Source organism: Rhipicephalus microplus, chromosome 8 (assembly GCF_043290135.1).
Source record: "Rhipicephalus microplus isolate Deutch F79 chromosome 8, USDA_Rmic, whole genome shotgun sequence".
Lineage (NCBI taxonomy): Eukaryota > Metazoa > Arthropoda > Arachnida > Ixodida > Ixodidae > Rhipicephalus > Rhipicephalus microplus.
In genome coordinates, this window is record NC_134707.1 from 71,778,170 (window position 1) to 71,922,348 (window position 144,179).

Sequence of the window (144,179 nt, forward strand, 5' to 3'; positions counted from 1 at the left end):
GTCGTCGTCGTCGTCAGCAGCAGCAGCAGCAGCAGCCGCAGCAGCAGCAGCAGCAGCAGCAGCAGCAGCAGCAGCAGCGGCAGCAGCAGCGGCGGCAGCGGCGGCAGCGGCGGCGGCAGCGGCGGCGGCAACGGCGGCGGCAACGGCGGCGGCAACGGCGGCGGCAACGGCGGCGGCAACGGCGGCGGCAACGGCGGCAGCAGCGGCGGCAGCGGCGGCAGCGGCGGCAGCGGCAGCGGTGGCGGCGGCGGCGGCGGCGGTGGCGGCGGTGGCGGCGGTGGCGGCAGCAGCAGCAGCAATCTGCCATATTGCTGTGGTGCCACTAAATAGGGCGTTTGCTTTCTGATGAACAAATATTGGGCAAGATAAAGAAAACGTGCGAGCTTCGGCGATGTCACAGCTGCCAAAGTTCATTTACGGATCTCTTGCAGTGCTGTTTTTTATGCATTACTTATCAAAATATATGACACTAATGTTCACTATTTATCACTACAACTTTTGTATCCTTCTGCTCAGCGAGGATAATTTTCGCATGTGCTGTAAAATAAACGTCTCCGGCAAATGTGCGTGACCAAAGGGAGCTCGTTGATCGGGAATTTTATTTACTGCGCCCCTTTGCTTTTTTGGCTTTATAAGAAGCTTGTTATTTGCCGGTCTTGTGGGTACCAATATCGAAACTTCTAGACGTTGGTGAAAACTGGGCAAGTGTGATATTTTTATGACGAATCTTATGACAATTCATAGATTAATGTTATCCAAGTGAGCTTTGCAGGTCCCTCTTTTGCAATGTAATTTTATTCTTAGGCAAGAGAATTTTAAGCAAAATACTAGTCAGTGAGTCTAGTGAAGAAATTGTTAAAAGGGATGTCAATTTATTTTCTCATGACCCCAGTATATAATGTTTTTTGAACAGGTCATACGTATTTGCTTTGTAGCGTTGTTTTGGTCCCAAGTCAATATTTCACGTTTCTATGAATTTTCCCACCTAATCGAATCCAGCAGGATCTTTTTTTTTCGCTGTTTGCAAATCACTTTGGATTTTTCAGTGGAAGACGACTAAGCGTCCTTTCAGTAATGGTATCGTGTAGTGAATCACAACCATCGTTGAGCACGAGTCAACAGCTGGAAATGGCGGTGCCGAAAACTGGCACTCAGAGATATTGGAAATATATATATATATATATATATATATATATATATATATATATATATATATATATATATATATATATATATATATATGGACCCGCCCCGTCATGGACCCGCCCCGAATACCAGAGGTCTTCCACGGTGATATTTTCGAGGATTCCGAGGACCGGCTCCATGGTTTCGAACGCGTCGCCAGACTGAACAGTTGGAGCGAAGACAGGAAACTTCGCTACATTTACGTTGCACTGCAAGATTCTGCGCGTACGTGGTTCGAAAACCACGGAGCGTCTTTATTATCGTGGAACCACTTTCAAAGAGAGTTTTTTGCTACTTACCCAAACACGGACCACAAAGAAAAGGCACAGGCCGCTCTTCAGACTCGAAACAAACGGAACAACGAGAGCGTCGCCATGTACATTGAAGAAATGTTCCGCCGGGCCGACCCGAACATGGCTGAGGAAAAGAAGTAGCGGCACCTGATGCGTGGAGTGAAGGAAGAGCTGTTTTCAGGCCTGGTGCGTAATGTACCCCAGTCTCTTGCTGAGTTCAGATCAGAGGCGACAACGATAGAAAAGACCCTGCAGCAGCGGAGGCGCCAATACAACAGGGACGTAGGCGTCTCATCTGTTAGCGTGGCGTCGACAACCCTCACGAGTAACATTGACCTCTTGCGTGAAATGATGAGGGCTGTCGTAAGGAAAGAACTTCAGAAAATACAAATGACTGAAGGTTATCCAGCGATGTCCTCACTTGCCGACGTTGTGCGCGAAGAATTGCCGCAGGCGGTTCTTCAACCACAACCTCAGGTACTACAGCGCACACAACCGGAGCCTCCGTCTCAGTTTTCGTACGCGCAAGTGGTACGACAGGACCTCAGACGCAAGAATCGGACGGCTACGACTGCTGTGATGCCTCCGACGTTTTCTCCAAGTACGCCGCTACCAATGCCGGAAGAAAGGCCACGTAAGAGCGATGTATGGCGCACTGTAGACCGGTGGCCCCTCTGCTACCACTGCGGAGAAGCAGGGCACCTTTACCGGGCGTGCCAGTATCGTGTCGAGCGGGACTGCGTACTTTTCCAGTCAATGCACCGTGCCCGCGGAACGGTGAACGACCCTACAAAATCGAAAAGTACTTGTCTTCACGCTATTCACCTTAAGACACGCAACAACGTGAGTTAAGTTCGACAGCACCGATGCGCTATCAGTCGCTTAGTCCTCGTCTGTCATCAAATCTCCGAAGACCACGTTCACATAGCCCGCAGCGGGATAACTAGAGCCAGCGACCTCTGGAGGTGAGGCCACTGATATACTGACAACTGAAGGCCCTCCATTGTTAGCCCGACAGGACGGCGGCAGTTACTTGACGACGGACAAGCGCAGATAGCGATGTTACCTTCAAGATATTAGTCACGATCGACGACGTCGAGGTCATTGTGCTAATAGACACTGTTGCAGACTATTCCGTTGTCAGAAATGCTCTCGCAAAGAAGCTGAAGAAAGTGATGACTGAATGGACCGGACCTCAGGAACGTACCGCTGAAGGACACTTAGTTTTTCCCGTGGGGTTACCCACTGAAAAAATAGGAACAAGAGGATTCGTGTATGTCGGCAGTATTATTGTGCTTCCTGAATGCTCCCGTGAACTGATCATAGCCATGGACTTCTTGCAAACAAACAATGCAGTCATCGACTTGCAAGAGTCCCAGGTTTTGGTTTCTACAAAGAATGCCGTCGCGATCAGGCATGCGGAGAAACCAATCATTCTACCTCTCCGCTATGTGGACGAAGATGTAACCGTGCCGCCACGTTCCAGTGTGTCCGTTCTTGTGAGGAGTGAAGTTCTTCGTGAGTGTGACGGATTAGTGGACGGAAACATCGGACTGATACTAGAAAAGGACTATGCGTGGTAAGAGGCCTGGTGAGCCTTCATGACAGGTGTGCGTATGTCATCTTAACTAACTTTGGAAATGAGCTGCAGCATGTCGCGAAGGGAACATCCGTAGCATCGCTGCATGAGTGCGTGCAAGCCTCAGATGTTTGCACTCTTGATAAAGCTTTAGAGACAGTAGATAACGTACTCCGATCAGTGGACATTGTCAGAGAGCTCTTATCATCTCACAAAGAACAGATTGATGACCTCATCAGAGAGTTTGCTGAGTGCTTCTTGACTTCGTCGAAAGTCGAACGTACTCCCGTCGCAAAGCACCGCATCGTGGTCGATGAACACGTGAGATCTGTGCATCAGCGCCCATGCCGAGTAGCGCCAAAAGAAAGGGAAGCCATCAAGATCCATGAGCAGGAAATGCTCAACGATGGCGTAATCTAGTCATCTAACAGTCCATGGGCACCACTGGTAGTGCTAGTCAAAAAGAAGGACAACACTGTGGTTTTGCGCTGACTATAGAAAGCTGAATCAAGTCACAAAGCGTGATGTTTACCCACTTCCGCGGATCGATAATGCCTTGGATAGGTTACGCAATGCTCGCTTCTTTTCGTCATTGGACTTAAAAAGTGGATACTGGCATATCGAGGTGGATGAACAAGATCGCGAGAACATGGCGTTTGTGACCCCAGTTGGACTATACGAGCTCAAAGTGCTCCATTTCGGTTTGTGCTCTGCTCCCCCTACCTTCCAGAGGATGATGGACACTGTGCTCTCCGGACTCAAGCGGAAATCGTGTCTCGTCTACCTCGACGATGTAGTAGTTTTTTTCTTCTACCTCCGAGCAGTACATCCACTGACTGAGAACAGTACTGGTTGCCATTCGCGTGGCAGCACTGACCATCAAACCGGAAAAGTCTCACTTTGAATTTCATCAGCTTCAACTCCTCAGACACATAGTGCGGAAAGTGTCCGCCCAGACCCGGAAAAGATTGCAGCAGTTGAAAATTTTCTGAAACAGCAAGACAAAAAGGCTGTCAGGCGATTCCTCGGACTATGTACCTACTACAGACGCTTTGTGGAAAATTTTGCTAAGGGCGCTGAGCCTTTGACATGGCTAACAAAAGAAAGTGTAGCATTCCTTCGGCGGGAAGAACAAGAAGCAGATTTCTCAGAGTTTTCGACGCCGTTTGCAGTCTGATACAGACATACATACCAGAGTCTACATACATACAAGAGTCTGATACAGACATACATACCAACGCGAGTAACGTTGGTCTCGGTGCCATGCTTGATCAGTGGCAGAATGGAGAAGAAAAGGTCATCGATTACGCGAGCCGCACTCTTTCGAATGCTGAGTCCAATTACTCAGCGACAGAAAAAGAGTGTCTCGCAGTTATATGAGCCATCAGCAAGTTTCGCCCATACCTCTACGGGAGACCTTTCGAGCAATCAGGGATCATCATTCATTGTGTTGGCTGGCAAATATTAAAGACCCTTCAGGAAGACTTGCTAGAGGACCCTACGACTGCAAAAACATGACATCACTGTGGTCTACAAGTCCGATCTCAAGCATACTGACGTGGATCGCCTGTCTCGCGCACCTGTTGAGTCTCCATCATCTGACCAAGGAAAAGACATCCCATTTCTCGGAGTTCTAAATGTGTCGGAGATGGCGCGTCTTCAGCGAATGGACCTGGAACTACGCCCGCTTATCCAATACTTGGAAGGTCACCCAATTAAGGTACCACGAGCTTTCGTCCGTTGATTAACATCCTATGTCCTCCGGAACGACGTCCTATACAAGCGCGACTTTGGAAACAGCGGTGAGACGTTTCTCCTTCTCTCACTATCATCACTGCGAGCAGAAATCTAAGAAGCGTGTCATGACGACCCATTGGCTGCCCATATGGGTAGATGTCGCACTTTCGCCAGAATTGGCCAGAAGTATTATTGGCCGACATTAAGGGATTTGGTGCACCATTATGTCAAGTCATGCCGGGATTGCCAAAGACGCAAAATACCACCATCGAAACCAGCGGGTTTGTTGCAACCGATGTAGCAACCAAAAGGGCCATTTCAGCAAGTGGGAATGGATTTGCTTGGTTCATTCCTTCTCTCTTCATCGGGAAGGGGCTGGATTGTTGTTGCAACAGACTACATAACTCGATATGCTGAGACATCACCTCTCGCAAAAGGAACGGCGAACGAAATAGCCCAGTTTTTCGTCACTCAGACAGTACTACCACATGGCACACCGCAGCTTGTCATTACAGGCAAAGGAACAGAATTTACTGCCCGTTTGATTCAGTCTGTTATGAAGTTCACCCACATTAACCATAGAAGGACTACAGCATACAATCCGGAAACAAATGGATTAACCGAAAGACTCAACAGAACTCTCGCCGACATGATCTCGATGTATGTGGACGTTGAGCACCAGACATGGTACAGTATTTTGCCTTATGCAACATTTGCGTACAATACCGCAGTTCAAGAAACAACGCACATCACGCCATTTGAAATTTTTATGGTCGGACGGTCACAACGACCTTAGACGCGACGTTACTTGTCAACGATCTGAATGAGAGTGACCCGCACATCAGCGACTTTATAGAAAGGGCAGTAGAGACACGGCAATAGGCAAGACATCGTATCGTTTTACAACAAGGCTCCGACGCAAGTCGCAATAATCTCAAGCGGCAAAACATACAGCGCAACCCGGGAGACAAAGTGTGGGTGTGCACGCCTGTACGCGCACCTGGCCTATCGGAAAAACTGATGCGGCGCTATTTCGGCCCTTACAAAGTACTTCGCCGGCTAGGACCGCTAAACGGAGAAGCAATTCCTGAAGGGCAAGTGTGCTCAATCCGACGCAGGAATCACTTAGAAACCGTACATGTAGTACGAATGAAACCGTACCACAAAAGGCACTGAACAAGACAATGGATAAATGTGCTCAAGCCTGCGATCAATACTGCTGTACAAAACTGGTCGAATTCTGCCAGACCAACTGACATGCCAAACGCGCCAAGCTAAACGCGCCATGCAACGCTGGCTGCACGTGTCAACTCACCACGCACTGGAAAAAGAATGCTGGCGGTTTTTCGAAGGAGCGGCACGCGGCGAGACGCAAAATAAGAGGGTGACGAGGCTTTCACTAGCGAGCTCAGGACAACCTTTGTGTATTTATTTGACGGGCACAGGTTCGCCATAAGTAAATAGCTGATTTAGCTTATGGCGTTGTATTTCTTTGTTGAATACTGAAAAAACGTATAGACTATACTGAAAAAACGTATAGACTTGCAAAAACCTGTTTATTTGTCAATGTTTTGATGCAGCTCTGTATCAACATCATGCCAACCGAGTGAGAGAATAAAAACAGAGAAAGGAAAAATGAATGAAATTAAAAAAAGAACAACAAAGAATAAGAGCGAAGAAAAAAATCTCTAGGCCTGCGCGGAACGTGCAGCGCAACCACAACGAGAACATAAAGAGTGACCTTTCAGTGCTTTTTCTAAAGATTGTTTGGGTAATGCTAGAAACTGACCTGCTGGGCACTCACTACGCCATAATTGTTTATAATTTCAATGAAGTAGGCCGGCATTCACTATGCTTTCTTTTGTCATTTTTGGAGAACCGTGGTACCCAGTAAACACTTGCTACAAATTTGGAGCAACTTTTATATTGCGTTTAGTGGCTGACGAAGATGAAGAATTACGCCGGACGTTGGTATAGGTGATGAAGAACGAGCTTTTGTGATATGTTGGAGCAGTGTACCACCTACTCGTTACGGAATGCACATTGTATGACGCTTGATTGTTCTTTTTCTGCTCTACAACGCTATACTACTGATATAAGCGCGATTCCTTTCTCGACATGAAGCCTGCCTGAGGCATGTTTGCGATTGAGTCCTAAGCACGGGCGTGCGGTACCCCTGAGCGGTAGAATACTGGGCTGACACGCAATGAACCTGGGTTCAAATCGCATGGTGTCGACACAAGTTGTTGGTGTTATTTGTATTAATTTTTTTTATGTCGTAGAATAGTGGCTACTGACATTGGCGGCAGCGGCGGCGGACAAGTATGGCGCTGCGCCTGACCCGTGCTGTGATCCCCTAATGGATTTCGCTGTAAAAAACGGCCGTCAGAGGTGGATGAGTTTGTAGTTGGACAGTCACGAAATACCTGTTTCACGCATGGCATACTGCCTTCAATTCGCGCTCTGGAGAATACAAGATAGCAATATTCTTAACCGAAGTTCTCTCTTTACCGTTTGTTTTTTGTCTGTTTGTTCTTTTCATTTTTTTCGGATATCAGGTCTACGCTGATGGGTATGAAACATCTGCATCTGCATACCGGGATGAAAAACACTTTTCGAATAATCTTCCGTAAAATGAAACCACTGCTCTGACACTTAACGGACTAAATAATTGAAACTCCCACCCCCCCTTAAAAAAACTCGGAGGGATATTCTCCATTCTCTTCGGCAACATTTTTTAACCACTGGTCGGAGAACATACCTTCGTGTGGTTCACGAATTGTATGCGCTCTCTACCTTTTTTGGGAACATTAGTGAGCTTTTAAAATTGTGACTCTTTTATAATGCTTACCACTTCTTGTGCCACTTCCTTTCCTTACTGCGCTTTACGAGCAAGTGAGGAGGGGAGAGCCGAACAGTTGAGACGTCACAACCGACCCTGGGAGCGTCTAGGTATGGCTACACATTTCAACGCAGTAGCATTAAAGAGGTCGTGTGGCAGAACATCCACCATCTCTATTCTCTTCAGCCCCGTATTTTAAGGCACACGCCACAGGTCGTAGATTTCTGTTATTCATAAATTGCACCTGTTCTCTACCATTTTAAGGACCTGTAATAACCTTCTAGACTTCTCACTTTTTTATACGCTCACCACTTATTGTGAAGCTCTTTCTACTCACTCTACTTCAACAACAAAAGAGGAAGGGGGACCTTACTGGGTGAGTGAAAATTAACTGCTCGACCGTTTGTGCATAAATATTAACCTTGTCGTCTTTTTATTTTGTTTGGTTGCTTGTTTGTATAGGAGGAAACACGTTCTTTGCTAAGGTCCAAGTATCAGCACATTTTCCTGTGGTGAATCTTCTTTTGTTAGCTTCTACATTTTTGTTTTTTTAATTACTTCTATTCTCTCTTTTTTTCCCTTCACTCGTTTCGGAGGGCGACTATATAAAAGCGCATCGAATCCTGGTTAATTTTGTCTTGATGAAGATTGGTTTTTGAACGAAACGTTGACCAGAAAACAGCCCGTAAAATGCACTGCGTTTTCCTACAACTGAAGAGTGCGTTTCCCTAAAATTGTGATATATATATACATATATATATATACATATATATATATATATATATATATATATATATATATGTGTGTGTGTGTGTGTGTGTGTGTGTGTGTCTCTAGAAAGTTTCAGTGTTTTCCAAAATTCGAAATAACGGACTCTAATGTGCGAAACCTTTTTACTTTTTATTCCAACGTTTCAGCTGGGGTCCGGCCTTTGTCAGAAAATACAAGGCCAAATAGAATTACACTCCTTATATACAGGGTACTACAGCGGCCCCCAACATGCGTGTAACTATATCGTCACAGACATGATATTTACAAAATGCATGAATAGATAAGAACATTCTTTTGAAGTGATAGTGGTATGACGGTGCGACAAGACTTGTGCAGAAGCAGGTGGTGGAAATTTCCCGAGCCCTCCACTACGGCGTCTCTCATAATCATATGGTGCTTTCGAGACGTTAAACTCAGATATCAATCAAAGAATGTCAGTGCACCCGCACTTTTGTTAATGCCAGATGATACTGCTCTGAACTTGTAGATGAGAAATGATTCGCGCACCTCCCTTTCATGATGAGTTTTAAAACCAGACTCTAATACCGTAGTCGTTAGCTTTTCAAGCGAGTGGCCTGGTATGCGGACATGTTTAGATAGAGTCAGGCTGGGAAACGTGATAAGGTGCGCCTTGTGGTTGTTGAATATTAATCTAATTGGTGTTTCGGTGTGCCCTGTGTACTGAACATGACAAGTTGAGCATTCATGCAGATAGACGCAGTTGCTGGTGTTGTCGTCAAAGTTTCCTTTGATTCTGAGTGTGAGATTTGAGGCCGAGCTCCTAACTAATGCTGTGTTTGTCATGTGGTTGCATACTTTGTAACGTGGCTTGAGGCAAGGACGGCCACCAGAATGAACGGAAGGGCCAACGAAGTGAAAAAACAGCGCGTAACACAGGACACAGGACAGACAAATTACCTGGTAGATAGTTTGACAAGATTATGGTGACACTATTAGAATCGGGCTTTAAATCGCACCATGATCGCGAAATTAGAGAATCGTTTTTGATTCACAAGTTCAACAGTCTGTTATCCGGCATTAACGAATGCGTAGGCAAAGTGTGATGCCTTTCTACTACGCCCTGACGTCCGAAATTTTCAGAAATATTTAAAGAAGCATCCCTGACGTATTATATACTTCGTAAAGGTTATCACATATTTATTTATTTTTTTTCATGCGTGATCCTCGTCGTCAATGGTGAATGTTACAAATGCCTTTTACATGCCCACAATGTTGTCTATTGTATTACAATTTTATTGGTTTTTTAGTGTAGTCACGGCTGTTTTAAAGAATTTTTGTGACACTCACATGCTGATCGCACGTGTTTTGTACTGACGTGTTCATGTCTGCCCATAAAAGCGGCCACATACTCGTATTTCTGTTAATCCTGACGAACGCTTGCCATGGCCGAAACGTAGAGTAAACAATTATCAAATTTTGGTTAGTGTGCTCCTTTATTCCTAATTATATTTGCACCGGACCCACAAAATTTCTTTTTTGAATCATTTATATATATATAATAAAGTAGGGGTGTTGTACGTATTCAGATAGAAGCTGAGAAGGAAGAAGTGAGAATGGAATAAACATGGAATAAACATGCCAGGCCACGTCGCCCATTCATCGTAGCGTCACACGAGTCGACAGGATGGAGACCTGCCTGCCCCTTCATCAGTCACTCATCATCGACGCAGTTCCGCAGAAGACGCCCTGACCGTACATTGACTACCGAATCATCGCCTAGGAGGACAACGACTATACAGCACCATGACAGAACCATCGGCTTACCTCGACATACCCAAGTACACCGGATCAGCGGACGACGGACCCGTACAGGACTGGTTCAACCTTTTCGAGCTCCACGCCTCCGCTGCATCCTGGTCGGAACGGGAGATGATCATAAACTTCACTGACTACATCTCAGGTGCGGTACTCAAGTTTTACCTCACCCACATCTTCGAGAACGATGAGTCTTGGCGAAAGATAAAAGAAAAAATGATCATCTGGTTTCAGGACTATAATCAAGATTCGGTTACAATCAGCCATATCGACGCATTCAAATTCACTAATCGAATTCATACGCAATCTTCACGCATTCGAGCACAGAGCAAAAGTTTACGATTCCCGTCAGGCGAAGTCAGTCATCTGCTCATAGAAAGACATCCGAGCCGTTTTTCTGCAAGGCCCAACCTTCCACCTGGTTTCGCATCTGCACAAACATCGCCAACGCTAACCTCTTCCCTACAAAACACAAATCAAGACAATATTCAACCACCCAATGTACTTGACTCTTCATCTTGCTTACGTAAGCCATCATTTGGTTCTGTGCCAAGTAGCTCGTCTGGTGCTCGTCACTCTCATCGCACCCCTCAAGATATCGCCACATACGCAACAGACCACCTGAAATATCGGCCAAATAACTTTTCAAGCCACTGCCATTCCGAAAGCGGTTGTACTTCAGGAACGCTTGGCTCAATTCTCCCGCAAAGAAACAAACATACGGAATCGGAACCACGTCAAGCCATGTTTGCAGTGATGTCATCCTCAGGAACCGGAACAACCGAAAGTCGAAGCAGTACGGAGTCACTATTGTATGCAAGTCTCGCCGATAAAAACGAAAATGTATCTACTGCTTTCTTTTACGCAAATCATGCTTGCATCCCACTCGTAAATAATGCTGGTACTACCGACAGCGTCTCCTTATTCAACGACGATGACCACCCGCAGTTTTCTCAACACCATCACCAAATCAAGAAAAGACGACGACGAATAAAAACTTCAACGGAAGCGCACTCACCAATAAAAGAACATCACAAAATAAGATCTCTAAACCAAAGACCAATTCAAGATGCCAGACACTTTCACACAAAGAAAAGTCACCAGAGACACTCCCTGCCTCAGCTATTACACCGACTGCACCACCACAAAAAACGCCGAGAAAGACGCGGAAGCACTGCTTGCACACCGCAAGCACTCAGGCACTTCATCACAGTTTGTCAAGAAGCACGAAAGCAAGAAGCACCGGGATTGCACCATTCACGACGAAAAATACAACTCCGACAACATCCGAGCTGCCGATGCAACAATGCGTTCCAACCTTGCTCAGTCCCCAGAACAGTTCAAGCAGTATTGTCAGTGTTCATGTGTAGCATACTCTGTCCGGAACGCAACAGTCAAGCTCGTCCACCAGAGTCGTCATTAAAATCACCGGACTGCTCCCTCGGCCTTTAAGATTTAGTGAGATTGTGGAACTCCGTAGGGACGTGAAACTGCAAATTTGGCCATTATTTTGTTTATTTTGTTTTCAACTTGTAGTTTGTAACCGGTGCCAGCTTTGGGGGGAGGGGGAATCTTGTGACGTATGAAGTGATGGTTGGTAGAAGCTGAGAAGGAAGAAGTGAGAATGGAATAAACATGGAGTATGCGCCAGGCCACGTCGCCCATTCATCATAGCGTCACATATATATATATATACTGAGATATAACAGACAGTAATGCCAAGGAATGTACAGGGAAAGTTATTAAAACCAATGGAATGTAAATAAGAAAGAAAAGTGGCGGAAAAATAACCAGCCGTGAGCAGGAAACGAACCTACGACCTTCGAATAACGCGTTCAATGCTCTGAGCACTGAGCTACCATAGCGGCCTTCCCTCCATCCACTTTTTTGGGTTTTATATGTGAATTTAGAAGTAGGAGTGACAGTCAGCGCCATCTATAAGCCAAACAACGAGTGTGAAAACACTCTTATGCGCATGTTTGGTGTCACGTAGCACGTGAACTTATTATGAGCGGGCAGCTGATTAATTGTCCCTCTTTGTACAACCTAAACACACCAAGTCTGCCAGTACGAAACCCTCGTTCAAATGAAATAAGGGAAAGAAGTGTATCTTTCAAGGCATATGACTTGATTTTACGAACACCTCAGTTACTTTCCTCCTCCTCGACTAGCTTCAACACTAGCTAAGGAGGGAAGATGATTGAGGTTCGGAATGGGTCCCCTCGATGACTCGAGTGCATGGTGGCAGCGCGAAGGAAGAGCCGTAGTCCAGTGAAGAGACGCTTTTTTGCGGCCTCAGGCTACTGCTTGAGTCCAAGCCCGAACCTCCTCTCTCACATTTCAAATTCAAACATCCTCTTTTCAACCCTCGGTTGAACAAAGAGTCTTTACAAACGCCAATCACATGTTGGGACTCGCATCATCACAACCAATTGCAGAAACACTTTCGTTATAGACACTGCATTGGTAAAAACCACGTTACCAATTACAACACGCAAAGGGATAGGGCCTCTGCGTGTGACACTCTCTCCCATGCCAGGCCGTGCTGCCTCTGTCAGCCGACTTCCATCGGTGGCCGTTCTCACGCTCGAGCCCCGTGTGTTATCTCATTAATTTTTGCTTCCTAGAAGCCTCCTTAAGAGCGGTGCGTAGACCGTTAAGAACGGACACTTGTTGCACAACGAATTGAGTGGCCTCGAATATTCAGAAACAGATGTGTTGACTTCCGTCGCGCTCCCGGGAAGAGCATGAAGGCCGATTTTTCCGCTGATAATGATTGGCCAAGTGTCAACAAGGGACGCTCAATGATTGAAATAGCGCTCTGTGCTATCCGGGCCAAATGTTTGTGCTGGCATTACCATCGACAACAAGCTATTATGGCGACGTGCGGTTGATGGTATAGTCACTGCATCAGTGCAAAGGATCAACGGCCATCGTCACATGGCAGGTGTTCGTTGCGGCAACAATCCTACGTCCATGCTTAAATTGAATGATGCGCTTATAACGAGCCGCATTCTTTATCAGCTGCCCCTGATATCACCATCACCAAGCCAGTTCGAACGCCTAGAGGCAGTGCACAGAAAGGGCCTTCGCTTGGCTATGGGAGTCCCTCAGGCGGCTTCAAACACGAAGGTCACCAATGAAGCCGAGTCTCTTCCGCTCCGCCTTTTAGCGTCTCAGGCCTTATTGACGCAGCTGTTAAGACTGGGCGAGTCCTTCGCAGGCACGGCGCTTCTCCGGCAGCTAAGAGCAAGAACTGGCTCACATTTCAACGCGGCATTAAACACATTTCAATATTTAGGCTTGAAACTGCCTAAACAGCGCCCTATGAACCCGCCATGGTCTTTTGTGGATGTTGCGTGTAACTTCAGCGTACCCAATCTACCAGCGAAGCGCACCATTCCAGCCGCGGAAGCAAACTTTCTTGCGCTGGACCACTTGAGCACCATGTACCGCAGCCACCTACAAGTGTACACCGACGGATCAGTGTGCACACAAACGGATAGCTGCGCAGCGGCTTTCTGCATACCCTGCCTTGGCGTGCCATGGTCGGGCCGCCTGGATCGCGTGGTTTCATACACAACGGTAGAAAGCGCTGCAATCACGGCGGCTTTGCGAAAATTGCGATCTTTTTCTGCACGAGATGTTGTAGTGCTGACGGACTCTGAATCGGCGCTACAAAGACTGCATCGTGGCTTACCTCAAGAAAAGTTCACCAGGCAATCTCTGGCACTAATCAAACACCTAAATGGCAAGAGTTTTAATATAAAGTTTCAGTGGATCCCATCCCACGTTGGCATTGAGGGCAATGAAAAGGCGGATGCCTTTGCATGCGAAGCATATATATCGCTTCCAAAAGTAAGAACTCCCAAGACTTACCAGAACAACAAAGATGTGATACGCAATCATTTGAAGGCGATCTACAAGTTTCCACACCAAACATGTGTAATCCATGGACTTTCTCGTGTAGAAGCGACGCTGTTGTACCGCATAAGAACCGGCTCCGCATACACCCCGGCCTGGTCATTCAAGACTGGGAGATACGCTTCCCCGTTCTGTGACTTCTGTGGTGACATCGGAGATATTGAACATTTCATTTGGCTTTGCCCACAGTTTGATGTGCAAAGGGCAGCGATGATCCGCACCTTGCAAAAAGGCTGTCATAGGCACCGGACAATTGATGACGTCATCTTTCTTGAAGGACCCCCGGCTACTAGGATGAACGTGCAACGAATTTCATTAGTCTTCCTGCGAGACACTGGGCTGTCTGACACGTGGTGACATTTTTCAAACTCAGGAGATGCTCCGGCGGAACAATTTCCGGCCATGCAGGCCAGGCTAACCCCGCCTGCTGCAACACTACCACCACCACCACCACCACCCCCAGGCGCCCCGACGTCCTAACAACAGCGGCGGGATTATGGTCGTTTCCCTGCCCCCACTATGTCTCGGTCAGCCAAGTCGTCGCGTCCCCGTGTCATTCTCAATGACACGCGTGCCTGCCAACAATGGCTTAAACTCAGACGGCGGCGCCTGGCCCACCTCATACAAGACGCTTTTCCGAGTAAGCCTTCTTCTTCTAGTCCCGAACGGCGATTACTTTGACCGTGAGAACGAAGGAGGCTCCTTTCTTTCCCATGCTCGGGGTCTTCCGCGTTCGTCTTCGCGGAAACGATCGGCTTCGCTAGTTGACGGGTCGGGAACTGGCTACGCGCTCTACATCAGCCGCATTGATTGCGCTACACCCAACATGCTCTTAATTGGTGCCTTATACTAACTCCTCCCCCCTCAAGTGTGTTACTGGATACTCAATGTCCAGTAACGCGATACAAAAACAAACAAAAAATTTCTCAAAATAAACTTACTCTCGGTGCACGCACATGCATGAACCGATTATCACTTCCATCTCAACAGGAGAACTTTCACGTCCTTGTGCGAAATAGACACCACAACGTATATACATCATGCCCTCAAATAGTCCTCCGACAGAAAGCACTCTCGTAATGCACGACACTGAATAATGCACTTATGATGAAGTCCACAGCACCAGTGCGTTCGCATTAGCTTGGCACAGGGCGCACGCACCGTGGAAAGTCTGGCGGCATATTGTCTTTTAAATTCACAACACCACACGGCCATTGTCCCAAAACGGCAGACCCACTCTATGCACCCTCTAGGCCCCGCATAACACACTCAAAGAGAGCGACAGACCCAGCGCTATAGGTATACTTCAGTCTGAATGGATCGCACCAAGACAAAAATTTATAATGAACTTCACAAGTAGTACTCTATTTTATCCGCAGAAGTATTCCTTCATAACACATATAATACACCTAAAAACAGTTCCACCACTTAGAGGCAAGCTCGCATCTCAACAACAACACAACAACAACAACGAAAAAAAACTCAACCATATGAAACAGACAAAACGTCACCTTGCCTTTAAAGAGTTACAATCACTGGATCCAATCATCACCCGAGACGCGAAAGAGCATCAGCAGCCTTGTTGAGTGCGCCTTTATTATGAACAATTTCTATGTCATATTTTTGGATCGCCAATGCCCACCGCGTTAGCCTAGCACTGGAGGGAGCCGCACGAGTCAGAAAAGTCAACGGCTCATGATCAGTCATTATTTTGACCTTTGTGCCAAATAACTATGTTCCCAATGACTCTAGCGCCCACACAATTGCATACGCTTCTCGTTCAGTCGTGGACCACTTTCGTTGCGACGAGTTCAATTTCTTACTGAGGAATGCATCTGGTCGTTCTTTTTCACCTATCCTTTGGGAAAGGCAAGCCCCAATTGCCCTTTCCGATGAATCCGTGGCCAAACGAAATGATTTGCTGGGGTCTGGTGCTGCCAACCCAGGAATCGACGCAAGGGCCTCTTTAACTCAATCAAACGCAACCTGAACCTCCAAGTTCCACGGTAAAGTGTTCGAAACCCTTTTGTTTGTGAGTGCCGTCAGTGGCAACACGAGTCTTGAATAGTGCAGCACGTAGTCCCGGTAGTAATTTAGAAGCCCCAGCACGCTCCTCATTTCACGCTTTGTGGTAGGAGGCTTGAGTCGTTGTATAGAGCGTACTCTGTCATAGTCCGGAGCATGTACAGCTGACCCCACCACATGCCCAAGATATTTTACTTGCGGCTGGGCAAACATGCATTTCAATGGGTTTACCGTCAGACCTGCTTGCTGAATGGTTCGCAATACTGCCTGCAGATGGCGCATGTGATCTTGCCAGGTCTCCGAAAATATTACTATATCGTCAATGTATGCACATGCATACGAACGATGGTTGCTTAACAACTCATTTACCACTCGCTGGAAAGCAGCCGCTGAATTGCGCAACCCGTAAGGCATTACCTTCCATGCGTACAAGCCACTGGGCGTTGCGAAGGCAGTCAACCTTTGCGATTCTTTATCTAACGGTATTTGCCAATACCCGCGGGTCATGTCCAAAACTGATATGTATTTCGCCCTAGCTATGGAGTACAGGAGCTCGGTCGCATTTCTCATAAAAAACTGGTCAGGTTCTGTGATCGCGTTCAAGCCCCTGTAATCTACACATATTCTGATGGATCCGTCCTGTTTAGCCACACATACCACTGGGTGGGCAACTGCACTCTGCACCGGGTCGATAAAGTCCCACGCCAGCAAGTCGTGCATCTGCCACTCAACTTCCGCCCATAAAGCTATTGGTACTTTGTACATATGTGGTCGTGTTTGCTTAGTGCCGGGTGATAATATGATTTTGTGCTCGGCATGTCTACTTCGGCCAGGTCGTTCCGACATAACCTCTCTGTATTCCTTAAGAATTGCATTGAGTTTTTCGCTTTGTCCCGAACTCAGGTCATTTGCCAGTGAGGTCACGCAAATTTGTTCGCGAGAGCTGATAACCTGTGGTGCCATCTCGAAGTTTCCGAACTCGGCGTCGGCCTCGAATACCACCACAACGTTATTGGCGCGCGCGTAATATTGACGGACTTATTAGCATGGACTAACCTCTCGGCCCCTGCTGCGTCCACTACGACGTAACTGTATGCCCAAGTTCTCTCTTTTACAACCATGGGTTCTAGCCACTTCGGCTGTAGCTTGCTGCCGCCCTCCCTCTGCATGACGAGGACCTGATCCCCTACCAAAAAGTCCTTCCGTGAAGAGCGAAGGTTATACCTCTGTGCATAGAGTTTCAGGATTTCACCACTGCGCTCATACATTACTTTCGCGGCCTCACTCATCTGTTGTCTAAGCTCTTTCAGATATACAGCGGCCGGTTCACTTAGTCCAATCAGAGGAGTCCACTCGCCCGTCCATGATTTGCGGAGAATGCTCAGAGGTAAATGTGGCACGCGCCCATACATAAGTTCGAATGGTGACTTCCCAGTAATCTCGTGCGCCATCTCGCGGTATGCCCACAGCAAGCAAGGCATCAATCGGTCCCAATCTCTGCCGTGAGTATCAATCACATGCCGCAGCATCTCCTTGAAAGTACCGTTCCAACGCTCTACGATACCGTTACTTTGCGGGTGGTCGGGTGTCGCGAACCTCATTTTCACTCCCAACCTCTCCATTAGTTCTGCGGTTAGTCTGGCAGTAAAATTTGTCCCCTGGTCGCTGCATGCAAGCTCAGGCGTTTCGCAGCGACTAAATACCTCGATTAGCGCCTGACACGTTGCCTTAGCTGTCAATGCTCGCAGTGGAATTACGTCTGCCCATCGTTTACAGAGATCAACAACGCTTAATGCATATTTATGACCTCATGAAGAAGGTGGCTCCAGAGGACCTATGCAGTCGATATAGATTACCTCAAAAGGTGTTTGCGGTCTGTTGAGGGGTGTTAATGGCACTCGGTCGGTTCTTAGTTTCCGCGCATGCACCTGGCACCCATGGCCGCTCTGAAAGTGGTGCCTCACATCTGATTACATTGATGGCCAGTAAAACGACGCCTTAATGCGCTTTTTTGTTTTCTTTTCCGAAAAGTGACCATCGCAAGGACTGTCGTGTGCTAACTCTAATACCTCCATTCGGCGCAACTTTGGTACCACTAATTGACATTGTCTCCCATCCAACTGCTCTTTGTGATAAAGAGCAACTGACCATTGATTACCATACCGTGTGACCCATTTCTCGCTTGCCGCCAAGCATCAGCCGGCGATTCATCGCATGTTTGCTCTTGAGCGAAAGAGTTCTCAGTGATCGGACCAAGCCGCTCGCTTTCCGCCGTCTTATCTTGCACCACAGAATTCTGATTTTCCGATTGCCCTTGCTCTGCATTTGAAGTGCGATTAGTGGCCTGCAGCTCCAATCCTCTTGCGTCCCTCTCCTCATCTGCTTTCTCTTCTAACGAGGAGTTCCCCTCAACATCAGTGTTAGCCTCCTGTCTGCAGATAGGTAGTTTTTCCGCTGTGCGCTGCACGGCACTAGAGCTAGGGTTGGAACAGGGCGACGCCTGCTCTGGCTTTCTAAGTGGCAAACAGCACTCCATAACAGTTTCCAGTGCTGCATTGCTCATCGCCTCATACTCCTGTAGATCACCCATTAAATCCTGGCGACAGTAACGAAGGCACTCATAATCCTCCGGAAGTAAGTAGTACAGATGCACTGGTGCTTAACTTATCAGTTACTGCACGAAGGAATGACACACGCTGCGTAGCACTATCTGATGAGTGTGGGGGACCGAGAGGCACGTACATTAGGCGTGCTTTAACCCCCTGTCCAAAAGCCTCTGTTAGCTTTATGGTGCCACTGCTCTCACACAAAATCTCAGCGGATAGTTCATTCGCTCGTATTACTGTTATATCCGCACCTTAATCAATGCGCGTAAACAGGGTTTGTCTCCCACGAAAATCTCAATCCTTGGGTCCCCTATCAATGAATTGTTAATCAAAGCAGTGTGCGCCAACGGTGAAGCCGAGCTCTCAACATACGTCTCACTTCGGGGGGTTACGCGTGAAACCTCTGTTTTCTCAGCAGTGGTGCCACGTGAGGACTCACAATCTGTCATATTGTGGCCCCATTTTCCGCAGCAAAAACACACCGCGGAATTAGGGGTGAAATTAGCACTTTTGGCTGGGGGCCTATAACTCCAACTTCCCGGCCGTGCATTGCGGTAGCTGCCCTGCCTGCCGCTGCCGAGGCTTTCTTTGAAATTGGCGGCTACTTCCGCAATATCCCTGGGCCTCAACCAACCCTTTACTTCCTGCTGAGTTACCAGCGTGTGGAGACCATCTCGCATTACCTGTTTCAGTCTGTCAGCTATCAGCAACTCCTGAAGGCTCTCGAACGACTGCACCTCTCTACTTTTAAGATAGTAAGAGAACACAGTCTCCAGGCGCGCCATCACTTGGCTCCAAGACTCGTGTGCCCCTCTTTTTATTTCCAAGAACATTTGGCGGTACTCACTCGGAGTCATCCGCAGATCCTTTAGAACTCTTGATTTTAAATCTGAGTACACCATCACCCCCGCTTCTCATTGATTGGCAACGAATGTTCGCATCTTGTCACTTAGAAATCGCAATATAATCGTGCCCGGAATATCCTCAGGTATGTTCAATGCCGCAAATAGAGCGTCCACGTTTTTGAACCAGGCGGGAATCATAGGCTCATCAGTGGGCAAGAATGCAACGACTGCCTTTACCTCCTTCGCGTACCGTCCGATAGTGAATTGCTGTTTCCGGTTTTCCCATTCCTTCGATAAGGCACACGACGATCTCATCTTTTCTAGCTCAAGCTTGAGCTTCAGTGCTTCAATTTCAAGCTTCAGTTCTCTGGTGCGATCCGATTCACTGACGGCGTCCCCTTCTATCACATCTCTATCTGAGTCCGCCATTTCTCGAGAGTGCCTGAACGCAAGTGCATTCAGTAAAAACATATTTGGGGGGCCCCAAGAGAGAACAAAGCAGGTCTCACCTTGCAGTGATGCGTCGCCCGATGCACTTGGCAGTTGGAACTGCGTCCGCCTCGTCGCCAACGCTAGCTGCGACGACCAGTTCCAATGCAGCAGGTCTCCACCCGATCACCTGTGTCGCTGACTCAGTCTATCACATCGACTGCCCTGCTGCTCTGCTCCTGAAGCAGCGCCCTCCAGCGCCTCCCCGTTAGGTCCGTCGCTCAACGACGACCTTTAGCTCTGCTCTCGATTAGTGACGCGCAGTGCTCTTGCGTTGCTGAACTCCAGGCTCCAATGTTGACCGGCAGGCTCGTACCGAATGTCGATGCTGCTTCTCGCAGCGCAAGAGCAGGTCCCGGAGCGGTGAGCGTCTTCTCAGCTTCTCGGACTTCAGCGCCTTCCTCGCTGCGGGCTCTCCACTCCACGTCGACTGCGCCAGTTACTTTCCTCCTCCTCGACTAGCTTCAAAACTAGCTAAGGAGGGAAGATGTTTGAGGTTCGGAATGGGTCCCCTCGATGACTAGAGTGCACGGTGGCAGCGCGAAGGAAGAGCCGTAGTACGGTGAAGAGACGCTTTATTGAGCCCTCAGGCTACTGCCCGAGTCCAAGCCCGAACCTCCGTTTTCCCATTTCAAATTCAAGCGTCCTCTTTTCAACCCTCGGTTGAACAAAGAGTCTTTACACACACCAATCACATGTCTGGACTCGCATCATCACAACCAATTGCAGAAACACTTTCGTTATAGACACTGCATTAGTAAAAACCAGGTTACCAAATACAACAGGCAAAGGGATAGGTTCTCTGCGTGTGACACTCTCTCCCATGCCAGGCCATGCTGCCTCTGTCAGCCGACTTCCATCGGTGGCCATTCTCACGCTCGAGCCCCGTCTGTTCTCTCATTATTTGTTGCTTCATAGAAGCCTCCTTAAGAGCGGTGCGTACACCGTTGGGCTCCGTGCGCTTACCAGGTGTGCATGCGACGGCGAGGCGCCCCGACGTCCTATCAACGGCGGGGGAGATTATGGTCGTTTCCCTGCCGCCACTATGTCTCGGTCAGCCAAGTGGTCACGTCCCCGTGTCATTCTCAATGACACGCGTGCCTGCCAACAATGGCTTAAACTCAGACGGTGGCGCCTGACCTGCCTCATACCAGACGCTTTTCCGAGTAAGCCTTCTCCTTCTAGTCCCGAATGGCGATTACTTTGACCGTGAGAACGAAGGAGGCTCCTTTCTTTCCCATGCTCGGGGTCTTCCGCGTTCGTCTTCGCGGAACCGATCGGCTTCGCTTGTTGACGGGTCGGAAACTGGCTACGCGCTCTACATCAGCCGCATTGATTGCGCTACACCCAATATGCTCGTAATTGGTGCCTTATACTAACTGCCTCCTAGGAGATCCGACTGAGGAATACAAACGTATCGTATCAAGAAAACTGAAGAAACTGTTGGATGCACTGACCACAAACCAACAATGACCACAAACTAATGCGAGCAGCATACCCTCGTCCAGGTCGCTTCTCCATTCTCCCGAAAATTCACAGACCTGGTAACCCAGGTCGACCAATCATATCAGGCATCGGTACAATAACTGAACCCATATAAGGGTACGTCGGCAAACTAGTAAGCCACATTCCATGCACCCTCGCGTCGTACCTAAAAGACACCACACATTTTCTTCGAGACATTGCAGGTCTGTATGTGCCGAAAAACTTCTCCTTGGTTACTATTGATGTCTCTTCATTGTATACAAATATTCCTCACGATGATGTTATAGCTGCAGTAAAAACATGTACACAAACCATACACAATTCTAACACCCCAGATTTCTCTGCCATCGCAAATTTAACGAGGATAGTCTCCGAAATAAACTCACTCGAATTTAACCAAGAGTATTTTAGACAAATCAGCGGGACCACTGCGGGCACCAAATTGGCATCCGATTATGCCAACACATTTAGGGTAAAGGTGCAACCATAAAATCTTGCACAAAAATCCTTCAAATCACTTTTATACAGAAGATACATAGACAACATCTTTGTTATTTGGACCCACAGCGAGGATGAACTTCTCAGCTTTATTGACACTTACAACGCTGTACATACGAACCTACACTTCACACAAACCTACTCGCAAGCAACCATAAGTTTTCGTGATGTTACCACAACGTTAGAAGAAGACAAGTTTCTACAACTCTATATCGCAAACCGACAGATCGACAACAATACCTCCACTACCAAAGCGATCACCCTTGCCACTGTAAAAAAGTATTCCATACAGCCAAGCTTACTGGTTTGAGCAAGTCTGCTAAAAAGACGCTGATTTTGACACGAGCTCACAGAGGCTAAAACTTATGCTTGATAAAAAAATACCTCCCATCTGTAATTGATTACGCCATTCTGAAAGCGAGAAAACTGAAGCATGATGACTTACTTATGAAGCGACCACCGCAAGAAGACCCGCAACGAACAAACCTCTGATTAACTTACAGCACGAACTTCCCCAATGTTAAAAAAATCCTTAAACGACATTACAACTTTCTGGAACAAAGTGAACGTCTGAAACGCGCATTGCCATCAGCTCCTAGCGTCGTTTATCGACGACCACGCAACCTCAAAGACACACTTGTCCACTCTCAAATCAATGCCTCACCCCCTCATAATTCATGCCGACCTTGTTTAAAGTCATGACGTTTTATATGTAACGCGATGCGAGAAACACACAAAGCAACCAGCACACAATCCAAGTTTTCAATTAACATACGAGGAAACCTAAAATGCGATTCCTCTAATGTGGTACACCTGCTTGAATGCAACGCGTGCAGTATGCAGTACATCGGACAAACGAAACACCATTGAGAATTCGCTTCAATAATTACAGAGCGCATGCGAAATCAGCCCCAAGTCTACCTCTATCAAAACAGCTCAATCTTCCCGACCATGCATTCGATAAACTATATGTGAGTAACACTCTTAGAGACGAGATTTAAATCAAACCAAGAACGTGAACAACGAGAGACATACCTTATCCACCGATTTAACACCCTCGATAGAGGAATAAATAAGAATCCGGGTACACTTGCAGCAATTAAAGAATTAGAAAACAATAACGGCAATAAAGAAATTTATAACTGAGTTCACGGCACTGCAGCTGTGAGGGGCACTGGACAACTCAAAATATTTTCAAGTGTATCAACTCTTCCTAACTACAGCTGTCGTCTGTTTCTGTTTTTACCTTACTATTCAATCGATTGTGCCATGCATGACATGCGCACCAGCAACCCTGTGCACAATCGGGAGCTCCTTACTGCACGCGTAATCCAGAAGCGGGCAAGAATTGCCATTGCACCCGCTTGCCAGCCTCTGCGGCAATACGCGGCACCCCTATTTCTATGACGAGATGTCGATAGGGTGCTGAGTAGTAAAGAGTTTAACTGCTTAAAAAAGCTGTCTTCGATGGATGGATGAATGGATGTGGCTGTACCCTTTAGATCGGGTGGCGGCTAACGCCACCTAGCCGTAATACTTAGTGAAGTAACCATTACATTTATCTTTTTTTTTCCTGTAAATAATGAAGTTGAGGATTCGTACTTCGCAGTGAAGGGTTTAATTTTCACTCGTGCCTTGACTTTAGCCACCAATCAGATAACCTCCTTCTAGTTAAGTCTACCCGCTTAAAGTCTATTTTGCCCTCGCTATCCCTAAATCCCAGTGCTTTGAAAAACTCTGCGCCATCATCCTGAACTATAGGGTGAAGCCCTTTACAGAACATTATCAAGTGTTCAGCAGTTTCTTCTTCCTCTCCACACGCACTGCATACTGTGTCGACCCCTTTGTATTTGGCCCGATATGTCTTGGTTCGCAGTACTCCCGTCCTGCCCTCAAACAGTAGAGAACTACCCCGAGTATTATCATAGATCCTTTCCTTGGCAATTTCCTGCTTAAAATTTCGATAGATCTCTAGTGCGGACTTCTTAATCATGCCCATTCTCCACATGTCAGTCTCCGTTTCCTTCACTTTTTTCTTAACCGATAGTTCCTTTTGGTTTGGCCACCTGCTGTTTTCTAAGTATTTACCAGTCAACTTCCTGGTTCGCTTCCTCCATTTTGTATCGACATTCTTCATGTACAAGTAGCTGAAAACCTTCCTAGCCAAACGCTCTTCCCCCATTTCTCTCAATCACTTCTCAAATTTTATCTTGCTGCTAGCTTCCCTGCCCTCAAATGATGTCCATCCCATATCACCTTGTACTCCCTGATTTGGTGTATTCCCATGAGCTCCTAAAGCAAGCCTACCTATTCCACGTTGCTTAATTTCTAATCTTGCTTGAACTTCTGATCTCATGCACAAGACCGCATTGCTGAACGTCAGCCCAGGAACCATGACCCCTTTCCATATTCCTCTCACAACATCATACCTATTGTAATTCCACAGTGCCCTATTTTTCATGACTGCTGCATTCCTGTTACCTTTAGTCGTCACGTATATTTCGTGTTCCCTCAGATACTCGGTCCCATTGCTAATCCATACGCCTAGATATTTGTATTTATCTGTTATCTCTAGCGTGACCTCCTGTATTCTAAGCTCACTATTTTCGTTGTCATTGAAAATCATGACTGCTGATTTTTCCCTACTGAATCTAAAATCTAACCTATCTCCCTCTTTACCGCAGATGTCCATCAATCTCTGCAAATCTTCCTTGTTGTTCGCCATCAGCACTATATCATCTGCGTACATTAATGCTGGTAGTGCCTGATCAATAAGTTTTCCTTGTTTGACTAAAGAGAGGTTGAAGCCCAGTCCACTTCCCTCTAATTCTGCCTCTAATCCTTGTAGGTACATCATGAATAATAAGGGTGACAGGGGGCACCCCTGCCTAAGCCCCCGTTTTACCTCTGCCGGCTTGGATACCTGTTTTTCCCACTTTATAACTACCTTGTTACCTTTATAGACACCGTTTAAAAGATTAGTGACTACATGTTCCACGCCTAGTGTGTCCAGTATTCCCCACAATTCCTCTTGAACCACGCTATCGTACGCTCCCTTGATATCCAAAAATGCTAGCCACAGGGGTCCGTGTTCTTTTTCTGCTATTTCGATGCACTGCGTCAGTGAGAACAGATTGTCTTCCAACCTCCTGTGTTTCCGAAACCCATTCTGCAGTTCCCCCAGCACCCCCTCATCCTCTATCCACGCCTGCAGTCTTTCCTTTATAATCTGCATCGCCAGCCTGTAGACCACTGATGTCACTGTTATAGGACGGTAGTTGTTTATGTCAGCTTTGTCCCCCTTTCCTTTATAGATCATGCTCATCCTGCTAAGTTTCCATCCATCGGAACTTCACCATCGATTATTATTGTACTCACTGCCTCTCTCAAAGCCTGCTTAGACTTCGGACCTAATGTTTTTCTCAGCCTAATTGGAATGCCATCTGGGCCTGTTGATGTACTAATAGGAACCCTTTTCTCAGCCCTTTCCCACTCTTGTTGTGAAAATGGAGCCATTGCACCACTTGATTCGTCTTTGTCTATTGTGGTGCATAAAGTACTTCTTTGTTGAAATTTTTCTGTCACCCTTGCTCTTATATATTCAATAGCTTCGTCCCCTTCTAGCCTAGCACCTTGGGCTGTAGTTATAAAGTTCTGCTCTAGGCTCGTCTCATTTCTTAGGGAGTTTAAATGGTTCCAAAATCACCAGAGCCAGGCAGCGCCATCTGGTCGGGAACAATGCGTTAGTGAAAGGAAGTATACACAGACCGCCGACATCTTAAATGTAAAAAGGAGAAAAGGGAGAGAGAGAGAGAGGGAGGAGAAAGGGGGCGCCCGGGGAGTCCACCTTATATTCTCTTTTTCTTTCCCTTTTTCTCTTTTTTTCTTTTTTGTGCTCTCTCTCCACCTCTGATTTAAGATTGTAAAAAGCTGAGCACCAACAAACTGTATCCTCAATTCTGATGTACGGCAGACTCTGGATGACCACCCGCCGCCAACTCTAGCCCGGTCAAAACCCCCCCTCGGGAGCCTTGATTGATTGATATGTGGGGTTTAACGTCCCAAAACAACCATATGATTATGAGAGACGCCGTAGTGGAGGGCTCCGGAAATTTCGACCACCTGCAGTTCTTTAACGTGCACCCATATCTGAGCACACAGGCCTACAACATTTCCGCCTCCATCCCCCCTCGGGAGCCTCCAATCTTCTCCGGTCTGCCTGGTGAAGATGTTGAAGACTGGCTCGACAACTGTGACCGCGTAGATGTCTACAACAACTGGAACGAGGCATCGAAATCAGCATGCGTCCAGTTTTACGTCTCTCAGGTTGTCAAGACGTGGTTCCTAAATCAAGAGAGCGACTTCCGCAATTGGTCTTCCTTCAAAGACCTGCTCCGACGCATTTTCGGCACACCGACCGTCCGTTCAGAAGTTGCTCGGAAGAAACTGGCAGAACGCGTTCAACATTGCGGTGAGTCCTACACTTCCTATATTGAGGATGTGCACATATATATATATATATATATATATATATATATATATATATATATATATATATATATATATATATATATATATATATATATATATATATATATATATATATATATATGAAGGCAGATTGACAGGTAATGAACTACCTAATGTTAGACATTTGCAAAATAAAAATAATTAGCAAAGCGCTTTATTTCACCATGCGAAAAAAAACAATCCGTTATTGTCGCATGCAAATGCAACGACTTCATGCTGTGTACAACACTCCGATTTATTTTATTACGTGTAATAAAACTCTGAAATACAACTGTTTCGTGTCATCTTCCTGGAAAGTTGGGAGTTAACGATATAGGTACCTCTACGTAAGCCTTTGAATCAAAATTACGCTGATATAGAGAAAAACCATTGACGTTTTAAGTGAAATACCTTGCACAATTTGGCCCTAAGTTGTCGTGTTTCAATCAATGAGCACTGTGTGCACCGATGATCTTTAAGACACGAAGCATTACCGTTAATTGTATAAGCCTGTCGTAAATGTAACTGACATTAGGGCAAAATTTCGTGGTGGCTGGTTTAACCATTACTTTTGTTTTCTTGTTGGAGTCTCTTGCTGCACTAGAACTTGCAACCTTTCTTGAAGCATGCTTGAAATATTTAATTGGAAAAGGCGCACTGGGCGGCTCTATCAAAAAACATTGACTCCTTCTCTGCTCAAAAGCATAGCTCATTGCTGTAGTTTTCATATTGTTTTAGTTAATATGATCATCGGGCTACGTGAACGGTAGATATTATGTGATTATTTCCATTGGTCCTCTCATATGGTCGCTCCACTCTGCAAACGTCCAACTTGCTCTCCATTTCTCGGCCGTGCAGCGTGGAGTTCTTTTTGTCACTATGGCCACCTGTGGTCTACAAGAAAAAATATGCATATGATGAGCCTATACAATATTCTCGCAAATGCATTCGCAGTAAAAGTTTTCTAGGATCACCTGCGACTTGCGACATCGGCAAGACTGTTCGAATGAACCATTGCGTATGTTCAATGAAATACTGATCAAATGTGACATCATGCGGCATATTCAGAGTAAGTGGTCTCAAAACGTAAATAATGATGTATGGTCAAAACGTACTCAAGGTTAATTTGCGGTGAAATCTGGAGAAGGTGCATAGAGCTCTTTCTTGTGTAATCATGCCAGGCATGTTTTGAGCCGCTCTTCCGTATGCCACTACGATTCATTTTAGACTATCCAGTAACACACAGTAAATTTGTCACTGCTGCCTCAAGTAAAAAAGAATTTGAATTTGGAACAAATCGTCAATCTTTTCATTGAACTGATTCGTTTGGTATCATACATAGGAGCGTGACTTTTATTTTTGGAAATTGCTTCTAAGAAGGGGCTTTGCTGAGATGCACTGGCCGTCAGCTTGCGAAATTAATAGCCTGCGTACCTCTTTGAAATTCACAGCTCAAACGCCTCGGGGCTGTTAACCCAAGCTACCGATAACACACAGATGATGAGCTGTTGAACTTTCTTTTACTAATGTGTTGATGAATAATTTCAGGTGTGTAAATAAAGCAAATGCAGTTTTTCTGAGAATTTCCTCGACATGATATCTCTGTTGAAAAAGTCTACGCTTATTTCTTGGTGATATGTCACTGTACAAAAAGCAAAAGTTTTTATGGTTAAACAACTGGCAACAAATTAGTTTACAAGATTCAGTAAGTCAGTATTCAATCACTTACAAAGTCAGTCATCCGGGAGATAACGTGATTTTCGTAACACAGATCCTTTCACCCAATCTGAACGATTACTGTAAAAACTGCAGGATTGCTAGAGTAGAAATACCAGGCAAATACTTCAATTTTTTGAGGCTAGCAGTAGATCTAGAGGCTGCTGTGTAGAAGGATTTCGCTTTTGCGGCGAGAACTACATACGCATCACTGCACTTGCATATGGATTATCCGGAAAGCAGTATCATACCATTCACCATAAAACAAATCATATAATATGCTCCGAATCCCCCTCCTCCCCAGCGATCACGTGGAGTTTGCGTGTTTCTAAAGTGACAGACCTTTCGTGCTGCAACGCATGTAGGCTTCAGAAATAACGTTAAATTTCGCGAACCCATCTTTCCTGCACCCTCTTCTCCTGTAAAATCGCGTTCACATGTGGCATACCAGGGTGTCACCTGAAACACTGCTATCTGCATTCTGTGGTTTCCTTACATTCTGCGATCATACTACTTTGCATCACACAAAAGGGTGCTCGATACGTTCGTCCTCTGTCATCTCACTGAAGTTTCACGTGCACATAAAAAATCTTCGACATCAAAAAAGCATGATAAATATCATATGTTGATACGTTTCTATTTCATTATTGTTTGGACCACTGGACCACACAATAAGCACACACAGCAGAAAATGCCCAGCTAACTTCTCAATTTAGGCCGAAGTTTGTCACAAAACTCGTAGCGTTGGAAACGGTAATCATATTACATTGAAGCTTCAGCATATTGCGCAATATATTGCGCGCTCAGTTTATTTGAGCTCTTTCCAGGTTTCATATTATGCTATCATAATAAGAAGCCTTAATAGCCACCTTCACAAGCTTCAATACAATTTTATTAATATACAAAGTTTTATGGGAGCAACGCATCTCAAGTTAAAAAAAAGTTATCATCAGGCTGTTTCTAAACATAAATGTGAAGTCAAACTTCTGCGTGAGAGCTTTGTTCGCAATGAAATAGAGAGAATAGTAACCGCTAAATTTCTTTCAGAGGTCACGCAAATGATCGACCAGAAAGAGTAGAGCCTTGCCGTCATAGTCAGAATTCTGCTTATGACATGTTCGGAAGAGATGCGAAGGTTTAGAGATAGTATGGCTCATTAATTTTAAAATCAAAATATTGTCACTGAAACTGTGATCGGTTTGCCGAAGCTGTTGTTGAGCTCTAAAAATAGACAATTTACTTTACGATTACACCACTTCCAATTATCCTGCTAGCAAAACATCAGTCTCTGTGTCTCGGAAGTAGACAGTAGCTGCATATAGCAGTGTAGATATTTCAACGAAATAGCTCATTGTTATTCCGGAAGCAGGCTGTCAGAAGTTGGCAAAATATCATAAGTAGTCACGTAAAAATTAAACTGCCCAGAATAATAAAAAACACGTCACAAATGAAGCACAATAAGACAGTAAACTGGCAAATTTAGTATAGGAGTTGGAGCAGCCAGGAAGTTGGGATAGAATTATGAATGCCAAGGACTAGGTGGGGGATTTGTTTGAGAGAATATGCTGCAAGCTTTCAGTCACCTTACGTTGACTTCGAGAAAGTAAGACGGCTGTAGCTCCAATGCGTTGTAAATCGGCTTTTAACTCATTTTTACGGTTCAAAAATGATTTTGCATTAGCTCATTTTCAGCATTGGGGCATGAGATGAATGCAACGTGTTTCTGGCTAATGAAGATTCATGCATGCCTAAAGCCACAATTACTGGCGATGGCTCAAGTAAAGGTCGCTACATTGCAGTTCCACGCTGTATGTTTGGATTGAATATTAGGCCGAAAAGGAGTACCCTTTCTGCTGGATCATAAATGAGAAGTATACATACTGTTAAACACTCTAGCGATTTCTGGTTTAAGATGTAGTACGAGCCGTTCGGGTGGTGGCCCTGTAACACAATGAGTCGAGTATGAAATAAAATGTGCCAACATATTATTCATTGAATACTGCGTACACGTTACACAAAGAATGTGCAAATGTGCCTAAAGCAGGAATAAAACTGAAAGAAAAGTTGTTCCTCTACAAAATGGATAATTTCTAAGGCTTTTTTATACTTTGTGAAGTTGGAAAATGACCGAAAAGTACCGGCACCTGCTCAAGTAACTCACTTCTTATAGAACAGGGTTTGCTGTTTTCGTCAATTCTGTTTCTACGGCTTGGAATAACGATTTTATATTCATAAATAGTAACATTTAAAAAGCAATTTAGTAATTAAACCATTGCTTACTGTGTTTATTTAGCTCCCAACTATTCAATAACCACACATTCATTTTTAGCAAGCCAAGAAAGAATTCACCTGTCAATCGTCTGATGATATATGTGAACACATCTAGTTTTCTTTCATCTAGTCAGTTTGGTTTTTAGCGATACTTTTTTTTTCAGTTTGCTCGAAAAAAAAGTCACAGGCTACCTCAGACAGTACCGCGAGATAGGTTTCTGAGCCGGGTTTGCAAATTGATGATTTGTTGAAAGTATCACCATGAGTGATGCTTTTTGCAGCAGGTCCTTCTGTCTCTCTACTTTAACACCTATTTGTATGTAGTTGTTGAAAAGATCTCTTGTCATCCAAGTTATTGACTTACGAGGTAGCCTTCGTTCACGTAGTAGTATATATTACGAGAACGAGACAGCAGTGCTTTCTTTTCCGGCTTTGATATCAAAACAAGACAAAAGGCACTAAGTAAGCCTGGCACCAAGCTTGCGCAGTAGTGTCATGCTAACCATTCCAAATAACCTGGCAATATTCCACGCTAGACGACAATTACGGTTTGCACTACCGGCAAAAATGACCCGAATACTACCGCTTCATACTACTGTAGCGCGTATGAGTCATCCACTCGAAGCTACTTAGTTTCTTGGAATTTCTTCTGATGACGCACATGCAAACATAATAACGACTACTCTGATGCCGTGCAAATTGTGTTTAGAAACTTTCGTTTTAATTGAAAATCATAGCTCCTTTACATTTCAGGCTTTTTCAAGTCTCCTAATCTAAGGAAAAAAACAAACGAAAGCTTCCACCAAACAGAACCAAAAGGAAGCATTCAGTCTCCTTTTCTCACATAGGACAACTACTGTGATTTTGTTGCCAAAGTTAACCTTAGCAGCAAAAAACAACAGGACTTCTTTGTGGCCCTGATATTTGGAAATTATCGCTTGTTTTTTATTGCGAACTGTCCATCAACGCAAGTTTAAACCGAGCAGCCTCAAGTGAGCACAGACTCAAGAAATGTCGACTAAATATGATGTCGATAGAGGGTTTCGTCAACTTTTTATTCCTACTCATTCATTTTGCGCTGTTTTCTTATACTGTGTAAGATTGCCTGTGATCGATAAAGCAGGCCAGACACTACTAACATTCAAAGCACCAGTAAATAAATAGCTTTTTGCATACGTAAGCTAATCTTTCAACATCTTCTATCTTCATCGCTTCCTTTATCTAAATATTTTTATCTTAATTTGCGTATTTTGTGTATTGTTTACGATTTATAGTGCTTTCCTGTTGAAATTGCAGTGGCACGCTATCACGAAGTTCACGCGATTTGAATATTTAAATGGCACGTAGAATAGTTTTTTTTTCGACACAATGTTTTATGGTAACTCTGTCGTTCCTTCAAGTGCCTGTTTAAATTGCGCTTAATCTGATTTTATATTACTTCCTTCTTTTCATAACAATTTTTTATGGTTAGCCACTTTTTTATAGCATTCACCTTACCTCTACTGAGCCGATATAACATTGATAGCAGGCTCTCCTGATAGTTTTCGCTTTAGGACCTTGTCCTGTATATTTATGTGCTATCCCACACGCAATCTCATCACGTCATCATTAACTTATGCATAAAACACGATGTACGATTCTCCTTCATTCTCATTTGCAACGCATAGCTGCCTATGGGTCACTTCTACATTTACAAGTAACTAGGCCACCTACTAAAATTTACATGTACTAAAAGGGCAGTGTTGTGGAACTTCATAAGAGCAAGGTATGCCTTTCAAAAGCAATGAAAAGTCAAACAATGAGTTACCTTTTCTGCCAGGCCTTGCTGCTGAAACAAAATTCAAATATAAGAGATTAGATTTCATTTGCTTTATTTTTCTTTGAACTGCAGTGAACAGGCTGTATGGAAAGGATTGGTGACAAGTAGCTCATGCAGTGAGCGAAAAATCAGCACGAAGCAAAAAATCCCAAGCCGTTAGACTTTCTAACAGATTTAGAATACCTCACAGGCATAAGCACTTGTACAAGGCACCTGGGGCGCAACAGCGAAACTTTCTGGTACCCTAAATGCTCACATTGAAACATGTTTGAATAGAAGATCTGTATCAGTGGTTCTAGCCATGAATGTTACGTCTACTCCTATTTGCCAATGGAAAACGACTTGGGTACTTTGCAGGGAGAGACGAGAGTGGGTGTCATCAATTCAGACGACGTGTATTGTGCGCAACATAGACGCATTTCACATCTTCGGTCTCAACACCTTGTCAATAAAACATGTGGTCGGCAGCCACATAAAACACCTTTCAATTTGCGCTCAATATATGCAAGCATACAAAAAGAAAGTTTATATTAGTGGTACAAGGCGTGAAAGCAGCGAAGCCAGGTTATCTAAGGAAAATAATGATGATTTCAAAGCTGATGCTACGTCATTTTGTAACGTAGAAAGAGTGCAGTCAGCCGAAAGCCGGACACAGATCATTCAAGACAGTCCAAAACCAAGGTCAAGAAGTAAAGTGAAAACCTTGCTGTGCCACCCCCTGTAGAAGCGTGGACCTATCGTAGCTTGTGCTCAGCTCACGCCACGGTTAACAAACTCGTCGTTATGGCTGTGTGGGCTGTTTCCGTCTGGCATTGTGGTTTGGCGGCTGCTGCTTTACGGTGCCTGCGTGGCTAGGCAAGGTTCAACTGGCATCGTATGGAGCTATGGCGTGGTTAATGCTAAGCGATACCACCTAGGTTTTTTTGTGTGTGCACCCGACGTTTTGCCGTGGGCTTTAAGAGCTTCGCTCGTGAACATATTTTTACGTGTATATGCCGTACAAATCTGTTGCCAAATTTTAGAACGATCTGGAGGAAAGGTAAAAATTGCAATTTATTATGTGAGGCACACCGAAAATCACAAGGAGCTGCACTAATGAAATTTATTTTCGACAAAGAATGCGTTCTTTTTTTCTGTGAGAAGGGTTTCGCAGACCCCTAGATAGCTTCGCAGACCTGCTGGAACCCAGGGACCCATTTTGAGGACCACTGATGTATAGTATCCGAAATATTAGATTGTGAGGGAGCAGATTGTAAGGAATTTCGGTCAGAAAAAGAAGTGTCGTTACTGATGCAGTGAAACTTTGTAGCGCAGTTTTGTGCGTGTGCAGCTGGATAAAACCGCACAATATTCAAACGATATAAGGCTTTCATAAGAGAATTTTTCAAGTAGTTGGGGCTGGCTAGGCTGCTGGGGTTCAAGCAAGACACTGTTTGTGATTATTAGCTTGAAATAATTTTCGCTCACAGTGATGTAGAGAGTGAAAGTTGTTCCAATCATATACTCTAGTTTTGTTCTTTACTAGTTCACGTTATTTCACTGGAAGGCGAAAATCACGTTGGTGTTTTTTTACTTGGTGATTTTTCTCTTCAGCTATGAAACAGAGACCTCAAACACGTGGCTGATATGACCACACGAAACCTGAGGTCTCCCTTGAATGTCTTCATTCCACGTGTTTTTGATTAGTTATTGTATTCCTGAGTTACGGAGCCATCACTTGTGTAAACCATGAATTCTCAAAGTGTGTTCCACGAAACCTTGCGGTTCCACGTGCCGCTGATAAATTTTTCTTGGTACCATGCTCACCAAGTACCTTACATGCCGTAAATCAGGTGCAGTCGATATAATGTACCTTTATTGCTTACGCTCGAGTGTCAGTAAGCACAAATCCGTGCCTTAGGGAACGCGTGAGCCGTGTAGCAAGTTTTGCCTTGTGCTTGTAGCCAGCCAGACTGAAAATTAGCCACTGTGCTCCTTTTTCTCACCATCGGCATGACAGGGCACATTGCATACTGTGTCGAGTTGATGGTGCAAGAAAAGTACCATCAGCTGCATGCCATTGCATTGTTTAAATTCGAAGCTGCTTATGGCGGAGTTCAATCAGGTGTGCTGCGTGACCATCCGCGCTGTGCCTACGCCAGCTGACCCCCTATCATCGCGAGAGAGTTGACGCATGCACAGTCGGGGAGCAGATGGTCACCGAGAAGCTTCTCGTGCCAGTTCAAGGAGGTGGGCAGGGGAGGTGGCAGAGCGCTGCCTCGACTTCGTGTCTCCTCTCCCGTTTGTATTTTTGGCACAGCTGCGCATTCATATACATTGCTGCGCTCACTCGGTGCGTTGAACTCACCTATAAGCGCTGGGCGTTCACTCTGTGGCACACACAAATAGCAGGGGGGGGGTAATATATAATATACGCAACATATGCAGAACCTCACACAAAAAGCAGGGGGGTAATATATACACAAATAGCAGGGGGGGGGGGGGGGTAATATATACTATATGCAACATATTCAGAACCTTGCCTACACACGAAACATACACGGAAGCATACAAATGAAAACTGAAGTGAACACCAACGCTGCTTCGCATCACCACGTGGTTCCTTTTAGCGCGACATTGTATAATTTTCAACACCCTATATCTTTAGCTTTCACCTGAATGTAGGGCTAACCGATGAAAAATGGTTGAAAAGGGGAGGGGATGAAAAAAAATTACCATATCGCCGAAGGGAACCCTGATGGAACGCGAAGCACCAGTGGTGCGCACGGCATTCACACAGTTGAAACGGGCGTCCACGCGGGTGCTAGAAGAACGGTCTGAAGTGAAACTTGGTCTAGCATTTACTCGAGTACACGTTTGTTTGAAGCGCAAGTGCACCGGAGTCAGGTTGGGCTTTGTGTAAGTTTCGTCGCAGATAAATGAGCCGGAAGAGAAGACAGAGTTAGTCACACGTCTGCAGCAGCCGTACGGACGCAGCCTGCTAGCCAATTGCATAGGCAGGCCGCGTTCGAATGGCTGCTGCGGACGCGCGACTAAATCTGTCTAGCGTTTCAACTCGGCGCGTGGTTGAGCGCTGTGGGCGGTGGACAGGGTGAAGCAAAGGAGACGGGTTGAGAACACGCGGAGGAGCCGTCATCTGGTGCAGGTGAGGGAGAGAGTGATGTCGACGTGCAGCTGCCGCTTGACGAACTTGGCAACACTCCAGCACCTGCGGCGAGGGGTTTGTGCGGACGCACAGAACAGCGTCATACAGGCTATTCAAAGAGCTGCTTCGCGTATACAAAAGAGGTGGATGACAAAGACCTGACTACTGGGGACACGAAGCCTGCCCCGTAGATTGACTTAACAGGGAGCGGGCCAGTAAGGGCAACGATCTTGTATACATTTTAAAAAAGAACACTGCACACGCTTACTTGCGCAAGCGCTTGCGCATGTCTGTTAGACCAACACGAGCTTTCTTTCTTTTTTCTCGTTGTGTGATAAGATTGAATTCAGTTTTATTATACATAGTTCAGAGAAACTTCTGATAAAGTATAATTAGGCCCACGGCACAATTTCATTGTTTTCTGTGCAGACGAAGATTAAAAATCGGCAAATTCTTGGTAAATGGTATGAAGTTTACAATTAGCCACAAAAGTAAAGAAACAGTAGCACGCGTGGGTTCTTGCTTTTCGCGAAAATATTCAGGCAGTAGAAATGAAGCGGAAACGTTAATGATGATGTGAAAATGTTTGTGTGCTTTAGCAATAAAATTTGTATTTAAAAATATTGAAAAATTTCCCGAAGGCGCAGGTGGGGTGGGCATGAGTGAAGCTTATTATTTCTAAATCCCGTTAATGATACGTTATCTCGACGAAATTGATTTACATCGATCGACAACTTCGTTTGTTATGTGGCACTTGCATACGTGTGTCTTGAATGTGAAATTTTATAGATAAGAGATCTGAAAGCCCATCAAGGACCATGTTGATGTGCTAGTTGAAATTTGCGTTCAGTGCAATCTACCCTGACGATTTTGATTGATATGTGGTGCTTAACGTCCTAAAATCACCCTAATATTATGAGAGACGCCGTAGTGGAGGGCTCCGGAGATTTTGACCACCTGGGGTTCTTGACCCAAATCTGAGCACACGGGCCTACAGCATTTTCGCCTCCATCGGAAATGCAGCCACCGCAGCCGGGATTCGATCCCGCGACTTGCGGGTCAGCAGCCGAGTACCTTAGTCACTAGACCACCGCGGCGGGGCCTGAAGATTTGTTTGTGCACCATGTCCGTCTTACTCGACATTACATCTGTTAGTGAAAATTTGATCGAGAGAGAAACGCTGAATCCAAACAATGGTAAAGTTGAGTATGTCACTAGATATATTATTGCAAAGGAGATCGAGAATGAGTAGGTAGGAATGATGAAGCTTCTATATAAATCTTAGCATAGCGCGAGCAGTCATGTATAACTGTTCAAGGCGTTCGGGCTGTTGGGAATAAACAATTATGCCTTAATTAGTACCACAGTTGTATAGATTATTTGGCAGGAACATTGCCGACAGCATTCATATATTTTCTTTGTTAAAGCGGCTATTGCGCTTAGCTGTATGCGTTGTGCGAATACTGTAAACATTGACTTCGGGGTAAATGTTGTGTAGATATGATTTGTGCAAATTAGGATGCTTATCAACTGTTATGCGTGCCTCAACATCAGGTAATAAAACTGGGACATTTTACGGTTCTGCTGTAGTAGAGAGTACGTCGAAAATTTGTTGTAAACACAAGTTCGCACAAGACATTGACCACGCACTCAGTGTCAGTAAATACTATGTGGATCAGGGTGGCTTGAACGACATTTGAGTCTTTTTTGTTTTGACTTATCGCCAAAGTACTAAAAAGGTTCAGTCCTTTTGACATGCAAGCAGTATATCAATGCTAGTTATATACATGCAGCTTCATGCTTACGTGAAGCTGGAGGTATTCTTCCTGCAAAAAGCAAGCAAAAAAAACTTTTAAAATTCATTTATTCTTTATATAGGCCGCAGAAAGCAGGTTGTCACTTACAACCAATCTTCGATATATGGACACGAAGGCGACACAAGTGCAATATCCTCAAAAAGTTTGCTATATCAGCTCGCACCCTTCACCATAATATTTGAACGGGGTCGCTATTACGCCAAAAAAAAGCAGCATTAGTTATTATTGACTGAAAAGACTTGTACATATGGGCTAGCAGTTTATACAGCAAGAAGTATTGTATTAGTACAGCTATGTTGAGACTTAATATTACCATTGTTTAAGTGATGTGCAGATGTTTTTGGCAGAAATTTATACAGGTATTCAGTTGATGGTACCTGCAGTGCATTTTAGGTAGCGTTGCGTTCTCACGTTGGCGTAAGTATTTTTTGTTAATTAGAGAAAAAACGTTATAATAAAATTAGCTATTCAAGAAATTTGTTCGGGACGTTGTGAAATGAAGCTGGCTATGGATCAGAACATTCGCACTAATTCTCACGGAAGGACGCTAGTTATAGCGCGAGAGCAGAACGATGACAAAGGGACAATAAGGAGAGGACCAAGGAGACCCTTTGTCGTCGTTGTTCTTACGCTATAACTATCGTCATGTCATACCAACTAGACCAAACCGCCATACTTCTCGCGGCAGGCTACACAAATTAGAATCGCTTACCTAAGGTTCGTTGCTATAAGACACCATGCCATATAATGAATTACCCAATATATGTAGTCATTTTCGTACTTCTACGTAGCTAGGTCCATATTCATAATAGCGGAAATTTGAATAGATGCGTACCTGGCATTCCAAGACTTGGTACTACTGTAAGGTAACAAGAGTCCAGTATAAGTTACTCAATTTCACCAGTTTTGCTTTGTAAGAAGTGCTGTGCACTCCAGGTCTAAATAAGAAAATTTACAAATGGTGCATGAAATCAGGAGAAATACAAACAAAGCGAAAACCATTTATGAATTTCCTGTATATATGCCTCGTTACACACTTATTGAACATGGTGGTCACGACGCACGATCGAACGTTCATATCCTCGTATGTACGTACGCTGAGCGAAATGGAATATCTGTCGTGAAAGTGTGGGTATTAGTTTTATAATTTTTAGACATAAGTCACTCATTTTCTGTAGTGACCAATTGATTGGTCGCTGATGTGTTGAAATATCATGACCAAACAAATTTCTTTCCTTACGGCGTTGATGACTTCCAAATTTGTTCGTACAGTTCGAGGCGTTCGAATCACTACCTAAATTGCGCAGCCAATATTCTTATAACGTACATATTTATTTCTATTCTTCTATATCAGCTTTAGCTTAATTTATTCGCTGTGCGGTATTTACGGTGATTGTAAAATACTTTATGATTAACTTGCACCAACTAGAGTTCACTGTGTGTCAAAGTAGAGAATTGTTCTGATATAAGTCCATAATTGGGAAACATAGCATAGAGGAACCATGGAGGTGCGTTTCCTGTTCACAAGCAAGATGGTGTTTATAAAACTGCCAAGATTTTTCCAGATTCACCAGACGTCAAAATTGAGCCTTTTCACTCGTTTGTCGTCTCCGTTTTGGACCTCTCAGAATGGTCCACCACGTCAAGCGAGACAAAAAAACAACGAGCCTGCACACCAGTTACCAGACTAACTGGTCTTTGTCGTCGTTCTGTTCTCATACTATAACTATCGGCATGTCATACCAACTAGCCCAAACTGCCACACTTCTATGGTCATAGGGCTCATGATATCACCTTATCATACAGATGACATTCTCTGCAGCGGCAGGAGAAGTGGCGTCGAAGTCGATGAATGATGCTGCTGTGGAAGTTAGTCGTGTTGTGAGGAGTGCCGAGTGTGGTGTTTCAGGTGATGGCACGTGGCAGAAGCGTGGCCATTTATCTTTGAACGGTTGTGTGTCTGTGATTTCTGTTGACAGGGGAAAGGTTATTCATGTTGAGACGCTTTCTAGTTCGTGTAAGTCTTGTAAAACCAAAAGCAAGTTGAGGCAAGATAGTGCTTCGTACCAGGAATGGATGGCAAACCACACTACCTGTCAAGCAAACCATGAAGGAAGTGCTGGCAGTATGGAAACGGTTTGTCTATACCAAATATTTGAAAGGTTGAAAAGCAAAAGAGATTTGAAGTACCTGCAGTACTACGGCGATGGTGGTTCCAAGAGCTATGCCGCTGCCAAAGACATGTATGGAAAGGACGGTGTGCAGAAACTGGAATGTATTGGGCATGTCCAGAAGCGTGTTGGCTGCTGCCTCAGAAAACTGAAGAAGACAGTGCGTGGACTCGGTGGTAAGGAAAAGCTCACTGATGGCCTCATTGACTGCCTGCGAAAACTACTATGGCATCGCCATAAGCGCTAATGGGGGCAACCTTTCTGCAATGAAAAAGGCTACCCTTGCCAGTCTTTTTCATTGCAGCTCTACCGACAAGCAGTCGAGACACGGCCTGTGTCCACTTGGACCGAAAATCTGAAGCGGATACCACAGGTTCGAAGCACTCGGCCAAGAGAAATATGTACACCAAGGAGGACTTCCAAATGATGTGCTCAACAAAGTTAAAACTGTCTAAAGTGATCTGTGCTCTGATGAACTTCTAATGAAATGCCTTCATGGAAAGACTCAAAATGCTAATGGGTGTTTCAATGGTCTAATATGGCAGCGGGCACCCAAAGAGGTCTACGTAAGCTTGCCTACACTAATGTTTGCCTTGCATGATGCTGTGGCACACTTTAATAATGGCATTGTAACATCCTAGAAATCCTGAGGCAGGATGGCATAGAAACAGGGTACCACACGACGAAAGCTTGCATCGCCAGGGACCACCTCCGCATGCATAATGCTAAACGCAAGTCAGAGGAAGGGAGAAAACATGCCAGGAAGAAAATACGAGCAGCCACCCGAACAAAACGAGACAATAATGCTTCCGCAGAAGGGTCCATCTACGAATCTGGTGCATTTTAGGCCTGCATGCGAAGATTGTGACCCTTTTTACAAGCTCGGAAATCTTTGTTTACATTTTTCTGCAAATAACACTTTGCTCCAAATGTTGCGACGCAAATTTTCCTAAAGTATTTCTCAGCGTATACTTTGAACTGAAATTTTGCACAATGATTTACAACATATATATCTGTGCAGTGAACTAGAATAAAAGAAATCCATCGAATATTTTTTTAAGTTCACAGCTGAATTCTCCGGCAGGTTGAGTCAGAATTGGCTCTTTTTCCCTATTATTTTGTTTTTTGAGCATTACTTCCTTGATATTCACTGCATAATATTTATTCTAGTTCACTGCATAGCTCCAGCCATTAGTTACACAAATGTCAAAGCTTTACTTAATAAAGCCACCCATTAGTCACTTATCACAGCTGGCGTGGCTAGCACGTTTAAGCAATTTTTGACAAAGATTACCTCCCAATAAATAAATATTCGATATTTTGAAGTGTAAACAGCTGGGTAAAAAAATAAGACATGCTGGTTCTGAGGAAAAGTTATTTCAACGCTGCCTACCCTTAAAAAAATTTTGTTTTTGAGTGGCCTACCACCCTAACAGTAGTACATTAGAACTGAACACCAAAAAAAACTAAGTATGTTAATTTCGGCCACGCAACAAGACTTTCTCAAGGGAGCCTACAATATAGTTTGTAGGACGAAAAATTGAACGTGTCGCAGCACATAAATTTCTTAGTATTTTTTTCAAGAACACTTAAATTGCTTTTTACACTCCAGCTGTGTTCGTACCAAGATTTCCAGATCCACGGGTATCATCTGCAAATTGCGACAACTTCTCCCTCTATGGTTAAAAAACAACTATATTACTCAATTGTTCACTCACATCATCATTACTGTCTTCTTGTATGGGGGAATACGACTAAGGCAAACACTGATAAAGTTCACGTCTTACAAAAAAAAGCTGTATGACTAATATCAGGAGTATCATTCAGGCCTGACACCACGCCTCTCTTCAAGGAATATAATATACTAACAATAACCAACGTCGTGAAACAAAAATATGCTATGCTTATTTATACACAGGTATGATCTGATCGTTCAGGGTTTGATCAAAGGCATTTACCGAGAGGTCATGGTCACCATGTATTGCATAGGGCATATACGTACATTTAAAAAACCACGTAACAATTACGGCACACGAAAGTGTTTTGTAATTTGTAATTTTTGTAATTTTTGAACGAACACCCGACTCTAGCTACTCTTAATGACAATACTGGTTCATACGGCCATTTTAAAAGGAAGATGCAGGCTCACTTATTGTGTAAGCAGGCATAAACACCGTCATCATTATTTTTGTTTCGTATTCTTTTTGTACTGTTGTAATAAGCTTTTATGTCCCGTGTTTTATGTATATTTATGTAAATCACATTAGCGTTTTAGTATATTCTATAAACTGTTTTTCGTTAGTTGTTCCCATAGAGGCTTTGTTGATGTCATTACCTGAGCGAATGTGTCTCATATATTTTTGTATCCACGCACAGATGTGATTTGCATGTAGCAACACATTTATGTTTACTTATACACTGAGCGTTGTGTTACTTTGGTGGGTATTGGGTTTACAGGGGGCTGACACTTGGTGAGGCTTTTATGCCTTTTCGCCAGTCCCCTAGGCAAAAAAAGGCATTTTGTACATCTACTTCTTTTATTGTACCGCTTTTTCTTTTGCCTAAAATAAACTTCAACTTTAGCTTCAGCTTTAATGTTCGCAAAGGAAGCCCTTTGAACTTCTATATAGCTGATGCCTTACATTCAGAACTCATCTAGCTTTATTGATTAACGAGAATCAATCAGCAGCCTGAGTTGCGCTTTTGGGTACATTCCGGCAAGTTATGCATCTGCTACTGTGTAGTAGCTGTTAGACGTTCGTCGAAAAAATAGGTTGTGTCTTGGTTGAGCGTAGCACACCTACAAGACGTGGTAGAGAGCTAGCCTACCACCACACCACGGACACCCGGGCGGTAAAGCGATAGATGTATCCCGTGTAATTTCTGCACATGCCGGAATACGGCTGGCTGATTTTTTGCTAGGCCAGCGGCTTCTTTACTGTCGAGAGTTCTTTGAGTTGTCCGGTATTTTTGCCGTATCAACTACTGGTGAAGAAGAATCTTTCTAGGTCGAATCGGTACGGCCAATGAACATAAAGGAGACTCTATCTGATAACAAAATCACAATGATTGTCGAGGCGCTCAGAAGTATTACGGCCTTCTGCTTCACTTGTGTACCACAGCACTCAGTGAATAAATAAACATAAAGTACCCTTGTGAGCTCTGGCTAAGCAAAATATGCCTTATGAAGTTCATTTCTATATGAAAATTAACCATATCTAATGTATCTGGCCTGTTTTCTCTGTGACAGTTGCTTATTATTGTGTCTTCTATTCAAGATTAGTGTTCTACCAAAACTATATATTTAAAACCGCGACATTTTCTGGGTGATTGTTCAAACAATCAACCCATTCGGTAGGTCTATATTTGGTGTCCATTCCGTGATACGTGCATTCTCAGGAAAATAATGACATTAATGTTAGGCGGGCCCCTTAGCAAAGTTGTGCTTATTTATTAGAACTTCTATCGCTTCTTAGTTGAGCAGTTTGTCAAGATAACACAAGATTAGTTTTTCACTACTTGCACAATGATGGTCTTGTATTTAGGTTTGGGCTATGAGGCAATAAGCATGGGAGGTGACCTACTACTTCTATGTGCCTTCAAAAGTCGTATGTTCCCATATGTTTAAGTAGTGATTAGTCAATGTTGTTTGCACTAAAATCGTTTTGAAGCCATGTTCAAATACATAGAAAAAAATTTATCTTCTTTCAAAGTGCGTTAGTGGATGGAAGCTTACCTGGAGAATTGAAGTCTCCTACTGCAAGATAATGAGCAGAATATAAAATATCAGATTTCGCTCAATGTAATTTTTAATGAGTGTAGGGAGACTTAATATTAGGCAAAGCATTTAACAGTATATTTAAATAAAAACATTTTGAAAGGCAGGGTTTGTAAACTGCCCATAAGAAGAATTTTTAGACTGCAATTGTAACATCGAAAACAGACGACTGACCATTTCAACTATGACGCTTGAAGGGAGTTTCATGTTATTGTGCACACTTACAAAGAGTCAAGTGATTTATCCTTGCAATCGTACATGTTACTGCAAATAATATTTAAAGCATATTGTGTTTTTGTAAGCAAGATACAAGGGTTTCTTCTGTTTACAGACCCATTGCGAAGACGCTTATCAACTTGCGAATATGATAACACCTAAGTACACTCACACAGTATGTGGTGTATAGAATTGAAATGTTTTACTCGTGATAGTAGAGTGCGAGAACAAAGGCAGACTTTTGAAGATTGTTGTTGTTGCATACATGCACAACACGTGAAATAGGTTGAAGGCAGCATAGACTTATGGGGCACGTCCACTTCTCACGGCCCGAAACAGACAAATATGTGCCCTGTAGTGGGGAATTTGAAAACGAAGGAAGACACGAAACCAAATACCTACTTGTTCCTTTGATGCAGTGAATGCGAACAGATAATTGTTTTCCCTATTTTCACCAAATATGCACTGCCTCGAATAGTGGGAAGTTGTGCCAGATTGGCAGCCATTGGAATGGTCATCTACAGAAGTTAGAAGTGGGGCGTGGCACGAAACACGGACTGGAGGAGAGAACAACAACACAAGTGTACGGACTTGAGGTGTGTTCTCTCCTCCTGTCAGTGTTACGTACCACGTCCCAGTTCTATTTTGCATAATGAACCACTACAAACCAGCTCAAATGGCTTTTTTGCTACGGTCATCTACGCCGCATCAGCGGGATGCTACTCTGCGAGTGGCTTCCGAGCAGCTGACCATCGCCATCACTCCTCTCGACGAAGGGATTGAAAACATGTTCAATGACTACTTTGCGGCCACCCGAGCCTCTGCCATCAGATGGATGTATCCGACTGTGCCCTTGAGATCGGGTGGTGGCTCACGCCACCTAGACATGAAGTGTACTATCACTATGTGTTTAGGGATAGAATTTCCCTCACGTCTAGATTGTAGCCACCAATCAGTTAGTCACGTCCTGGTTATTTCTACCCGTTTAAAGTCTATTTTGCCTTAACTGTCCTTAAAACCCAATGCCTTGAAAAGTTTGGCACCAATATTTTCGCCTATAGGGCGGAGCCCTTTACAGAAACCTATCAAATGTTCAGCCGTCTTCTCCTCCTCTCCACACGCACTACATAGCGTATATGTGCCTTCATGTTCGGCTCCTTACGTTGGTATCCGCGATACTCACGTTCTCGCCTCAAAGAGCAGAGAAGTCCCCGAAAAATTTCGTAGCGCTTTTTCCTTGCAATTTCCTGCTTAATCGTTTGGTAGGTATCCAGTGATGATTTCGTAAGCATTTCGATCTTCCATATGTCCCTCTTTGTTTCTTCCGCCTTCCTTTTCACCAAAGTTTTCTTTTGGCTTGGTATTCTGCTGTTGTCTAAGCAATTGATTCACAGTTTTCGAGTTCGCTTCCTTCATTTAGCATCAACATTCTTCATGTACAAGTAGTCGAAAACTTTCGAGGGCGCCTTCTTCAAGGAATAGCCCCCTATCCTCACGAACAAAGAAATTTTATTAACATCTGGGCAGTATTTCCTGTTAACATTTATCACATTGAAGCAGTTCCCTCCAACCACATTGAGCTCACCTCCTCCAAGCTGCGAGGATAGCGAGCAAAACCTTCGGCGCATAGAAGGAATTCATGATGCGGAGGTCAGGCTTAGCTTGCTCGTCTCAACGTAGGAGAAACGCACTTCAGGCTAGTGCTGTCTCTCAGTGCTATTCTGAATGCTTGATATACAAACCTAGAACTGGTATTTTACAGTTGAGGTTATCACTAGGAAGGAAGGGAGGACGCATACAAAGAAAAAGGCAGGGAGGTTAAGCAGAAAAACATCCGGTTGGCTACCCCACACTGGGGGATCAAGGAAGAGGACAAGAAATATGAGAAATATGGAAGAAAAAGAAAAGAAAAAAGAGAGACAGACAGTCAATTCACTGCAGCGTGTAGCACTGCACTGCAAGTTGAAGGTGTTCACACAAACCCGTTGTTTAAAAAACACACACACACAAGAGGGCTTTTAGTGCCTTGTGGGCTGTTGAGAGGTGAAGACGGTGCTTTCATAGCGCCTGCACAGAAAGTGGCCGTTCATCCAGCCGCCGCGATGCGTTGGAAAGAATTTCTCTCTCTGAGGCAAATCTGGGGCAGTGGCACAGCATGCGTTTGATAGTTTTATCGGTGCTGCAAAGATCGCAAGCCTCACTCGTAATATTGGAGGTATAGGTATGAGTGACGGTGCTACCGTTCAGGCTACTACTAGCGGCATTTCGTAACCCCTTTGAGGTGTTACAAAGTACCGCTATTGAAAAGCGTCCCAGTACTATTTAGATAGCTTCTCTGTCACAACCCACATGATGTATGTACAATGTCCAGGTAATTTCAAGGATCGAGCGTTCAATTATTTCTGGAGTGTCACAGTCTAATTTACCCAAAATAACTCGATTGGAGTGATTGTACTTATTTTATTAGAATTTTACTAAATTTACTTGAATTGAACAATAAATATTTGCCATACCAAAAGTGTATTTTAATTGGAAACTATTAATAATATCCCCTCACAATGAGTTAGTGGCGCGAAATAAGCCATCAAGATACAAATTAGCTTTCAATCTCTAATTAGTGTAATTAGTACGCCTGCAAAAATGCACGGAAGAATGCACGGAAAAATTGCTATGTGTGTTCGTCTTGCGTAGTGTCAAAGTTGATTGATTGATATGCGGAGTTTAACGTCGCAAAACTACCATATGATTATGAGAGACGCCGCAGTGGAGCGCTCCGGAAACTTGGACCCCCTGGGGTTCTTTACGTGCACGCAAATCTGAGTACACGGGCCTACCCCGTTTCCGCCTCAATCAAAAATGCAGCCGCCGCAGCTGGGAATCGATCCCGCGACTTGCGGATCAGCAGCGGAGTTCCTTAGCATTGTGCCAAAGTTTAATTATTCCAAATTTCTATGAACACAAATAAAAGGCACACCAAGCGCAGACCCTGTTCATCTCTGCATCAAATTTGCGGCAGCGTTAATTTCCTCTAATTTTGCATTCTGAAACTCCTTGGGATTATGATGGTATGGGCTTTGAGGAGCAGTTAATTTTGTTTACAGGCCAGCTACAACAATATCACGCTCCTTCGACTGTGTGTAGTCCACGCTATTCTACCTTCAAAGCTACAAAGAGGACGCCGAATAATCGTTGGCTGTAATTTACTATTTCTGTTTCTTTATGCTAAGTGTGCAATTCTCCATCAAGTTACACGTGGTTTTAAAACCAGCCCTGATCTCACTATACAAATTATGTTTTATTGTCTCATACATGGATGTTCTAAATGAATGAGGTGGTAGTTTTTGAAAAAGAAGTTTTCTGACTATGAAGCACCAGGAAAATAATCGCCACTCATTGCTGTAAATTGTTTGTATTGATGTACAGGTCACCGTTTTTCATTGAGATGGCCGTTTGTCTACATTCTTTTTCAGCGCTATTTATAGCCACAAAAAAAAACTGTTTCAATGTGCCACTTCTTCATTCAAATGAGAAGAATTATATTTTTATACTGAATAAATTAAACGACAATACTTTTTGGACTAAAACTAAGCCTTCGTTTTGGCGATGTATTGTTTGAAATTGTGTAAATTTTTTAATGACTAACCGGCAGCATTTTTTAAATAAACTGTACATCTCTCTGTGTGAGTGATCACGCCTTTCATTATTATGCGCTACGAACATAACCGAATAGTTTTAATATTTCTATTTTTCGCAATTCGCACAATTATGCTATAGAGTTCATCACTATCGGTACTCTAATCGTGGCCCGCCACGACAGTGTAGATTGAAGCACCCGGCTGCGGCCCCGCAGCTTGCAGGATGGAATCCCGGCCATGAAGGTTGCGTTTTCAATGGAGGCGAAATTGCTTAAGGCCCAAGTGCTTATATTCAGGTACAGATTAAAGACATCCAGATGGTCGAAATTTTCGGAGCCCATCTCTATGGCGTCTCTCATATTTCTATGGTGGGTTTGGGACATTAAGTACAACAATTATAATGATGCCGTTATTACTCCAACCGTTCATATAGGTGTTGCGCCGTTGAATTTTGAAATTGTTTTCATACTAAATACGAAAATGTTTTAAGATGATCGGAATAAATTAGGCAAGGTTCACTGCTTTCAAGTTATCAGATACCTTTCCAGGTATATTCTGTGTATTATCTGGTGCTTCCTTTCTCAAAAGTTGTATGTAAAAAATAGGCACTCTGTCAAGTGCTTATAATATGGTATATAGTACTTACGTCCCCCTCCAAGAGTGGGCACTGGAAGAAAAGCATTTGTATGCAAACATTAGAGCTGTTACATTTCGTTATGCAATGAGTGCTATAGACACCTCGTGAAGAAATTGAGGACACCCGAAAATAAAATTCAGGTTTTTAAGATGTTGAGAAACCAACTCTCCTTACTTAGCGCCCGAGATGCACCAACCATGGTGGTACAGAAAAGTGGGAGGAACTAACGTACTGCTGCTTTGCAAATAGCGGCCACTGACTTGCTCGCTTGAAGATAAAGTAAAGGCGCTGGAGAAGTTCTATTCAAGCTAAGAAAAACTTGCAGTTACAGACTATACAGAATTTACATAAGAATGGGCATAATAGTTACAGAAAAACACTTTGAAAATGAACCGTCTTCTGTACGGCGACTCTACGGGATTCAGCAGAGCCGACGATGCTTAGCACCTTAAGCTCGGTTCATAACGCCTGGCGGAACTCCGGGGCCTGTTCTTATTCCCTCGGAGCCCCACACTTACACAACTGTCGACAAATGGTCGCCTGTTTGTCCTCTGAGAGGAGAGTACGCTTGGTCAATCAGGAACCCCCCACAAAGACGCCACTTTTGGGCATGTGCGAGGGTTCATGCCCTCATCCCAGATGACACAACAACCAAAATGTAAATAAAACAAAATAAACAAAAGGTATATAGGCAAGGGCAAACTCAGGAGTGCACAACCACCGAAACTCAAGGCTATGCGTTCTGGGATTTGCGGCCATAAGAATGGCATCCCTGGTAAAACGTTAACTTATTGCTGACGGAGCAGTAATTCACCTGTCTCCTGAGCGATGTAAGGAAAACACTTGCTCTCCGCATGTGGTTCTACCTATGAACTCGTTTGAAAGGATTAGCGTGAAAGCAGTCGAAGGTATACGCAAAGGCGACAGCATTTATATATCAAAGGTGCCACTTGCACGTTTCACAAGACCACCCGCTTCCGAGAGCTACTGGAAGCGACCCGTACTATGACAAAAGGTTGACGGCGATTACGCGGTATCGCAATGCGCACCACCTTAGCACGGCGGCGCCTTGTATGCGTAATCTCGGAAGAAGCCCACTCATGCGCAGTCCGAAAGTGGCGTGAGTTAATCAGGTGGTCGTCACAATGACGTTTCTAATTCTTCCCCTTTGTCACACACGTGGGGGTTGATTTATTCGTCCTGGGTTAACAGTAACTAGAACCGCTCGGTAGGCCAAGACGCCACAGCCCTTCGCGGGGTGCCGTGAGGGCACAAAGTCTCTATGGTCAGAGCTGAAATGGTCGCACACAGACTGAATTCCTTCAAAGGGATGCTGTTCGCCGAAGCGAATCTAGTGGAACGGCTGGCATGCCTGCCCAAGCTTACCGCACAAAGAAAATAAAAGTAAAGCATAAACTGCCACGAAACCACTTCTTACCACAGTCCTACACCTGGCCTTCGCCGTGAAGCGTAGAATACAAGCCCATAAGTGAGCCCTTTCAAATTTTCTTCTCAATCAGTAGTGATTATTCGCGTATTGGTGGGCACATCAACCATGCTACAGACAAAATAACACCTGAGCCCGCAATAGTGGTTGTTGCTTGACTTTCTAAAAAGCATGCCGACTGTATGTATTCTTGGAGAGTGCCGAATACGTCATAATTAATCTCTTCGTTATGTACAACAGCGGTAAACTCGGTCACTTCGTGGTGTTTGAACACTGGTTGTGCGGCGGATGACGAGTCAGTGCATGGTAAGCAGTGCGGATGGATAGTGGGTGGGCAGGTAGAGAGCAAGGTGGGCACTGGATAAGGGCGACGTGGATGCGAAACTGGCGATGTACACAACGACTTCAGGATATAGACGCAGGGTGCAGTATTGTTCATAAACTTGTTCGAAATGCTTGCTAACTGAATGCCTTGCCAGTACACTAGCAAAGTTATTTTTGCAGTTGAAAAAAGTTCAACGAATAAAATAAGTTTTGAAAGGCCAGATTCTTCTGCGATATATGTGTAAGGCTATACAGTATTATAATTTTGTTTTCATCAAGCAGTAAATAGCGTGGCTCAGTGAAAACAGTATTGAACTTTCTTGTAGTGAATGACGCAGTGAAGACTGCAATGCTCAGATGGACAGATTTGGCATAAAATTACGCTAGCCTATCCGCAGTTTTACATCAAGCTATTCACATTTCTATTTCGTAACGTGTTCCTGAAAAAAGTGCACTCAAAAGCTTTTCATTCCTCTTGCTCCATCTGTGAGTAAGCAGTCAAAATGCGGTAATAATGTGGATATTTTGAAAAAAAGTGACTGTTGGACAGCATCTAGTTAACAGATGTTCACTCCGCCTAAAGTGCAGAGACTTTCTCCGATATGCGAAACTGCCGTAAATATTTTGCGCTGTTTCCACGATTAAATTGAGTAATGTATTAGTCGGTGACTGATAAATAATTGACTGTAACTGGTGGTTTGCGAATAAGGGTGTCTACAATCTAAAACTTACAAGAGGCTAAGTGATTCAGATATCTTTAGTTGAGGTTCGCTCTTTTATAATTTCTTTTCACCTTGGTAAATCGAAATAGAACTAAACTGAAGATGAAATGAGTTGAGAGCCGGACAATTTAAAATTTATTCAGGAATAGTTTTAATGTAGTGATAATGCTTGGTGCCAGGTTTGTCTATGAGCACCACACTACTTACCACTGATATAGAAAATGGCGAATGACACTTACCTGGAACTGTTTCCATAGGTCCTAAAAATTATCGGGCAAAATCAAAATATGATTAGGTTTGCTCTCAATGTATTTGCTCATTTAACTTTAAACAAACATCGTAGAACAGACACGTTGAAACTTGAATAACTGAAACTAAAATGCACACAAGCGATAAAAAATCTGCAAAAGTATATGCACTTGGACGTGGCAGCAAAGGTCAGTAATGGAAGTTTGGGGGTATCCTTCGTTACTCCAAGAATAGTGGTAGAATATGGCCTCGCTATTATGCAGGCTCATATGATATTTTGGTGGTAGGTTACAAACTTATAATAAGGAAATCATAGGGTTCCTCTATGCCCTGACATTGTGTCGCAGGGCATAGATATACGCTTCTAATGAATACACTATTTAAACATACAATAATTGTATATATCTATAGGTCAAATACCCAGCCACTTTGTGGAAACTCGGTAGCTGTAATTGCAGGGGCATATCATTATTGGATTATTAGCACAAAATACAATGCCAACGAATATAATTGCAACCGTTCTAACAGCATTACCAAAGTGTTTTCCGTTGCGCCCACTGTCACCTAATTTTGGCCTCTTTGTGTGCTTCTGTTTTTCCTTATTTTTTGTCACAGGCTACGCGCCACAGCATACGGCAGCGCACACTAGGTAATACACCACTCCCACACAGGGACGACCCAAGTGGTGGCTCGCGCATGTGCCGTTTCTCTGGGTGGGTGTTTGTTCTTTAATCTGGTGCGCACTGTCATATCTGTGATGACTTACCAGGTAGCTCGCAAGCAAGTTCAAAACAGTACTCTTACAATTTACTGGTGATCTCCAGGTAGTGGAGAAGTTCAAAGCTAGCCCATACTTTTGGTATCCAAAGCAGAACGAGCAATATGCCGCAATATAGATACCGTTTGTGTGGCTGTCACCAATCTTTGTTGTAGACTGGCCCAATCTAGCCTTCTCATAAGAAAACCCCGAAGTAGCGATGGCGTAATGCCTAGCAAAAATATGGTGACTGGTCATGCATAGTTTCAAAATGCACAAACATCGGTAAAGGAGGTGACTTCCTGGTAATTTGTGAGTGATAAAGTTAAAGTGACTGAGGGCTCAATAAAATGTTAGGCAAAAAGTTTACTGAACTAAGTGCTACTGATACCTTACTCCCTTAAGTTATGCTCTACATAATGAACTAGTGGCGAAAATACTAAAGTGAGTATTATTACCAAAAAACAAGAGCTCCAGAATAGATCAAAACAGCATTTTTAAATACACGAATAGGCCTACAAAGCCAAAAGAAGAAGTGTGCCTATGAACAGGGGCTTTCACATCAATTTAAATGCTGATAGGTGTCTGATGTTGTGTTGAAAAATGGCACTCTCTCAAGAATATCTTCAATACAGCTTATTTATGCAGCCCCCGTAGTTTATGGTTATTACTGAAAGGGCCAGCAAACAACCCCAAAGTCCAAAAATTGTTATAAAGGGAAATAACTGAGCTTTTACTTCGAGAACATGCTGCCACAAGAATTTCGCAATTAGATTCTATATGAACAAAGTTACCGGGGTTAGAGCATCGCTCTTAGCTGGTTTCAATTTTAAATATTCGTGTGGTCTCACCACCATTATCCCTCAGAGGGAGGGAAAGGCGCCGCCCATCGTCGTTACTCCACCCTCTTCGCCAACGTTACATAACGTCAGAAATTGACGTCATCGGTGAACTTTATTAGTCTCAGCGCACTTATGCTTGCTGAGATGTCAGGCAGTTTACTGTTCACCCCGCACCGATGCTGCCCCACACACAGTCGCTCGATTTGCAGCTGGCAACAAATCGCAGCGAAATCGCGTTCCCAAACCCGGACATGTAGTTAACCAGATTTTTCGGAAGTTGGCAGACGGTTGCGCCTTCTGGGATCAACAACACAAAATACAAATAATGCCTTTATTAGTGGGCGTGCTGATCAACAGCTGGTGTGACAATCTGTTCATTGGCAGAAATCTGGCCAGTGACGTGTCCGGATTTCGATACACGGAGCGTAGGGGGGGTTTCATAGCATGTAGGATTAAATAACCATGTCCGAGCTGTGGGGGGGGGGGGGGTACCACTGAAACAGGAACTGCCGTTGACTTCACTACTGTTTGTTGAGACTTGGTTTAGAGAATTTGACGGGCTGTGTGCTGCGCAAGTGTCTGATCGCCGAGTTGGCGTCACAGCGTGTGCAAAGAGGTCGGTAAGGCGTGGCAAAGATGCGCGGGAACAGGTTTTCAAAATGGAGGCTTTGTGCGGTGTGCAGCGCTGTAATATTCAGAAAGATATGATCGCTGCGGCCTACCTTACGACTTTACGAGCTTGCTTAGAGGGTGTACAAAAAATTCGGAATCTGTTGCCTGGTGTTTTAAGAAGTATTTTCCCTACTGACAACAAAATATTTTTTCAGGAGTTGGAGAGAAATCCAAGTATAGAAGCATTGGAAATAATGAAAAATTATAATCTCTAATCTTCATGCGAACCACAAATCGTCAGCTTCATTATTTGCATTTCCGTGAAACCAATGAAAATAGAATACAAACAGCTCCTTTGCATAGCTTTCATAAGTTACGAGAAGGCACTTGACTCAGTCGAGACCTAGCAGGAATGTCAGCAATACGGAATTAAGACATCGACCAACCCTACATAAACAAACTTGAAGAACTGTACAGTGGATCCACATCCAGCACAGTTCTCCACAAAGAAAGGGACAGAACCCCAATAAAGAAATATGTAAGGCAGGGAGACACGATCACTCCAATGCTATTCACGGCGTGCTTACAGGAGGTCTTCAGGGCCCTAGATTGGAAAGAGTGAGGGATAAGAGTTAATGGAAAGTATCTTAGTAAACCACGCCTCGCTGACGACATTTCCTTCATGAGTAACTCAGCCGACAAATTACAGCTAGTGAATACTGAGTTGAACACGGAAACTATGGAGTGGGTCTGAAAATTGACATGCCCAACGCTAAAGTAATTTGCACTAGTCTCAGTGAAAAACAGCACTTTGCGACAGGTGGAAAGACTATGGAAGTTGTCAAAAAATATGTATACTTAGGACAGATTGTAAACAGTGGAGTCGTATCATGAGAGTGAATTACATAGATTAATAATGATGATGTTGATCACGATCGTCAAGCATCTTCAAATTATGAATCGTAATTTGCCACTAATCCACAAGCAGAAAGTCAATAACAGCTGCATTTTGCCGCTACTGATCTGGGGAGTAGAAACCTGCCGGCTTACAAAGAGCGTTCAGCTTAGATGGAGGAAGATGCAGTGAGAGATGAAAAGGAAAATGATGGGTGTATTTTTCAGAAACCTTCAAGATACAAGAAAAGAGCAGAGTGGGTCAGAAAACAAACCGGGGTCAAGGATATCATAATTGAAATGAAGAACAAGAAATTAACGTGGGGCAGGCACGTAGCACGTAGGCAAGATAACCGCCGCTGATTAAGAGCCACTGACTGAATTCCTAGAAAATGCAAACACCGGAAGGGTAAACCAAAAGTCAGGTGGGCCGATGAGACTAAAACGTTCGGAGGTATACGGGGCAGCCGAAAGCGCAAGACCGGGTTGATTAGCGGATCACGGAAGACGCCTTTGCTCTGCAGTCGGCGTTGTCAGGCTGATGATAATGACAATGATGATAAAACAAGAAATCTGCTGAACTTTTATGCACGAACATCTATATATTACAGAGTAAATGAAGAAATGCCTTTTCGGTATCATAGACCTGCGCAGATTCCTATATGTATAATTTTGACAGTTTAAATTACGATACTATTGTCTGTGCGGAGGTGAGATACAAGTACGTGAATACTCAAGATAGCAAGTGTAATAACTGTGGTCATAAAGAACGCAATAATGGCTGCAGGCCAGGAACTTCTCAAAACGCTAGTAGAAATCTAACCTAATTGAAAGGTTGATTTAACCTGTCGCGTGTTCGTTTTTGCAAGTTTGCAGCAAATGCGATGACAGAGACTATGGCAAACAGATAGTTAAGTAATGTGATAGTCTGCATTTCGAACGTCGCTATTTTCGTCTTTGCTGAAAACCCTACTTAGGTGGCAATTACAATATCTAGACACGTGATACTTATATGAGGTACGCGCACTCAATGATATAGATCTTGAGTACACAATTTTATGGTGGCTGGTAGGCCACAAGTCTTTTTGGAGGAAAAAACTGCTTGAATTAAGATTGCGATTGCCTTAACGTAACTCTAGAAATTAAGTTATTGCTTCAAAGCCATGTTCGGGCTCAATGTTATGCGCTTGTATCTGTTGTGCTGTTGCGCCGTCAAAAGCATTTCAATGTCAAATTAAGATTGCCACAATCCAACACTTTCATTTCTGCTAAGTGAATAAAACCAGACTCGTTTGAACAAAATGAATTCCAAGTGAAGGCATACACGTGAGAGGCAGGTAGAAAACCTGGTGGGCAGATGAGATTAGGAAGTGAGCAAGTACAACGTAGTAGGAGAAAGTACAGGACTGAGTTGAGTCGCGGATTACTGGAGAGGCTTTGGCCCTGCAGTGGGTGTTCTTAGGCTGATGATGATTGTGATGAGTTGCCCAATGATATGAGTGTTTTTGAGTAAGTAGGATTAAAGCGTCCCAACATAAATAAGTACATCTTGTTAAAGGCGGATTCAGAATTTGTTTCTTTCCTAAGAGCAATGTACGCCGTATAAATATTGTTTGTTAAAACGTTTGCTGGTAGGTGTAGAGAAAGAGGAAAAGAGCACGTACCAGCGTTAGAATGACGTCGGTGTTTATGATCATTTCTTGGGAAGCCAGGATGCGCTGAAAGCCCAATAGTTAACACTTTCAGTCACTTTCGTAAATTAGGTATATATACTTGCATTATCACCTAAGCGGTAGGGGCACTTGTGTGTACGCGAAATGTGTGTACTAGTTGTGTCAGGTAGTGACCAAAAGAGATCAAAATGAGTGATTTTTTCGATGAATTTAACATTCTGCATAGCTAGTGCTTTGAGACCCAACGCCAGTGGGCTACATAAGACGTTAGCCTGTCAATTTTGTGAAGGCTTTACGACGTTCAATGCGTGTCTTAACGTACCACGTTTCACAAAAAAAAACAATGAAAGCGTCATTTTTCAGTTCTCAAAATCAACGCAATTGCAAGTACTATTTTTCCACTCACTTTAACAATCTCTCTTCATTCCTCGTTTATCGGTGTGCAGTACAACTGCACAAATTACTGCACATTCAAACATATGGTAATTACAAATACGTACAAATACGTATTTAACCACCACTCCCCTATTTTCATGTATTATTGAATGCATTGTATCTATTTTCACGGGAATTTGGGCATTTTTCGACAGTACATCATAATTGACGCCCGAAGCCGGTGAAAATTACTCCTTGTTGCGCTCTTTGACGTAGTGTCTGAATGTAAAAAGAGCAAGAAAATACGTACGTGGGCGGATCATGGCTTTAATGTTTTGAGGAAAATTGCGGATAGCTGAAAATGAATTGACGAATAGTTTCAGTGGTACTATGATGATCCTTATACTAGGATAAGAAAAACATCTTTATTACGGTATTTTGTGAAATGTGCTCGGCAAAAAATGAAAAAAAAATAAAAACACGTACCGGGGTTTACCCCCTGCAATTTTTCGTGTAGATTTCTATTCATGTCGCGCAACCCTGAAAGCAAAAAAACAAAGATGGGCACTTTGTGTCATAAGGATTTCTGGTAGACATGAATTCTAAATCACATATATATAATGCTCTTGGCGACAATCTACTTATACGAAGAGCAAGAAAATACGCACGAGGATTGTTTTGTAGTATGTCTTGTATATGTTTAGGCACACTTTGAAGCGCTGAAATTCAATGATTGACACTTTGTATCACAATGATGTTCAATAGACTTGCGTTAAAGATTGCATTTTCAATATTATCTTTGCAGCGATTTTCTGATAGAAAGAGCAAGAAAATACATACCGGGGTTCACCTGTTGTAATCTATTTTGAACTTGTGTATGAAAATTGGCCATAGCTGAAAATAATATCAAGGGCATTTTGACATACGTAACGAAAATAAGTGTTGCATTTAAAATACCGTTTTTACAAAATTCCATGCTCCAGTGTGAAAATACAACGAACACAAAAGCACGTACCTGGATTTGCATCATGTAGTTTGGTTTGTATATTTTGAGGCAGATTTTTAAGAGCTGAAAAGTAAGTGACGTACATCTTTAGGTTCAATACAAGGGTCAATATACTGTCAAAATGAGCAAAGTTAACAGCAGGAGAACAAGAATATTGAGATGGAATGCACGCTAAAGAAAACACAATTTTCCTCGCTAATCAGTAATAAGATATTGACCACGTGAAACACAGAATTTATTCTAGTATGAGCCAACTGTGTTTTTAACGCAATAGCGTTAAGGAGCTTATTTTGTAAAAATTCTGGTGTTAGCGTCAGTGTGGGCGTCATTGATTGCGAGGAAAAGAAAATCATAAAAAGTTCGGGGTCTAAGTGAGGATCCAACCTGAGTCGTTTGTGCGGCACGTCCAAGCGGTTCCTTGCAAATGCAGTAAAAGTAGCTTAAAAGTAAACTTCATGCCGTAAAAGTAAAGTAAATACCGTAAAAGTAAACTTCGTGCTTCGCAAACACACGCGTCATCTATACATGCTTAACATTAGAATATGAACTATTGCAGAATAGGGCGTGATGTAAGCGTGCATTACCATCGGCTGTCAGAACACGTATTTACCACGATGAATTCATGGTTTTAAACCGGTCTACCCTTACGAAATCAGCACATGTTGCTGGTCGTATTTCCTCAAGGCCATGTAGTTGGTGCACGAAAAGTTCGAAAAATTTCACGCACTAAGTGCTTGAAGTACGCACTAGGAACAGTGTATCGCTATCGCGTTCAGCTTTTAAAGGCGAAGCTTTATGGTGCCCTCAACTATTTTCCATACAATATGCTATCTAATGAAAGAAAACTTTTATTACTACTACCATGCGAGAAATTCTCAGTTTTATACAATTATGACACCATTGGTTTGGAAGTTTTTTACGCGATGGTGTTGAAGAGCTTCGCTCTACAGATATTCTGGCAATGACGTCAGACTCGTTGTTTTTAAGCGAAAAAGTCATCTAGTGCTTGACCAAAAAATTGTGAAAACTGGAACTTATGAAAGGTCCGAGTAGGGATTGAATCCAGGTCGTTTGCGTAGCAAGCTGTCGTTCCCAGACAGCAACGCGTCTGCCTGGCAATTCAGAGAAAATATCTTCCTCTGCTTCCAAATGCAGTAAAAGTAATTTTCATGCTTTAAAAACACACGGATCCTGTATGAACTGTATGAATGCGTCACAATACAGTATGTGTTATTGGAGTAATAATGCGTGGTACAAACTCGCATTTCTATGGGGCGTCAGAACGCGATTGCCACACTGCCCTATTGCTTTTAAGCGGGGCACCCACTACAAAAGGAACACACGTGACTGCGCCTATTCCTGTAAAAACATGTAGTTGGTGCATAGCAAGTTCGAAAATACTTCACACGCAGAATTGCCCATAGTCTAAAACATCCTACGCACTAAACAGAAGGTTGCAGTATGCGAAACCTTCACGGGCACAAGCCACTTTCAACTTCTTCATTATATTGCAGTCTGTCCGTCCGTCCGTACTTGTGTTTGTCTGTCCATTCGTCCATCCGTGCTTCTGACCATGCTTCGTTCGTCCTTGATTTTTGCCTGTTTGTTTATTCGTTCGTCCGTGCATGCGTGTGTTCGTTCTTTCGTCCGTGCTTCTCTCTGTATGTTTCTCCGTCCGTCCGTACTTCCGTCCATCTGATAGTGCTTCTCTTTGTCTGTCGTTCAGTCTGTCCGTACATCTGTCCATCCTTCTATACATATCTTTGTCCGTCCATTCGTCTATCCGGTTTCTGTCGATTTTTTATTTGTCCGTCCGTAAGTCCGTCCGTGTCTGTCTTTCCATCCGTCAACTACATGAATCGTGAACTATACAACCCCACCGCTATCTAGGGATAAATTTTTCACGGACATACACGCAAAAGTATATATCTATTGAGCAATTCATAAACTTGATGTGGCTACATACTACTAATACAACATGAACAACAACAACAACTACTACTACTACTACTACTACTACTACTACAACAAAGGAAGGAACGACCCATAGCCTGAGGAGGTTCGCCGTTAAAAAGCATGAATCAAGTGGTTCTAGTACACAATAGGGACAGGATTTCAATATCGTGTTCAAATTTTGAAGGCGAAGCTTAAGGCTTCCCCAATTTTTTGTTGCAGTTCAGCTAAATTTGCAAACAGACAGGGAAAATTTCCGCTGCATGTTTCTGCACATTTTAGAAAACAGTAAATAATTCTCATTGAACAACATTATAAAAGTGAATTCTTTATTAATAATATTTTTACAAGAAGAACTACGACTTAGTTATCTTTCTTTCTAGCCCACGTTCTATACGCTAAGGGGCAGGTATTTTGAATGCACTAAAGTTAACTAGAATCGACCAACTGCCAAAAATGCGTTCTTTAACCACTTGCTGTGAGTAAAAAGGCATAAATTTATGTTGTAAGCAGTAAGCTGTCACACTTTATATTGTAAGGTTTGGCAATTGTGCACGTCTTTGAAGAAACAGCCAAACCGCTGTATACCCCCCCCCCCCCGACTGCTTGCATATGGGAATTTGGGGTGCGTGTTGAAATCTGAGGATGCTCAAACGTGTACTTCAATAAAAAATATACTTGTAGAATTGTAGTGAAACTGAAGACAAATTTTGATATGTGTTGCACATTGTGTTCAAAAATTGCAAGCCATAAAAACTCTTTGTCTCATTAATAAAGGAAATTTTACATTTAAGTGCTTGCTTTTGATTAGACGCCATTTTAATTAAAAATATCACACAATAATGCCTGGGTAGCATAGAGGAAGTTATTGAAAGCATTTGTTGTGTAAATAAAAAAAGAAAAGTGGATGAAACTATGACTTACCACCGGAAGGCGCTTAACTTGCGACCGTAGAAGAATTACACCATCTACCACTAAAAGAATTAAGAGTAGCATACAACGCAGCGTCTGGGTGATCTTGAAGTTTTGTTTATTGCGGGCACTTTGCCCGATGTCAACGCGTGCTTTCAATTGGAGTACAACATCAATTCGCTGTAGTTTCTGTTGTTGTTACTCGTCTGAACCATTTTTTAACCCTCCTTGTTCTGCATTCCTGAAAGGGCCAGTCAACAGGCTCCGGAACGCGCAGGAAAAGCTCTCGCAACTTTCGTACGTCTCACCAACCTTCTTCCACAAGCAGTGGCGTCAACTCGGCGATCGGTGACGTTGACTAAGTTACTCTTTATTTGATACCTGGTTAAGACCGACCGACGAGTGGCGTTCTACGTCACGTCACCGATGGCTGAGTTGACGTCACTGCGCGTTGAAAAAGGTCGGTCACGTGCAAGAAAAATGCGCGTGCGTATTCTGCGCGTTCCGGATCCTGTTGACTGGTCCTAGAAGTAGCACGCCACGCGGGTTCATCTACACGCAACGCGGAAGCGCGTGGGTTTATCGCGAGTCTGATGAATGTCGTACCCCGACGCCATCACGTGATCGCTGAGAGAGTGTAAGAGGGAGAGCAACGCCGACTAAATTTAGTCAGCGTTGGGGAGAAGCAACAACCTTTTCCACAGCCACTTACGCAATGCCAAACGCAATAGGCGTGCTGACGCGTTGATTTATCGCGCATCTGAAATATCTCGTTCCCCGAGGCCATCACGTGATTGTTGAGAGAGTGTAAGAGGGAGAGGCCACCACATTGTCCACAGCGACTTACAAAGGGTCGAACGGGTTAGCGCATGCCAACACGTTTTAACTAGGATACAGTGCGTTCGTTCATCGCGCGTCTGCATAATATCGTTCTCCGATGCCATTCCATGATTACTGAGAGAGTGTAAGGGGGAAAGGCAACAGCGTCTTACCCATCCCCTTACACAGGCAAGAACTCACTAATGCGTGAGCATGTTCTAGCAGTGGTTGGGGCAGCTGTTGCACATGCGCTGTAAGGCTGATCACGCACACCTGATCTAGCTTCGCTATAGGCTGCATCGCATACAATAATGCATCCGATACTCTACCACTGAGTTATGGTTTCTGTCTTCACCTCATTCACTTTATAGGGTATATATGTGCATTTAAATGTGTTAGAGTTAGTGAGCGTTCTATAGGGTCATCGCTCTATATACCCTATACAGTGAACAGTAGGATAAAGACAACCTCAGCTGAGTTGTAAAGCATCGGGTGCGTTATTCAATGTTCACAGGTTCGGTCGCTGTCGTTGGCAAGTTATCTTTACATCCACATTTCCGTCAACTTAATTACGTCACATTTACCTCTAATAACGTCCTCTGTACTTTTCATGGCATTCTTGTCTGTTTTTTCACATATATTGCATCTAACAAAGAAAACAATCCCGTGAAATTACCCTTTCCTTCATTCATAGCAAGCGTCTCTTTCTAGCAGACTACCTGGAGGTGGTATGCGAGATAATATTAGTCAGCTGCCATCTCCTAACAGGATCACGGAAGCCAAGCAGGTGAAAAACAGCGTACCTCACTCGCCGTAATGGTAACAGGTGGCGCTGACTCATGGTCCCACCTTATTTCCCTTTGAAGTGGACAGGAGAATGGCCGCAATTGTAGCTCACTGGTAGAACATCGGATGCGTTATTCGTAATTAAAGGGCTTTAGTTATTACAGGGTCGCAGACTAGGTCCCTGCCGGTGGCAACTTTTTGTCCACTGTTTTTTCTTCACATTAACATTCAAATTACTTCTAATATACCCCTCTACTTTGTCTGTTGATGAATTCCTGTCGTATATTACTAGTCGACCGCGGTGGCGTAACAATTGCAGTGCTCGGCTGCTGGCGTGCAGGTGATGGGTTCAGCCCTGAGCACGGTGGCCGCATTTCTATGGAGGTGTAATGCTAGATGCCCATGTGATGGGTCAGTGCACGTTAAAAAACGTCAGATTGGGAAAATCTTTTGAGTGCTGCACTACGCTTTTTTCATATACTATTGTGGTGTTGAACACCACACTAGTAATTTTATGTTGAATATTATTTACTAAGCACTGCCGTTTTTGTTCCTCCAATTTAAATCTAGCTTTTGTTTTAAAATATAATATTTTCGTTCGCACTTCTCAGCGATCGCCCTTTGAGAATAAAGTTTTTCAAATACTTAAAATATAACATTAAAAAAAATTACTCCAGGCTGCGTACCCTAGTGTATTCTACTACAGCTAGACCAGCATCTTCTAAAGTGTAAAATTCTGCACTGTGGATTACAACACGAGGCAGGATAATGTATCGGTTCACGTCATATACTTTCTAATTGTAGGGTAGGCTACGGTAACTCTCGCCATGGTAGTGGCGAGAGTTACAATGTTACTTTTTGTCAACGTTTACAATGTCACTGTTTTGTCGCAGGGGCAACGCACGAATATTATAGCAACATACTGGTATGCTTTATAAAGAAAGCCTAGCACCTAAGTCAACTGGGCTCACTCGGCCGAACAAGTGTACGAAAATGCAGCCGCCTCGGGCGACATGATTTTCGTGTTATAATCACAAAGCGCACCCATGGGTATGGGCTATCTGCTAACTTCCGCAAGAAATGGAATGTGCACTACTCTACAAGTGGCCTTGGCCTGAAAGTGAACTAAATCATTTCCATCAGTAGGCTGGTAGTATCACCTGCAGCTCTAGCTATATATTGCGTCTTTCGCACATATGATGCCTTTGGGAAATCTTGCACGTCCTTTCGCATCTCTGTCGAACAATTCAGCCACCCAGCCAAAGTTTAAGCACACGCTGAACGGTCCGTCATATGGAATATGGCGGCTTTGCTCATACCTGTGAATATTGACGACCAAAAAAAACAAATATTACGCATATCTGAGACACAACATGAATACCTAAAAATTGGTTGATGTGTTTCTTTAGTATAAATTACGGAGATACATAAACATAAATATCCTAGGGTCTCTTAAGCTCCTCAGAAAACAAGACATATGCAGAAAAAAGCCCTCTGCCGATGATATGGTGCCGCCGTCTGGCCTGGGTTTTCCACAAGGTCATGCTTTCCGACGCTACTGCTAGGCGGCGTCTATATCTGACGAAGCACCATATCTTACGCGAATAAGTACAGGGCTAATGTAGTATGGCTGGCAGAAGTTCATCGTCTATTGATGATATCTACAGTAAAGCATGAGAATACGCGTTCAACTTTGTTTTAAAAATATAAACAAAGTTTTATTTTGTTTTCTACAGCATAACGAAATCTGAGCATGTAATGACTTCATCATTGTTATTGCTTATGCATATTTCTTGTCACCGAATTTTTATTTTCATTTCACCTTATTATAACAGCCTCACAATATATCTCAATTTTATGTAGTCGATACTGACACGTATCTGAATATTCTGGAGGCAGTCAGAGGCTTCTAAAGCACGAATGCCTGAATTTTCGTACGTTCTCGCCCGCATGCAGCCCGATTAGGCTGAGTATTAGGACCCAGTATATTTTGTTCTGTCTGGAGGTGTGTCTGAACGAAAGAGAAATTATAAAGAGGATAGTCTTTTTTGAAATACTTCAACGCGAAAATATACTTCTCTCCTTGGGTGTCTGACTAAGCAATCAGGCACCTGGCAAAAGTTTCCGCCTGTGCTCAAAGCCCATCTTTATGTGGTCACTGTGCTCATGCTTGTCAACACTGTCAATCAGAAAACGAATATTACTCGTATCTGAGGCGCAACATCAATACGTGAGTGTTATGCAGTGTGTGTTTTTTATTTTAAAAATGCGTAATTTCAAAAACTGAAGTGTTTATTGCGATGGGCTGGGAGTGCAGTGCAACTCTATGAACTAACCAGTGGCTGTTTTCAACGCTTCGATGAAAAATTCAGGGGCTATAACTAAAGCGACCTAACTAGAACAACTTCAGACCTACAATCAAATCCTTCGAACGTGACGTCGTCTACAACCTGCCCTCTATAGCACCCACCTGAATATCCTGAAACACCACACTGTCACGTGGTTTCCCACCCCTCTTGACTGGGTGTCGGAGGCCTCGTCGAACCTCCAGGAGATCGCCCATGACGCAGAGCGTGCACTTACCCGACTACGCCGCCACTGGGCAACACCATCTCGCTGAGCTAGAGACCAATCGAAATGCACCCATTACGTAGAACGACATCCCAAAACCCTTTAGCTTGAGCGCCAACTGAATCCACCCCCATATCCCGAACTTGACAGACCGCAGGCTCTAGGCTAACGCTTATTACGAACGCATACGTACCAAAACCTTGTCAAGCTTCACGTATTCTATCCTGACGTGTACCACAGCCACACATGCTCCTCATGTGGATGCAGGGCGACACTCGCACACACGTTCTGAGAGTGTAGAAACGCTGATCCGGAATCTACTTCAAACAAGTGGGGATGTCCCTCAAAGGCTCTCATCTCGCCGACGAGCAACCCAGCCGACCCACAAAGCCACCGGCAGGTATTGCCTGCCAATCCCTACGTTCCTAGGAGAAAAACAGAGTTTTTCTATTCTATTCCAGGTACATGTGGACTCGATGAGAGTGTGCCGCTTGAGAAAAGCACTGCAGCTGTCACTGCCCCTTTGGAATAATAATTTATTATTCTTACAAAAATGCAAGACCAATGCACTTAATTCAACATATCTGAGTGACGCAGTGGCATTTTAATAAGGTTTCTGCGATGCGCAGAAATTAACAATTTTCCAAATCGTTTTTTTATTAGTTTCTGATACACTATGCCTGCGGTTAGTGTAACTGTTGTGACAATAAAATGACAAAATTCATACCTTTCTTAATTTTGATCGATTTTACCCGGTTTGGGTGCAATGCCAAGATAAAAAGTGATGAATAAAACAAAAGTCGAATGACTTGAGAAAACACCTCCATGCTTGTTTTGTACCTGAAAAGAAAGCTGGCGAATAATTACAATCGTAAACCCTTGCGGTGACAATGTGCGCTCGTTAGCGTATATATAGCAAGCACACAGTAACACGTACTTCAGTGGCATTGTGTTTGCTAACTTAGTTATCCTGATCATTTACGCACAATGTATTGTGAATTTATTGTCTTAAACTAACAAACGAAAACAAAACGTAATAATTGTAAGGTTCCGAGTATACACATGAATAACACATGACAGCGGTATGCACATAAATCATGTCGATATTTTCGGTTCCGTTGTGTGATACTCACTACCAGTGCTCAACAGCATCACCCCGAGTTAAGCCTTTTACCTATGTCAGTCTGGCTTTAGGTTGCTAGATTGTGCACAGGTTAAAACAATTAAGGATTTCCTATCTAATAATTGGAGTGAAGTAAATGCTACGTTCTATGCTTTCTCATAAGTCCTTGAATTGCCGCCTATTTACAGTGGTTCAATAATGACAAATATACTTTGTTGAACAGGTTATATGCCGTAATAGTGCCATATATTGCATTTCGTGCACTGAAATCACGTTATTCCTTTTGTTAAAAACTTTGTTTACCAGTTTAGAAATCTACAAGTTATCAATGCTCAGTTTTCTTATATCTGAATCAATGTTTCTCTTTTTTAAGCCCTGAAAACATGGATGTTTTGTTCCTTGAAGCCACATATGTCTAAGCTATTTAGGGTGTTGGGAAACAACTATTACACTGCCTAGTGCTGCGATACAACTAGATGTTTCTGAGAGCCATATGTGCTCCAAATTGACCAACCGATCCTCTGGCTTTACAATAGCTTCTAAGCCATAACATGTTAAAAAAAGGCGTGAACGCTTTCTTGAAACCTTTTTCTATTACAAAAAAACTTATTTAGGCTTACTATTTCATTGACCACGGCCAAGAGCAAAGGAAGTACTCTGAAGTCAGTAACAGCGATATAGTAGACACTTTGATGACAATGTCGAGCATGCACTGTAGGCAGAGCGACAATATATGTTATGTCTGCGTGGGGCTGTTAAAACCCTAATGGCGAATATATAATATAGATAATAGAAACAAGATCATTCGTAAAGTCCACAACTTATTATGCTCCCTCGTCCTTGAACAATGACACAATCAATATCTGTATCACACGCTTCAGTAGGTGTCAGCTAAGTTTGACTACTGACTAATTGTTTTCCTTGAAATTTCATTCCTGCATCAAATCATGTGGTCTCTCATCATTTCGAAGCAATTGATCTTCATTGAATAAGCATTGTGTGCCCAAGGTTATGGTTAACGGAAGTCAAATAGGAGGAAATAGAACCAATGGCCAGCACAATTTCTGACAGGGTGCAGCACTTTAAGGGGCCGGGCTTGCCTATGCTCTGGTATTTTTTGTTTGGTGTATTGCAAGCAAAAGCACATGATGATGATGGTCCTTGGAACACTGGTGCACACCCACAAAGAGGATCGGCCAAGAACTGGGCGTCAGGATCTTTAAGTTAAATGCTTTTGGATTTACAAACACCACAAAGTAGCTTTAGACTATTTAACTGTAAATATATATATATATATATATATATATACAGTAACTCATTGTATATATATATATATAGCATGATTGCTATATATATTTATATATATATATATAGAGAGAGAGAGAGGAGAGAGAGAAAGAAAGAAAAAGCCAATAATTGAAAAAAGAGTATGAGAATGCTCGCTATCATAATTAGAGCGTAGCGTCCTGATCGCGTGCTCGCGACAGAACAAAAGGCTTCTTCGTCTTGTCATTCGAGAACATTGATGGTGATATTATGGCAGGCAAAACTACGGAGGGCATGGTAGATTGCAACATATTGAGCGCGCACTCAAACCGTAAAGTAGCCTTCGTTCTCATGTTCTTCAAGTGACTTGATGATTAAATTAGGTGCTGGGCACTTAAGTGGCAAAAGCAGGTGTAAAAATTGAATAAGATGATGTGTGTAAGTAACACAAAGAAAGAAAAAAAGCGAGACAGAGGAATAAAAACAAGCTTATATAGAAAAAAAGACAAATACACAAAACAACTTTGAAAGAAAACAGGACATACCTGAAAAATAGAGGAGGGAAAAAAAGCTGTTCAGCGCTATAGTTTCTCTACGTTTGGTTCCACTATTGCGAAGCTATCTCAACTTTTTTTCTTTGAGCTTGATTGATTGATATGTGGGGTTTAACGTCCCAAAACCACTATATGATTATGAGAGACGCCGTAGTGGAGGGCTCCGGAAATTTAGACCACCTGGGGTTCTTTAACGTGCACCCAAATCTGAGCACACGGGCCTACGACATTTCCGCCTCCATCGGAAATGCAGCCGCCGCAGCCGGGATTTGAACCCGCGACGTGCGGGTCAGCAGCCGAGTACCTTAGCCATTAGACCACTGCGGCGGGGCGTTCGTTTTTTTTGAATAGCTAATTAATTAAAGATATCTAAATAAACAATATTTGAGAACACCAAAAATAATCTAACACCAGGAAATGGTGAGCAACATGCATTTGGTCGCGTCGTAAAGGCGTTTGCCGGCGTATTTTTAAACTTTGGCTAATGCTACCTGGGACACCCTGTATATCACGTTCGTGCTATCAAAATTATAAAAGCGATATTTGAACTGTCCGAAATATTTTCAGATGTGGTTAGTTTCGTTAGTATCTTCTTGCTCGAACGTTTCTCAAAAGGTAGCCACGCCTTCGTGCGTCATGGTGCGTGTCAGTCAAAGAGCAGCAAAAGTGATTACATTCTTCTCAACAACCAGGGCTCAATTGCGGTGTAACTATGCTGACCTTAAAGATGACGCGCAATGACTTTATACGCCCCATTTAAAAGATATCCACTTTGAGTTTACCATTTCAGCTTTTCTTACCATATGTACAATGTGTTCGGTACCATACTTGTCGGTTTCTTTTTCTGCTGGCACACATGTCATTCCTGTAAAATATTGAAATGACAGCTACAGCGCGTAATATCTTCTCTGGATGGCTTACGGCCTAAATTATTTCAGAGAATAGTAAAGAGGGATGCTTAACAAAAATGAAGAAAGGTAGATCAATTGTTACTCAAGTTTCGTTGAGAGCATATATCATGTATACCTATCATTCAGAAAATATAATTTTACGACCGTTTAGGCAACCAGGAAAATACTTTTAGACAATTTAGTTTAAGCAAGTATCCTGTTATGCAAAACAAAGCGTCATATTACCTAAAGGAAATAAATCTGATATTAATGACTAAAGATAGTGTGGTGGACATAAATTGGCAGTGCTAAAAGTAAATTATAAGACACACTTTAGAAAACCTTACAGGAAGAGATTCAGTGGACCAAAACGGAGCCCCTACTACGCCTAAAGCATATTATTACACATTTTAGCCCCTCAGAAATTGTTATTCTCTCACCTTTGTTTGCGCACATTAGGCATGGAAGCAAATGTCCAGCCTTAACAGTTGATTCATTTTTGTTCATTAGCGACATCACACTTAAAATTCTGAAGGAAGGGCGTCCCAGAGAGCGTCTGAAACTATGGCAGCATAATAGTCAACTATTTCAGGAATGGGAAACAAATATTTCTCTACTTGACCAGAAATCTCGTGCCCTTTACGAAAACAACTTACAGGATGGTCTCCCGTCGGCGAATATTTTTTCATAACGAAATGAACAATGTTTTTTTTTGTTCTTATGCCAAGTGTTGGGCAGCAGCGTGGTATTCAGACAAATTCAAGAAATAAATGTTTCCTTGTTGCGATACAGCAGCATGATTGCTATTTTGAAAGGGCAGTTGTGCCTGTAGAAAGAACTGAAATAAGAAGTTGATCTTTCGTAATTTGCACAAAATGAATTCACTTCTCGCGCATGCTCAAACCAATGAATGGTGAGCAATGGTTTATGCTGCCTTAATAATTAAAACTGAGGCGTTGTTTTGTTCTATTACAAGTTGCAAAACAGCATCCACCCAAGTGTCCCGTATCGTTCAATATGGCAATATGCTAAAGGTGTCAAGATATTTGCAAAAATATTTTAGAGCTGTTTTATAACGCGTGCTTTCAAACGGAAGTGCTAAAGTTATCCCGTTCAAAGTGTTGGCGGAGTATGTGTACTCTTATGACATCATAATGACTCATACTGGGTATATATTTCCGCTTGGTGTCATACACGACATAATGAATTGCTTCTGCGACATTGCGAGTGACCTGGAAGGTATGTGTAAGTCATAAGAATGAACAACGGTGATCGATGCGGCCGTAAGTATTGTATTTAAATTTATTCCTTAACAAATCACGTACGCCTCCCGCTAAATAAAGGGTTCCTAAGGCACCTCTGAAAATACGAGCAAGAAGCGAGTTATGAACTGATGCCAGCCTTTCGTTCACGTGACATCAGGATGAAATAAGCTCTCGATTGCTCAATATATGAATAGTATCTGTCGTGAATCGTCGCCTACCATTCTTTTTTATGCATCTGAGGCCAGGATGATCACTCGTCCTGGTCTCAGATGACTTTTTTGTGCAATGAACTGATCACGCTTTGTTTTCTCGGCAGCGCAAGCGCATCCGAAAGCGTGTAGCCGAAAAATGTAATCTCCTCACTTACTCAACCGTTTGTGCTTACATTCCAAGTGTATTAGAAAAAAAATAAGTGCCCAGGAGAATAAGAAGCTTAGAAGAAGAACAGTGAACGCCAGAAATATAGCACTCTCTCGCGTACGAACTCGCTGCCGTTAAAGTACCCTTTAAACGTGACACTCGTTGAAACTAAAAAAAACCTATTTCCTTGTGTCAGGAATCATTCCTTACTCCCCAAAGTAATACTTTTTCACTTTATGCCTGTTTATATCCACGTCAATTATGTGCCAAAGCACTCGTGTTGAAAAACGGCAGCTTAAATTACGTGAAGAGAAACTTCGATGTGGCAATAGGTGAACTCTGAAAGATCGCGTAAAAAGAGGTCTTTTGTGCCACAACTAGAGATGCAAAATTTACGGAAATATTGAGCAGTCGAAAAAAGCTTTTTCTCACGTTTTTTTTTTCTTGAGTTTCGGAAAAAGTAGAAAATAACAAATTTTCTTTGGCATAATGCAATAATTTATTGCCATATGGTATTAGTTCACTACCAAGTGTCAGAAGCAATAACTTTATTTAGGTATATATAAAAAATAAATGCATTTTCTCATTTCAAAACGAATGCGGCATCTAACAGATCAAAAGCAGGCCAGAAACATCATTGCGAACTCATTTAGCACTCTGTAGATGGGTGCCCCCTCTTATATTTTGCAGAAAAAGCAAAGAATCCACAATTGTCTATTTCTTCGTGACTTCGACTATGGAAACATTGATTTCTAAAGTAGAAAGATGACCTCTAACTTTTATTTAGAGTCAGTATCACTGGTTTCAATTGTAGCTGATGATACAGTGCTTACAGACAGCGAGTCCCATGTCTCCCGCCACCGGTGTCTTCGTCCCTTAGATACATCCAACTCACAAATTAGCCTGACCAGTTCACAATCTGCCTGTACACGGCTCTATAAGGAGACTTCTGATGTATGTCACACAATTGAAAGAGGAAAACTTAAAACGGAACAACAGTAACGGGTACCAACACATCATAAACCGGCCCAAACATGACCACACTCACACGACGAAGCAACGTTAAGGCAAGTTAAGCTGACGCTGAAGCTAAATTTATGTGACGTCGAGAGTGAGTGGTAAGCCGTCGTTTTGTGTTTTCGTATCATTTGTGATGTTTGGTTTCCTTTCAACGCTCGGTATTGCCTAAGCTTTATATTCCGATGTTGCACCTCATGGGCATTTTGACGAATTTGCCGAACTGCACAGATAAACACAAGAACAGTTTTCTTTACGAACTTTTCTCGTTTCTTTCCGCACTTCGCATCTCTATCCACAACAATTAATAATCGAGCCAGTGTGTGGTTCATGTTTTAAGCTTGGTCCCTCTAATATCTAGCATACCGTGTCGCGCTGCTACAATGCAGGCTGCTGACAGCCTTGATGTATAGGGCACCGCTATGGGTCGAGGAAAGCTAGGCCGCTTCTATTATATAGAATATTCTTACCGAACATAAAGATATCTTCCTAAGCGATCTTCCCTTATCGCACATGGTTGAAGCGTATAGATTTGTCAGCGTGCTCTGCTGCAGGTTATCAGAAAGAAAACTGTTGAATCCGAAGTCGCCCCTCTGTGAAATAAATAAGGAGCCATTAAATTGAAGCTACAGTTCGACGAATCGGCCAATCCTCCACTAGCGAGATGCAAAGCGTTAGTGCAGTGCACCTTTTACCCGAAATATAAGATATTGTAGCACCCACAGATAGAAAAACAACCTGCTGTACATCTTTTTAAATTTCCTTTTCTCTTTACGTTTGAGACTTTGGAAATTATAGCCGGATGATTTAATTTAAATTCGACTTAATATAGCTTGTTGAATGCAAAACAAAACTGGATTGATTTTTCAATATCACGCTAGGTTTTGGAAAAAAAATATGGCGTCAACATCATCCAGCAGCAGGGATAACAAAGAACATAAGTGCTGCATCCACCTGGATGAATAATTGATGGTCTTCCAACACAAGTTGAATATACCCTGTAGGGCTAGTGTTACCTGCTATTTACATTTTTCCTTCAGTAACCATAATTGTGTGATGCTAATTACCAAGCAGTGCCAGCCATTTAGGTAAATTTACTCAGTATTACCCTACCCAGCGTTACATGCAATCATCTCGACTGCTCGCTTCTCTTGCCAAGCCCTAGTGAGAGAACTCAACTTGTTCCAACGTTTAAAGTAGGTGAATGTCCAGCTGAATATAAGCACACGGGCCTCAAGTACTCGCGCCTTCATTAAAATTTCGTTCGCCGCAGTCGGGATTGGGTTCCACGGAAATCACAATTTTCTAGACAGGAAACGAAGCTATCACACGCCAGCGAATAACGTTGGAAACGCATGCCATGTCTTTCGTTGCCGAAAAAAATCGCAGCATCTTCACGGAGTGAATGATGATGAGTGGGGCGAAGCTTCGAAGGTTTGTGTCGGCAAACTGAATCATGCGCTGGCTGCGTCTGTCTGTCTGTCTGTCTGTCCGTCTGTCTGTATGTATGTCCACATGCCCGTGTGTCTGTATGTTTAACCGTCTGTCCGTGCATCCATCTAGCGAACACTCCAAGTACCGCTACATCGCACCTTTTCATCACATATTCATAATATACAAGTACCGCCACCCAGCGGACATTCCAATGACTAAAACGACAGGTGGCTACTGCACAGAGGTGACGCACGATCCAAGCCGTAAAGAGCTTCTCCCCTAAAAAAAGAGAAATGCAGCAGGGCTGTTCACATACTAGTTGGAATTTGAAGCAGAGTATGGTCGGGATTTGTCCCTTTTTCGTGGTCGTAGCCACTCTAGTACTCGATATGGCTCTGCGGTAGAGAGCTCACTCCATTCCGGCCCGTGCTCTGGTATGTGTGTGATATCTTTTTTTAAACCTCGTTTTGGAGAGCACAATGCCCGGTTTCTATAGCGCTGTCAAGTTTCACCGCATTCTATTAGATAAAATTAAGTAATTGAAAGCGGGCAGTGTATTCAAACTTAGTTTGCGTGTAATTGCAACGCGCAAAGTACCCAAGACACGAGTAATGGGAAAGAATTCCACAAGATATTTTATTTTTACGTCTGAGGCAAGGAACAGATAACGAGTTTTCTTAGTGCACTGAAATGACATCAAGAGTTGTACATGCACCTATGCTAATTTAGACTCCAAACGTTCGCGACATTTGTAAAAGCCGCGTTTGAGTGAAGCTTTTATTCGGGGGTGATCTTCTGGTGGCCTGTTTTATCCAGCTATATATTCATATTGTGGAACCCTCATTTTTTTACTTTCGGAGTGTCCTGTTCTCGTGATCTCTTTCACACCAGCGGGTCACGTTGAGCGGGAGCCTGAGGTCGTGCTTCTTATCACTAGCGGTGCGCACCAGTCGCTGCATTCAGCAGATTTTCAACTTGCTGCAACTGGCTGCGTAGCGTGGTGCTGTGGTCAACGCCGATTCCATTTGCCTATACAAAAAATAGAGTGCAAAATAGTGATAAGCAGAAAAAGCATTTGCGCAAGTGCTCCTTCAACAAACGATTACGTTTAGCGCAAAAACCTGTGAAATAGTAAATTCGCGACACTGAGCCATTATTATGGTGCCCGAGCAGTACCGCCTGTCTTGTACTTGCGATCACTAAAAGGAACAGTTCCGACATATTATGACAATGCTCGAAATCGTTCAGTAGAGATGACTTATTGATACTGTCAATATGAAATAATCAGTATTCTTTTTTCAAAACGAGCCTTATTAGATTACTTATAGAAAAATCATAGCCCAAAACTATCTCTTTTACTAAGTATACATGTTCATACGCGTTCACTCGATGAGTTACACGAGTATAACGAGGATGATTCAAATCAAATATACAATCTTTATTTTGTGTGTGTGTGTGGGGGGGGGGGGTAATGTAAGATAAACGAACGGAAGTCCCTGAGTGTCTCAGAAGTCCCGGAAAACCCCGAGTGTCTGCATTTTAGGACTTGTAATTTGCAATGCTATCCATTGAATCAAGTAGGGCCGTACCCACTTTCGTTCATGAAAGCTAACTATGCAATACGTGTGGCACCTAGTGTGTGATATTTATGTTGCGATGTGTCATATGAGTGTTTTATTCACTCATGTCTCGCCATAAAAACGGTGGTGTACATTAAGAGTGCGAAATGGCTGCGAGAGTGCCATCAGAATGACATGCATTTTATGCTCTAATTGTCATGCACGTCACTATCTCACACTATAGGACATTTTGTACGCATGCTCTGAACGAAACAGTCAAGAGAGTAGGAAATAATAGGTGATCATAATAGATGGTTTGATAGAATGGTAGAGTAAAACACAGAAAAAGCAGACGCTCACCCAAAATATTTCGCATATAAACAGTACGAAAACAAATTTATCCTGAATTGAGAATGAATTATTTCTATAACAGCACTCTCCGGGTCTGGAGCAAAGCAGGTTTAGTACTTTGAAATGCTGAATAAAATTCTCAGCAGAAGCTAGAGTTTTGGTATCACCGGCAATAATAAAATAACCATGTAGACTTATCTTTTTACGGAAAAAGTAACATTTTCACTAATATTAGAAATATAGCTTTTTATTGTCATAATTCATTATGACGGGGCCCAGAAAGATTTTCACTGTATAATCATATTATATAAATAAATGAACAACATATTGGTGTGAATAAACAGTAAAGAAGAAAATCTATAAGAATTGCTGTTGGAAACAGTATATTCGACGACCTCTCAGAGTGCGAGGAAGACGGGCAGGTGTCTAAACTAAGATTTTACTTCCAAACACTAGAAGAAGGCTAGGCGACAGAGCCATTTATCTGTCAGACGCTCTTTTCACAGTCATAATGGTTCGCAGAGTAGTATCGCTGTCTGGAAGCCCTGGACGGAAGTAATGCGCGACCATCGATTAGCACCTTACGCCTTATTGGTACGACTATATATTTTAGCGCATTTTTTAGTGAGAAACCTGTAAGATTGTCGACGCTTTAACACACCGTGAGGTGGCAGCCATAGCGCAAGCTTTGCTGGTGACATTTATGCACATTAAAACTAACTCTCTGACACTCTTCTGATGTGGCACCAAATTCACCCCTCGCAGCGCGAGAAGTCACGACCAGATGTAAGCGTGACGTTTCTAATAAGGCTTTGCAAAGACTTCGAGCAATGCGTATAACGTACAGTAGTTTATTAAGTGCTTCCTGAACGCGTCTTTGCGTGAGGTTTACCATATGTGGCGTCCGGGTATATGTTTACAACCTCAGCTGCCCCAAGGGTCAAGTTTTTGTAATGGACATACGTCCTCGGGGCGGAAATGAGCTACTAAGTGTCTACTTCGGTTCATTCTTGATAAAAGTGCTATTAGTGTCTAACAGCCGAATACCAATAAACATTGTACAAGCTCTGTTATATTCATGCAGCATAAACAGTCGTCTTCTTCGGTGAAGATGATGAAAACAAATATTATTCAAATGCAACGAAAACGGGGCGGGTTGCTATTCAAGGCCAGGTATGACAACTTCTGTGACGGCCCGGGCAAGCTCAATGAGCGCCCGACAGACCTTGACGTGTAAACTTTGTCAATTACTGATTTCTATGGTGGAGGAATTGTCCATGTTCGCGTTTAATTCAGGACCATTCAGTTGGCTGGTAATGTCCTGTCTAATTCTCTTCCATTGTGGTAAGAAAACTTCTAGGGTCCAATCTGCATTCGCCTAAAATTTGTGGGAGCTGAAATCTCTTGCCGTTTTCTTGAAATTAGGCCTAATGAGCATTTTCTTCTCCTTTTCATGTATTTCAGCACATAATATGGCTCACTTCTAGCCTGAAGTGTTGGAGCATCCTGATGTACTGCGAACTTTCTCCTCCTTAACTGGTAATTCACTGCCTCCTTGTACACCGAAATTTCGACAAAGAAAAGGTGACGTGGTGACGTCTAGTCTGGCATCACGTCACTTGGTTTCATAGTGACGTTAATCTGACGTGCCAAATTTTGCCATTACTGACGTAATGAGGACTTCTTCTAGTGACAGCATCAGTGGACGATATTTCGCACCAATCCTGTTGACGGTGTTGACACTGGAGGCCGACTCTCAAAATTTAGTAAGTTATGGCGCATCAAAGACTTTTGCCTTACTAGCGGCTATGAGGGCTTATTTCGTTTTAAGACACGTGCAGAACCAAAACTGAGACGGCACAATGTGGTATATTGTGCGGTGTATATATGAGTAGGAATTTCTGTTTATAGTTTGACTATACTGCCGAAAAATTAGATATTCTAAATGAACACGCAACTTTTGACAAAAATGGGGTAATTTTTGTTTATCATGTGAATTACTGTTACCGCGTTATGTGGCCAGGTGGGCAAAAAGTTTGGATAAGATTGATGAGTGAGGATAGATGTTCAGGTGGAGATGGAAGCGTGAATACTTGAAGTATGCTTGAACACTATTACCACTGATGCCAGCACATAAGCAAATCAATTTGTCTTCTCCAAGTCTCTAAATTGAGCGGCGTTGCAGTCTTCAGCTACAGAAGACCGCTCGCCAAAACGTTCCTTCTAGCCACAGCCCACATAAGTATTTTCGCTTCTAGCTCTGAAGAGATCAATTTGGTGACACCTTAAGCTAGCTCGCAAGACCAGGTGTGGCACTGGAAGGTGATGTGGTCCTCGCCAAACTTCACGCATGCTACAGAGAAACCTGCCCGCTGAATATGCTGCACTGCTCTTGTGTTTAATCGTCATAGCAGCACACAGCAATGTCACGGTAGCGGAATACGGGTTCAGCGCGAAAGGTTTGCTCATTCCCTGGTAACTCTTAAGGTATCAATTTTCACCTTTCACGTTATGAGGAATTCTTATAAGAGGAATCCGATGAGAAATCTTATAGCCAAAGCACACAAAATGGACAAGAACGCAGGGGTGCGACGTGGATACAGAACTAACTTCCAGCAACTTATTCAATTACAAAGCAGCACAAGTGAAACAGGAAGCAACGTATGGAGCCAAATGAGTACACGATTATGTTATTAAAACGTTTAATATACACGCATAAGATGTGCAGCTAAATATATCGTAAAAACGTCAAAACAAATATTCACGAAAGCACTCAAGCTCACTTTCTGGAAACCTCTATAAAATAGCACATGTTTTTACCATGGTCATTGATATTTAGGCTTCGGAGCAGAGGTTCTTGAGAAATATACTCAAGCGCTTTCTCCAAGCCAAGAGTAAGCCGGAAGTTCTCAGAAACTTGATGACTGTGAAGTTATGTAATATTTTACGATCATAATTCGTTATGAGAATTTTTCGAATGACCAGAAGAAAACAACTCCCTTCGAACCTGTATTCACTGATTTAAGCATCGCGTAGCTTCCTGGATGGCGTGTCACGAATCTCAATTCAATTCTTTGTTGTCTGTAGCAAAATGGCACAAAACACAATATATCACAATAGAAGTTTCCAGATCAAACAAACCTAGTTAATATTCCGAATAAAGTACGTGTATAGCAGATACTAAAAAAGCCTAATATGAAACCGCTTGGTAAAACGACGCGTGCTGATTCGTAATTGTTGTCCATAAGTCATTTTGAACAATAAAAGCAGTATGAAAAGGAAGGTCACCTGCTCGCAGGCTGTTATCAGACAAAGGTAGGTACTTACTTTCCAAAATTTGCGCTTGTTCCGGCGATAGTAGCAATGGACCCTTCAGTTTTCCTTCTATATGTGAGCGTGTGGAATATAAAGTATCTGAACTTATTCATTTCACTTATAGATTGAATATTCTGGACAAGTGATCTAAACAAGAGGGCAAGAGGCACGTGCTATGGGCAAGAGATCAAAATGATGAAAAAAAATGGTAGCGTAACGGCGTGCTTTGCTGCAAATGTCCCCGAAGGATTTATTTATTTATTTATTCATAATACCCCTAAAGGCCCTCGTTAGAGGGTATTACATAGGGGGGGTTACATGAGCAAAATTACAAACAATAAACGTCAAAAACGAAAAAAGGTAAAAAAATTCAATTTAAATACAGACTAAGGTTGAGATACATGTTATAACAAGTAATTGGTAAAGACAGCAAAAATAGAGAAAAGAATAGGCAACAAATCATTGGAATACAGATAAGTACACAGTGAACAACCTATGAAAATGCAAGAAAAAATAATCAATACACTTGATAAAAAAAGCGTACACTCAAAAACGAATAAAAAATATACACTCACTCATGACACCTCAAATAAGCTGAATCAAGGTGAAAATACTCTATATAATCTTCTGCTGGCCATGCGGCCATTTAGGTTTTGCCTTGCCTCAGACAGCACCTCCTCTTTGTTGTCACAAGTCTTCAAGCAGTCATGCCAACATGGTTGCCGCTTGCCGTAAGAAGTGCTGCCTTTGTTGGATATATCATCGGCAAGGTTAGAGTGTGTTCCAGCTGCCAGACGACCGCTTTCTTAGCTAAGTTTTTGTAGGAAGGTGACAAGTTGGCGGTACGCCGATTTTGCGCTTGCTGTGCTTACTACAGGTATTTTCTTTAAAAATCTTGTCTAGCATAAGTGATTCTTTTATTACCCTACTGAAGGAAAATATCAAGGTTCGATGGGAAACGCCCCAAGAGCACTCTCTTGGGGCGTTTCCACACCACACTCTGTTTTCTCTGTTTTTTAAAGGGAAGCAGTATCTAGTCTAATATTTTCACTTCGCACAACCTACAGCTAATTTCATTGTTAGATTGAACATAATAGCGCAAAGATATCGCTATTTTTAGTATCACAACTTCATATTCCTCCTTCACAGCTTTTGGGGGAGATGCTAGAAGCCCCAAGTAACTGATAGAATAGCCTCAAGCTACAGAAAACAGCCTTCATACGAAAGGACCGCAATATATTCAACAAATATTTGCGGCTTCGGCGACGTTCACTGTTCTGCAGTTTGAACACCTATCGTTGCAAGTGTTTGAAGAGGTTTAAAATTTGCAATGTTTTTACGGCTGGTATGCATGGCATGAAGAGTTTATTAATTCGAATAGGTACTTACGTACGGGTCCACCAAGCCGTTCTCGTCGTAAATCTGTAAAATGAAATCGAGTGAAAATAGTTTATTTCTTTCCTCACAAATTATGCAAAGAAAACACTGATAGGAGTAAAAAAAGATTAAAACTGCTCGATAAACCCTCAATACGCACCGATGATTTGCATATATTTGACGAGAGTAAGAAATATTGATAGCAATGAACAAAATGTTGATTTTTCGGAAAATTGAACGATAGTCTTGCTTACCCCAGCAATTTATTATATGCTGTAAAAATTGTCACGTGATTACGGAAAGACCACTACGTCTGTTCACAGGAGCAGCAGCACTGGACGTCGAGCCAAACCGAACGTTGGACCACGAGCACACAACCAGTCCTCTTCTTTTTCACACAATGGCACATACTCGCATTGGCATGGCTCAATCTCGTTCCATGCCCGTGGTATTACACCCTTCCAAAAAAGTACCACCCTGATGCTCAATGCCGATCGAAAGTTAAAGTAATTGCGTACACGCACAAAGGCGCCTGATGCAGCAGTGTCAGGTGGCTTGGGGGTAGTATGGTTTCATCCATGGTACATGAACTATGTCCACCTGCTGGAAACGTCAAGATCGCCGAGCTGTGTCTTCAAGCAGGACTTCGTAGTTGACATCTGTGAGGCGCCGTAGTACTGTATAAGGACCGAAGTAGCGGTGAAGTAACTTTTCCGAGCAGCCCCTTTGGTGAACGGGGATCCACAGCCACACCAGGTTACCGGGTTAGTAAATAACATGGCGATGACGTTGTACCTCTGCGAGTTGATGCGTTGTTGTTTTCGGATCCGCTCGGGTGCGGGCTGCGTCGGCGAGCCGGGTGAAGTCGTTCGCATCAGTAAGATTATCGGTCATGTCAGGCACGAACAGGGCATCTAGCATCGTAATTGCTTCTCGGCCGTGAAATAACCGGAAAGGAGTGAAATCCGTAGTCTCTTGAACTGCTGTGTTGTAAACGAACGTTACGTATGACGAAAATTTCTTCCCAGTTTTTGTGATCGTGGTCGACGTATATAGATAGCACGTCAGCAAGCGTCTTGTTTAATCTCTCCGTCACACCATTGGTTCGTGGATGCTATGCGGTCGTTTTGCGATGAGCTGTTTCACTAAGCCGCGTGAAGTCTTGCATCAATTGGGCTGTAAAGGCTGTTCCACGATCAGTGATAAGAACTGTTAGCGCTCCATGGCAGAGGACAATGTTGTTCATGAAAAAATACATAATCTCATTGGCAGTGTCTCGTTGTAGCGCTTTCGTTTCGCGGTACCTTGTCAAATAGTCAGAAGCGACTACGACCCAGTGGTTGCCATAATGTGACTTCGGGAAGGGCCTAAGCAAGTCCATACCGATTCCTTCAAACGGTTGTGACGGTGGTGCAACAGGCTGCAATAAACCAGCAGGGCGCACAGGTGGGGCTTTACGGCGCTGGCAATGATTACACGTTTTAACGTAATGCTTGACATTCTGGGTGAGCTTTCGCCAGTAGTAGTGAAAGGGTACGTGCGAACCATATAGGTGGCCGGAGGAAGGCTCGTCGTGGCAGGCAGATAAAATGCCAGCACGTAACCCTGGTGGAACGACGAGGAGGTATTCAGTCGCATAAGGTTCGAAGTTCTTTTTGCAGACGATGTCGTTGCGGAGACAAAATGACCCTAAACGTGTGAATGCCGATGGTGGACGCAAGCTGTGACCTTGAAAGTATTTGATTAGTTGTCGGAGCTTTGAATCATTCCACTGTTGTTGGGCCAACTCAGATTTACCGACTGCACAAAGAAAATGGCCACCGGTATCATCATCGCCCGAAGTCGTCGCGAGGGGAGTGCGCGAAAGGCAATCATCACCAATGTGCTTGCGGCCCGACTTGTAGACGGCTGTAATGTCAAATTCTTGAAAGCGCAAGCTCCAGTGGCACCCTAAAGGGCCCTTGAGATTGGCCAGCCAACAGAGGGCATCATCATCATCATCATCATCATCATCAGCCTGACTACGTCCACTGCAGGACAAAGGCCTCTCCCATGTTCCACCAGTTAACCCGGTGCTGTGCTTGCTGCTGCCAATTTATACCCGCAAACTTCTTAATCTCATCTGCCCATCTATCCTTCTGTCTCCCCATAACCCGCTTGCCTTCTCTGGGAATCCAGTTAGTTACCCTTGGCGAGCAGCGGTTATCCTGTCTACGCGCTACATGCCCGGACCATGTCCATTTCTTCTTCTTGATTTCAGCTATGATATCCTTAACCCCCTTTGTTCCCTAATCTACTCTGCTCTCTTTTTGTCTCTTAAGGTTACACCTACCATTTTTCTTTCCATTGCTCGCTGTGTCGTTCTCAATTTAAGCTGAACCCTCTTTGTAAGTCTCCAGGTTTCTGCTCCGTAGCTAAGTACCGACAAGATACAGCTGTTATATACCTTTCTCTTGAGGGATAGTGGCAATCTGGCTGTCATAATTTGAGAGTGCTTGCAAAATGTGCTCCACCCAATTCTTATTCTTCTAGTTACTTCAATCTCGTAGTTCGGCACCGTGGTTATTACCTGCCCTAAGTAGACATAGTCTTTTACAACTTGAAGAGCACTATTACGTATCTCGAAGAGCTGCTCTTTTCCGAGGTTGTTGTACATTACTTTCGTTTTCTGCAGATTCATTTTAAGACCCACCTTTCTGCTCTCCTTGTCTAACTCCGTAATCATGAGTTGCAATTCGTCCCCTGAGTTACTCAGCAATGCAATGTCATCGGCGAAGCGCAGATTACTAAGGTACTCTTCATTAAAGCTTATCCCTAACTGTTCCCATTCTAGGCTTCTGGAAACCTCCTGTAAGCTCGCGGTAAATAGCATTGGGGGGATTGTGTCCCTCTGCCTTACACCCTTCTTGATTGGTATTCTGTTGCTTTCTTGAAAAAAAGCAACAGAGGGCGTGACGGTCCGTAAATTTTTTGAATGGACGGTCATACAGATACGGTCGAAACTTTGATATCGCCCAAATAACAGCAAGGCATTCCTTTTCCGTGGTCGAGTAGTTAGTTTCCACAGATGACAGAATGCGACCAGCATAAGCGATGGGACGTTCGGCGCCGTCTTGCCACAGGACGAGCACTGCACAAAGACCCATGTTGTTTGCCTCAGTGTGAAGTTCGGTGGTGGCATCTTCATCAAAGTGCCCTTGTAAGGGTTCACTCTGAAGGCGCTGTTGAAGTCTGGAAAGAGCGGCTCTTTGCTCTGAACCCCATACAAAAGGAGTATCCTCCTTCGTTAAGCGCGTAAGGGGCTGAGCGATGTTAGCAAAGCTCTGCTCAAATTGCCTGTTGTAGGTGGAGAGACTCAAAAATAGGCGCAAATCTCGTTTGTTCGAAGGTGTAGCAAATGCAGCAAGTCTTTTTTTGGGTCTGGTCGAATGCCATCTGGACTGACAAGGTGGCCGAGGAACTTTAGTTTTTCGTAGCCGAAATGACACTTCTCCGGTTTTAGTGATAGGCCTGCGGATCAAATAGCGACGAAGAAAGACTGAAGTTGTAAATGTTGCTCAAATATTTCGGAAAAAAACGACGTCGTCTAAATAAACGAGGCAGCATTCCCACTTCAGACCGCACGGGACGGTGTCCATCATTCTTTGAAACGTTGCAGGTGCAGAGCACAATCCAAACGGTAGCACTTTAATTCGTAGAGGCCATCGGAAGTTATGAACGCTGTTTTTTCGCTGTCGCGTTCATCGACCTTGATCTGCCAGTAGCCGCTGCGTAAATCCATTGATGAAAAATATCAGGCATGTTGAAGCCGATCCAGTGAGTCAACTATGCGTGGAAGAGGCTAGACGTCTTTCTTCGTCTCTTCGTTGAGCTTCCGGTAGTCGACGCAAAATCGAAGAGTGTCGTCTTTTTTTTTAACAAGTACGACGGGTGACGCCCATTGACTGTTCGAGGGTTGGATGACGTCATCGTCGAACATTTGTTTCACCTGAAAACGTATTTCCTCTTGTTCTTTTTGCGACACGCGGTAGTTGTGCTGTCGTACGGGCCGTTTGGTAGGTTGCGTTATGACGCGGTGCTTCAAGGTTGGGGTCTGCTTGGTTTTGAACGTGGACGCAAAACAGTCACTATACGTATGTAAAATCATGCGTATATGATGCTGCTGCGCAAAGGATAGCTGGTAATTCATGTCAACTGTACTGGCTAGCGCAGGGTCACCTTCAGCGGCAGTGACAATTAGAGCACTAGTGGAACGTTCTTCATCATCAATGGCTTCAAAGTTCGCTATCGCTGTTCGCTTTGCCAAGTGTGGGCACTGGCCACTGAACTTCGAGATAATAAGTTGAGTCCTCCGATGTTTCAGTCGGACGATAGCGCGTAGGACACAAATATGCCGAGCCAAGAGCACTGAGAGGTTAGTTTCGGCGATGTCACTACTCTTGTAGTCACAGTCGCTCTCCACAGTTACCAACATACTGGCTCGCGGCGGAAGTGCGATGGTGTACTCAGCGAGTCGAAGTATTGTGGTCTGCGCAGCTGCATTTGTTATTCCGGCTGTATTGTCGTCAGAGAACGTTATGAGCAGGTCTCGAAGTTTAATAACGGCTCCATGCTCGCGGAGGAAATCTATTCCGAGATGTAGGTTTTGGGAGCATTGGCGCAATACGACGATGGAAGCAATGTATGTCGACTCATGAATTTGGAACCGGGCAGTGCGTATTCCCAGCAGTGTAAATAGGCAACCTCCCGAAGTCCGGAGGTTGGGTCCATGTCCCCAAGGTGTCATTACTTTTAGTAGCTGTGCAACGAGGTCAGCGCTTATCACGGAATAATCTGCGCCCGTATCTACCAAAGCGGTTAGTGGGTGGTTGTCATGGACAGAGATGCGAGCAGAGACACGTTTGTCTTCGATGGCACACGTTGGTGAAAGGATGTCGTCGGATGTCGGCGCGGGGGAGGATCTTTTAACGGTCGATCAACAGTGGCCTCACCACCAGAAGTCGCTGTTCTTATTTTTCCCGTGACAAGTCATGCGACAAGTGACAAGTAACCCCAGAAAAGAAGACACAAACCCAAAAGTTGGTGGGATGAGGAAGTTAAGGGAGCCATAGCAAAACGTAAGGAAGCCTCTAGGGAACACAGACATGCTAAGCAGCGGGGGGAACCGACAGATGATGTTGAAAGAAAATGGAAAATCTTTCTAAGCTGTAGAAGGGATGCATCCCTTCTGATCAATGAAAAGATTAGAATAAAGGGAGCTGAGTGGCTGGCAGAAGTAAAAAAAAAGATAGAAAGGCAGCTGCGAAATTTTGTAACCATCTAAACTCCCTAAGAAATGAGACGAGCCTAGAGCAGAGGTTGAAAACTACCGCTCAAGGTGTTAGGCTAGAAGGGGACGAAGCTATTGGATATGCAACAACAAGAGTGTCAGAAAAAGTTCAACAAAGAAGAGCTTTATGCACCACAATAGACAAGAATGAATCAAGTGGCGCAATGGCTCCATTTTCACAACGAGAGTTGGAAAGGGCTGAGAAAAGCTTTCCTGGTAGTACATCAACAGGCCCAGATGGCATTCCAATTATGCTGATAAAGAGATTAGGTCCGAAGTCTAAGCAGGCTTTGAGAGAGGCAGTGAGCAACATAATGATCGAGGGTGAAGTTCCCAATGGATGGAAACTTAGCAGGATGAGCATGATCTATAAAGGAAAGGGGGACAAAGCTGACATAAACAGCTACCATTCTAAAACATTGTCATCAGTGGTCTACAGGCTGGTGATGCAGATTATAAAGGAAAGACTGCAGGCATGGATAGAGGATGAAGGGGTGCTGGGTAAGTACAAAATGGGTTTCGGAAACTCGGTAGGCTGGAATACAATCTGTTCTCACTGACGCAGGGCATCGAAATAGCAGAAAAGGAACGCATGCCCCTGTGGCTAGCGTATTTGGGTATCAAGAGAGCGTACGATAACGTGGTTCAAGAGGAATTGTGGGGAATACTGAACACACTAAGCGTGAAAGGTGTAGTCACTAATCTTTTAAAGGATATCTATAAAGGTAATAACGTAGTTATAAAGTGGGAAAAACAGGTATCCAAGTCTGCAGAGGTAAAACGGGCGCTTAGGCAGGGGTGTCCCCTGTTACCCTTATTATTCATGTTGTACCTGCAGGATTAGAGAACAAATTAGAGGGAAGTGGACTGGGCTTCAACTTCTCTTTCGTCAAAAAAGGAACACTTATTGAATAGACACTACCAGCATTGATGTACGCAGATGATATAGTTCTAATGGCCGACAACAAGGAAGATTTGCAGAGATTGATGGACATTTGCGGTAATTAGGGAGACAGCTTAGATTTCAGATTCAGTAAGGAAAAATCAGCAGTCATGGTTTTTAATGACAATGAAGGTAGTGAGCTTAGAATACAGAAGGTCACGATAGAAATGACAGAGAAATACAAATATCTGGGCGTATGGATAAGCAATGGGGCTGAGTACCTAAGGGAACAAGAAATACGTGACGACTAAAGGTAACAGGAATGACCGGTAAAGAAAAACAGGGCACTGTGGAATTACAATAGGTATGATGTTGTGAGAGGAATATGGAAAGGGGTCATGGTTCCTCGACTGACGTTCGGCAATGCGATCTTGTGCATGAGATCAGAAGTTCAAGCAAGATTAGAAATTAAGCAACGTGGAATAGGTAGGCTTGCCTTAGGAGCTCGCGGAAATACACCAAATCAGGGAGTACAAGGTGATATGGGATGGACATCATTTGAGGGCAGGGAAGCTAGCAGAAAGATAAAATTTGAGAAGCGATTGAGAGAAACGGGGGAGGAACGTTGGGCTAGGAAGGTATTCAGCTACTTGTACATGAAGAATGTCAATACAAAATGGAGGAAGCGAACCAGAAAATTGACTGGTAAATACTAAGAAAACAGCAGGGGGCCAAACCAAAAAGAATTATCGGTTAAGAAGAACGTGAAGGAAGCTGAAACCGATATGTGGAGAATTGGCATGATTAAGAAGTCCGCACTAGATCTATCGAACGTTTAGGCGGGAAATTGCCAAAGAAAGGATCTATGATAATACTCGGGGTAGTTCTCTACTGTTTGAGGCCAGGACGGGAGTATTGCGAACCAAGACATATCGGGCCAAATACGAAGGGGTAGACACGGTATGCAGTCCGTGAGGAGAGGAAGAAGAAACTGCCTAACACTTGATAATGTTCTGTAAAGGGCTTCACCCTGTAGTTAAGGATGATGGCACAGAGTTTTTCAAAGCACTGGGATTTAGGGACAGGGAGGGCAAAATAGACTTTAAGCGGGTGTAATTAACTAGAAGGAGGTTATCTGCGTGGTAGTTAAAGTCAAAGCAAGACTGAAAATTAAACCCTTCACTGCAAAGTACGAATCCTCAACTTCACTATTTCAAGGGAAAAATAAATCTAGTTTTTCGTTCATTAGGTATTACTGCTTGGTGGCGCTAGCCACTGCCCGATCTAAAGGGTACAGCCATATCCAGCCATCCATCTATCGATCCGGCACGGGCTTACGGATCTAGGTGATCTTACTAGAAGGACGTCCGCAAAGGTCGATTGTTGGCCAGGTGACATGGAGTGCGTGGAGACGTTGAGCAGGATTGGCGACGCGGAAGCGTTGAGGACTGTTGGCTTGCCAAGTATTCGGCAATAGCACAGGTCGTTCAACAGCTCTGGTTCGACGAGCGCCTGGACGAAAGCCAGGAAGACCCATGTACCTGTATGCGCACTCATGGTAGATGTGACCTGGCTCACCACAGCGATAACAGAGAGGCTGGATATAGGGAGCACGCCACACACTGGATTTCCGTGTAAGTGGTGGGTTGCCGTACTGCGGTGGTCCTGAGTAGAATGACGGCGTCGTATGCACGGTGGACAAACGGGACGGACAGTCAACAGCCGGTGCAGGAGTACGTAATGCTTCCACGTACGTTAATCGCGGAGCTTCGGGTGGACGCGGGACCGTCATGGGTTGGACCTCGGCTGGACGCAAAGTCATCATGGGTTGCACCAGTTTCCGAACCTCTTCACGGACAACATTTGTTATAACAGCAACATGGGGCTGAGAAGACACCGCGTGCAGCTTTTGCAGCTCCTCGCGCACAATACTGCGCACGAGCTCCGTCAGGTCTCTTATAGTCGTGACGTCAGGTGTTGGCAGGGCCGATGACACTGACGAAAGACTGCAAGGACGCTCATACTGATACGAACGCTGCCTTAGCATTCTCTCAATCGTCGTGGCTTCGCGGAGGAAATGCCGCTACAGTGCTGGAAGGGTTGCGCACTAGTCTAGCGAACAACTGCTCTGTCACTCCCCGCATCAGGAGACGCGCCTTTTTCTGTTCCCTCATTGAGGAGTCAGCTCGCCTGAACGGCTGCGACATGTCCTCAACGAACATGGCAACACTCCCGTTCGTACGCTGATTTCGGTAATTGAGGGGCCGTTCCAGTTGCTCTTTTCGGTCAGAACTTCGGAAGGTATTACACAACTGGTTGCAAAACTCTGGCCAGGTTGTCATAACGGGGTCATGGTTTTCGAACCAAGTGCGCGCAGAGTCCTCGAAGTAAAAATAGACATACCGAAGCTTTCGCTGCTCGTTCCTCTCGTAACGCTGGCGCAACGGTTGTAGTCGTCAAACCAGTCATCGACGTCCTCGTACAGGTCTCCGTAAAACGGCTTCGGGGTTCGCGGGGCGTTGAAGAACCATAGAGGAGGCAACATCGATGTCTTTTGGGTTTGCGTTCCCGCACTAGCCATAGTTCTGTTGAGTTGTAAAAGTGGTCCAAATTCAGGTGGTAGGCCTAGTCGTCCCCTGCTACGCCGTAGGTCAGGTGGTTATTCGAAGTGACGACTAGTATCGGGATCTTGCTGTTGATTGCAGTGCATACAACACTACCCAGCACCTCCACCAGAAAATGTCACGTGATTGCGGAAAGACCACAACGTCTGTTCACAGGAGCAGCAGCACCGGACGTCCAGCCTAACTGAACGTTACACCACGAGCGCACAACCAGTCCTCTTCTTTTTCACAAAATAGCACATACTTGCATTGGCATGGCTCAATCTGGTCTATGCCCGTGGCTATATATAAGCGCATAACAGAGAACAGTCATGGTGCGTTTGTTAACGTTCTGTGAATATACATAAGCAACAACCCGATCCTTGAAAAAATGGCAGATCTTGCACACTGCTGAAATTGATGCAATGCGCAGCAGCTGCTCAAAAGCAAGAGATGTTGTACGTGATATTTTATTCAGGATTTGCATGTTAAGATTTGTCGTTTATGTTCGACATGAGGTGACGTCACGCACTTTCATCTTTGGTGTATATCAAGTTAGTGAACTTACCGCGAGCGTGCCAAGAGCACAGCATGTAAATTACGTTGTACATGTGATCCATGTCATAATTTTCATGTCAGGAATTGCTATTTGTTTGCGTGATATAGTCACATCGGGCCATTTAAACTTCAACGTACAACGACCAAGAGAACAGGCCACGAGGCCATGATTAGCAAGACATTCAAGTCGTGCTGTACTTCGCTAAAATTAAAATATTTTATTGTACGAAATTTTAATTATGTTCGTTGTACAGCCACGGTGGACAATAGAAATTTTGGTGTATATAATTCTAGCAAAACAGCCTCGAGTACGCCCTGCAGATTTCATGTAACACATTGCGAATGAAATAAATTTATTCCTAAGATGTGGGGTTTATTGACGGACCTAATGCGACCAATATGTCTAAACGAAGTATATTGGAAAAAATTTCTTCAATATTTACCTCAATCTCGTTGTGTTCTGCCTCTAGGAATAAAATTTCTATGTTCTCGTTGAGGTTGTGAAACACATTGAATCACTTTTAAATTAACATTTCTTATTCAAAATATTTTTCAAGCTGTATACACATGGACCAATTAATGAGACGAAACTGATCGTTATGAAGTGAGCTATGAATCGAAGGAGTATAAGGCTATGAAGCACACCGAAAGTCTCTGTAACGAGGTATCCATTGAAAGTAGAATCAATACGTGTTACAGCGACTGCATTGCTGAAACAAGAGCCTTTGGGTAAAGAACAGAACACGTGTCCTAAGGTGCGCTGTTGCTTAAAAACGGTTTATATGCTTAGTGAATACAGGGCTGTCCAAACAGATTCTTGTAAACTTTCAATGTTACAGACAGAACACTCTCGTGAAATACTTTCCGCTTCTGTTCTCACGCTTTCAGGGTGCCGTTATTAAGCGTTCGGAAAAAGCTTCGTCATCCTTGTTAGCCAAGAGTGTTTTCTACTTCATGGAGCCGCGACAACTGATGAGAGCACGCTGCATCACAATTCGACAGACCTCACGACTGACGGCTCGCATTCCATCGGTTGATTATATAGAAAGGGGAAAAAATCGTTGTGTCACATTGCTTGCGGCACACTCTCGTTTTAGTACTGCCATTACAAGCCCTACGTACAAGTACCTCTATATAGTTGCTTACCTTGCTTACACTTGAGGTGGAATGTTAGAGAGAGAGCGGTGCTGATAGGCATCTATCTCACCCTGGCAGTTGCTGTTTTTAAGGCATTGTGCCCATATTTTAAATGTTTACTTATTCGCTTTTTATGTTCTCTCTGTTTTCCTGTTTTTTAGGTATTTGAGTTTATCTCTCTCTGTCTCTCAAGCTGTTTTCTTTCTAACTCCTCGTTTCTGCCTTTTCCTGTTATTCATTTTTCTGTATCTCTTACATTGTTTTTGTCAGCCTCTTTCTTGGAATTGCTCTTTTTTTTCTCTTTCTACATTTTATTCTCTCTAGTTCTCTTGCTAATTCTTTCTTTGCAATGCTTTACTCTCTCCCCTTATCACTGATATTTTCCTCTCGCTCACTTTCCTTTTACACTTTCTTGCTGCACTGTACTTCACAAGGCCATGCTATGCTTTATCACCATTTGGGGAGAGGCGAGTGCTTACGGCGCTCACACTCAGATCCAGTTCATCCGGTTTTGAAAATTTCCTGTGTTTTTCTTACTTAACAATGACCTTTCTTTTCTTCTTTCTTTCTCTCTATTTGTGTGATTATTTCTTTCTCCCTCTTTACTCTTTTTATCACCTGTTGGGGTAACTATATTCTACATCGGAAAAGAGGGCGCGTGTATCCTTGTAACTCCGCGATGCCTTTGGGCGAGAAAGCAGGGAGTGTTTGCGTGATCATCGCAACAGCTTGCAATGACGGTACCCTTGATACACGGTGGTGAGCAATGTACGTCGCCTTTGCTCTAGCGTCGCTGTGGGTGAGGTCTTGGCAAGGTATTGCGTTATAAGCCTAGCTGCATTACGCTTATATTGGTGAGTTTGTAAATTGGTAGGCTTATCCAATTTTCTGACAGGGGTGACATCAACCAAACACTAGCGTTTTGTCCACTAGCGCTTGGCTATAGAGTGACGCGTTAGCACGTGTATTGCATTTCTTTTTATAATCTATTCTAAATAAAATTATGAATGCTCTGCGAGAGACTTATCGTTGCTTATAACAATTTACCTGATCACGTAGTACATTCGTTGGTCCTATAAACCATTGAAAGAAGGCACTTTTATGTTTGATATTTTATCTGTGACAGAAGCCACATCAACACATGTTGTGGACAACTGCAAAGTCTAAATGGTGTGCTGGTACCATAGGTTTTTTTATTTATTTAGGGTGTCTTCGAAGCTCGCAATATTACGAGCTTTTATCTAAATTAATCTAAAATATAACAACACCTTGGTACTTAAGACATGTGCATCATGCCTCATTTAGATTTGCCATATAATTATGAAAATATACAAATGCGTACCTCGTGCATTACGTCTCTCCAGTGCAAAAGTATCTTCCAAGGTGATGAAGCATACTATGACGAATAATAATAGAGTGCCATGAAAAACAAACTTCATGATTCCTATTTCCTGAAAAGAAAGCCAGTTAGGAGTGAATTTTCATGTCACTGTACACTTACAAATGATGAAACATAGCTTAAAAATTACAGCTCTACCAAGTTTCCTTTGGCCATGCATATTGGTGAACATTAGTACCTGTCTGTTTTTACCGATCCTCGTGCTTTTTCACGTAAATATATATATCCATCGTTTTTTTATTTTGGTAGCGGATGTAATCTATACTTTTACACGGCATGCCGAACGAGTTTGCTACATGCTCTTCAATAAATGAACATTATTAGGACCCTCGTAATAAATTAGAGATACACTAAACCTATACGTCATGTGATGTGTCATCTAATAGCTGCATGAATATTTCGAGTGACGATGCACAGATTTGAGGCTGGGCTGGTTCCACGGCTATCGTCAATGATGACCATCTACGAGCCAGGTTGCTGGTTCTGTCGTGTCCACAGCTGACGCATGCTCACGGAGACTAACATTAATTGATTGATGAATGAAATGTGTATATCCACGTTAGTGAAACCAAGCCGGTGAAATTTGATGTAGATGTAGATCCTAGACTTGTGGCTCACAACCACCATGGGGAATTGGCCAAGAATTGGGTAGATTAACAAAATGGAATATATATTTTAAATACTAGTCAAAATAACATTACCAGAATTATTTATCCTTGTAAATTAATCCTATAAACAAATTGGATGAATAGGTTCCTACTGAAAGAGCAAGACATGATTGATATCAAAGAAAATTTTTCAGTTGTCTACATTGGTTAACTGAGAACCTTTTGGAATGGAGGTTATTGAGTTTTTGTGCTGTTTCTATATCGAGTGCTGCACTGCACGTTAGTTACTTCGATAGATGGAACCACACTGCAAGCGCTGCATCCAAAGTGTCTTCTGTATCCGAAAGTGAAGAGTGCACGGTGGCTTTTGAGGGACGAGCATCTTGAGATTACATTTTATGGTGATTTTCAAAAAGACGAGGAGAATTTTTTGGTGAACTTTGAAGGCTGCGAAAACAATTATAACGATAGCTTTCACAAACACGCCGCCCCAGTGATTCTCTTTAACGTGCTTTGCTGGTTAACCATCTGTACAGCAAGCTTTTCATAATCAGATTGCACTGCACGTACATTAGTTTGGGTTCAAATCAAGCCATAATATTTTGTTGCTGTGTACGTACGGCCACTTCCTTGGCCGCATGCTGCCAACAACCTGGACGACCGGAAGTGAAACGTTCAATCGCATCACAAAAGCTGTGCTGTTATGTTGCCGAACAAACACGACCATCACTGTAGGAACAGCGTGTTGTTGGTCGGAAATTATTCAATGTTGCGAAAAGCTTCTCTGTGCATTGCTTTCGAGGTACTGATTGATGTTGTAAGAACCATTGGAAAGGAACTGTGCACTCCCCGTTCCTTTCCACGCAACTAATCATTTCGGATAAATGTTTCGTAACAATCATCACGCTAATTATGCGGTGATGAGCAGCAACGATGGTGGTACTTGCAAGCGACTCCTCAGTACGGCAGATCTGACAGGCAGGCACAGTGCGTATACTTGGAGTGCCATTCAATTCATACGTTTTCTGTAGCATGCACAGGATTTCGTAAAACATTGTGGACGCACTATGAGGGAGCCCAATTATGCCCTCTCGCTCCGTGGGAAAAAGTATTCTGATTTGATATCCAACATATGTAATAGTGCTAAAGCTGGAAAAGACGGCAAGAACCGACAGTAAACGGCGGTGACATTCAACTGCTTTATTGAATGTAAACATTCGACAGAAGTCTGTCTGGTTGGGTAGACATTGGATCACCGAATAAACTTTGAAGCCACGGCTATTTTCGAAAGCGAGCCAAACTGGAGGAGATTGCTATTACTCGAATCGTGGCACATACAGACGACAGCCCATAACGTCAACCGCTCTCTCGGAACTCTTCCCCCAGTGTATACATATGGACTGCACGCCACGGCAAAACGAGAGAGAATGAGGGGTCATTATCCGCCCCGCGAGTGGTTTGAAGACGCCGCTGCTACTTAGTCTCCGTAGTCACCCCTTAAGAAGGAACCAAGTCGGTTTCGAAACGTCGGGTTTCTTCAAAACTTTTGGTTGTTGTAGGCCCGTGTGCTCAGATTTGGGTGCACGTTAAAGAACCCCAGGTGGTCGAAATTTCCGGAGCCCTCCACTACGGCGTCTCTCATAATCATATGGTGGTTTTGGAACGTTTAAACCCCACATATCAATCAATCAAAACTTTTGGTTGGAGTCTAAATCATCTTCCAACTGATTTATTGCACTGTCAATACTTGGTATAAACATATGCGCAGAGCTTACGGGCCGAGGAAAACAAATAAAGCCAGAAAAAAACAATCAACATGTAAAGAAATGGGTTACACCAACAAGTCTTAACTACCATTTTTCTAAAAATCCTTCCTTCTGCTTGGTCAATGCAAGTGATTGCGTGCTGACTTATCACTCTCCCACATAGGCAATCTCTACCTTCTTAGCTGTTTTCCTGACGCACTGCTCTCTGTGGCGTTAAACAATGTTAGGTTTATCGAACTCAGGTTTGCAAAGCTCAGTACGCCACTGCGTTGGCTTATCACTGCAGTTACCGTAGTGTAAGCTGGAGTGTCCTCAGTTTCCGTCTATTACGTTTTTTTGTGCTCTTCAGCTTCGCGTCCGTCACACAGAATCCGGCTGGGGCGAATTTCAATTGGCCTACATTGCCGAAATTGAATTCTGACGAATGGAGGACAGGCGGCGTAAGCGAGAACACGAAGAAACGTATGTACACAATTCATGCAGCTTGGCCATCGTTGCCAAAGTCGCAGCAGACGTGCTGAGTCACAGAGCACATCAGCCACAGTGGATACTGATTCAGTGGCTGTTCATTTGTCTGAAGAAGGCAAAGCGATCGTCATAGTTCTGCAGCCATTCCTAGCCACACTTTTCGTGTTTATCGGCAAGCTAAAATAACGATACGCTGAGACCATGCATCAAGAGCAAGATGTTCTGAGTCAAATACATGCAAGCCGTCAGCAGGCACCCATTTCCCGTGTACCTTCAGCGTGCCGTGATGCGCCTGAGATCCTGCGTTTCCTGCCTTAAAACGCAGCGACTTTGCTTTTTTTTCTTTCTTTATTTCTTAGCTTTACCCGGTGCCTCTGCGCATGTATCTTCTGTAGAGTAAAGCAGTTGAGAGTCAGTGGTGTTAAAAATCTGTCCATATCGTCTTTTCAGTTTTATGTGCTGTTAAATAGGTTGAATTGAACCACTAGCTTAGAAGTGTGGCAGCTTGGGCTAGTTGGTATGGCATGACGATAGTTACAGCGCAAGAACAAAACGACGACACAGAGACTTTCGTGTCCTTCTTGTCTCTGTGTCGTCGTTTCGTTCTCGCGCTATAACTATCGTCGAACCACTAGCCCAGCAAGCAACCAGTTTTAACCAATCTTCCAGTCTTAACCAGTCTTCCGTGATGTTAATCATATAATGTGTTGAAAGTACCACGGGCTGTGCATCTACACCTACTGTTTGAGCTTACGCTAACAAATGGGTGGTCCCTCCATGGCGGGTGGTCTTGATTCGTGCAGCACACCAACTGTAGTTCGTGGGTCATTGCAAATATTCAAAAAATACGTGCGACGACGCCGAGCTTATGCAAAAAATATTTTTATAGACGACTCCATCTAGTGAGCAATTGTCGAAAATTGGTGGAACTTTAATTTTCGCCTATAAGAGTTATATGTGACAGCTATATTCTGTTCCTATTGCGTGGTTCAAAGACGTAGTGTATGAAAGGTTTTCAAACTTTGTATTCACCCACTACTGGACCTTGATGGTTCAGTGCCATGTGGGCCGGGCCTTTTGTAGTGAGTTACTTGCTTTAAACTATGAAATAATTCTAGTAAATCTTAAGTTCTGACGCCCCATGGCAATGTACGCTTTTACCACGCAATAGTGCGGGAATATTTTATGATGTGTCGGGAAGCTTATATACATTTCCAGGCAGAGGAACTTCGCAGTGTTCACAAGCAGGCTGCTTCAAGTTTTCATTTCATGCGTATGGCTCTTCAGCTAACCAATATTTATGAACAATTTGACTTTCAATCTGTGTGACGTCCCACATTGATGAGGTGTTCATTCTTACCAGCCCTTTTAATGACTTATGTTCTTTTCTTTTCTTTTTTTGGAATAGCTAAGCGTATATGTATATAAGACTTGGAATACTTCGGTAGTAGTTGTGAGATTATTGTCACTGATGCATTGTATGACTACGTCAATGTTACAATTTAAAATACACGTTGTATCAATGCTATGAAACAAAAAAAAAAAACAGACATGGCTGTGCGGCGGAACACTCGCTTGCCGCTCAAACGACCTGGGTGCGATCCCAACTCAGACCTACTTGACCCGGGTTCGATAGACACTGGCACCCAGGGCTTTTTTTTTATTGTCATCTCTCCAGATTTCTTGGTCACGCAATGATGATAAATTTTTCGCTCACAACCAACGACGCCGACACCAATATCAACGCCAGAGTTTCTGCGTATTGAGCCCTTTAACGTTATGGCGTTTAAAACGATAATTGCAGTCATTTGGTATTTGCTTTCATTAGTTTCATTACTTTATTTTTTTCAAATTCTGTTAGTATGATTGCTTGTTATCTTCCCTTTTTTCAATGTTTTGACTTTTTGTATTTGCACTCCTGCTTGGGCCATGTGGCCTGCAGTATGTCTGTAAGTAAATGAAATAAATGCCCTTCATTCCTTTCATCTTGATCATCAAACTGCGGCTCTCAAGGATAATAAGACTATGTAAATCAAGTAGCAGCCTTGCACACCCCTTTTGGCGAAATAGATTGTTCAATTGATTCGGTGAACGGTGTTCCGTATTTTAAGTTGCTCATTTATTTTAACCCAGAGATGGTGTTGTTATGCGTTATCCTGTGGCTTGCAGTATGAGTTCAAATTATTGAAATACTTAAACTGTGAATTTTAAACACTAAGAGAAAAAACACGTGATACAAAGGAAACTCTTTCACTACGGCTGAACAAATACTTACGCAATGTCAAGCCAACCCACTATTTTTCTGTTGATTTCTTGAGCTCGGTTAGTGACCGTGGTGCAAGCAAAAACTTTTCCTCAATAAACTTATCTCACTAATAGGAAAATATTTTGCTGAAGTCACTATAGCCGCATACGCATAGCACGTGGTTTACGACTCACGCAAAATTTTGTATGAGCAAAACAAAACGATTGTACTCACGAGCAAAATTGACATCTGAAAACAACTGGCAGCGTTACCGTGAACACGCCTAGGTATGTCGCACCGAAAGAAAACAGCCGAAGATGATTGTTAACTATGATATGTCAAACATTTTAAGAAGCAATGGTAAGAAATTTTTGGGAGGTTGTGTGTGTCCTAATTACGGCTTGAAGTCCCCAAGATACATAGCGACAGATGGAAAGCTATTTCCAGATAAGGCACTGGGCCTGAATTTATTATTTTTTTTAGCTCTGTGTCTACGAATGAATATATATAGTCACATAAACCACCTGCTACGTTTTTATCTTACCATTTGCAAGACATTTTTTTCACTACACAAGGCGTCGCAGAAGCCATTGATCGCCTTTCCGCAAACTCTGCAGCATGTACGGACGAGATATGCCTGAAACTGCTCAAGATAATGAAGGTAGACTTATATCCTTTGTTGAGTCCTGTATTCAAACACTACTTCAGCACAGGTTGTGTAGCCGACAATTGAAAGCTAGCCCACTTACATTGAAGTCCGCAGACTTTTTTAACCCAACTAACAACGGGTCAATATCCCTAACCAGTATCGCAGCAAACTGCTTGAGCACAATATTTCATCAGCAACCATGAATTACTTAGGATAAAACGTATTTTACCAACCAAAATGGCTTCCTGCATGGTCCAACTTGCGAGACACTATTGTTTTAGTTAATTACTGACATTCAGATTTCTGTATATGATAGATACCAGATCTTGCCGTTTGTGTTGATGTCATAAAAGCCTCTGAAAATGTCTCCCATGTCAGACTAATAGAAAAGCTTACCACCCTTATCACAAACCCTCACGTTGTCATTGGGATTTCGGAATTCCTAATCACCCGGGGCCAATCAGTTTTTGTAAAGGACGAACACTCTCCTTTGCACACGACAAATCAGGAGTGTCTAGATGATCTGAGCTGGGGCCGATTTTATTTCTAGTTTACATTAGTGAGACAGCTAACTTTATGATTTCGAAGGTAAAATTATTCGCCGACGACTGCAGGATATACCAAAAGGCGGCTAACAGTGAAGGTGATGATAACTTGCGGATTGATCTCAATGTGTTAAGTAAATGATTAGATGGAAGTCAACGTGAACAAAACACGAGTCGTTTCATTCACTACAAAAGAAAACCCACCAAGTAATCACTACGTATTCAAAGTGCTTCTTAATGCGAAACCAGCTGAAAATGCATCCAATTCTAAGTTTTCGGGTGTTCATTTAACGAGAGACTTCCCACAGAACATACACCTTAGCACTATCACAAGCAGCGTTTAAAAGACACTTGTGTTCATCAGACGTACCTTACTAAACTTTTAACTTACAATACTGTATTACAATCTAAATTGAGCATGCTTCCCAAAGATGGAGCCCTTACCAGGCCTACATCTTATATAAAACATAGCACCTTGAAAACAAAAGCACCCGTTTCACCACAAAGAATTACTCTCCATTTACTAGCATAATTGAAATTAAAAATTGTTCTAAAGTTGCCATCATTGCAAACCCGAAATTTGTTCTCACTTATGTTCCTCATTCTCAATCTCTGTCACAAGAATTTGCAGTTGTGCCCTTTCAGAACATGCCCATTGAATAATCACTCGTCTGGACTATGAAGCCGAATTAGAGCCGCCAGTGGCCCCAACAAACCTGTTATTCTATTCACCATTACTTCTTGCTGTTGATAATTGGAACCAACGCCGAACCATAGTGTTTGTGTAAATAACCACCAAGATTTCGCTCACAAAAAATGAAGTTTCACTGTGGGGTATGAGTGATTTCAAAAAAACTGCCTCAGGTGTGCATGTGGTTAAAAAGTGCTTTATCTATTCCGCTGTATTCTCGATCCCAGGACTTCTGTTTTTGTCTGATTTGTTCTTGTCCAACACTTCCTTTTCAGAGAAGTGTTTTTATAATTACTTTTCCATCATTTTTTTGAATTGATACAGTATTTTCTTCAAGCCTTTCTTGATTTGTTGTTAATATCAATTTTGTGTCTGCTTGTTACTACCCCCCCCCCCATAATGCCCTCGTGTCTTTAGATTATGTGAGCAAATAAATAAGTGAAAAAGATAAATACATTGATAAAGATATGTTGATAGCGGTCACAGCCTGCTAGGCGGAACATGAATAATTTGTTTATAGTATCGCTTATACGCAAATATATTACGAAAAAGAAGCAGTAGGAGCAATGAGAACTTTTTTCCACGAGCACAAAACCATACTTACTTTTGGGTTCACCACAGTCAAAAACTAAGCAATGAATTTGACGTGAGAAGCAAGAACGCCTTGATGGTGAAGTATGCTGCAGACAGAACTGCAATATATGCTAACGATTGTGGGCGGGGTAATGCGTGACGTAAAAAATGACCTTATGTTTTTCTTAACCAGATCAATACCAACGTTTCTATGCTTGCACGGTTATAGTCAACTAATTCAATTATCTTACAATGAGTTGGCAGGTGTAAGGAGTATCTGCTGACTAAGGTATTGTTATTAAGGAAGGGTAATTCGATCAATTTGCGCCTCTCAAGGAGCGTGTCATCTACTGCTGACTTAAATGTCACAGAATAAAAATGCTATAGCGGCCCCCACATGTCCATGGAAGGAAACTGCTAGCGGCCAGTTTGCTTAGATTCATGGGCGCATTAGAACGCCTTAGACTTACAATATTCTGAAGCCATTCAGTTAGGTGCTTCTGACAATTAAAATCTGCTTCTTTAGACGCAAAAACCTCCCGAAAATAATATAAATTTCACTGTGAGGGACCTCAAATTAATGATTTTTCCTCGTATGCAGAGTGTGAAAAATTGTAGCAGCTATCAACTTATGATAATCTACAAATTAGCACATTATCATTCAGCGTATTTTACTAGCTTATTTTTTAAAGGTCAACACGTATCAAACTTAACGTCAATAACCTCTTTGCCATTATATTTCATTGACCTTACTGCAACAAATAACAACACTGGCTTCTATAAAGCCACATAGCGTCCTCAAGAAACATGTGTCACAAGTTTTTTTCTGAGGCATGGTTACTGCCTACCAAGGCATCGCTTGTAAATCAATCATTTACCTATAATATGAGAACAATAGTCGACACTTATCATTGTATTTTCCTTTAGCTTTCGTTTAGCCCCCACTTTAAATATCGTTACTGGCATAATATCAGAGTGGTTGTTAACATAATTGGACACTTGCCAACAGAATCGAAAGTTCATGTATGTACAACTAGAACGCCTTTACGCGCCCTATCCTTGAGTAGAAGTAATAAAATTAATATGTGGAGTTTTACGTCCCAATTCCACCACGAGATTGTGAGAGACGCTGTAGTGGAGGGCTTCGGAGATTTGGACCATCTGTTCTTTTTTAAGGTCCACTGACACCCCACAGTACACGCGCGTCTACCATATCGCCTACATTCGAATCCCACATCGGCAGTCCGGATCGAGGCTGCGACTTTGGGGTCAGCAGCAGACAACCATCGCCACGAATCCACCAGGGGGTAAGCCCATGAAGAAAGAGGCTTAGCCTTGACATATGTTTGCAATGAGCAGGCATATTGACAACTTATTGAGCGGTCACAAGCCGAAATGAACTTTATATTATCACTGCCTGCAGCATGCCACTAATTTCTGTTGGCCAGAAATCGCAAATATGCAAAAGGACAGATTAGTAAAGAACAAGCGTCAACGCCTACCCGCTCTTCAAATCTTCAGAACAATGTGCTTTGCAGCACGTCCTGACACGTTATATAGCAAGTTGATGTATGAACTGCAGTGCCTTCTTCAAGTAATAAGTGTAGTTTTATAGTGCGCTATTGCGGTAATATTGATACTCCCCATTCGCTCGGTTCTCCCACACTTACCTCAATGGCAACAGACGTCGCTAACCTACGTTTCCACGTTTGAATGCACATAGCTGGTCGAGGTAAAGAGCGCAAAAAATTGAACAGAATAAAAGTTTTTCATAGCACGACCATTTTTGTTTACTCTGTCTTCATTTTTGCGCTGTTTACCTCGACCAGCTAAGAATTTTTCCCACTTTGCCCAGTTCTGAATTCTACCTAAATGCATATACCCACCCCATTATCTGTACGGGGGCATATCCACCGTGGTAGCTTAGTTAGTAGAGCATCGGAAGCGTTATTCAAAGGTCGCAAGGTTGAACATCCGCTTTTCTTTCTTTACAGTTACACCACAATTACTTTAATAACATCCCCTATACCTTCTTTGACATATTTGTTTGTGAGTTCTCATGAATGCTGTTTGTAACAAAGAAAACGAGCTCTTAAATGTAGCCTCCACTCCTTTATTCAGAGCGAGGGGCTCGTTCAGGCTCACTTAATGCCTTCGGGTGGTATGAGCGGGAATGGTGGTCAGCTGCAGGCTCGTAATGAGACCACGTGGTATGTGACGCCAAAATGCAATTAAGAATGACCCACACTCGCCTCAATGGCCACATGGAGTGATGACTCACGCTCCCACGTTTAACTGCACACACATACCCCATAAAGTAGACGGGGGTATAGCCGCTGTGGTTGTTGAGTTGGTAGAGCATCGAACGGGTTATTCGAAGGACGCAGGTTCAGTTCCTGCCCACTGCAAGTTAACTTTTCCTTCACAGTTCTTTCTTGGTGGTTACATTGTTTAGAGTCACTCCTAATACCATCCTCTATGCTTTCTATGACGTAGTCTGATTGATTGATTTGTGGGGTTTAATGTCCCAAAACCACCACGTGATTATGAGAGACGCCGTAGTGGAGGGCTCAGGAAATTTCGACCACCTGGGGTTCTTTAACGTGCACCCAAATCTGAGTACACGGGCCTACATCATTTCCCCCTCCATCGGAAATGCGGCCGGCGCAGCCGAGATTTGATCCCGCAACCTGCGGGTCAGCAGCCGAGTACCTAAGCCACTAGACCACCGTGGTGGGGCCTATGACGTAGTCTGTTAGTTCTCATAATTGCTCTGTCTAACAAAAGAAACAAGCCCTTGTTGCGACCGGCCTTGGTAGGCACCGGAGACCCAGGATGAAGATGTCGAGGCAGGAGGAAGGTGAACTTCACAGAAGGCTTATTTACGTTATGTAAATGGCGAGCTCTCTGGCCCAAAGCTCTACATCGAAAAGCTCTACAATAAAAAACCTCTACATTAAAAGACAACTCGAGCCGCACGCGAGGGCTGAATATAAACAGCAATATTTTTCCAAATCTCTAGATCGAGGAATCAGTCTATACTGCTCTGTGCAATAAGGGGTCACAAAGCATTCACGAGGATCGTTATGCCGGCACTGCCCTTAACATGCATAGATACACAACCAAAATACGTGTATGGTTCTGGCGGTGCTGTCTTATCCGGCAAATATTGCTTCCAGCAAACGGGGCGTGATGAGTTTGTCATCTCGTCGCTCGGGCCGACCACCCATGCTGCCTAACTGTGGACTCAGACCAGGTGCCTCAGAGGTCATGAGGGCATGTGCCTGGACATATAGCTTTGATTTGAGTGTCGGGGGCCAATAGAGACGCACAGCGTGGTGGTCCGACGTCCGTCTTCTGCAGAAACTCGGCAATGAGCTTTTCCTGGTGCACAAAGACGCCACATGTCGAATTTTTACGCCAGCTCCAGCGACCGTAGTGCTCCATCGAGTTATTGCAACCACGTACCACCCGGTATATAAAAAGGAGCAGCACATCTTTGCGCATCTCGCTATCGCTACAAAGTAAGGCAACTGCTTTTTTTCCGTCCAGACGGTCGCGGCAAAGGGCACCTCGCTTATCGCAACACCTTTAAATTTACCTTTTTTCAAGTCCTCCTACAGGAACAGGGATTAGTAGTCATAGATAGGAACACTTGGTTGGCTGAAATTTTCAGCTTTGTTCAGAAACATGCAGATTGTTTGCACGTGGATGCCCACTTTTTATTTTCCCATCTAGCTGCTGTTGCATATTTTTGCGCAATATTGATGATATTGGTTAGAGCCCTTTTAGAATTGGCATCCCGAACCGGTATCATTCTATTCCTGAGGCCGCGCTTATTTAGAGCCCAAAAGAATGTATATGTGTACATATTCATAACACAGACTTCGTAACTGGATGTGTTGATTTGGTTGAATATTTATTGGAAATATTTCTTAGAACCTTTCTTCCGTGCTCCGAGATCCTTTCCTGGGAAGGGGTGTCTTAATGCAAAGAAACGCCATCCACAACGTGATTCCAGTACGTTTCTTGGCACTGGTACACGTTAGCGACACTGGTACACGCTGGTATTTGCTGGTAATTCGCTGGGCTCACTGCGAAATAGCTGTGTCGCACTGGTAGGAGCGCTGGCTTAACCGCTGTGATGATGGTGCACACTGAGAAGCGCTGGAAGCACTGCAATGTTCACTGGCAAGCGCTGGTGAATACTGGAGCACGCACTTTTTCTACCAGCGCAGCGTGCGCATTTGTGGAGCGTGTGCCATGGTATGTTTCAGTGTCGTTGAATATAAGAAGCTAGATTCGACGGCACGGATAGATGCTACCCTAGCAGATCCCGAGCATACGTAATTTTTGCGGTGCACGTATGTATCGCAGCAATATTGCACCTTTTCGCATGCCCCGAGTATACCGGCCATATTCGCATCAGTCGTGTATTGCTGTTACAATTTCATCTTGCAGTGTTTGGAAGCCTGGAGCTGGATGCGACTCCTAAGCGAAACAGGAAATCTTCTATGCCACAAGGTTGACGAAACGTGGACAAGCTTTCTCGATCGCTTCGCAAGGTTTCCCAGTGTAGGCGAGAAAAACAGCTGTCGTTCGATTACGCCACACTGCGTAAATGGTTGTCTGCCCATGATTATCCTTCTACTTACTTCAGGGAACAGTTAGAAATGTTCCGAAGCTCAAATCCAGAAACTTCAACTTCCCAACTCACCGCGTCGAGAGCGGTATACCCAGTGCCCGGCCAAGCGAGTATTAGGCCTATCCTGCCGGTCGCTTCTGTGTATATGTTACTGGCGGTTCTTGCTTTGCGTGCTCGCAATATGAAAGTGTGAAAATAACTGTAGAGTACAGTTTAGGCCTCCATGAACCTAAATCGACTATTTTGCCTTGTGTCGATGTCCGCAAAAGGAACGCTGACGATTGATGCGTCGCACTTTCAGCTACGCAGGCCGTCACCGAAAGCTGCCAGCCGCACTTAGCCGGTACTTCTATGACTGATGTGAAAGAACGCGCAATTTAGAGTTAGTATTTTGGTACGTCTTCGTGAACTGGCTTCTTGGCGTAGGTTTTCAGCGGAATGCATTAGTATTTCTTTGGGCGTTTCTTTAGTTGTTGGTATTGATGTAACTGTACATCTGTACACTGGCACGACCGCTCTGTATACTTCCAGTGGAGGCCAGAAATACACCTGTCTCTTGGTATCGATACTCCGGAAAAGCATGTCTAGCAATTATTGACCTTCTACTCACTTCAGTTACAGTTTAAGTAACAGTTAGAAAGGTTGTGAAGCTCGAATGCACAAACATCAAGCATCGCTACTCAGCTGCGTTGAGAGCGGCATTACCTAGTGCCCCGTCCCAGCGAGCATTAGGCCTATCGTACCGGCTGCGTTGGTGTACATGCTACCGGCGCTTTTAGCTTTAGGCATGCACAATTATTAAGTGTAAAATGACTGTAGAGTTGCTTAAGTATCCCCTGAGCGTAAATCAACCAATCTTCGCGTGTGTGGCACCCACAAAAGGAGAGACGACAATCGATGTGTCGTCCTTTCAGCAACGCAGACTGTCCCTCAAAGCTTCCTTCCGAGCGCAGTAGCCGGTACTTCTCTGACTCGTATGTAAGAACATGCAATTTTCAGTTGGCAGTTTGGACGCTTTAGTGAACTAACACACTGGCATGCTTTTTAAGCAGGTTGCTGTAGTGTTTTCTTCGGCAGTTTCTTAGTTGGAGGTGTCAATTTAACTGCAAATTTGTATACTGGCACGCCGGCGGTATACTGCTATATCGTCGTTTGCGCGAGAAAAGTACTGAATATTCAATTGTGCGCGCGCATGTTTATCAAAAAAGTCCTTTCAAATTATCTGTACATGTTGACCAGTACAAAGTGCGTGAAGGGAGTTTCAAAGAAAAAATATCGACAGCAACAGCCGATAATCTGTGGCTGCTCCTCTAGTCAATTTAAAACTTTTCACAGATACTTCGAAAAATTCTGCATTCTTGCTAATGTACGCACGTCGCTCGGTGCCCGGAAGCCATTTGCCACTGCCGAATCAAGACGCAATCGTTACTTGGAAAGAAATATCAATCAATCAAAAAATAAATCATTATATTTCCTATTGATTAGGACGAGTGCAGAACTACAAAATCAAGAGCTTGACGAGGTTCTGACCCTGTTCACAAGTTGGCAAGACTGCAGGAATGGCAGACAATCATGCATAACAAATATCAAATAAACCTATAGGTATACCATCACAAATGTATTGCAAACATTTATGAAAAAGCGCTGAAAATAAAAGGAGAATAGTTGAAATGTATAGTAATGAAGTGGCATGAACATGAAAAAGCAATAATACAAAGGAAAGAATAGTGAATAGTTCTGAGAGATGTAATATTCAGGAAGGTATATCTTCTGGGCGAAGTATTTAATGAGACAGTTTCGTTTAGTGGAATGATCAAATACGTCTCGGTTTTTAAAAAGTTTAACGGAAAAGGTAGTCTGTAGGACAATGATTGTTCATCATCACAAGTTTTAGGGGTGGGTACAGTCCAAAATTCTTTGTGCGTGGTGAGTCGAACACTTCTGTTTACGTTAAGTTTAGCAAGATTTAATGTGGTATTGGTACCATGCTTAACAAACTCTTTATAACATTACATCAGCCTTTAATTGTACAAAGAGAAAACTGAAAAACTATCATATTTTGGAGAAAAGAACATTTTTAGAGGACAGATAGTGTGCAGCAGCATTATGTTGTATGGCTTTTTCTCTGTAGCAAGTGCAAATTGCGCAAATCCAACAAACTGGTTGCGCACCACACTCAGCTACACTACTGTAACAAAAATGATACCAGTGCATTGTGCATCATAATTTTCACCTTAGTGAGAAGAATAGATCGCATACGTGCAAGGACACCAATAGTTGATGCTATCTTGGGGTGTAGACTATCAACATGTACATTCCAAGTAAGGTGTCGTGAAAAATATACTCCAAGAATACTAACGGAATCAGCCATGTCTAACTGCTGAGAGCCCGCAATAAATTACTCCTATTTATCAAGGTTTTCCGTTCCGGCATGTATAAAAGAATATATTTTTGAAGGGTATAGTTTCAGTAAATTCACTGAAGCCCAGCACGCTATAGCAGGCAGTGTTTTATTAGCCATTTCTTCTATCTCTGTTTCCAAGCTCACTGTAATAAAAACTGTTGTGTAATCGGCGTAAGAAACAAATGTTGCATTATTTGTGCAGCGTACGATGCCCGTATTATAAATCAGAAATAAACGTGGCCCTAAAATACTTCTTTGTGGCACACTAACAACGACCGGCTTCCTTGCAGATATATCATTGTTGGCATCTACGAATTGTGTCAACTCTGAAAGATAGGATTTTAATACAGCACGTGCTGACCCAAGCACACCATAGTTTTCTAATTTGCGGAGAAGGATGGAATGATTCATTAACTAAAGTCCCTTAGCAAAGTCGACGTATATGCCTAATGCCAATTTTTAAATACTAAATGCATCCATAAATATTTATTCGTGAATAAAGAGGGCTGTTTCAGTAAAGCTATGCTTCGTGAATCCTTGTTGAAAATGTTTCAACAAATTGTGGTGATTTAAAAATGATGAAAATCTGATATGCATTATTTTTTATGGCTTTTGAAAACACGGGGATTATTGAAATAGGTCGATAATTGTTTATGTTCTCTTTATCACCATGCTTGTAAACTGGAAGAACGCGTGACATCTCCATTCGTTTTGAAAATACACCTGTATATTATAATAAATTATAAATATGGGCAGGAACACGGCATATGATGTCAAGCACATACTTCATGGGGCGAATCTAGATACTATCGGCATCCAAAGAGTGGCTGTTACTAATATTACTGAAGCAAATAAAAAACTTCTTGTGGGGTAGCTGGCGCAAGAAATAGAGCGTTACTTACCGCGTTTACAGGCACGAACTGAGCATAGTTGTCGAGGCCATCAATATTATTTAACTCAAGTTTCAATAAAAATGAATCTTCAAACGCCTTCGGTATCACGTTTTCCGAAAGTTTTTGAACAATATGACTCAAAATGTCCCGAAGAAATGAAAGTGAAGTAGGCTTTCACAAAGCAATTCAGTTTGCGCCAGTCAACATACTTTTTGGATTAACTGGGTCACAAGGCACTGCTACAAAATAAGTGTATTTTGCAGACCTAAGCTGAGTTTAGATGCCCGTTAAACAACCCCAGGGGGTCAACATTTTCGAAGCCTACCACTACGGCGTCTCCCATAATCATATTGTGTTTTGGGGACGTTAAACTCCACATATCAATCAACCAATCAGGTTTACGTTGACTTGTTAAACTATTCGCAAATTCACAAATTGAGCATTGTTTGAGTTTGACCATACGAAGAAGCTCAAGTGTTAACCAAAGGTCCCGTGCCTTAGATGCCCGTGCCATTTTTTTTTCTTAAGGTAATGATCATGGTAAAGTGTTTGGAATGTGCTAATAAAAGCAGTGTATGCAAATTCACTATCTTACGCTTGGTAAACGCTATGCCACGCGTCAATCTTGACTGCGCAACTTGATAAACATGAAGTCGAAGGGCGTGTTGTTAGAAATATTAGACGTTTCACAACCCAACAAACATGTTCTGCCGTAGCTTAGGTGGTACAGTACTCGGATAGGAATTCGAAAGTGACAGGTTCGAATCCTGTTGTAGGAATTTATTTTCTTAATGTGAATCTGAAAAATGTTGCTTCTTCTACTTCTAAATTTATTTATCTATGGTGAATTTGCACCTCCCCGTTTTAACCCTCTGAAGCCATTTTGCGCAGAGTACACAGCACTTCCCAGTGCTGGTACTGGGCCCATAACCAGGCATGGCGCTGGACGCTGGTATCCAGTTGCACTAGTTTTTGCAATAGGCTACGTTTACGAGTGATGCCTCTTCAGAGCCAACATTTTTAATGTGTGACTCACCTCTTTCTCTCCAGTGTGTAACGCTGTACGAACGCTCGACTGTACAAACTCGCCGCAACGCGTTCCTTTCGCCGCAGGTGTTGGAGCTGTGCCGAATAGGTGACGTCACATCTGCACGTTATCGTCGCGCTTCTGTCGCACGCTTCTCTTGCAGATGCGCGCTAACGTTACTCTTTCCCTCACCCACAGCACGCTCGTCACAGTGCCCGCACCTGCTGGCTCCTTCGAACACTCGCAACACACTTCTGATTGATTGATTGATTGATTGATTGATATGTGAGGTTTAACGTCCCAAAACCACCATATGATTATGAGAGACGCCGTAGTGGAGGGCTCCGGAAATTTCGACCACCTGGGGTTCTTTAACGTGCACCCAAATCTGACCACATGGGCCTACAACATTTCCGTTTCCATCGGAAATGCAGCCGCCGCAGCCGGGGTTCGAACCTCGTGACCTGCGGGTCAGCAGCCGAGTACCTTAGCCACTAGACCACCGCGGCGGGGCCGCAACACAGTTCTATCCGCGTCACACTCTCCCCTACCCACGGGACTCGACCACACGACGAGTGAAAACTCTCCTTCGGCTCATCTATCTACATTAAAACTGACACAAATCCCAACCTGTGGACGATGTCTCTGCGTATCGAACAAACCTTTACTCTAGTAAACACTAGATCGAGTTTCGCGTCAAACCTTTCTTCCAGCACCCACGTCGACGCCCGTTTCAACCGGCTCAATGTCGTGCGTACCGATGCTGCTTCGCATACCATCACAGTTTCCTTCGACAAGAATGTCCGTAATTTTTGTTTCAAGAAGACAAAGCCATTAAAATCCTGCTATGTGGCATGACCAAATACATTATAAGGTATCTGAATACTTACCTGACTTTTGTTTGTGCATTGAGCTTTATTGAAGATTAACTTTAGGTGCTTAAGATGTTCATTGACCGCAACTGATGCTTACGCTTCTCGCTCGGCACACGTGATATTTCTAATCCAATCTGTGGTTTGACAGAATGCGCTTGGCTTTGGCAAGTAAGCTGGCAATACATCGCTCATTTAGTAAAAGTTCTTTTCGTTCTATTTCCTCTAATGATGATCTTGTAAAGCAAGGCATTGAATTTGGTTGCATTTATTCGGAAGTAAACAAATATTACCAATATTTACTGAGACACTGCATACATCAAGAAAACGGCATGCAGCCTAGAAACAGACCAGGAAAGACAGGCTGTCTTATTGCCCCAAAAATGGGGAGTTGGGTCATAACATTGATTTTGCACCGTTTGCTCAATGTTGAACAAGCGCAGGTGAACTAAGGGAAACTAAAGACAGCGATGGTGTACCAAAGGTTTTTGCTTTGTCTCTCTCACTCGCGATGTAATACAATACATTTCACTTTCTACAGAGCATAGATACATCAACGAAACTAGGCGATGTCTGTTCATTAGGCTGAGAGAATTTCAGGAATCTTAAGGGTTATCATAGCCGCTATTTCCTATTCATTGTCTGAAATTTCAGCTGACATTTCAGCTGTGAACTGAATTTTAACAACGCGTCATTGCTGCAAACCCAGCAGCCGTGGGATCTTTTAAGGCAAAACTGCTTACAATCGATACTTGTTCGCTGGCGCTGAAGTTCGCGTTGTGCGCCGTGGCTGCCGCTAGTTAAGATAGCGTTGACAATGATGACCATGAAGGTTAGCGCGTTCCAGACCACACAATCTCTTTCTGCCATCACGGCGCAGCACCCACTGTACGTGACGACAATAAAGATGATGATGATTAGCAGAGACATCGCCTGGCCTCATAAGCATATGACATATGTACAAACTCTATGATGCATTTAATATGATTAGGAACAACCAACTAACACGAGAGCAACCTGCATAGACCTTGTCTTTGTTAATTTCAGGGCCGATCTGGTACCACTAAGTAGAAATTATGAGGCAAAACGAAATTTACAGCTCAACTCACCACCACATATTATTTATGGCTAAGATTGCATAAAACTGTATGCAAATTTGTTACTCAGATACATAGGTGAGTGGTCTATGGCACGGGTTATTTACGGTAACACTGCACGGTACCACTGCTTCATCCGCCTATTATATTCGCTGCGAGATATGCCGTCAAACTTCTATTGCGATAGCACCTATATGGCCGATTTCGGCTGGATTTTGCCGCCTGTGTCAAGATCGGCGTGACCGTCACACGCAATAAATGTATACTTATCTCTATATGTGATAACGCAAAAAAAGAAAAAAAACGGCCTTGTATCTGCATGTTACACTGCAAATGTCATCGAAAGGCGATAGTTTTGCGTCTGGAGAGAGTGAACAATACGTTTATTTGATATTGTGCGTGAGAAAATTGGTGAAGGGTATTCTCGAGGCGCGGCGTTAGAGTGCCTCGAGCGTGCAGTGGAGGCGAACGAGTGCGTCAAGTCACGTCACACGTGAGACAAGGGCGCTATCTCGCAGTTATCTTGGAAAATGAAGCACGCGGCTCGGAGATGAGCGTGCGAAGCCATCTCAAAGGTGATAAGGTGTGGAACGCAAAACGACGGGTAGGTGCCACCACCGTGTTGATTCAGCAAAGCGTCGGAAGCACTTGCTTTTTCGTGCAAGCTTTCCATGGTCAGCGCAGCGTGATAAACGCTACGGTCCTTAGAATTACTTATGGATGCCTTTTCCAGTGAACGCCAAACATACAAAATATATACGTGCTGTTACGTTGCATCATATATGCGTAATAACTACTTTTTAATTGACAATCGTACAAGAGTCAATGCTTAATCTTGAGCAATATTGGTGGGCGCTGCGGATAAGGTTGGCCATTTAGGGTATCATATGGTGGCGTTCAGGGTACCCAGTGCCGTTAAGAGTCGACATACAGACAAGTTGACAGACAGACAGACCAAAATTTTTGCGTCGAAGGTCCCCCAGAAAGACTTTCGTCTTTATTAATCCAGAAAAACACTCCAGCGCACGGAATCGAATATGGGACTTATCAAACGTGGGTGCGAGGCGTCAACCACTAAGTCATGGAGAGGCACGTCCTTCAACGTTCAAACGGCAAGCTATTTATAACGACTACGTACCGCTGTTGACGGCCATCCCGGAGGGAAATATCGTGTTTTAAGCATTACTAGCAAGATGGCGCTACGAGCGTGTGTCACCACATCGTTCTGACGCGGTGGCCTGCGCTCTCATTTCCCACGCGTACTTTGCCCCCTCCCCCCACGGAGAGGAGGGGGGTGGACACTCGCCCGCACATCCTTGTCACGCAGTAATGAGAATGTTACGTCTTGGTTGACCTTGAGATTTTACCGGGACGATTCTGCTATAGTTAGGGGGCAGACAAAGGTCACTCCAATCTTTAGAACGTCTCCGTTTGCGAAAAGACACAACAAAGCAACAACTGAAACGTTTATTCGCGTTTATCTCTACCTGTTAGTACGTTTTGCGCATCACTTGTGCGTAAAACGCGGGGAACTTTCTGATCTGCTTGCTATTTTGCGCGCGACCTTCTGATTCGTTGCTATCGCGTTCGCAGCTTTGCCTTTGCAGCAAAGATGTGACTTTTTTTTCAATCAGCAGAATTATCACGTGTGTGTTAGCCAGTTTACAACATCATCATCATCATCATCAGCCTGACTACATTCAATGCAGGACAAAGGCCTCTACCATGTTCCGCCAGTTAACCCGGTCCTGTGCTTGCTGTTGCCAATTTATAGCCAGTTTTAGTTGTGGCTTGCTTATATCAGTTACCTGCAGCTTCATTAGGGTTAAAATCAATGATGCAGTATCTCTTCTTATCAGCGCTTCTTTGCAGCCGACCTGCAACATACGCTTTGCTGTTGATTAAGATTACAAACCTTTTCGTTTTACAGGCAATTTAGCATAGCATATCATTTACTGTATTATTATGAGTGTGTTTGAGCAGGATTAAGTATTCTTTGGCGACGATGTGAATCTTTTCACTGATCGGTGTAAATCTCGACCATAAACTTCAGTTTGAAGTAGCTCTCGTCATGTGTATGTTTCTTCTGTGTGTATTTATGTGTGTGCTCCAACTATTCATGTCTCGAACACCATAGCTGATATACTAGAGGTGAATGAGCGTTCATTTTTGTCGAAATAGAGCTCATGAGGTTAGCACACCGCAATGGGTAACATTAAAGATTTTAGTTTTATGTAAACAATGTTAGCGAGTTGCAGGTACATGTGTGTCAAACGAGATATCATGAGCTGCTTTGTGCACCGCTTTCATAACTCCATTGCATATGTTTTAGTTTTAGTTATGATGACGGTATTCGAAGAGTACTTGCAACAGAATAGCTTGGAAGGCAGTGTTGTCCTGCCTCTCAGCACCATAATATACGGTGATGTTAACTGTAAAGGCTTGTGTTTGAAAATAAAGCGAAATTTGTCAAAATTTTACGAAAAAACTTTCAAACCAGTTTTTTTGCGCACAAAAAGTTTCAATTGAGGTTGTTAATACTATCGCGATGAAAACGTCATTGCATGCTTTATTTCTTGTGAGGTACAGAGCAGCGGCACCCTCCATATATTTTATGTGATACTGATACGGTCGAGTAACAATTACGATTGCTCTAATGCCAAATATTCAGCACATGTGCAAGATGCGTGTGGTGAGTATATTTAATAGAATGCGCTGCTTGTCTCACAAGGCGAGAATGACTGTGCAGTGTTGTAATGTTTTAGCTCATACTATTAATTTTTAATAATAGCTCATATAATTAATTTTGATAATGGGACACATGTTTCTGAAGTATTCACGTCTGTGACACTATACATTACCCAAATGATATGCATGAGCCAAAAATACGGAGAAGATTGAGCACCTGTTTTCGTCGTGGGCACAAGCAGTTTATACATATAACTTCCGGCATCTGCCGATATCATTCTAAGAAGAGGCACTAGAATGGGTCTAACAATGCTAGCTGGCTATTGTGTACTTCATGACGCAGAAAACGTTCCAACGTTTTTTATATTCTGACAGAACAAAGGACATTTCATTCTGCTACAATGTGATGAAGCAAAGGATAGGGCTTAGATACTTCATGAAGGATCGAATAGCGTGCTTTATGTAATATTGCTAAATATTTGGCTTATTTTCAAGACAGTGGAAACAGTTACTGTGTGATTGAGCCTGAACTGTTGAATAATCTATTGAGTTACTTGACGAAAAAATAATTCAGAGGTTAAAGCAATGGAATGTTGATATTAAACTCTTCATGGTAATTTATCAGTAAAGAATAATTATGGTTAATTTTATGTAGCAAATATTTGCGAAGTAAACCGATACCCTGAGCTCAAATCTTAGCTTTATGGCGTTCTGACAAATCAGCTGTGGTAAATACGTCAAAATAGCCTTTGCTCCTCAAGTTTTACTGCAGTTTGCTTGATCACGCATGTAAAGCGGGGAAGACTGGCGCAATGTTCTTCCCTAATGGGACGAACACTTATTGCTGGCTGTTTCCAGTCGGTAGTTCAACGGTAACTCCTCTCATCATTTTCTATGTCTTAGATGGCTTATATAATTAGGCGCGGCAAGCAACCACCACAGCATATAGGGGAGGAGCAATGCGCTGGTGGTCACTGTCCTGTGTGAGAAATCATGCAAATAGCAACTGCACTCTCCTTTAGAAAAGTTAGCAGCACAGGCATGCTAGAAGCAGTCTTCTATGTGAAACTACGTAGCAACTTAACTGGCTCCAACTACTCACTGCAAGCATGCTAACATCCAGCAGTCACGAAAATGTTCAGTACCCAAACTTAGTTTGTCTGGGCGACACGCAACAGTAATCATTGTGTCATTTCTGTTCACTGCATACATAACTAATCTGCAAATGCGGTTTCCATACTACTCGCGAAGCTGAATTTTAAGCAATGCTTGATTTTGAACTCCCTCTATGTTACACCTGTTGCATGAATACATGGCCCAAGCAGGATCACCAGTGAAAGAGAATGCTGACTGTTGTTGTTTCTCGCACTCGTTCTGCTTAACAGGTGGTCGCATTTTAGTTCTGCCATCTCTAATAGACGTGTCTCTGGTTTGCCGCTAAAAGCCTGCTATCAAGTGGTTGAGCGTGCTGGGTCTCATCCTGGAACTCCAAAACCTAACTCTACCTTCGCCAACAAGAATGTTCTTCGACGCCACTACTACATCTCTACCTATCCGTTGTCCCGGCATCCCAAGATAGTGAGACCTGGTCATCTTCAGTGTTACCAATGATCAGTATGTCAAGGATTGGCTCTCTTCGTATGAATGAGTTACCACGATTAATAAGCGGGATGACGACGAACAACTTCGCCGCGAAAAGTTTTCGTCCCGGCACCTTCTTTTTGACCAAGGAAATAGAGACTAACTTCAACTTCAACGTTTACCTGGGAGGAGTTGCGGAACTCTGGTTCAATGACCACGAAGTAGAGCTCACTGATTGGGCCTCTTTGGAGACCACCTTCGCGAAGGTGTTCGACCGACAGTTTGCATGCTCCGCGAAGAAAAGTGCTTGCGAGATTGCGTCGAACTGCAGGAAGAAAGGTGCGCGTCTTATATCAACGACAACGTAGGCCTCTGCCATCGCTCCAATCCTGACATGTTCGAAACCGCCAAGGTCAGACTTGTCATGAAGAGAGTCGAGGACGATTCCATCAACATGCTGGTGTTGAAAGACCCACAAACAGTTTCATGCGTTATTCGGCACTGCCAAAGCTACAAAAATTTGCAATAACAGCGCATTTCAAAGCGACGTTCTACCTCAGACATGACAAGTACGTCGGCTATGACCGCTTGGGCCATTCCTCTAGAAGCGACGGTAGTGACGCCGCAAATTTAACAATTCATAAGAGAGAAAGCGGCATACTAGATGTACCTGGCGCCCTTCGTCACCTTTCACAAATTCGCAGTTATTACTAGAGCCCACATTTCCGAAATCTCAAAGCGACATTGAGTTCTCCGCATGAAGGAATTCAATGCTCACTTTTTATGAAACTGCCTAACTCCACTAGTTTAAAAGTTATATTATTCTAATTTTTCTAATTACTGTTCGAAATGATGTCTTCAATCATCTCAAGATGCGTTCCGCTACAGAAAAACAAACTGTAAAGACAACGAGCAAATAGCAGATTTTACTATTTCGAAAAGAATATTCAACACAATTTTGGAAACGCACTGTTGAATTGAATTTTTGCTCAGCTTCACAGCAATAGAATGACAATTACGGCTAAATTACGTACATTTTTGCCCTTATTTGCATAACATTTATCTTGGCAATGGGATAAAATAGGAAAAACATCGCAGCTGTAAAGATGATTTGCTAGAGTGCAAAGTCAAATCAAAAATAGAAATGCATTAAAATGAGAAGGCCAAAAATATCAGTGAAATAATCATTATGTAAATATTAACGTGCGCATCTGCACTTTCACTATTTTTAAAGTCAGCACTTTCACTATTTCTAAAGTCAAATAAAGTCAGCAATTGTTCTTTCGTCACTGTGTTGAGCTAGCTTACTGTTCGATCTGATATTTACAACAGTGAGGTCTTGTCAGAAATAAATTTATTAGCATTATATTGCAGCTTATAAGGGAAAACTAATGTCCTTTACTGAGAAAGTAATGTTTGAAACATTACGCAGGTTTCTGTTATCCAAATACATATTTTTTAAAAGAAAAGCAAGGCTTCAGTATGTCAAACAAGTACACCATCTAAGTGGCGGGTAATATTATTCATTCATGTCTAAATGTATTTTTCGCATTTATGTTGCTTACGCAAAAATTTTTATCAACTTATTACCTAAATTTTGTGAACAGTTTGAGTGTAGACCATTTTCTTACGAAGAAACTATGCAAAAAAGTGTGTTCGTTAATGAGAATTTCCAGTAATAAGACATATAATTCATGAATGAACCGTACTTGCTGAAATACTTCATAGTTACCCTTCAAACTGTGTAAAAAACGTGTTTTGAATTCATGATAAACAATGAAATAAACGTTTGGCGAATCGTGAGTGTTTTATCGAAAGTGGCATGCAAATTATTCTCCTCAAAGGTTATGTTGATACATAACAGCCACTAAACAAGGCTGCATGAAAGAGGAGGACGAAGGGAGTTTTCGTTTGATGCTGGACTGGCGCCATCTTGCTGGTCGAGTTCTGTGCGTCGTAAATAGCTTAATAAAGAAGTTACTCGTAACATTATTGGTGTAGGTGGACGACCCCCGTACCTCGATGGAGAGGCGGAGCAGTCGCACCATCGGCTACCTTTCGACTGCTTCGAGAACTGGTACTTCCTCTACACCGCCCTCATCAGTCCAAGCCACCACATTCGTCATACTCCCGCCCCTCCAGGACCCGGAGTTTTCTCCGGTGATAGTACGATCGATATTGATACTTGGCTGAACCGGTACGAGCGCCTCAGTGCTACTCACCGATGGGATCCCACGCTCATGCTCGCCAACGTGCTTTTTTACCTGGACGGCACTCCCCGAACATAGTTTGAAAGCTACGAAGCCGACATCACGAGCTGGGATCTCTTCAAAGAAAAGATACGCGATATGTTTGGTGATTTATCTGGTCGTCAGCTCGCTGCAAAGAAGACTCTTGCCGCACGGGCCCAGTCTTTTACCGAATCCTAGGTCTCCTACATTCTTGACGTCTTGGCCCTTTGTTCCAAGGCCGCCCAGTGCATGTCGGAAGACGAAAAGGTAAACCACGTCTTGAAAGGCATTGCCGACGATGCTTTCAACTTGCTGGTTTTTAACAACGTCTCGAGCATCGACACAATCCTTAAAAAATGCCAACGTCTCGAACAAGCTAAAGCCCGCCGGGTAGCCCAAAGCATCGCGCGCCTTCCGAACACAGCGGCCACTTCTTCGTGTGACGACTCCTTCCGCCAGGCCCCTTGATGTGACAACCTCACACGCATCATTCGTCGAGAGGTCGAGGCAGCACAACCGGTAGCCACGCCATTACCGACGCCTACGCTTTCCCCGACCACGATCTCTTTGATACAAGCCGTCGTTCGTCAAGAGCTATCGAATGTGGGCCTACATCCTGTTCCTGCCATATACTTTGCTGAGCCTTCTTATTGTACTCCTTCTGCTCTTCACATACAACGCAATTCGTCCGAGTGGCGTACCCTTGATGACAGCCCCTTATGTTTTAACTGTCAACGCGCTGGTGATATCGCTCGTCACCGCTGCAGCCGCTGAGCTCCACCGTCCCAATATGCACCTCAGTATCACGCCACTTCTGTTCGCCAGTCGTCCCCATCATTTTCTCTATCAACGCCGACCACATTTTCCGCTCCTGCAGCACCTCTGAGCAGACCTCGCTACGACGGGTCACCGTCCACTGCTCGTCGTCAGTCCCGGTCACCCCCACAACGCCCTGCTACCTCCCGGAGCTATTTGCAGCACCTCCGACCGCAAAACTAGGCCGTGCAGCTTCTGGAGGTAGAGCTGCGTTGACGACCTTTGTGAAAAATTCTCGCCTAACGTTAACGACGAACCGGAACATTTTTGACGTTACTGTCGACAATGTTCTTGTCAGGGCATTGATAGATACTGACGCGCATGTGTTCATTATGAGTGCTAACCTTGGCCGCCGACATAAAAAAGTTGTCACGCCCGCCCTCAACCGAGCTGTACGAGTCGCCGATGGAGGAACTGCCACCATTCTTGGCATGTGCTCTGCGCGAGTTTCTATTGGGGAGTGAAGCACAGTCGTTCTTTTCGCCGTTATCAAACATTGCCCTCATGAACTCATTCTTGGTATGAAATTTCTAGCCACGCAGTCTGCCCCTCATAGAGTGTTCAGCTGGCTCTCTCCATCTCATTTTACCTCTCTTTTCCGACCCGACCAGCCCACCGCTAACCAGCCTCTGCTGCATTGATTTCACGCACCTCCCACCTAACTCTGTCACACATGTCGACTTATCCTCCACGCCTCCAGTACCTGATGGTGATTACATTGTAACCCCGATTTCTGCCGTGATGCTTTCGCATGGGGTTGCTGTGTCGCACATAATTCTGACGATTACGAGAAACTGCACCTTCCTTTCAATGGTCAACTTCTCACTCACCACACAAGTTCTACCAAAGGTTATCTCCCTGGCCAAAATTACCGCCCTCTATCACGTTCCGCACTCCATCAATTACCGCACTCCATCACGTTCTTGGGGCGGCGACATCGAGCGAATGGTGTCATCAGACCTCATGTCTGGGCAAGCTGCTGCGTTTTGCCACGTTCTTGAGGGCTATCGTAGCATTTTCGACTTTGCCAACAACTCTTTAGGCCAAACGAGCATTGTCACCCATCGCATCAATACTGGCCATGCGACTCCCATTCACCGACGCCCCTACCTTGTTTCTGCGTCGAAGCGTGCAATAATACAACAGGAAGTCGAGAAAATGCTTGCGAAAAACATTATCGAGCCTTCATGCAGCCCCTGGGCTTCTCCAGTCGTCCTTGTTAAAAAGAAGGATGGAACATGGCGTTTTCGGGTCGATTACCGTCACCTGAACAAAATTACAAAAAAGACGTTTATCCTTTGCCTCGCATCGACGACGCCCTCGACTGCCTGTATGGTGCTACATATTTTTCAACTATTGACCTTCGATCAGGCTACTGGCAGGTAGCCGTCGACGAGATGGACCGCAAGAAGACCGCATTCATCACTCCTGATGGTCTTTATTAGTTTAAGGTGATGCCCTTTGGTCCTCTTGAAGAAAGACGCCTCGTTTATCTGGGGCCATGACCAAGCGTCATCGTTTTCCCAACTTACGACTTTGCTTACAACGCCACCAATTTTGGCTCACTTTGATCCATTAGCCCCAACCATTGTTCACACTGACGCGAGTTGACACGGCATAGGAGCTGTGCTATTGCAGCAACAACGGGGACACGACCGTGTTGTAGCCTACGCAAGTCTACTGCTATCTCCAGCCGAGCGCAACTATTCCATCACGGAGCGCGAGTGCCTCGCCCTTGTATGGGCAGTCACCAAGTTTCGTCCATACCTTCACGGGCGCTCATTCCGTGTCGTCACGGATCGTCCTGCGTTCTGCTGGCTAGCCTCCATGAAGGACCCCACAGGACATCTCGCTCGTTGGGCCCTACACCTTCAAGAATATACACGTTCTCTGTAATGTATAAAACAGGGCGATTACTCAGGATGCGGATTGTTTATCCCGCTACCCGGTGGACGAAGCAACAGATACTGATGCTATCACGGACGTTTTTTTCTAAGTCGCAGCTGCTGAACATTGACGAAGAGCAATGTCGGGATGCTTCTTTACGAGCCATCATTGACAAACTGGAGTCAAGGCTTCGCGACCCGTCCCTACGAATGTTTTCGGTGAAAGATGGGATTCTATATCGCCATAACCTTGATTCCTTCGGATCAGGTTTACTTCCTGTCATCCCAGCGCACCTGCGTTCCACTATCCTGCATCAACTTCATGACGCTCCCATGACGGGCCATTCGGGCGTTTCTTGCACATACGATCGGGTACGACGCCAGTTTTTTTTGGCCTGGACTTGCCCGCTCTGTTCGACGCAATGTCGCCGCTTGTGAGCCCTGTTAGCGTCGCGAAACGCCGTCGGCCCTCCCGGCCGGCTACCTTCAGCCGATCGACGTTCCCACCGAACCTTTTTTTCGAGTTGTTCTCGACCTGTTGGGCCTTTTTCCACTCTCCACAGCCAGAAATAAATGGATTGCTGTTTACCAGACTACGCGACGTGGTGCACAATCACACGAACACTCCCGACCAGTTGCACTACCGATGTTGCGGACTTTCTGCTGTACAACATAATATTAGTGCACGGTGCTCCCCGCCGACTTCTCACAGACCGTGGCCGCACGTTCTTATCAGCTGTCGTTCAGGAAATCCTGATGTTTTGCACAATCCTGATATAAAGCACTAATTTACTACTTCGTACAATCCTCAGTCAAATGGCCTCCCGGAACGCCTAAACAGGACCCTAACCGACATGCTTGCTAAATACGTTGCGCCAGACCACCAGGATTGGGACATTCATTTGCCGTATGTGACGTTTGCCTACAATTCAACCCGTCACAACACTACCGGCTATTCACCCTTCTATCCCCTATATGGCCGGGACCCAACTATACCCTTAGACACTTTGCTACCTGCGGCCACCGAATATGCCGGGAAAGCCATTGCCTGCACCGACCACGCGTGCCAAGTCGCCCGTAACCGTCTACAGGCTTCACAGGCGCACCGACAACAGCTCTACAATTCTCACCATAGGGACATGCACTTTTCCCCGGGTTCTCTCGTACTCCTCTGGTCACCTACTCGGCATGTGGGACTGTCTTAAAAACTGGTGTCGCCCTACACTGGACCATACCGTATCGTTCGCCAAGAGACAGACGTCACGTACGAGATTGTTCCGACCGATCCAACAAAGTCATCGTCAGCTCCGAGCAACACCGTTCACGTGGCTCGGCTAAAGCCCCATTACCCCCCTTTGACATCATCCGCGTAGATTTAGCACAGGGACGGTGCTTCTACCGCTGGGGGTTATGATACATAACAGCCGCTAAACACGGCTGCATGAAAGACGAGGACGAAGTGAATTTTCGTTTGATGCTTGACTGGCGCCATCTTGATCGTCGAGGTCTGTGCGTCGTAAATAGATTATTAAAGAAGTTACTCGTAAATATATATATATATATATATATATATATATATATATATATATATATATATATATATATATATATATATACCGTCGAAACGTCGGTATATATATACCGACGTTTCGACGAGAACCCCGTCTTTTTCAAGGCATGCCTTGAAAAAGACGGGGTTCTCGTCAAAACGTCGGTACAATAAACAGTTCTTATGTGAAAGCACATCTACTTTCATATATATATATATATATATATATATATATATATAAATAGCTATGCTTCATGAAAATGCGATGATTCGGATTAGGATGGTATGATATAGGTTTGCGGCGAATCTAGCCTTGCATAATCTGCAGATAATTAGCAATGCGGTATAATCAGACCTTCTGTTGACACGTAACTCATCGTAGCTACTCATTTTTCGCATGTACACTATGCCGTGTTCATGTTTGAATGTGTCACTTGTTGCCCATGTGTAGTATCGTTAGTTGCAGAAAACGTCCATCTTAGTTGAAGATATGCCATGCAATTCTCAACTTTTAACATTCGCCCTATGGTGGTAATATTACACAGATTCTATAAATTTGAAAACACGCGTCTTCATTGTAGTAAAACATAATTGGGTCTATTGAAGCGGACTTTACTACCGCAACTTTTGCACACGTGCTTCAACATTGCTAATATTGGTTTTTCAATGTTAAATATCCACCTGTATCAGTATCCTCAACCACCGAAATTCGCACCAGGATCTAGCACAAAACTTTATTAGGTTGTATATCTTATCTAGTACCACCTATGGACCGGGTCATCCTGATACAGAATGTATTCTTCAATTAAACTTGCTCTCACGGGAAACTTCATTCACTTGTAACCTTAAAATCTCGGAACAGCTTAAGTAGGCCATTCTCCTTTAACGAAGCAATTGGGGAAACGTGTGTTTGTTAATGAGAAGTTCGAGTTTTAAGAAACACATATAATTCATGAATAGACTGTACTTGTGAAATATCGCCAGCATAGTTGAAAATGTATAAAAAGTGTTCTCTATATATAATTAAAAATTTAATCAATGGTTAGCGAATCGTGAGTGCTTTATCTCAAGTGACATGCTAAATTATTCTGCTGAACAATGACATATATATATATAGCAAGGCTCCATTACAATGGCATCGCATGAGACCTTTCGTTGACATGTTTTTCATTGAAGGTACTTAAGTTTCGCACGTACAGTCTGTCTCGTTAGTGTTTGTATGCGTCACTTGCTGCGGATGCGTACTATTGTTAGTTGCAGAAAACTTCTGAGTGGAAGACACGTCATGTATTTCTGAACTTTTGACATTCTGCCTATGATGTTATTAATTATGCAGGTTTTCAAATTGTTAAAACACGCGCATTCATTGTAGTAAAACATTATTGTGTCTTTTGGAACTGACTATAACAACGAAACTGTTTTTGATTATTGCTAATGTTGGTTTTTAATGGTAAATTATTTGGGTGTATCACTACCATCAGCCACGAACAAACTTGAAGCGATGTCACCGTGATTTCACACAAAACTTTATTAAGTTGTCTTTCTTACTCAGCACCGCCTGGGGACTGGGCAAAATACTCACACGCATTTTCATGCGCCTTACAAAAAAATCCCGGCTACAACATGACCATCAATAATCACATGCGCTATTCTAAGGTACTGAAATATCTGAACTCATCGCTGCCATTCTTGTCAGATAGATGCTATAGCTTTCAATTGAACTACAGGATTTCAATTGCACTAATAAGTTGATGGTGCAATGGCACCAACATGTCATATTGTATATTTGCTTTGAATTCCCGCTCGGTCAGTTCTGGTCAGTCACTGAATGTCTCGGGATATTGGCTACCAACCCTCATGTTAACTTCATCTTCATATTGATACGAGAAAATAATTTCCATGACAGTGTGGCAGACCGACGCTTTCATTGTCTACTGTGATCATAATTCTGGTACTGAGCCCTTTATTTTTTATTACCCGTTTTATTCAATGGATTCCTTCTGCAATACATACTTTTTAACCATAACCGAGCTAACACTCTTCAGGTTTCATACACTTTCGGGCGCGCGAACATTACCCGCTTATTTAACAAAGAAGGGTCGCAAATTTTATTTCAGCCTGTGTCTGTTTATGAACACGTTTGACTCCCACACCCTCCTTTAAACATCAGCAGAGTCTTTTTATGATAATGAAAAGCGCGAGAACGTGTATGCTAATTTTGTTTCAATCTAGGTATCTATTTTCTACTTCGGTCTCCAAGGCTATCTGTCGAGATGGAAGTAGAGCTGTCTAACGCACCACCCGACATATTTCGCTCTTAGTGTTGTAACTAACGCCATTACGGCCAAACCGTTATTCGTTTAGCACTGTTACTTTCTGTTGCACTCAACCGCCAAGCAGTCGAGAGGTCACGGTGTTCGACTGCTGAGGCACTACTCAGGAGATCGAATCTCGACCATGAAGGCTGTGTTTGTAAGGAGGCTAAGTGCTGCAGGTTCAATTTCATAGCGCCTGTTAGAGCACAGGATGCCCACAGTTTCACAATCTCCTCACTACTGTCTCTCTTATTAACACATCATGTTCGCCGAGACAAAAAAACGTCAGTAATACCTTCTTCGCACACAACTACACGTTTTTAGCGCTTTAGTTTCCCCAAACATAAATATTTACATCACAATATCGATTTGAATAAAGATGAGTGAGCTCATTCATTGAAATCAAAACACGGCCTCCATCTCATTGTTAAAATTGTGCACCCAAACTTCCCTTCTAACGCGAGTGCTCAGGTACAGAACACTGTTGCTCAGGTTCGTGACCTGGTGTCAGCTTTCATCATTCCGCCATCTTCTGGCTTGATTGTGGTAGCTTGTTTCGTGTTCTATCCAGCCTTTGTTAAGCTTTGACATGACCCAACCGAAAGACCATCGCATGATTATGAGAACTCATAATCCCTGAGAACAGGGATTATGAGTTCAGTTTTCTTGCAGAAAGGGTTTTTCTAAAATGTGAAATGCCTGATATTAACCTTGAGCATTGTCCGTTGATCGCTTGTAGTGCGCAAACGACAAAATATTGCCGTGTATCTCTGTGCTCAGCAGCAAAGAATGTCAAAAAATGATAGAGGTTTTTTCTCGAGGCACTTCGTCAGATATAGGTTCATCTGCCAGTATATGAAGAGACGAATTTTTTTCAGAAAGCGGCCACTAGGAGGTGGCAGCACCAGGTCACTATAGCTAGAGCACGTGAACTCGGAGGTGTTTTAAACGACCGCTTTTTCGTTCATAGCTTCGCACTGTTAGAGCAGCAAAATAAATCTTTTGGCCTTTAGAATTACGTATCTATGCATTTTTTAAAGAAATATACAAATTGCCGAGCCTATACGTATTCCATTTCAGCTGAAAATAGGCATAAAGTTTGCTTTTTAATTGGTATTGTTGACATGTCTGAACGCAGCCACCATATTATTATGGGTGACCATCCAGTACGGGCTGAAACTTTCACTGGGTGGCTTAGTTATTGGACAGACACCGATATAAAGACCAACCATTACGTTGAAGTATCCAAAAAAAAAAGAATATTGCCTTTATAGTTCAATAAAGTGCCAAAACAAATGTATTGCTCCCAACCTCTTCCCAAGCATGTGTTTCATGAAGGATCTGGTGCTGAACATCTGGTACCGACTGCACATAGCAGCCTCCCACTGCTTCTTACTATTTATGTGTAGAGAGTTAGCTGTTGGTTCAAAGTACACCCCCCCCCCCGATGATAATGTCTAGGCTAGTTCTTTGTTGGCAGAAAATGCACTAAGGGCAGGGGTATATCGCAGGATGTATAAGATAGTGAGGAGATGGAACAGAAAGTGTTGTAGCTGAAGTGTAACCTGTATCAGTTTTTGGCTCAATAATAGCCAAATCTTCTATCTCTTGTTTCACTTACCTTGCTTGCCTTTCCCTCTTTGCTTTGAGTCTTCATATTGCACCGTACACTGCAAATAAACGCCCATTTTACCAGCTTGTCAGCTCGTGTCCACATCGCTTCCGCCAACGCACAGGGATTGACGAACGACGTAACAGTGGCAACGAGAAACGAAAAGAAAAAACCCTGGATTCAAGCAGAACGTCACCTACGACGATGGCGCCCCAGCAACCGCCGGACTTCGATGACGAGAAAGACAACTGGAAGGCGTATGTCAACAAGGCAGAAGCATACTTTGAGACTGCAGGGGTGACAGATTCAGCCAAGAAACGGACGTTGTTGGTGGCAGCCTTAAGTACTCGCGCTGTCCAGATACTATAAGAAAGAATAGAGCCCAAGAAGCCTAATTCTTTCGAGTACGAGGACGTCGTAAAAGCCTTGGACGAGTTCTTTGATCCCAAGTGCCATCGTTCCCAAGCGCTTCTTTCTTGGCATGATCGGCTTCTACTCAGAGTTTTTGCCGAACATATCGTCTCTGCTTTTTCCATTGTATCGGCTACTGAAAAAAACAAGACGTTGGGACTGGACAGAAGAACAACAAACCGAGTTAGACAAAGCAAAACGGTTTTTGCTGCAGGCACGGGTGTTAGTGCACTACGACCCTTCACAGCCGCTGAAGCTAGTGTGCGACGCATCGCAAAAAGGCATCGGCGCAGTGCTTTTTCACACAAAAGGGAACAGGAACGAGCCTATTGAGTTCTGTTTGAAAGCATTGTCGAAAGCAGAACAAAATTAATCACAACTTGAACGAGAAGCGTTAGCCCTGGTATTTTAAGTAATGAAGTTCCGTGATTATTTCTAGGCCGAAAAAGCATACTGGTCACAGACCACCAGCCGCTCCTGGGGCTGCTGAGATCGGATCGGCCTACTGCACCGCTGGCAGCTGTTCGTATACAGCGCTGGGCGCTGTATTTTGGCGGATTTTGCTACAAGCTGCAGTATTCTCCAGGCAAGCAGCTCCTGAACGCGGACGCCCTCAGTAGGTTGCCACGAGAAACTTCTGAGTCAACCGCGGATGGCGAGCCACCCGAGTACGTTTTCGCCCTTGCATCCGTGCAGGAGAGTTCAGTATCGACAGCGGAATCGCAGGCGCTAACTGACAGTGACCCAGTGCTGGCCAAAGTTGTGCGGTACACAAGGAATGGGTGGCCTACAAGTGCTAAAGCACTAGAACGAAGATTACTCCCTTTTTTAGACCGCAGACTCGAGCTATCGCTGGCCCACCGTTTGCTCTATTGGGGCCTTAGTGTGGTCATATCAGCGAGCGCGCCGCTTAGAATGTTGCACATGCTCCACAAAACTTGTCAAGGATCATCGACAATGAAGGCAATCACTTGGTTGGCTTTCTGGTGGCCTGGAATGGACAACGACATCGAACAAATGTCGGCGAGGTGCACAAGCTGTATTAAAAATCGACCAATGCCGGCGCCTGCTCCGCCAGTTAGCTGGCCGGCATGCAGGAAAAGCTGGTTCATGTATATTTCGCGGGGCCAATAAATGGGAGCATGATCCTTGTTCTTGTAGATGCTCACAGCAAATGGATCGCGGCCGTATCAGTGAAGGAGCTGACCACATCTTCGACTATCACTTGCCGGCGCAGCTTGTTGAGCAGGTTCGGCATTCCTTGCACCCTTGTTTCAGATAATGGAACGCAATTCACAAGTCAAGCGTTTGCCGATTTCATGAATAAGAACAACATAACTCGCCTGCGCACGCCTGCATTTCATCCCCATTCAAATGGCCTTGCAGAGAAAGCTGTTAGAACCATGAAAGATGGACTGAAGAAGATTAACCAGGGCCGATTAGAAGATTGTCTTTGAAGGCTATACTCTTCAATTACCGGAGAACGCCCTTCGCATCGGGCAAGTCTCCTTCGGAGCTTCTCCTGGGCTACGAAATTCGATCTCGTCTGGACACGTGCTTTCCCCCCGTGATTGCAAAAAGATCAGGTGAATCAGATGAGTGGACCCTGGCACCGTAGACGAATGTTTACGTCCGCAACTTTGGCAAGGGTAAAATGTGGAAGACCGGCAAGGTAAAGTTAGCCGACGGAGCGAGGATGGTGACAGTTGAGACGCCAGAGGGCCTTGTGGATCAAGTTCACATGTGGATCAAGTTCACACAAGGAGAGACTAGGTTGAACCTTACCGTGACAGGGAAGGGGAAAGTATGCCTATATCGAGAACTACGCGAGGAACTTCCGAATTAGGGCCAAACGTGAAGGCAGAACTCCGCGAGCCACCACACCAGCTGCAGTCATCATCCCAAACCCAAGGCCAGGAAAAGCAGAAGTCCAGGGAACCTACAGTGACCCCAGAACTCCGGCGCTCAACACGACAGCGGAAACCTGTGCAGCGTCTCCAATAATATTAATTGATAAGTGTTGTAATTGAAGTGTAACATTTATCAGTTTTTCGCTCAGTTGTAGCCAAAGCTTCTATCACTTGTTTCACTTACCTTGTTTCCCTTTCCCTCTTTACTGTGAGACTTTATATTGCAGCGTACACTGCAAATAAACGCCCATTCTACCAGCTTGTCAGCTTGTGTCTACTTCGCTTGCGCCAACGCACCGGGATCGACGAACAACGTAACAGAAAGCACACTGGTCTCTAACTGGCGCCATGGTATTCCAAGGCAGCGCGAAGCTCCATCATGTAAGACGTGCGCTACTTGGTGTGCTGTAGGCGCTAGGGCATCGTTATGTCGTGGAAGGTCAAAAGTCCATCTCTTGCGCTGAAAGGGGCCGCGTGGTTGAAGGTGCCGTCGGATGCCTGCGCTGCGCCTGTCATTCCTTGAGCACAAGTATTAGCCGCTTTATCGCCACTCAACCCCGCATGCATGGCCGTCCTTATGAGAGAAACGTCTTGCGTATGAGAATCTTTATCAGAAATTGATAGAGCAGTTTGTGAGATGCGATACGCATTGAAGTTACGTATGGAAGTTTTGGATTCACTAACAGTCATAGTGATATCTGGATTGCATTGACCTAAACCGATGGCAGCCTCCTCTTCCTCCTTCGAGGAGTTGACAGTGATGAATGCCGTTGTGAGCACGTTGCCGTTCGAATCGGCAGTAGAGAGAGCATAGAATGAGGAGTATAGGTATTCTCTCATATCGGCATAAACACGTCTTTGGCTCCTGGCAAATATTCGAACAGTTCTTGATATTTGATTTTACGCTTAGTATGATAAGTTGGCTGCATCGTTTAAGGAAATGGTGGTATAACTGATTGCTTGTGTATTTGATGAGGAATGTATATAATTACCGTTGACGAGAGAGGTGAAGTTATTGTGAGTTGACAATAAAATATGGTTTCCCGTGCTAGTGTTCGCGTACCGGGCATATTAAGGAGTTAAGTGGGCTTCCCGGATTTCAAATCGAGTATGTTTAACTCCTGTTTGGGAGAGTCGTGCGTTAGAGGCACTACAGAGAATTCCTAGAACGTATTTGAAAACTCTGCGTAGGAGAGTGGTGACAAAGTCCTCCTTCAGCTGACTTAAGGTAGAAGCAAGGCAGAGTTTATATAATTTTACTCATCACAAAAACTTGTATTACACGAAGTAGCTCTGATCCTCGGAGCCCTCCGTTTTTGCCTGAGCTTTGGGGCGTTGTTAGTAGTATTGCGTAAAGTTAAGTGTGTGTGCGTATCCGTTGTCTTGGATAAATAAACGTAGCACAAGAATGCGTGAGACTCAAGCAATTAGGCAACCATTTATGTAAGTTTCGATGATTAGAACGTGTTTATTTTGACGATGAGTTGTGTTGAAGGAGTACTTCTGATTTCCTTGGGGTAAAATAGCGATTCACATGAGATAGTTGTGCGGCTATTACGTCTACAGCTGTTTAGAGGGTGTCTTAGGTGTCTCCACCTGAGCCTCCTTTCAACCGTAAGGTGATATAATCGGCAGAGATGATGAAGTTCACGTCAGGAAAACGTTGAGAAGTGGTGGGTATAGGTGGCATAGCTAGGTGTAAAAGGATTGGGGAGAGCACTGAACCTTGAGACATTCGAAGCTGTCTAGTGCATACGACGAGACGGAATGTCGTAGATGAAGTGCGCCTTTCGAAATATGTTTGGATGTGATTAACGCGGACATTAGAAGACGACGAGATTGATGGCGGGAACAGTAAATATAATCTGCATTGGTTCAAAATTATTGCAAGCACGACAGTCAGGAGATAGGTGCGGCCAATAGGTGGTGGTGGTCAGAAGGTTGTGCAGGGCATCAGAGTGGCAGCCGAAAGAGTACCCGCGCAACTGTCGCTGCGGGTGTTCACGTGGGCCATGGTGTGAGATATTTACTATCAAAGTGGGGACACTTATGATACGACACCGACCAGATGAAGTAACAACGCCATGCGCATGTCGGGCAGCAACGGCAGCGCATAGCCCTAGGCGGAGTGACGCACCTCTACGGCGAAAATGCCTTTTCGAGTAGCTAGCCTTTCGTGCAAAATCTCACGTTCGCTAATTATTGTTTAGGTTTAAAGTCCGAAAATCGCCCCGTAAATATGAGAGACGCCGTACTAGGAGGCTTCGGAAATTTCGGCAATTAGGGGCTTTTTGACAGTCACATAAATATAAACACACGGGCTTCAAACATTTTTCCTCCATCAAACATGCGAACGCCGTCGCCGAGATTTAATCCCACGGACTTTCCTAGACAGGGGACGCGGCATGACACGGTAACAAACAACGTTCGAACAGCCTGCCGTGTCTTTCGTGGCCTAAAAAAGAGACAAATAGCGGAGTTGTTACAAACTACTTTAATGCAAAGCAGAGTATTGTCGGAGCTTGTCCTTTGTCCGTGGTTGTAGCCACGCTAGTACTTGGAGCTCCCGCAATATGGTCCTGCTGTAGAGTGCTTGCTTCATATTGGCGCGTGCAGTGGTATGTGTGGAATTTCTTATAGGGGCCGTGGGGCATGCGTCTTCGATGCATGTAATAAATAGCCAGCCCTCATTTAGTTCTTCGAATGCCCGCTAGATGGCGGTGCTTGTACATAAGGCAGCAGAAAGATGGGTGGTATTGGGGCATTCATTCATAAAAGTACAGACTGGCAAAGGGTCAACAGGAGTGCAAGGAACATTTATGGCTACAACGGAAAGTGGCAGGTCAAATGACACTCCTTGGTTTCGTGTACTTGTGGACGGGAGCAAAGGCCAGAGAGGAAAACCAGACAATGGTAGAGTGTATATCAAAGGACATTCAGGAGTTAGGAAGAAAGTGCGAGATAATTATACTAGGAGACATGAATGCGCACATAGAAGATATAGATGGGTATACCGACCCGACAAGCAAAATGATCATAGATATGTGTGAAAGACTTGATTTGATCATTTGCAACAGTACCGAGAAGTGTGAAGAGCAAATAACATGGGAGGTAGGAAGGCTGCAGTCGACGATAAATTATGCACTGATGTCACATAGGATGTATGATAATCTCAGGGGAATGCACATAGATGAAGGTGGCTCCAGAAGTCTGGGTAGTGATCAGAAACGTATCAAGCTCAGTTTTGGAAGAGCAGTGAAAGTGGGAAGAAGACAAGATGAACAACTAGAGGAAAATTTTTATCCAGAAAGGCAAACTGAAATAGCCACTAAACAAATTGAGAAAGTAATCACGGAGGATAATAAGACAGTGTGAACATACATGAATCTAATTAGACTCTTTGAGCTAGAGCTTGCTAAGATGGGTGACAAGTCACCCCGAAAAAGAAGACACAAACCCAAAAGTTGGTGGGACGAGGAAGTTAAGAGAGCCATAGCGAAACGTCAGGAAGCCTCTAGGGAACACAGACATGCTAAGCAGCGGGTGAACCGACAGGAGATGTTGAAAGAAAAGGGGAAACCTTTCTAAGCTGTAGAAGGGATGCATCCTTTCTGATCAATGAAAAGGTTAGAAGAAAGGGAGCTCAGTGGCTGGCAGAAGTACATAAAAAAGAAATAAAGGCAGCTGCGAAACTTTGGAACCATCTATACTCCGTAAGAAATGAGACGAGCCTAGAGCAGAGTTTTATAACTACAGCCCAAGGTTCTAGGCTAGAAGGGGACAAAGCTATTGAATATATAAGAACAAGGGGGACAGAAAAAATTCAACAAAGAAGTACTTTATGCACCACAATAGACAAGGACGAATCAAGTGGTGCAATGGCTCCAATTTCACAACGAGAGTGGAAAATGACTGAGAAAAAGGTTCCTAGTAGTACATCAACAGGCCCAGATGGCATTCCAATTATGCTGATAACGACATTAGGTCCTATGTCTAAGCAGGCTTTGAGAGAGGCAGTGAGCAAATTAATAATCGATGGTGAAGTTCCCGATGGATGGAAACTTAGCAGGATGAGCATGATCTATAAAGGAAAGGGGGACAAAGCTAACATAAACAACTACCGTCCTATAACAGTGACATCAGTGGTCTACAGGCTGGCAATGCAGATTTTAAAGGAAAGATTGCAAGCGTGGATAGAGGATGAGGGGGTGCTGGGGGAACTACAGAATGGGTTTCGGAAACACGGGAGGTTGGAAGACAATCTGTTCTCACTGACGCAGTGCATCGAAATATCAGAAAAAGAACACAGGCCCCTGTGGCTAGCATATTTGGATATCAAGGGAGCGTACGATAACGTGGTTCAAGAGGAATTGTGGGGAATACTGAACACACTAGGCGTGGAAGTTGTAGTCACTAATCTTTGAAAGAATATCTATAAAGGTGACAAGGTAGTTATAAAGTGGGAAAAACAGGTATCCAAGCCTGCAGAGGTAAAACGGGGGCTTAGGCAGGGGTGTCCCCTGTCACCCTTATTATTCATGATGTACCTACAAGGATTAGAGGCCAAATTAGAGGGAAGTGGACTGGGCTTGGACCTCTCTTTAGTCAAACAAGGAAAACTTATTGATCAGGCACTACTAGCATTAATGTACGCAGATGATATAGTGCTAATGGCCAACAAAAAGGAAGATTTGCAGAGATTGATGGAAATCTGCGGTAATGAGGGTGATAGGTTAGATTTTAGATTCAGTAAGGAGAAATCAGCAGTCATGATGTTCAATGACAACAAAGGTAGTGAGCATAGAATACAGGAGGTCACGCTAGAGATAACAGATAAATGCAAATATCTGGGCGTAAGGATAAGCAATGGGACCGAGTACCTGAGAGAACACGAAATATACGTGAAGACTAAAGGTAACAGGAATGCAGCAGTGATGAAAAATAGGGCACTGTGGAATTACAATAGGTATGATGTTGTGAGAGGAATATGGAAAGGGGTCTTGGTTCCTGGGCTGACGTTCGACAACGTGGTCTTGTGCATGAGATTAGAAGTTCAAGCAAGATTTGAAATTAAGCAACGTGGAATAGGTAGGCTTGCTTTAGGAGCTCACGGGGATACAATCAGGGAGTACAAGGTGATATGAGATGAACATCGTTTCAGGGCAGGAAAGCTAGCGGCAAGATAAAATTTGAGAAGCGATTGAGAGAAATGGGGGAGGACCGTTGGGCTACGAAGGTTTTCAGCTACTTGTACATGAAGAATGTCGATACAAAATGGAGGAAGCGAACCAGGAAATTGAATGGTAAATACTTAGAAAACAGCAGGTGGCCAAACCATAAAGAACTATCGGTTAAGAAGAAAGTGAAGGAAACGGAGACTAATATAAGGAGAATAGGCTTGATTAAAAAGTCCGCATTAGAGATCTATTGAACTTTTAAGGAGGAAATTGCCAAGGAAAGGATCTATGATAATACTCGGGGTAGTTCTCTACTGTTTGAGGACAGGACGGGAGTACTGCAAACCAAGACATATCGGGCCAAATACGAAGAGGTAGACACAGTATGCAGTGCGTGTGGAGAGGAAGAAGAAACTGCCGAACACTTGATAATGTTCTGTAAAGGGCTTCACCCTATTGTTAAGGATGATGGCGCAGAGTTTTTCAAAGCACTGGGGTTTAGGGACAGGGAGGGCAAAATAGACTTTAAGCAGGTAGACCTAACTAGAAGGAGGTTATCTGATTGGTGGCTAAAGTCAAGGCACGAGTGAAAATTAAACTCTTCGCTGCGAAGTACGAATCCTCAAACTCACTCTTTAAAGAAAAAAATATATGTAGTTTTTGGTTCATTAAGTATTACGGCTTGGTGGCGCTAGCCACAGCCCGATCCAAAGGTTACAGCTATATCTATTCATCCTTCCATCCATTCAGTTTTTTCTCTTGCCACCCTTGGAGAAGGTTCACGTACACTGAACATGCAAAGTTTTGTAGTAGAGTTTTTTTATTATGGCAGTATTCCTCGTATGCCGTGTTTCGCAATAATAGAGTGCTACAATACATAAAGAAATTGGTGCCAAAAGACATGAATTAAAAAGCTGTGAAATATACAGGAATCGGGGTGGGATTGAAGGCAAACGCAAGTGCTGACGCGAATGCAGAGGAGGCTCACGCCAACTATAGGATTATGAGGTCAAGGAAAGAATGCGGGAAAGTGATGGTTGCCCAGATATAACTGCTGATGAGAATCACTGAGCTGGAGACTGCGTTGGTAACAGAGCAAGACAAAACGAGGGCTATGGGACAAAGGCTCAGGTCCGCTGAGGAGGCACTAGTGAAGGTGGACAAAAGAGCGGGCAACGGAAAAAACGGTAGGGCACCGGCAACCACAACGGCAGAGAAGAAAGAGCAAGCAAGTTAGGAAAAAAACAGGTTCGACCGGTTCTATGGTCGCAGGACCCAGCCTCAGCGAATTAGTGGAGGGGTTGTAAGCCGACAAAGCGGCCGGCGTCACAGGTGCAAGTAACTCCCAAGTGCAGGACGCTCCAGCATAAAAGTGACTGCAGGTGATAATCGCCGGAGATATGAATTTAAAGCGATGCACAGAAGCAATCCAAGAGAGCATAACTTCGTAATAGAGGGTTACAGTAGGGACGTTCTAAGGACGCAAGCTGGAAGCAGTCATGAGGCAAGCGAGGCAAACCTCGTGATGATTGCAGGCGGTTTAATTGATGTCTTAAGTGAAAGTTCGGCAGGACTAGTGGCGACACTGGCGATCGGGGTCAATGATATGCGGGCCAATTACACTCAGAGATGGGTAGTGCTATGTATCATACCGGAAGTACAGGCGCGTGATGGCGACCTGCAAAGAGCGCTTGTCAACGCAAACCAAGAAATATGGCAGATGAGTCGAGAGAAAGGATTTGAGCTGGTGTAAATATACAGAGAGGTGCATAGGTGGAGTGGTTTTCAGAAAGACGGAATTCACTTCGGTGGGATGCTACGTCATGAGGTGGGTTGGCGATTTGCAGGACACACAGTAGCTTTTTTGGGGGGCACGCAAGCCCTTCGGGGTCCAGGATGTCTAGTAACAAGGAAAACAAGCTGTGGGACTCTTTGATAGGTGGCATAGGCAGATACAAGCCAAAAGTGGCACAAATATTTAAGACCCTTAAAGTCGAGCCACTTCAGACGTATGGTATATTGACATGCAGAGTGGCAGGAATAGGCTGAAGTGGGAAGAGATAAAAAACAGCAAAGGGAGGAGAGGATGATGGCATATCGATTTGTAGAAACAGATCTTAGGGACACGGAACAACCACCTAACAATCCGGACAAGGCATAGGAATATTGTATTAGAACAGATGGCAGCAGAAAGGGGGGTGGTATTGGGGCATTCATTCATGAAAGTACAGACCGGCAAAGGGTCAAGCAGGAGTGCAAGGAACATTTATGGCTAAAAGAGAAATGGCAGGGCGGATGACGCCCCCGGGTTTTGGTATACTTGTGGAGAGGGGCAAAAGCCAGAGAGGAAAACCGACAAATAGTGCGGTGCATAAAAAATGACATTGTCGAACAAGGAGAAGAGTGCGAGCTAATCGTATTAGGAGATATGGATGCGCACATAAAAAATATGAATGAATATAGTGAACCAACAGGCCGAATGCTAATGGATGTGTGAGAAAGGCGTGATTTATTCATTGGCAACAGCACCGAGAAATGCGAAGGGCAGATAACATGGGAGTTGGGAAGGCTGCAGTAGACGATAGATTATGCAATAATGTCACATAGGATGTATGATCGGCGAAGGGTGATGAACACAGATGAATTAGGGCCCAGAAGCTTATGTAGTGATCACAAGCGTATCAAGCTGAGTTTTGGAAGAGAAATGAAATTAGGAAGGTGGCATTACCAGGAACCACACGGAAATAATTATTAAGAAAGGCAAATAGAAATGGCAACTGAAGAGATTGAGAAAATAATCACTATGGATATTAAATGGAGTGGAGTTACGCAAATCTAACTCGATTGTTTGAGTCAAAGCTTGCTAAGGTGCGAGCGAAATCAACCGGGAAAAGCAGACACAAACCCAAGAACTGGGAGGATGAGAAAGTTAAGAGAGACATAGGCGTCAGGAAGCCTCCAGGGATTGCAGGCATGCTAAACAGAGGATTGGAACAGAAGAAAACGTCGAAAGAAAATTGGATATTTTTTGAGCTGCAGAAGGGAAGCATGTGGTTTGATCAGTGAAAAGATTACAAGAAATGGAGCCTAATGAATGGCGGAAGTAAACAAAAACTATAAAAAGCTATAGAAAGGCAGCTGCAAAGTTGTGGAAGCATCTCAATTCTCTGAGAAATAGGGTAAGCATGAACTTGAGGTTTATAACTACAGCTCAAGGGCTCAAACTTGAAGGGGATGAGGTGATGGAATATATAAAAACAATGATGACAGAAACATTTAAACACAAAGAAAGCGCTGCATGCACCGTACCAGATGAGAATGGATCAATTAGCTCAGTGGCTCTACTGGGACAACAAAAGTGGGAAAGGGCAGACTAAATTGTTCCTATAAGCACACCAACAGGCCCTGACGGCACCCCAATCAGGCTAATGAAGAAACTAAGACCAAATTCTAAGTATAAACATCAAGAGAGGCAGTGAGCAAAGCAGTATTGTATAGTGGAAACTAAGAAGGATGACTATGATCAATAGAGAAAAGGGGGACAAAGACAATATAAACAACTACCATCCTATAACAGTGACATGAGTAGTTTACGGGCTGGTAAAAGAGATAGTAAAGGAAATGCTACAGACATAGTTGAAGAATCAGGGGGGGCTGGAAAAACCACAAAATGGTTCCGTAAACGAAGGAGGTTGAAGGACAATCTGTTTTTATTGATTCAGTGTATTTAAATAACAAAAAAACAACACAGGCCCCTGCAGCTCGCACTTCTAGATATCAAGAGAGCTTATGATAGCGCGATTGAAGAAGTTTTGTGGGAAATACTGGATACACTAGATGTTGAAGACGGAATAACCGTTCTTCTGAAAGATATGTATAGAAGTAACAAGGTAGTTATCAAATGGGAAGAACAGCTATGTGAATTTATAGAGATACAACGCGGACTTCGACAGGGTTGTCTCTTGTCACCTTTGTTATTTATGCTGTATCTACAGGGGCTAGGAGTCAAATTAGAGGGGAGTTGACTCGACTTCAGCCTCTCTATTTTCAAGCAACAAAAACACATTGAACAGACATTACCATCATTGATGTATGCAGATGATTTAGTAATCAGAGCCGACAACAAGGAAGATAAGCAGGGATTGATATACATCTGTTGTATTGAGGGAGATAGGTTAAATTTGAAGTTCAGCGGGGAAAAACTGGCAATCATGATTTTTAATGATAACAAAGGCAGGGAGCATACGATACAGGAACTCACGCTAGAAATAGTGAATAAATACAAATATTTGGGAGTATGGATAAATAACGAGGCTGAGTATTTAAGGCAGCACGAAAGATACGTAATGACTGAGGGCACAAGGCATGCAGCTGTAATGAAAAATAGGGCACTGTGCAACTGCAATAGGTATGACCTTGTGAGATGGATTTGGAAAGGTGTCATGGTCCCGGGCTTGACGTTTGTCAATGTGTTTTTGTGCATAAAATCAGAAGTTCAAGCAACAATAGCAATAAACAACGTGGCATATGTAGACTTGCTTTGGTAGCACGCGGGACTATTCAAATCAGAGGGTACAGGATAACATAGGATGTACTTTGTTTGAGTGCAGGGAAGCTAGCAGCAAGATGGAACTTGAGGAGCAATTAGAAAAAATGGGAGAGGAGCGTTGGGCTAGGAAAGCTTTAAGCCACTTGTACATGAAGACTGTTGGTACTAAATGGAGGAAGTGAACTAGGAAATTGTCATGCGAGTATACATACAACAGCAATATAAAAAGACAAAAGAAAAGAATTGCTTAAGCAGAGCGTGAAGGAAACAGAGAAGGACATGTGGAAGATGGGAATGCTTACGAAATTTTCACTGAAGACCTACCAAATTTGTAAGCCGGAAATTGCAAGGGAAAAGATCTACGGTAATTCTCGGGGTAGTTCTCTGCTCTTCGAGGCTAGAACGGCAGTATTGCGGACCAAGACGTACCGAGAAAAATACGAAGGCACAAGCACGGTATGTAGTGTGTGTAGGGAGGAGGAGGAAACGGCTGAACATTTGATAATGTTCTATAGAGGGCTTCGCCCTATATTCGAAGACTGTGTTGTCAATGTTTTCGAGGCATTGGGGTTTGGAGACATTGAAGGCAAAGTAGACTTTAAACGTGTAGAAATAAGCAGGAGGAGGCTAACTGATTGGTGGCTCAAATCGAGACGCGAGTGAAATTTAATTTGAACACACAGCGATAGTATTTATTTTATGGCTAGGTGGCGTGAACCACCACCCTACCCCGTAATAAGAGCACAGCCGGGTACATCCATCCAAGAGAGAGAGAGATAAAGATTCAAGCAAAGGCAGGGAGGTTAACCAGACGCACACCCGGTTTGCTACCCTGCACTGGGGAAGCGATAAAGGGGAAAAAGAGGTTGCAGAAAGATGAGAAGGTACACACAATCACGAGCACACTCGGGGAGCACACACAGTTTACAGGTGGTCGCTCAGGTTTGTTGATTTAAGGTAAAGTAGCAGTGCTTTAGTTGCTTTCTGCGCAACTGAGGCAGATGCCCAAGGTCCTAGTATCTTCTGCACACAAAATGGTCCGGGGTCAAGTCGATTTAAAACCATCCGTAGCTGGCATCGCTGTGTGTCGTAGCAAGCGCAGCTGCACAGGACGTGTTCGATGGTCTCTTTATCTCCGCAGTAGTCACATGTAGGAGTGTCTGCCATACCAATGCGAAAGGAGTACACCTTTGTGAATGCAACACCCAACCAAAGGCAGCATAACAGTGTCGCATCGGAGCGGGAAAGTTGTGATGGTAGCTTTAGCTTGAGCGAAGGATCCAGTTCATAAAATTGACACCTTTGGAAGCTGGTAGACGACCAGAACGTGCATGTGAGATCTCGAGCCAGCAGGTAAAGTTGTCTAGCTGCATCATTCCTTGATAGAGGAATCGGGACTACACGGGTTTCTTCATGGGCTGAGCGGGCTGCATCATCGGCTAATTGATTTCCGGTAATACCGATATGTCCAGGCAGCTATTGATATATAATATCATGCCCTCGTGCTAGAGCTTCATGATGGCAATGTCTTATTTCTTGTACCAGTTGGTCATGGCTCCTCCTACGCATGGCAGACTGCAAACTCTGAAGCGCTGCCTTCGAATCACAGAATATGACCCATTTTCCTGGACGTTCTTCAACGAGATATTGTAAAGCAGCCCTTATAGCAGCAAGCTCTGATGCCGTAGATGTAGTCATATGCGACAACTTAAACTTGATTGTCATTTCTGCAGCCGGAATTACAGCGGCACCTGATAAGCTGCTTGATGAGACGGACCCATCAGTGTATATCTGCGTTCGGTTTAAGTACAACTCATGTAAGTATAGCAGTGTTGCTTGCTTCAATGCTACTCTGGAGTGACTGCTTTCCTTTTTGATTCCCGGAATTTCTAGACGTACTTGCGGCTGGTTGAGGCACCACAAAGGGCATGCCGTTCACATCCATCCAAACTTCTGATGAAAACAGGTGAGATGTCGATTCTTGGAGTGTTCACTAGATGAACGAACGGACGGACAGATGGACGGCCGGACGAGCGGACAAACATACAGACAGGCAGAAAGATGGAAGGACGGACAGATGAATGGACGGACGGATAGACAGACAGACAGACAGACAGACAAGCAGGCAGGCAGGCAGGCAGGCAGGCAGGCAGGCAGGCAGGCAGGCAGGCAGGCAGGCAGGCAGGCAAGCAGGCAGGCAGGCAGGCAAGCAGGCAGGCAGGCAGGCAGGCAGGCAGCAGGCAGGCAGGCAGGCAGGCAGGCAGGCAGGCAAGCGTGGCCAGCGGAGGTATGGACAGACACATGAATATACGGGCCTACGGATGTGCTGACCGATGAATGCACCGAAGGATGCAAGGTTCGCTCCACTCATCATTGTTTCTCCGTGGATATAGTGAGATTTTTTAAGCATCTTCCTGGCGAGCTTTAAGCCCCGTAGCTATAGCACTGTCAAGTTTGTCTTTTGTGCACTTGTCCTTGCTTTGTACATCTCTAATGTTCTTCATCTAAATTGCGCTGAATTCTATTCAATTATGTGCCAACACGCCCAAGTCCATGTTCTTTTGGAACAGATTTTTTCTACATTGGGCCCCTTTCTATCTGGAACTTAGCGTACTGATCCGGCCTTGGCATGTGCAAACTTGATTGCCGTAAGTAAATGCCAGGCGAGTGCTTTTGGAACAAGTGTCACCACCTTGTAATGGAAAAGAGAAGGTAAATAAAAGTGGGCAACGTGTTAAATTTTAGTTTGCATAGAAGTACAACATGCAAAGAACCGAAGGCAGAGGATGGAGTTTTCAAAGTGTTTTATTTTGCATGTGAAGCAAGGAACACATAACAAGTTTTCTTGGTGCGCTGAGACGACGTCGAGAGCTGCACATGCAAATAGGCGAATTTAGACTCTCTACGTTCGCGACGTTTGCAAAGGCCGCTAATAAATGAAGCTTTTATTTGGGGCTGATTCGGTGGTGGCCTGTTCTATCACGCATATGTTAGGTTTGTACGAGCTCGATGTTCTCCTTTTAGAGGCTCCTGTTCTCTTGATCCCTTTCACTCCAGCGGGTCACTTGCATCGGGAAATCGAGGTCATGCTTTTTTTCAATAGCTGTGCACTCCAGTCGCTGCACTCAGTAGATTTCAAACTTGTTGTCAGTTCCTCAGCTGCGTAGGGTGGCACTGAGGCCAACACTATTTCCCTCTGGCTATATAAAAAGTTAAAAAAATAGTGTTTAGCAGAAAAACTATTTGCGCTAATAAACTTGCAATACACTATTTTATGTAGTGCTCAGACCTCTGAAATAATAAACTTTCAGCATTGCTCCACCAGTTTGGTAACCATAGAATACCAGCTACCTTATACTTCAGATCACTAAAATGAAGTTTCAATATGATTTGACGGTGTACGAATTAATATTGTAAGCAGGATTTAATTTTAGAAGTCATTACCAGATAATCACATTTTATCATCATGCCTTAATAGACTATGTTTAATAGAACCTAAGTTAAAAAAATAGATTGTTACTGTACAATAAATCTCCCTATATTTAGGCAACAGCATGCAGCTACATTATTTGATGAGTGATTAGGACGTTTTACTCAGTTATACAATATTTAATCTGTTTATTTGTTTGCTTGCGTGTGTGCGTGTGTGCTTTTGTGCATGTGAGTATGTGCGTGTATGTGAACGCAAGAGGAACCAGCACAAGTGTGTTAACTCTGATTTTCTGCAATTTAGCACCTGTTTTTTGTGTTATCTATAAAATGACGTCGTGCCGTACTTGCTTTGGTACATGAGAGCTGACGATGCAGTACATATGGCACAGATTGTTTGATATTCATGTTGAGATGTGTCGTATGTGTGATTTATTCAGTCATGCCACGCCATACCAATTTTGATGTACATGCAGCAGGCAAACGGTTGTGACAATATCTCCAGAGTGGCATGCAAATCTTGCTGTAAATAGAATGTATGTCAACTTTTCACATCTTACGACTCTTGGTACAGATGCTCTCAACAAAACGGCTTCGAGAATATGAAATTAGAGGTGGTCAGAATGACAAACGTATGAACTGGTTTATTAAAACACAGAAATGCAGACGCTTGCTGAAAATACTGCACATAAGAAGTACAAAAGCATATTTGTATTGAATTCAGCTTGAATAATTTTTATAACTCTTCAGGACCGGAACAAATTAGATTTATTATGTTGACTGGTAAATGAAATTAAAGGCAGCAGGTACATTTGTGGTATCGCCATCAATAAGAAAATAAACGCGTGGGCTTAACTAAAAGAATTACGTAAGAATGTAAAGTCAAGAAGAACAGTGGACCGTGAGTTTACTCTTGCCTTACTCTATTGTTTCTAAGCTTATTTTTTGAAACTTTCCCATTAATATAGGCCCTTTATGTTCAAACGAAGTACAATTCTTACTCACGACTACAAGTGGGCGTGTATCTTTTTACGCAGACAGTAAAATTTCGACGTTGTTGTTGTACGTATTACTTTTTAACGTCATAATGTTTATTGCCGGGCCCAGAAAGACTTTCACTACGTAATTACGTCATATAAATAAGTAATCAAAGTGGGCGCAATTAGACGGCGAAGAAGAAAATGCAGAAGAAAAATTTCTGTTAACAGGAGTATTACTCTCAGGCTGTCAGGATGACTGGCAGGTGCCTAAACTAAGGCGTTATTTCCATGCGCATGAAGAAGGCCAGGTTACTGACACTTTCATCTGTCAGATTATCTTCTAACAGGCATATTGCTTCGCAGAGTCATATCGCGTTCTCGAAGCGGTAGAGCGAAGTAATGCGCGGCCAACAATTAGTATCGTCAACGTGTTATTGGCACGACTGTCTAGTTCAGCGCATTTTCAATGAGAGAGCCGCAATTTTGTCGATGCCTCAACGCTCCATGAGGTGGCCGCTTAGCCCAAGCCTTCCTTGTGACTTTTATGCATAATAAACTATCTCTCTGACACTCGTCGAATGCTGCACCGAATTCTCCACTGGCATATAAAAGTCATGGCCAGATTTAGAAGGCAGACGTGAAGCGTGGGACGTTTTCTTCGGGTTCCACAATGGGTGTTCCAATACTCACCGTAGACGACTAAATAGACAGATAAATGAACGGCGGCCATCTTAACTCCCATTTCAATCCTCACGTAGCCGGCAAAGTAGACAGATTCGAGAAGAACGCATCATAGACTAATACGATGCAGGCTACTTTGCTGTCTAAACAAGATGGTTACTCAGCGAATCGCTCAGATACATAAAGATAGATGCTCAGATAGATTGAATCTCACCGGTATGATCGTCTGCACACAAGCAGATGCTTCTCCAGAAACTTGAGGGAGTAACGTTTATTTTTTTCAGATTTTAACACACATTAGGCCAGAAAATACAGCTGTTGCGTTTGTTTATTTTCGCTTTCTCTCCTGAACGCGAGGTGGCGCCCTGTCGCGTAAAATCCGTCTAGACGTGTTCCAATTTTCTGACAGCATGTGCTTGGTGCTGTCTTCTAAGCAGTCTGCGCACACTGTATACGCACTGTCTAAGAATTGGAACACAGCCAATGCTATGAAGCAGTGCTTCGATGGCAAAGGAAAGGAAGGCATGTTAACCAGTCTAAATCGACTGATGCACCAGCCTACACTAGAGACAGGGATGAGGTAGCTTGAAAGATGGAGAGATGAAGAGAGAGGAGAGCACGTGCGCTCAAAGTCGCATGTCAGAATAATCCTAACACTACTTGTCTATAACCACTGGTCAAAGTTCGAAGCCTTCAATAAACACAGAACTGCTTTCGTTGCCTTTACTCATGATGACTTCTCTGAACAACATCGTTAAATGGTGTCCGCCGTCATCAGTCTCAAACATCTGCGAGCTAGTGCAGCTGCAAGACATTATCTCTGCGCATTGTGGCGAAGATGGTCGCAGATGATGTGCTGTAATGTCTCATCGCTACCACGATGTCCAATGAAGCTTAGAAGTGTGGCAGCCTGGGCTAGTTGGTATGGCATGACGATAGTTATAGCGCGAGAACAAAACGACGACACAGAGACACAGTGTCTTTCGTGTCCTTCTTGTCTCTGTGTCGTCGTTTTGTTCTCGCGCTATAACTATCGTCGTCCAATGACGGGTTCCAAGCCAATTTATTTCATACTAAATAAAGTATTGGAGTTTATTAGGTGCTTGCCGATTGCGTAATTGCGTGAGGTTTACCATATGTGGTGTCCAGGTGCATGTTAAGAACCTACGTTACCGCAAAGGTTAAGTAATTTTAATGGGCATACGTCCGCTGGTTGAAGATGAGCCTTTACGTGTCTACTTGCGTGCATCCTTAATAAAGGTGCTATATGTGTCTAACAGCCTTATAACAATAAACATTGTACAAGTTCTGTTGTGTCAATGCAGCATTAGCAATTTTCTACTTCGGTGAAGAAGATCAAAACAATTGTTATTCAAATGCGAAGAACGCGGGAAGGACGCTATTCTAGGACATAGCCTAACCTGTACGACAGCCTGGGCAAGCTCAACGAGTACCTGACAGACCTTGACACATTTTCATTTCATAAATTAGGGATTCTTATGACCGAGAGATCGCCCATGCTCGCACTTTATTCAGGACAACTTAGCTGGCTGTTAATGCCCTTTGCTATACTCCTCCATTGTGGTAAGGAAACTCGCAGGGCCCAATCTGCATTCGCCTAAGACGTGTGGGAGCTGAAATCTCTCGTCCTCTTGTTGAAGTTCAGCCTATTGAGTAATCATTTCTTCTTTTATGTAGTTCTGCACATAACATTGCTCTTGTGCTGCCTAAAATATTGGAACATTCGCAGATACTGCGAACTTTCTGCACACTAACTGGTTATTCACTGTTTCCTGATCACCGAAGTTTTGGCAGAGAAAGCGCAAAGAGTTCTGTCTAGTCTGGCATAACGTCACTTCACTTTATAGGGACGTTGATCTGACGTCAAAACCTTTGCATTTGCTGACTTCATGAGGACTTCTTTTAGTGATAGCATCAGTGGATGATATTTCGCACCAATCATGTTGCCGCTGCCAACATCGGACGCCGACGGTCAAAGTTCCTCAAACGATGGTGCATCAAGGCCTGCTGTCCTACTAATGACTATAAGAGCTTTTTTTGTTGAAAGACACGTGCAGAACTAAAACTGAAATGCCACAGTGAGCTTTTGTGCGATGTAGGGACGGATAGGAATTTCTGTCTATAGTTTGACTAATTGCTGAAGAAGTAGAGCTTTTAGTTGATCTTGGAACTTTTTCCAAAAATGGGCTCATTTTGTGAATTATGTGAACTAGTTGAACCATGTTATGTTGCCAGCCAGACTGAATGTCTAAAAAAAGATTGATGAGTAAATACAAAAGTTTAGGCGGAAATGCAAGCGTGAATTTATGAAGAATGCTTGAACCCTGTTCCTGCTTCTGCCAGCCCGTAGCCAAGTCACTTTGTCTTCTACAAGACTCTAAATTGAGCGGCGTTGCCAAGTTGAGCTACAGAAGACCATTTGTAAAAACGTTCGTTCTAGCCACAGCCCACGTGTAAGTATTTTTGCTTCTATCTCAGAAGAGATCAATTTGGCGACACCTTAAGCTAGCTCGCGAGACCAGCACTTGAACTGGAAACTGATGCGGTCTTTGCCGAGCTTCGCCCATGCGACAGAGAAACATGTCCGCTAAATGTCCCGGCACGGCTGCCATGGTTAAGTGCCATAGGAGCACACAGCAAGAAACGCTGGCGAAATAAAGGCAGAGCGCGGAGGGTTTTCTCGTTCACAGGTAACTCTTAAGACATCATTTGTCGCCTTTTCTTCGTGAGGAAGCTCCTACATATTTTGCCTAATACGCAAAGCGCACACAACGTGGAAGATCACAGTGGTGCGACGCGGATACAGGAGTAACTCCTAGCAAATTATTCAGTGACGAAGCAGCACAAGTGTAACAGGAACCAACGGATGCAGGCACCTGAGAACGCGCTTAAATATTGAAACGTCCAAGGTACACGTATAAGATGTGTAGCCAATGATAGGATAAAAGAACGTCAAATGAATTACAAGTATACTCAAGCTCTCGTTCAGGAAACGTCTTTACAATAGTGCATGTTTTGACCACGGCCATTGATAAATCCACTTCGGAGAAAAGGTTCATAAGAAATATATTCAAGCGGTACCTCTATGTGAAGAGTAGGCCGGAAGTATCAACAACTCAGTGACTGTGAAGTTACGTGATATTTTACTATAATGTTTCGTTACAAGGATTTTTCGAATGTGCAGGGAGAACACCCCCTCTAAAACGGCATTCACTTCTTTAGGCGTCGTGTTTTGCACTATGGTGCGTCAGGAATTCAGAATAACTGTTCTGTTGTCTGTAGTAAACTGTTGCAAAACACAATACATCACATTAGGCATTTCCAGGTCATACGAACTTAGTCAAGTTGTTTGAAAAACTACGTGTATAGCAGATATGAAAGAAGCCTGATATGGAACCATCCGATGAAACGCCAGGTGCTGCTTCGTAAGTGTCGTGCGCGCGTCCTTTTTACGAAAAAACAGTATAAAAAATTCTCACCTGTTCAAAGGCCGAGATGAGAAAAAGATACTTACGATTCATAATGCGAGTTCTTTCTGGCGACATTAGAATTGGTCCCCTCCACATAACTTCAGTATGAGAGCGTGTGGAATAAAAAATATGTGAATTTAGTAATTCCACTTACGCATTGAACATTCTGGAAAAATGATTCAAACATGAAAGTAAGAGGCACGTGCTATGGGGGTCAGATCAAAATGGTGCGAAAATTGCCAGCGTGTTTGCGTTCATT

General features: G+C 43.6%; 1 protein-coding gene and 1 long non-coding RNA gene across 4 annotated transcripts; both read right to left on the bottom strand.

Moving 5' to 3' along the window:
- Positions 1–26,723: 26,723 nt before the first annotated feature.
- LOC119165873 (uncharacterized) lies at positions 26,724–65,603 on the bottom strand. Of its 3 annotated transcripts, none has more exons than XM_075872103.1 (16): positions 65,455–65,603; positions 64,439–64,563; positions 56,680–56,733; positions 56,505–56,558; positions 56,333–56,383; positions 56,151–56,204; positions 55,975–56,019; positions 55,281–55,334; positions 50,502–50,522; positions 47,779–47,799; positions 43,240–43,260; positions 38,168–38,191; positions 37,321–37,341; positions 32,359–32,379; positions 30,162–30,221; positions 26,724–27,458 (listed from the first exon to the last, which is right to left on the bottom strand). In XM_075872103.1, exons 1-16 carry the CDS (start codon positions 65,541–65,543, stop codon positions 27,442–27,444), a joined length of 732 nt encoding a protein of 243 aa, XP_075728218.1. In that variant the 5' UTR covers positions 65,544–65,603; the 3' UTR covers positions 26,724–27,441. The 3 variants fall into 3 exon arrangements, with proteins under 3 accessions (XP_075728218.1, XP_075728219.1, XP_075728220.1); XM_075872104.1 differs by having other exon boundaries at positions 32,359–32,376; positions 65,455–65,602; XM_075872105.1 differs by having other exon boundaries at positions 64,439–64,551; positions 65,455–65,588.
- Positions 65,604–72,229: 6,626 nt separating this feature from the next.
- Positions 72,230–97,842, bottom strand: LOC119164548 (uncharacterized). Its single transcript, XR_005108873.2, has 5 exons — positions 97,708–97,842; positions 90,075–90,183; positions 78,235–78,267; positions 76,858–76,914; positions 72,230–72,649 (listed from the first exon to the last, which is right to left on the bottom strand). It is a non-coding gene; the product is annotated as an uncharacterized LOC119164548 (long non-coding RNA).
- Positions 97,843–144,179: the final 46,337 nt, after the last annotated feature.

Excerpts from the sequence above, each read along its gene's own strand:
- LOC119165873 (XM_075872103.1), bottom strand. The coding sequence starts at position 65,543 with ATGCTCGACATTGTCATCAAAGTGTCTACTATATCGCTGTTACTGACT. Across the intron at positions 56,734-64,438 it reads ATCGATCAAAATTAAGAAAG|CTCTTAAAAATCTGCCTCAA; the intron begins GTATGAATTTTG and ends CTTACTTTTCAG. Across the intron at positions 37,342-38,167 it reads ACCAAGTCTTGGAATGCCAG|GAAGAATACCTCCAGCTTCA; the intron begins GTACGCATCTAT and ends TGCTTTTTGCAG.